The sequence below is a fragment of the Narcine bancroftii genome, chromosome 1 (genome assembly GCF_036971445.1).
Source record: "Narcine bancroftii isolate sNarBan1 chromosome 1, sNarBan1.hap1, whole genome shotgun sequence".
Lineage (NCBI taxonomy): Eukaryota > Metazoa > Chordata > Chondrichthyes > Torpediniformes > Narcinidae > Narcine > Narcine bancroftii.
The window spans coordinates 277,451,321-277,571,700 of record NC_091469.1 but is presented as its reverse complement, the minus strand read 5'-3'; the positions used below and the strand labels follow the sequence as shown (position 1 = coordinate 277,571,700).

The window sequence follows — 120,380 nt, the reverse complement described above, 5'->3', positions numbered from 1 at the left end:
GAGTTTTCACATTTATTGGAACTGGGGATCATTCGGCGGTCCAACAGCCTGTGGGCCTCGCCGCTCCACCTGATCCTGAAAGCCTCCGGCAGCTAGTGTCACTGCGGAGACTATCGACAGCTCATTGAGGCAACAGTTCTTGCCTGTTATCCCATCCCTCACATCCAAGACTTTACCGCCAACCTGTACGGTGTGAGGGTTTTCTCCAAGGTTGATCTGGTGCACGGATATCACCAGATCCCCGTGCACCCTGAGGAAATATCCAAGATGGCCATCATCCCCTTTGGCTTGCTCTAATTCCTGCGCATGCCGTTCGGGCTCAAGAACGCCGCTCAGACCTTCCAGTGCCTCATGGACTCTGTGGGCAAGGACTTGGATTTTGTCTTTATTTATTTGGATGACATCCTCGTCGCCAGCAAGGTCCGGGCACAATGCAAGGCCCACCTATGCACCCTTTTCTCCCGACTGGCCGATTTCAGCCTTCCCATCAACCCGGCCAAGTGCCAGTTCAGGGAAGAGTCCATGCAGTTCCTGGGCCATACCATCACGGCCGAAGGAGCCACGCTGCCGCTGTGAAGGTTGCCACTATCAGGAGTTCGCATGCCTGGACAGTCTCGAGGGGCTCCAGGAGTTCGCGGGTATGGTCAACTTTTACAACTGCTTAATTCTGTGAGCTGCGCGCATCATGCAGCTGCTATTCGCCCTCATCGCAGCCAAGCACAAAATGCTCGCTTGGAACTCAGAAGCCTGCACCGCATTCTAGGCCACCAAGGATGCCCTCGCGAAGGCCACCATGCTCGCCCACCCGCACACCGACCTTCATATGGCACTCTGTCGATGCCTCTGCCACAGCCGTCGGTACCGTCCTGGAGCAGCAGGTGAATGGACATTGGAAGCCGCTGGCATTCTTCAGCTGCCTGCTGGAATGCAAATATAGTGCCTTCGACCGCGAGTTACTGGGCGGTGCGGTGTTTCCGCTATTTTTTGGAGGGGAGGACTTTTAACATCTTCACCGACTACAAACCCCCCACCCAGGCGCTCGCGATGTCAAAGGATCCCTGGTTGGCCTGCCAGCAGCGTCACCTCTCCTTCCTATCTAAGTTTACCACTGACATTCGGCACAAGGCGGGGAAGGACAATGTGATTGCTGATGCACTCTCGCTACCGGCCATCTGTGCGCTGACACCGGCCTCTACGTCGACCAACTCGCCTGGGACCAGGTCTGATGAGTAGACGAGGGCCTTCACGATGGCCATCAGGCTTGCGGTTCCGAGACCTCCCGACTCTGACTGGGGAAGGCACCATCCTGTGCGATATCTCCATGGGCACCCCGCGACCAGTGGTTTCCCAGCAGTGGCACAGGCAGGTTTTCCGTCACATTCACGACCTTTCACATCCGTCCATCAGGTCCACGGTCCAGATGGTGGCAGAACGGTTCATATGGCATGGGCTGCTGAAGCTGATTGCAGGCTGAGCCAGAACATGCACCCATTGCCAGACGTCCAAGGTGCACAGGCACACCAGGGCACCCATACACGAGTTTGAGCACATCCGGGAACGATTCAGCCACATTCACGTGGACGTCGACAGGCCCTTACCTGTTTCCCAGGGCATCCGTTACCTGTTTACGATGGTGGACCGCAACATTCGCTGGCCCGAGGTGATCACGATGCCAGATGCCTCCACTGACTCCTGCTCTCTGCATGGTTGAGTCGCCCAGTTCAGCATCCAGGGTCACCTCACCAGCGATCGGGATACCCAGTTCACATCTGCGCTCTGGGGATCCAGCTACACCGCACCACTGCCTACCACCCACAGGCCAATGGACTGGTCGAACATCTGCACCGCCACCTTAAGTTGGCACTCATGGCCCGCCTCACCGGTCCTGACTGGGTGGACGAACTTCCTTGGGTGCTCCTGGGCATCCACTCCACTCCCAAGGAAGATCTGCAGGCGTCATCTGCTGAGCTGGTTTACGGTGTGCCGCTGGCATTACCTGATGAGTTCGTCAACACACCTCAATCCCCAGCCGTTGCCACATGAACTACTTCCTCACCTCAGGGCATGCTTGGACTCATTCGAACCCCCAATGCCGCCCAGGCATGGCACCCGCCCATCTCACGTTCCCGACGAACTGCTTTCTCCGGAGTACGTTTTTGTTGGCGGGGCCCAACCATACAAGGGGCTGTACAGCGTACTGGCTCGATATTCATGCTGGACATTGGCAGCAGGCGGGAGCTGTTTACCATGGACAGGCTGAAACCAGCGCACCTCGATCCCACCAAGTCCGTGGTCGTAGCCCAGCCCAAGAAGTCAGACCGCCCACCAAAAAAGGATATTGGTGCCAGTTCTGGGGGGGGGGTGGTGGAGGGCTGTGTGGCTGCTCACCATTAGGTAGGCGAACCGGCCCCACTTGTGAGCCACACGGTAGGGCAGCCGGCCAAAATGGCAACATCAGGAGTTTTCCCTTCCTCCCAGCACGGGGCTCAGAAGCCTGCGCTGGGGGACGACGTAACGCCCGGGTGACATCAGCGCTCTCCAGCGTGGTTCTCAGACAGGTCCGAGCTGGGAGTATAAGTGCAGCCCAGCAGCCTACAATAAACTATTCTGCTCACTGAGCTCAACCCGTCTGGTTGTGTGTGTTCTTTCAGGAGGTGCCACTACACCTTAAAGCATTTTATTTATTTTCAGTCACATTCTTTGAAACTATTTAATCCTCGCTGCATCTGCAGGTTCTTCCCCCTTCATGGAACTGCCTGAAAGACAAACAATAACATTATAGATAATTAATACTCCCCCCTTCTAAGTTTACAGATACAGCCTCTAACCAGGGCAACTCTTGCTTAGCAGAGAAAAGGAGGCATCCAACAGCAAGTAGCATCAACCAGCTTTTCATCCTGGGTGTTTTACACTATTCAAACACCTGCTTTGAGCAAATTCACTCAACTGACTGAATATTTGCTCCAATCTTCACCAAGTGTTTGTGTTACTTCAGAGAACCTTTACTTTTACAATTTTAATCTTGTGTATTTTTCACCTGTTTTATTCTTATTTTTTTAATTTTTCATTTATTTTCCTTTTTTGCTGATTGCTTAAATTCTGGATACCAGAGGTTTTACTACATTCCGATTGATGTGTTGCAATGTAAATATATTCCAGGTGCTTTTACAAGTCATAAAAGTGCTTGAGGAATTCCAGTGTTACCCTTGCTGCTTTTTTCTACCACTTCAACAAAGAGGAAGGATTAACTACAATTTCTCAAGGTATCTGCTCCCTCCAGAAGTCCTGAGAATTGAGATTGAACTCAGCTAACACATTGACCATTAATTCACAAAACTGGCATATACTGAAAGGAGGGAAGGCAATTTGAAGATTTCTTTAAATACAACTTCAATATTTTTACATATGCCATGGTTTCCACCCACAGGGGTGAGAAATTGAACTTGGATAAACTGCACTCTTTCCTCCAAAAACTTCACTTGAGCCAAGGCTCATTCCAATTAGCATCATTACAGATCACTTTATATGAAATCACTGATTATAGACAGCCTTTTCTGGTTATTAAATTGATACCATTTAAATATTGGGTAGCCTGGGGAGGTTTATGGATGAGAATGGAGCAAACACCTTGAGGAAATTGTAGTTAATTCCTGTTCGTACAGAAGTGGACCAATATTGATATCCAACAGTGGTTTAAAAAAAAATCAATCAAGTGCAATTGGAAATTAGATGGATTTTGCTAAATATTACAATTGTTCGTTATTGGTTTCATGATTTAACCAGGAAGTAGTAGTATTTGATTTTGAAGAAACCAAACACAGATTGATTGGGTGATCAGGTGCGTTAATGATGTTGATTTTCCATTGCCTGTCACTCATTGTTCTTATTCCCACCCTGTCATCAGCTCTGTATTCTTTTCAACTGGGGCCCCGTCTAAACTTGAGGAGCAACACAAATATGGACATGTTGGAATCCTTGAGACCAATAATGAATTCAATATTTTGGGCAACTTGCTTTCTATTTGGATCAATAGTGGCCAGTTCTCTGCAGATTAGCTATGCATAATATTAACTTGTCTTTTTCTTTGGATACATGTGCAGTTCTCCCTTCTTCCTCTCTAAAAATCATTAATCTAGAAACAGCTTTATCAATGTGGCAATCTTGGCCCCACCCTATCAGACATTCCCTTTGTCCTGTTCATCTCTCCCACCAGCCCCCACCCCTAATCCTTAAAACTAATTTGTTTCTAATTTTCCCAATTGTGATGAAAGATCTTCAATCAGAAACACCAGCTCTGCTTTGTTTCCACATATTATCTGAATCACAACTGCATTTCGATAAGTCTAATCACCTGGCTGCACTCCCTGTATACAGGCAGAGACTGAAGATCTGAAGATGGCAAAAGTATGGTCAAGGGAGGCAAAGGAGTGTCTGCAGGACTGCTTTGAATCTGTGGAGTAGAACATATTCAAGAACTTATCAATTTTCTGAACACTCCAACTTCAAGACCTGCGTGAATGAGTGTGTGCCCTCGCGCAAATACTGCATATTCCCTAACCAGAAGCCCTGGATGAATCAGAATTCACAACCTGCTGAGGGTGAGAACAACGGTGTTTAAGTCTGGGGAATCAGGATCTTTACAAGAAGTCCAGGTACTTCCTGCAGAAGGCCATTTCTGAAGCTAAATAGCAATTCTGGAGGAAGCCAGAGACAGATACACGCCAGCTATGGCAGGGAATGCAGGCCATGACGGGCAACAAAGTGAAGGCAAACACAATAAATAACTGTGATGCTTCACTATTTGATGAGCTGAAAACATATGCCCACCTTGAGAAGAAGAACCAAACAGTGCCTACTAGAACCCCTGAAAAGGCTGAGGACCCTGTGATATCTCTCTCAGGGCGACATCAGAACATCATTCAAGAGGGTGAATCAGACCCTGATGGTGTACCTGGCAGGAAACTGAAAATCTGTGCCAACCAACTAGCTGGAGTGTTCATTGACATTTTCAACCTCTCACTGCAGCAGTTAAAGGATCCTACCTGCTCCAAAAGGGAATCAATCATCCCAGTGCCCAAGATGAGTAGCGTGGGCTGCCTCAACGACTGGCACCCAGTAGCACTAACTTCTACTGTGATGAAATGTTTTGAGAGGCTGGTCATGGTTAGAATTAACGTAGCTAAGTAAAGATCTGGACTCACTACTATTTTCACAATTGTTCCACAGAAGATGCAGTATCACTGGCTCTCCACTCAGCTCTGGATCACCTCAAACAGCAATTCATAACGTACAGTTGCTCTTCATCGACTATAGCTTGAACTTCAATATCACTATTCCATCAGTGCTGGTCACAAAACTACAAACTCAAGGCCTCTGTACCCCACCTTGCAAACGGATCCTTGAGTTTCTCATTGTTTCCATTGGATGACTGACTGGTCATCCAATGCAGTCTCCTCACTGATTATAAACACGGGCGCACCCCAAGGATGTGTGCTTAACATACTGCTCACTTGTTATACGCCCATGACTGTGGTCAGGCATAATTCCAATGCTATCTACAAGTTTGCTGATGACATCCAGTTGTCAGCAGAATTACAAACGGCAATGAAGCGTACAGGAAGGAAATAAATCAGCTCATTGAATGAAGTAATAACAACCTTGCACTCAACGTCAACAAAACCAAGGAGATGACTGGACTTGAGGAGAAAGTCAGGGGAGTACGACCCAGTCCTCATCGAGGGCTCAGTAGTGGAGAGGGTCAAGAACTTCAAATTCCTGGGTGTCAACATCTCTGAGTATCTGTCCTGCAGCCTCCACGTTGATGCAATCATAAAGGCTCACCAGTGGCTAGACTGATGTGCTTGAGGAGATTTGGTATGGCACCAAAGACACTTGTAAACTTCTACAGGTGTACTGTGGAGAGTATTCTGGCTGGTTATATCATTGCCTGGTAGTGGAGGCACCAACTCTAAGGACAAGACTAAACTCCAGAAGGTTGTTAACTCAGCCTGCGACATCATAGGCACCAGACCATTTCATCGAAGACATGAGGCAGTGTCTTTAAAAAAAAAAAGCAGCCTCTATTCTCTAAGACCCCCATCACCCAGGCAATCCCTCTTCACTCTGCCACCATTGGGGAAAAAGGGACAGGAGCTTAAAGATGAGCACTCAGCGGCACAGGGACAGCTTCTTTCCCCACTGCCATCAGATTTCTGAATGATCAATGAACCAGACACTGCCTTACTTTTCATGCATTTTTTTTAATAGTAATCGTAAGATGATTATAATATGCATGTTTGCACTATGATGCGGCCACAAAACACCGACAAACTCTGATTCTGAATATAGATATTTCTTTTCCTTGGTGTAATTATGCAGGTATATTTCCACAACTCTGCCATCAATTTCAAATTTCCAAGAACACTGAGTAAAGTTTCTTGCATGTTAAAAAGACAAAACTTTAATTGAATTGGTGGAAATATTAGCTTTGATTTTCTCCATTTTCTTGCATGCTTTTATGTCCTGTGAGGTATTTCCTCCTTATCCCAAATCAACAACCTTCCCCACACTTCCAATGATCTTTTAACACCTTCAGATTTTCATATCTGCATACATCAATACCACTTTTAAAATACTTTTATTGATTTTAATAAAGAATTTGTTTCTTTGGCTTGGCTTCGCGGACGAAGATTTATGGAGGGGGTAAAAAGTCCACGTCAGCTGCAGGCTCGTTTGTGGCTGACCAGTCCGATGCGGGACAGGCAGACACGATTGCAGCGGTTGCAAGTGAAAATTGGTTGGTTGGGGTTGGGTGTTGGGTTTTTCCTCCTTTGCCTTTTGTCAGTGAGGTGGGCTCTGCGGTCTTCTTCAAAGGAGGCTGCTGCCCGCCAAACTGTGAGGCGCCAAGATGCACGGTTTGAGGCGTTATCAGCCCACTGGCGGTGGTCAATGTGGCAGGCACCAAGAGATTTCTTTAGGAAGTCCTTGTACCTTTTCTTTGGTGCACCTCTGTCACGGTGGCCAGTGGAGAGCTCGCCATATAATACGATCTTGGGAAGGCGATGGTCCTCCATTCTGGAGACGTGACCCATCCAGCGCAGCTGGATCTTCAGCAGCGTGGACTCGATGCTGTCGACCTCTGCCATCTCGAGTACCTCGACGTTAGGGGTGTGAGCGCTCCAATGGATGTTGAGGATGGAGCGGAGACAACGCTGGTGGAAGCGTTCTAGGAGCCGTAGGTGATGCCGGTAGAGGACCCATGATTCGGAGCCGAACAGGAGTGTGGGTATGACAACGGCTCTGTATACGCTTATCTTTGTGAGGTTTTTCAGTTGGTTGTTTTTCCAGACTCTTTTGTGTAGTCTTCCAAAGGCGCTATTTGCCTTGGCGAGTCTGTTGTCTATCTCATTGTCGATCCTTGCATCTGATGAAATGGTGCAGCCGAGATAGGTAAACTGGTTGACCGTTTTGAGTTTTGTGTGCCCGATGGAGATGTGGGGGGGCTGGTAGTCATGGTGGGGAGCTGGCTGATGGAGGACCTCAGTTTTCTTCAGGCTGACTTCCAGGCCAAACATTTTGGCAGTTTCCGCAAAGCAGGACGTCAAGCGCTGAAGAGCTGGCTCTGAATGGGCAACTAAAGCGGCATCATCTGCAAAGAGTAGTTCACGGACAAGTTTCTCTTGTGTCTTGGTGTGAGCTTGCAGGCGCCTCAGATTGAAGAGACTGCCATCCGTGCGGTACCGGATGTAAACAGCGTCTTCATTGTTGGGGTCTTTCATGGCTTGGTTCAGCATCATGCTGAAGAAGATTGAAAAGAGGGTTGGTGCGAGAACACAGCCTTGCTTCACGCCATTGTTAATGGAGAAGGGTTCAGAGAGCTCATTGCTGTATCTGACCCGACCTTGTTGGTTTTCGTGCAGTTGGATAATCATGTTGAGGAACTTTGGGGGACATCCGATGCGCTCTAGTATTTGCCAAAGCCCTTTCCTGCTCACGGTGTCGAAGGCTTTGGTGAGGTCAACAAAGGTGATGTAGGAATCACGTTGCTCTCCATTGCAGGCAAAATCTTCGCTAGGATTCTACTAAATAGAATAATACCTAGTGTCGCTGAGAATATTCTCCCAGAATCACAGTGCGGCTTTCGCGCAAACAGAGGAACCACTGACATGGTCTTTGCCCTCAGACAGCTCCAAGAAAAGTGTAGAGAACAAAACAAAGGACTCTACATCACCTTTGTTGACCTCACCAAAGCCTTCGACACCGTGATAAAGAATTTGTACAAGCAGAAAAAAGGTACAATTCAATAAATTGTAACTCAGAGAAGGTTCACGAGAATGTTGACATGATTTCAGGGTCTGAGTTACAGGGAAAGGTTGTGCAGACTGGGGCTTTTTTCTCTGGAGCGTAGAAGATTGAGAGGGGACTTGATAGAGGTGTTTAAGATTTTAAAAGGGACAGACAGAGTAAATGTGGATAGGCTTTTTCAATTAAGAAAGGGGGAGATTCAAACTAGAGGACATGGTTTAAGATTGAAGGGGGAAAATTATAAGGGGAACATGAGGGGAAATTTCTTTACGCAGAGGGTGGTGGGGATGTGGAATGAGCTTCCGGCAGACGTGGTCGAGGTGGGATCATTGGTTACATTTAAGGAAAGACTGGATCGTTACATGGATAGGAGGGGACTAGAGGGGTATGGACCGGGTGCTGGTCAGTGGGACTAGGAGGGTGGGGATTTGCAATGGCATGGACTAGTAGGGCCAAACTGGCCTGTTCTGTGCTGTAAGTGGTTATATGGTTATATATATGGTTATATACATCCATAATTAAAAAATTTAAATCTTATTAACAGTAAAATATCTCAATTAAACAAAGTTCCAAATATATATATGAAAATATTCTTAAAATATGAAGTACATTCAAAATGAAAAGCATATTCTTAATAGCGTATCAGCACATAATAACAAAAAACTGTCAAGGGGAAAAACAGGAAGCAATTAAACTTTTCAAAATTTTAAAATTTGCCTTCATTACCCTTATTTTCGCCTGTAAATATAATCACCATGTGACTGTCAATTTTTATTTGGCGTTCCTGTGAAGTGCTTTGAATCACATTTTAAGGTAGATTTTGAACATTTTAAAAAAAACAGCTATTCAAGTATAACTAAAATGACATTTTTTAAAAATCACTGAAAGACTTCCTGGGTGCCTTGAAAGGAAGTAACCAACAACAGCAGTGTTTTGTGCTAATCTTTCAGAAGGAAACAGTCCTGGAGAAATTCACAGTAACTTTATACTTTGAGTGGTTCTTCTTGGCTTATTTATTTCTTAACTGCAAAGACAAATATATAATGCAGCTTGTTCCACTTTAACCATTTTTAGCAGGATTATGTATTTTGTCATTCCTGGGAGAGAACTTGTGCAACAAAACCCCAACTGAATAAAGAGGAATTGAAGTGAGCTCCAATTCACGATCAAGAAAATTTGTTCACGTACTGAACATCTGGGAATCCTGGGGATAGATTAAAGCTTCTGCATAGATTGATTCTATTTTCTATCAGGGAGATTTTTTTGAGACTGCTTTTCTGCAGTCATCAAATTTATTCGTAAATATCGACTTTTGTTCAACCTTGTTGTCCCTGACCTTGAACCTCGGACCTCTTGTTTAACTGTTCTTGAGCACCAACTGAGTTTGTACCATCCTATGTTGCTGTTCAGTGAAGCAAGTGCGAACACATCACTCAACAAAACTGCTTTAAGTGATATTATAAACAGTAACTGAAATGATTAATACAACAATGTATCAGAAGTCAGACTTAAATACACATCATGAATGGGCATTTTAAATCATCTTCATATTACAACACACTCTTCCCTTATGATATCTAATCCAATCTCTTCTGAGTTTAACCTTGGTTGTGGAGGATTTGTTGTCAAATCCATGACCAAGCGTCTCAAGGAAGTAGGAATCACAGGGCAGGCCCTTAAAAAGAAAAATTCCTCTGACTAAGATGAAATGAGCAGTCATTGGCTCTGGGTGAAAAAGAGGGATCCTATCTGGGCTCCAAATGACCACTAAGAGAAATGGATATGGGATACACACCCAGGTCTGTACAGCCTGTGGTGGGCTTGCCTTGGCTGAGGGTGTCTTTTGTTTAAAAGACTGAAATACCCAATTATATCAGGGAATACAACTGAAGATGTGACCAATACTGAATAATATTCCTGGTGGTCATTGAGTATGATTGAGGCAACCAACTGTACTAACTCTGAGAGCGGATCAATCAAACCAATACAGAAAGGTCAGGGATTGTAACTCCTTGTTCTATAGATCAACCTCAGCCTGGTTCAGATCATTAAGTAGAAAAAATTTAATTTAATTTAGAAATGTTGCACGGTTACAGGCCCTTCCAGCCTCCAAGCCTGTCCTGCCTAATTACACCCATGACTAATTACTACTGAGTGGGAATATGGGAGGAAACCAGAGAAAACCCACATGAACTCAGATCTTGTGAGAATCATGTCCTTTTCTGTAATTAGGTCAGCTTATTTGGCCATTTTTAGCACCATCCAATTTGATGAAATGATCCTGCTGTGGCATCCATTTTCAAGTTTCCCACCTTCCCCCCTTCCTGAGGTTACAATATAGCTGTTGTCTCAATTCTCTGATGAAACTGGCTTTCTACAGACATTAAAGCAGTCCAGTTCTGAATTGGCTGCCAATAAAGACTGTGAATACTCCCTTTGCTCAGAAAAAGATACTCTATTCTGCCCTTGAGTAGATAAAAGGGAGAACCAAGGGATTAGTTAAAAAGGGAAGAATGAATATGCAGGGAACATAAAAGGTAACTGTAAAAGCTGTTGATGTAGGAAAAGAGATTACTGAGGGCAAACATAAGCCTTTGGAATATATAATGGAGCATAAAAAAAATTGCAAAACAAATACAGTGGAGAATATAAATAACCTCCCATAACAACAGATCCCAAGGTCTACTGAAAGAGAGGTACTGAAGGAAATCCGTGCTGGTAGTGGAAAAAGTATTAGGAAAGAGATGGGTTTGAAGGATAATATATCCCTGGGCATGATGGTCTGCTTCTCACAGTAATCATGGAAGTGGCCTCAGAAATAATGGATGCACCGGTCATCATTTTCAAATGGAATATACTAAAGTGGAGGAGGGTGGTGGTGAAAAATGAGCAGATCACGCAACAAGTCAAAAGAAACCAACATTTTGGAGCTGAACCCTTCATTGGGAATCTGGAAAAACAGGTAAACACCTGAATAAAAATATGGAAGGGGGAAGGGGGAGGAGTGCGGGTAAGAGGTTACAGATGGATACAGTGTGATGGTAGAAGAGGGTTGAGAAGGAAATCTCTCTGATAGAAGGAAGAGAAGGGGTGGGGAGCTGGAGGAAAGGAGACAGGGAAAGGGAAAGAGAGACTAGGGGAGGGGGTTAAAGAAAATTGGAGGTTGGTGCCCTCGATTTGGCAGTGTACGAGGCCATGGACTCTCATGTTGGTGTGGTAATGGTGTGTGATCATTTTCAAACATTCTTTAGTCTTTGGATCATTTCCTGTCAGTTGGAGTGTAGGTATCTCATTTCACCTTACAGCTTGAAAGAAAGGTATTGTGGACTGGTCAGCCCACATTGGTTTTGGGGAAAATACTATAATTAAAGGTGCAAAAGTGGGGGATTTGGAAAGCAGAAACTGGACTGGTCAAAGTCAACATTCTGTAGATTTACAAAAGCAAAATCATGCTTATCAAATTGATATGAAGTTTTGGAGAATGCACCTGATAGAGGGCAAAAAATTTATATATTTGGACTCTCGGCAGGTTTTCAGCCAGATCCCACAAGAGCTATTAGAGTGCAAAATTTAAGCTTGCAGGATGTACAGGCAGCAAATTGACAGATGCGAAATAAAATAGTTATTTTCATCATAGCAGGCAATAACCAGTGAGGTTCTGCAGAGATCGGTCCTTGGACCACAGTGCTCTGTACATTATATATTAAAATGTAGCTTGAGCCGTGAGGAGTAGGCAGAGTTGCTCCAATGTGATTTGGACAGGTTGAATGAGAAAGCAATGGCAAAAAAGAGGAAAGCAAGTTATGATCTGAATGGTGAAAGCTCAGGAAAAGGAAGAGAAAAGCAAATGATGAAAGCAAACAAGCTGGTAAAATACAGGTTTCTGTTGACACCAGTGGTTAAGTGAAAAAACACACAAATGCTGGAGAAACTCAACAGGTTAAACAGTGTCTTTATGTAGCAAAGGTAAAGATACATCAATGTTTCGGGCTTGAGCCCTTCATCAAGATGTGGCGGGGGAACATGAGAGATGTCTGAACAAAAGGGGGAAGGGGGGTGGTAGTGAGGGTGGGAGATGAAAGATTGGGGAGTGGGGAGGAGTCTAGGCTAGGTGGAGAGAGAAAGGAAGTAGGAACTGGAATGACAAGTTAAAGGGCAGGGAGGGGAAAAAGGCAAGCTGATTAGTGGAATGCAGTGAACTCAGTGTTCATGCCCTGGTGTTGGAGAGTGTCCAGTTGAGAAATGAGATGTTGTTCCTCCAAGCTGGGGTGATGTGAAAGGCCATGGACAAACATGTGAGCTTGAGAGTGTGACTCAGAATTGAAATGGTTGGCTACGGGGAGGTCGCTTTTGTTGTGGACAGGGAGAAGGTGCTGGGTGAAGTGATCTCCTAATCTGCGACCAGTCTCTCCAATGTAGAGAAGGCCACAGAGGGTGCACCGGATGCAATAAATGAGTTCTTTGGAGGTACAGGTGAAGTGTTGCTTCACCTGAAAGGTCTGTTTGGGACCTTGGACCGTGGTGAGGGAGGAGGTGTGGGTGCAAGTATTACACCTCCTTCAACCACAGTGGAAGGTGTGGGCGGGGGGGGGGGGGTTGATGGGTGGGGAGGGAAGAGTGCATAAGGGAGTCATGGAGGGAGGGGTCCCTACGCAAGGCTGAGAGGGGAGAGGAAGGAAAAATGTGTCTAGTGGTGGGGTCCTGTTGTAGGTGATGGAAATTCCAGTGGATAATGTGTTGGATACAGAGGCTGGTGGAGTGGTGGGTGAGGACAAGAGGGATTCTGTGTTTATTGTTTCTAGGGGTGGGGGAGGTCTAGGGCAGATGAATAGGGAATAGAGGAAATGTGGGTGAAGGCCAATTTAATAGTGGTGGAGGGGAAGTCATGTTTGAGGAAGAAGGCAGACATTTCAGAGGCTCTGGACTGGAAAACCTCATCTTGGGTGCAGATGTGGTGGAGTCGAAGAAATTGAGAGAAGGGGATGGAGTCCTTGCAGGGGACAGGGTATGAGGACAAGTAGTCCAGGTGTTGTGGGAGTTAGAGGGTTTGTAATAAATGTCAGTGGAGAGTCTGTCTCCTGAGATGGAGACAGAGATCCATGAAAGGGAGAGTGGACCAGGTGAGTTTGAGTTCAGGGTGGAAATTGGCAGTGAAACTGAGAAAATTGATGAGTTCATCATGGGCACATGAGACTGCCTCAATGTAGTTGTCGATGTACCGGAGGAAGAGTTGGGAGCAAGCAGGCAGCTGCAGCAGACTGTGAAGAAGGCAAATGGTCATCACAGGCACGATAAGGGTTGACACTCCATTTAGTGACCCCACACATTGAGTGTTGTGTGCTGTTTTAGTCTTCTTATCTAAGGAAAGCTTTTTTTGGCGAATGGAGAGAGTTCTCCAGTTCAGTTGGTTTAGTCACAAAATACCATGGCACAACTGCTGAATGAAGAAAAATCGGGATGATTGAGTTTATGTTCACTGGAATTGCAGATGCTGGAAATTTAAAATAAAAACAGAAAATGCCGGAAATACTCAAGACAGGTCAGGTGACATCTGCGGGAAAAGTGGAGATGAAAGTTGATTGTGACTGACTCCAGAATTTTCTGCTTCCGTTATAGGTTTCCAGCATCTGCAGTTTAAAGAAAACCACTGGAGCTTATTAGAATAAGAAGGGACCTTATTTGAAACAAAGTCCTGATGGGACAGTAGAGAGGGTAAATTCGAGATCAGTGTTTCTCAATCGGTGTTCCCCAGAACCCTAAGGTTCTGCAAGAGGTCACTAGAGCTTCCGCGAGAAACAGTATAGGCTACTGCATTTTTGAGTAATTTTTGCTTAATTTTATATTCGTAATTTTACTATACATGGACGGCATATTGTTGGAAAATCCTTGGTTATTATAATAAAGGTTTCAACCTCATTATTTAAAATTATAATAATCATAGGGAATGTATTTAGTGATGTCTATTTGGCGCCAGTGTGAAACCACCTGCACTGGTTAGTGGACAGGACCTGTGTGTAGAGGATTTGTGTATCATTGAGTTACTCACTCTGTTTACATTTATTTGCTTCAGCTTTATTTGTTTAAGTTTTGCTTATCCTACCATTCATAGGAAAGCAATAAATATATTGCTGCAGTTTTCAACTCTTACATGTATGAGCAAATCTTTTCTTATTTAACAAGTATCAAAAGCAAAGACAGAAATAGTCTCCTTTCAGTTGAAAATGAAATCCGTGTGTGTTTATCAAAAGTTCGTCCTTGAATTTAAGTATTTGTGTAGCAAAAGACAAGCACAGGTCTCACAACATTAGAGGAGCAAATTTCACTATCTAAATAGGCTTCAAAAATAACATTTCCTTGGCCCATATATTTGTTCATAGGACATTGTACCTTGATTTAACTTCTGCCTTTTCAACATTGTCAATAAACAATAAGCTATTGTAATAGTTATTTGCTTTCGTTCTGTTTATATGTGTTATAATGTGATATTGGTTATTTTTTTTGTGTGTGTGCTTACAGATTTTTTTTGTGAATGAAAACCTCGGTGTGAGGTCTCATAAATGAGCAGTATGCTTTTGTTTTGCATTGCCAATAAATTTGACAAAAAAAGGGTCATTTTTTCCTTAAACAAGTTATCTGAAAAAAAAATTATGTTTACCATGTGAACAACAATAAAAATATAAAATAGATATTAATGATGGTATATATAGTAATTTTTATGCAGGGGTTCCCTGAGACATGAAAACCACAAGGGTAAAAAGGTTGAGAAGCGCTGTTGTAGATAGTGAGGAAGCATCAAATGAGGGGCAACAGTGAAAGGAGACTGAATAGAGAACTCAGCGAGCCTTGCAGTGTCCATGTCCTATATTGAATAGGTCATTGAGGACTGAGATGAAGGAAAAAAGTCTTCATCCAAAGAGCAGTGAAAGTGCAGAATTTCGACCACAGAAGGCAACTGAGGTCAAATCATGAAATATATTTGTAAAGGCATTACATTTAGTCATCATAAAGAGATCATTATGGCTAACGTGATTTATGGTGTGAAAAATAAAAAATTTAAAAGAAAAATAAAGAGAACATTATGGAGAAAAAGTTGCTTTTCTGCTCCAAGGGCCAGAGTTTACCCCTAACTTCAATGTTTCTGTGTTCATGCCCTAACTTCATACCCATTATTTTTTTTACTGTTCTTCAAGCCCTCAATTGTGAAATAATGCACTTTTGAGATAACCGAGATTTAATAGGCTGCTCATGCATCAGCTTTGTTCCGTGGGGATGAGCTTTGGTGCAAATTGCACGTCATCTTTTCACATATTTTCTTCCGAGCCCCGAAACATTGCCATTCGCCCCATCGAGCCAATGGCAGCCCACCTCCCTGGTGAAGCGACCGACAGAGGGCGCAGGAGACGCAGGACGCCCGCCAGCTCGCGTTCTTCCCAACCGGCGACTGCGCCGACCAGGATGGGTGACGTCACCAACAGCGGCGGCGCACTCGCGCACCGAGGTGCGGTGCGCCGGACCGGTCACGAATTGAGTCTTGTCACGCTGTCTCCATTGGCTTTCATTCTTACCAACGCCGACAACGCACAAATCCTGAAGGATCTGCCGGCAGCGAACGCGGGTTGAATTCAACTTTGGAGAAGCGACGGCTGTTAAAATGGCGTCAGGCAGCACCCGGGACCATGAGTAACTCCTGCACCGGGCGGTCGGAAAGGGAGGAGGGCCGGATCGGAGCGGCGCGATGCGTGGGTGATTGGCGTCGTGTCCGACCAACGAGATGCGCGGCTGCAGCCGACTCCCTTCGGTCTGATGGACGGCCGCGGGCGGGGGCGGTCGATCGGAGGGCGGCCACCAATGGGAGTGCCTGAGCAGGAGGCATGCGCGATTCAGGGCGCGGGGCGGGCGAGGAGCGGCAGTGTGTTTCCGCTCCTGGTGCATGGTGGTCGAAGGGAGGAATTGTTGGAAAAAAAGGTTAGTAATTTTTTTTTACCCAGTGTGCCCTATTTCTTTTACCCGGCCCGGCCAAGGTTTGCAGTCGTGTGTGGGGGAGAAGGGCCGAGGGAGTGTCTCTGCGGCACCTCCACGCCCACTGGGAGCTGTCGCCTTCAGCCTGACGATGAAGCGGGTCTCCCCTCTTTGCTTTGGAGCCCGGCATTTTTGCCCGTTGGGGTTGGGGGGGGGGGGGGTGTGGAATACTGCCTCCCTCCCTCGACGCTCTTTGCGGCTACGGAAGGGCGCCGGCCCTCCCCCCACCGCCGTTTGCCCCGTCGCCGCGGAAGGGGAGAAAGAAGCGGCCCTTGCCTTCAGTCCTTGCAGGCTCCATTGGCTGGAGTAGAAGACCACAAAGCTGGGGAAACTCAGCGTACCGGGGCAGATCAGAGGCCACAGAAACAGGGCTTGATTGAGCCCTCCAGCAAGGTATGGCTCAGAGCTGGGGAGCAGCAGGGATTGCAGAGGGGGAGCAGTGAGAGAAAAGCCCGCAGAACTGCCTTCGGAGAGCAAAGGAGAACAACTTCAGGGTCGGCATCCCTCAAAGAGACTTCACATTCACACAGACTTTCAATCCTCACCTTTTATCTCTCCTGGCTTCCACTCTGTTGCATTAATGCCTTTTGTCTGTTGGTCTCCCAGGCACCTGCCTGCTGCTTTTCTTTCAACTCGTACCTTGTTTTCTGTTTGCACATTATTTTGCATCAAATTTAATACTGCAAGCAGAGTTCCATGCATCTCTGAAAGGATTCTTTAATCTGATTAGTTGGAGACGGATTTTGCACTTCTTATTCACACAGATCCCACATCAGCTGTGCATTGGACTTTATTGAATCAGACTTCCAACCAGTGGAACTGTACAAAAGAAAACCCAGTCCATGGACAGCCTTGAGCATAATTAATGGTGATATTTTCCAATGACTGCAGATCTAAGCAACTACACTTTATGTTAAAGTAAAAACATAATGCTGGAGAAATTCAGCAGGTCAAACTAGTTTTTTTTAAATATACTTTAATATATAGCAAAGATAACCATACATAACCAATGGTTTGGGCTTGAGCCCTTCATCAAGATGTGAGTAAAACAGTACTGGAGAAACTCAGGTCAAACAGTTTACTTTATGGAGCAAAGATAGAGATACATAACCAACATTTCAGTTTGAGCCCTTCATCAAGATATGAGCAAAATGTAGGCAAGCACAGGGCGCCTGATGAAGGGCTTAAGCCTGCAACGTTGTTTTTGTATCTCTATTTTTGCTCCATAAAGTACTCTGTTTGACCTGCTGAGTTTCTCCACCATCGTTGTTTTTAACTTTGTTAGAACTGTTCATAATGAAATAAAAGTATAACGTGCACGGTCTGTCATAGCACTGTAGTTGAAGGCTCGCCTTCCAGATGTTTACTGCAACAGTGTTAGCTTCTGTTTTCCTTTCAGGTATTTATGTTTGTCACCTTCATTCTGTACATATTGGTATATCCATAAATATTGAAATAATTCTTGATCTCCAAATCCTTTCATTATCTATGGTTCTCATTAAAAGTTTCACTTATTTCAATATTTAACAATTCCATTACCAGAATGATAGGTTCCCATTTGGTTGACAGTCTATATCTTTCAAACTACGTATGGGTTAACAGTTACTTAGCAAAACACGAAAGTCTACAGATACTGTGATTGAAGTTAAAACAATGCTGGAGAAACTCAACAGGCCAAACAACTGCCTTTCACAAGTAATGTTTTGACACGTATGGCCAATTTTTGTGTAGTGACCAACTCCAGGTCTATATTTGTCAATAAAGCAGATTCAAGTATAAAATAAGCATGAAAAACATTTCCTCCAGTTGTTTTTTGAAGTACAAAGTAATTATTAGGAAAATGTATTTGAAATTTATTTTATTTAAATACTTTTTTTAAAATTTAAAACTTTGATACATAAAGTTAATAAACTTAATACAAAATATTAATAATTATACATGGCATATAGCAGAAACCCCTCTAACCCTACCTTACTCAAAAAAACCCTCCCCCTTTGATAAAAGATAAATATTGTGGATTATTTCCCCACAATAAGGCAGAAGTATCCAAATTTTTAAACCCATAAAACATTTTTGGCCCAATGTTAAAGCTTTAAATCGAAGATTGACTTTATTTTTTCTATTTGAGGCTTATTACTGTGATGTCTTCTTGAATGGATTTTATAGACACTGCAAGATAATTTTACATTCCAGTTTCATTCTTTTCATTGGTAAAATAGCATTTGAAGAAGTAGGTTTTTATTTTACATAAAAGACTTTAAGGCTATTATTGCTCAGTACTTAAGCAACAGAAGCATACGAATGATATTCTAACTCTTCAGGTCATTTAAATGTGTGTAAGATAAAAATTGAAAGTGTTTGGTATCTACTATGGAAAGAAAAACAAAGTTAATGATTCTGATGAAACTTTATCAATTCTGAGCTGAAGCATTTTTCTTTCGACAGATGCTGCCTAACCTTGTGTGCCTTTCCAGCATTTCCTACTTTATATTTACAATATGCAGTTGGAGGAGTTTTGATTTTAAAAAAAATACTGCTGTTGGCATACAGTGTTCTGCACAAATAAGCAATGCTTAACCTTGAAGGCCAGCTGGAAAACAACTATATTTTCTTTAGCCACATATTTTGGAAAAGAATAGAGAGTGAATTGTACTTTCTTTATTTACTACTACCATAATATGTATCATGAAATTAGCTAATGTAAGTTGGATGTCATTAGGCTTTGGGGCCACAAATCCCTGTTTCTTTGCTATATCTCAAAACTCATATAGAGCAACTCCAATTATCCAAAATGTTTTGGTCCAGGCCTATTTCTGATAAATGATATTTTCAGATAAATGGTCATTTTTTTAAAAACAGCTCAGTAGCTAAAGCAAATCACTTGTAACATTGTTGAATCAATAACAAACAAAAAGGGAAGATTTTTAAAGCATGAAATGTTTAATTCTTATCAAAAAAACAGCCTGAACAAAATAAGATACATTCAACAGCAAAAACTCAAAATAATACTTAGAGGTTTTACCAAATTTCCAAAAATATTTTCAACCTGTGATGTCAGTTCGGCTCTGAAAGCATTTTGGTTAACTGAGGATTTCTGATTGTTTCGGATATCCTCATTTATCCACAAGTTTTTGGAGGCGAAATGATGTCATTTCAGCTTTGAAATTTTTTGGATATATGAGGATTTCTGAATTTTCTGAAACCCTCAATTATCTGAAATTTTTTTTGGAGCTGAACAGAGTCACCTCCAGGTCCAAACAATTTCAAATAACTGAGGATTTTGGATAATCCGATTTCGGATAATTGGAGTTGTACTGGAGTTGGAAAACCTTGCTCATCCAGTAAGCAAATTGTTTTCTTTCATTAAGAAATTGACAAACTGGATCCCAAATTGTGTTTATTGGCTCAATGTGAATTTAGTGTCTCTTACAAATTTAACTGTTTGGTAAATATCTCGACGACATTGCAAACTGCAATACACAATTTTTTTAGACATATAGCACGATAACAGGCACTTTCGGCCTACGAATCTATGTCACTCAATTGACCTACATCTCTGGTACTTTTTTGAATGGCGAGATGAAACTAAAGCACCCAGATTAAACCCATGCAGACATGAGGAAAGTACAAACTCCTTACAGACTGCACCAGATTCAATCCCTGGTCGCTGGCATTGTAACTTTGGCTTGGCTTCGTGGACGAAGATTTATGGAGGGGGTAAAAGTCCACGTCAGCTGCAGGCTCGTTTGTGGCTGACCAGTCCGATGCGGGACAGGCAGACACGGTTGCAGCGGCTGCAGGGGAAAATTGGTTGGTTGGGGTTGGGTGTTGGGTTTTTCCTCCTTTGCCTTTTGTCAGTGAGGTGGGCTCTGCGGTCTTCTTCAAAGGAGGTTGCTGCCCGCCAAATTGTGAGGCGCCAAGATGCACGGTTTGAGGCGATATCAGCCAACTGGCGGTGGTCAATGTGGCAGGCACCAAGAGATTTCTTTAGGCAGTCCTTGTACCTTTTCTTTGGTGAACCTCTGTCACGTTGGCCAGTGGAGAGCTCGCCATATAACACGATCTTGGGAAGGCGATGGTCCTCCATTCTGGAGACGTGACCCACCCAGCGCAGCTGGATCTTCAGCAGCGTGGACTCGATGCTGTCGACCTCTGCCATCTCGAGTACTTCGACGTTAGGCATTGTAACAGCATTTCGTTAACCATCCCCAGTACAAATTTTCCTGGCATAAATTAATCTTGGTTTTCAATTTTCACAGGGACTTCATGATTCTGTGGAATTGAGCTTGAGATTTTTAGAATTTAAGTGCAAAGATGAAACAGCAAAATCTTGATTTATGTTTAAACCATCAGTTAATGAAAATATTATTCAATCTAGTTTTACCCAAGCAAAATGAAGAGTCAGTAGCATCCCACCAAATCATGTCAGGTTTAAGGGGAAAAAATTCACCATCATCCATTTCTGTACAGATCAACACCTTTTTTATTGAAGCTTATTAGTTTTAGTTTTAAGGTACACGGCATTATTAAAATTCATTTCGTCATTATGGATATGATTTTATCTTTGGGTTTGATTTAACTGTATTAATGTGGTTAAGACCAGTTAGTAGCTTTGGATGAATGAAAGTAACATGCTACTATTAAAGCACTTATTGACTGCAAGAGGCTGTTCAGGAATTTTCTCAGTTTGCCATCTGTCAGTTTTTCACGAGACCAGATTATGTTTCCCAAACCCTTGTTGCCATTTATTTGGGTTTCTGGATTATATTTGGAGGTCATTTTGACCAGGCCATTTTTGAAGTCCATATGTTTTAGAGCAGTGACCAAGCCAGACCCTGTTTTGTCAACAATTAAGATGATTTTGACAGCACCCTATTGAACAGCGGAGAGATCATAATTGGAAGGACTTAAAGTGAATCATCATTGTTGGGGAAGCTAGTGATAGGCAATTGTTCTACATTTAGTTTTACCTTGCTAAGTGTAAGTGAAGAGTCTGTAACATCCATGGTCATGTTAAGAAAAATAATTACTTCAACATCATGCTTAGCCGCTACGCTGTTAAGGCAACAGTGATCGAGACAAGGGTTCGATTCCTACGATGTCTGTAAGGAGTTTATACATTTTTCCTGTGTTCATGTGGGTTTTCCTGGGGCCTCCGGTTTCCTCCCACTGTTCAAAACATACTGGGGGTTGTAGGGTGGGACGGGCTCATGTGCCAAAAGGGCCTGTTATCATACTGTATGTCTAAATTTTTTAAAAATCGCAAAACCTAAATGCTAAAAACAAACTAAATATCAGTAGTGTGAATAAAAAATACAGATAATTCTCAGTAAACCAGGCAGCACATGCAGTGAGTGATTACTGTATTAACATTTCAAATTAATGTTCTTTAAGCAGAATTTTCAATGGTTTTATTTGAAAGTATTATTTTAAAGAAAATTAAAATAAAGCATACTGGAAACTTGATATAAAGGCAGAATATGTTGGAAACACTCTGCAGGTTGGGCAGTACTTGTGGAAAAATATTGAGTTAATGTTTTAGATTGAAGAGAGGAAATTGGTTAAAGTTGCAAGATATGAAGGCTTAGAAGGAGCTGTCTGCAAAGTGTGGAGATGTAAGGGCATAGGATGAGAATACAAAAGAACATATGCAGCACTTTGTTCTTTTTATTATGTCAAATATATGCCTTTCTAAGAAAGAAAAACACCCCTTTAGCTACAACAGATTGAGGAACTGTGAATCTTTTCCATCTGAATTTAATTATTTGTAATTTGTGGAATGGTTATAGACATTATTAACCCCAAAGAGGAACTAGTAGGCTGAAAGTTATGTAAGTCCTCTTGATTTTGTAGATCTAAATTATGAATTAAAAGTTAAATATTTTGAATGCAAACATAAAATTTAGAGAAATTAATCATACCGTTTGAAGCAAAACAATTAATGAAGAGGTTGTAATTCGATTCCAGTTAGTGCTGAATCATCTGATCTCAGCGCATCTGATTGAGATAGCAGCATCCCTTTGTTAATGAGCTGATCAGATATTCAAGTGTTTGTGATTCAGAAATGGGTGAAAGCTTGCTCTGAAGGAAAGAGTATTGCTATCATCAAAATCTCATAAGTTAGAACTTTCTGGGAAGAAAGAGGAATTGGAAGAAATTGTGTGAAAATAGAAGATCATTTTTTTAAAAAGTGATATTAAATGTTGCTGGAGGTATTCTTTTACCTTAAGTACACTTTGAGGTTTTGGTGCATTGCATTTGGCTCCAAAATGTGGCTCCATTCCAGCTCAGACAAATCAGGTATAATAGAAAAACAAGTCAAAAATTGAATGATTTAATCCAGTCTAGTCACCTTAGATTTCAAAAGAAAAAAATTGTACTTTAAGTAGCAAATGTAGAGAAGGGTTATGAAGCAGATGTTAATAGTTTTGTATAAACTGCAGGAAGAGCAACTTAATTGAAGAAAGGGAAAACGTGAACATACTTCAACAAGAAGCATCTCAGAACCAAGTATGGAAGAAAGGATATTACAAACTGGACTGCATACAGTAGAGTGGATGGAGAATTTTGCAAAATGTAATCTGGTATCAACAAGTTGGTGCAAATAGCCTTTATACTTACTGAATAAATGATGTACACTGCTGCACTAAACTGGTTTTGTCTTAAAGTTGCCTGTTTCAAAATCTCAATTGAAGATAAGGATGTAATGATTTTCGGGAATCCAGTATAATGGCAACCTCTGACTCCTTGTTTTACACAATCAAATTGACATGGAAATTAATACTGTTTTTGATCTCTTGAGGAACTGGTCTGATGTCTTATGGTCCCATGGAGATGATAAATACTCCCTTTGCAAATTTCTTGGGCTCTTGCTTGTTTGGAAGTCCAAGCAGGACTTGGGGACTGCCACATGGCACAGATTGTTTGAAAAGTTTGTTTTGTGGTGGCTCACCACAAGGCAGGCGAACCGGCCCCGCTTGTAAGCCACACAGAGGGGCAGCTGGCCAAGGCGCCGTCGGGGGTTTCCCTTCCTTCCAGCTCGGGGCTCAGAAACCCACACTTGGGGACCACGTGACGCCCGGATGTCGTCAGCGCCCTCCAGCTCGGTTCTCAGCCAGGTCCGGTCTGGGTGTATAAGTGTAGCCCAGCAGCCTGCAAAAAACTAGTCTGCTCACTGAGCTCAACCCGTCTGGTTGTGTGTGTTATTGCAGGAGCAGTATTGCCGCTGCTACAATTGGTGACCCTGACTGATTCAAACATCTTTGAACCCATCATGAGCGAGCCTGGGATCAGCGCTATAGCCATGAAACTGCCTGAATTCTGGGTTCAGGAGCCGGAGACCTGGTTCACTTCCACCAGATTTCATTCAACACAACCAAATCCTACCATGTGGTCACTGCCCTGGGACCAGGCCACCTCCAGATGCATGCTGCACCTTGTTCACTGCCCACCCACCGAGGACAAGTACGAGACCATCAAGCGAGTGCTTACTGGGTCTCTTGGACTATCCGGACACCAGCGTGCCGCTCGGGTGGTGCACCTTGACGCCCTGGGGGACAGGTCCCCGATGGAGCTGATGAACAAGATGCTTGCGCTCATGGGTGAGTACATCAACTGCCCACTTTTTGAGCGCATCTTCCTCTAACATATGCCTGGGGACATCTGCCCGTTGCTGGTTCAGGAGAGCTTCACTGACCCGAGGAAGGTGGCCCAGATGGCCCAAGAGCTATGGCTCGCATGATTCTCAGAAGGCCCAGTGGTCCAGCAGGTCACGAGGCACAGGCACGACCACGCCAAGCCTGCCCCCAGCGCTGCGGTAGAGTACCTGGCCCCTACAGGGGCCCCCAAGAGCATAACCAAGGCCATAGCAACCGCTTCAGACCTCTGCTTCTACCACCAGCGCTGGGGAGCCAAGGCTCCGAAGTGTCGTCAACCCTGCTCGTTCCAGGGAAATGACCAGGCTGGCCACTGTTAATGGCTGCGGCGGCTGGCCAAGGACACAATCTTCTCTACCTGCGGGACTCAGTCAGCGGCCGGTGGTTCCTCGTTGACACTGGAGCCCAGATCAGCATCATACCGGCCACGGCCATCGAATCCAGGAACCGATCTCGTGGACCTTCCCTCTGTGCATCCAACGCAACGGCGATCAGGATGTATCGAGACAAGATAGTCCACTTCCAGATCGGCCAACAGAATTTCGTGTGGAGGTTCACCGTGTCATCCCTCCCGACTGCCCTCCTGGGTGTAGACTTCCTCCTCGCACACTGGCTTCTGGTGGACATACGAGGTAGGTGCCTGGTGGGCATGTTCGCCTCGTTGCCTCCCGCTTGGAGCAACTGCAGATGGCCACGATCAGCACACCCAGAGACAAGTTCCAGCAGATCCTGGATGAGTTCCCGACACTCCTCAAGCCTCAGTTCTATGCTGCCTCGCCACGCCACGGGTGTTCCACCACATCCCCACCCAGGGCCCGCCGGTTCACGCCAAGGCACTCCGGCTCTCGCCTGACAAGCTCCAGGTAGCGAAGGAGGAGTTTTTGCAACTGTTGGAGCTGGGGATCGTTCGGCAGTCTGACAGCCTGTGGACCTCGCAGCTCCACCTGGTCCTGAAAGCCTCCGGCGGCTGGCATCCTTTTTTTTTTTTTTTTTTTTTTTTTTTTTTTTTTTTTTAAATTTTTTTATTTTTCACACCATAAATCACATTAGCCATGATATACACTATTTCTTTTCACACATATACAGTGACTTTTTCTCCCCCCCCCCCCTTTCCTCCCAAACCACCCCCCCACCCCCCCCCTCATCCATTTTAGGTATACAATCTAGGTTGCATTAAGCCAGTCAGACAATGTTGTCATTCAACAAAATTACACCAGAAATTCTACTGAGTCCATTCTTTTCTTTCCTTCTCCTTCCATCAACTTAGGTAATGTTTGTCCCCGGTAGGTTTTCGCTATTGTATTTAATGTAAGGCTCCTATACTTGTTCGAATATTTCTATGTTATTTCTTAACCAATATGTTATTTTTTCTAATGGAATACATTTATTCATTTAAATTTGGTAGTTTCTTCCTTTTAATTTGGTTATGTATTCCATTAATATTTAAAGACATATAGTTCAGCGTAGCCCTTTTATATTTTGTTTATCTTCTCTTTCCGTTTTTCCATCATTACCTTTCCTCCTTTTCCATTTCTGTTTTCTTATTTTCAACTCTTTATAAGACAACATTCCTACAACATCTAACATTTTCCTTATTCTCCTATTTCTATCTTATTTATCCCCAATCTCCCCTTCACCTCCTGAGTTGTCCTTTATCCCTTGTCGGACAACCACATCTCCCCTCTCCATTTGGATTTGCGAATCCACTCGCAAGCGTCAACTGATTTTGCAGTGACCGCTATTTCCCCCCACCCCGCCTCCCCCAGAAAAGATTTCACTTTTCATATGTCACAAAGGTCCCTCTTTTAATTCCCTCCTTATTCTCTCTATTCCATTACCTTCCCTTATTAATTCTTGTCTATACTATCCATATTTTCCTCTAAGTACAGATACATTCATGTATGCTCATTGTCTCTATTCACTCTTATACCTCTTTACCCGCATACATATCAATCGTGATCATTTTTACTCTCATTACCCGTCTTCATCCCTCAGTCTATTTTTGTCTTTACCCACATACATATCAGTCGTGATCATTTTAACTCTCATTACCCGTCTTCCTCCCTCAGTCTATTTTTGTAATTGTTCTGCAAATTTTCGTGCTTCTTCTGGATCCGAGAATAGTCTGTTTTGTTGTCCTGGAATAAATATTTTCAATACCGCTGGATGCTTTAGTATAAATTTATACCCTTTCTTCCATAAAATCGCCTTTGCTGTATTGAACTCTTTTCTCTTCTTTAGGAGTTCAAAACTTATATCTGGATAAATGAAGATTTTTTGCCCTTTATACTCCAGTGGTTTGTTGCCCTCTCTTACTTTTTCCATTGTCTTCTCCAGTACCTTTTCTCTTGTAGTATATCTTAGGAATTTTACTACAATAGATCTTGGTTTTTGTTGTGGTTGTGGTTTAGAGGCCAATACTCTATGTGCCCTTTCTATTTCCATTTCATGCTGTAGTTCTGGACATCCTAGGGTCTTAGGGATCCACTCTTTTATAAACTCCCTCATATTCTTGCCTTCTTCATCTTCCTTAAGGCCCACTATCTTTATGTTATTTCTTCTGTTATGGTTTTCCATTGTATCTATTTTTTGAGCTAGTAGTTCTTGTGTCTCTTTAGTTTTTTTATTAGATTTCTCCAATTTCTTTTTTAAGTCTTCTACCTCCATTTCTGCTGCTACTGCCCGCTCTTCCATCTTGTCCATTTTTTTTCCCATTTCTGTTAAGGTCATCTCCATTTTAATTATTTTCTCCTCTGTGTTGTTTATTCTTTTTCTTAAATCCTTAAATTCCTGTGTTTGCCATTCTTTAAATGATTCCATGTATCCTCTAATAAGAGCAAGTATATCCTTTACCTTGCCTCTCTTTTCTTCTTCTATTTCACCATACTCTTCCTCTTCTTCTTCCTCTGGGTTGACCATCTGTTGTTTCTTTGGTGCCCTTTCCTCCTCTTCTATCTTGTTTCTATTGTCTTCTGTGGTCTCTTCTTGCTGCAGGTGTTCTGCAGCTGTCGTTGCCGGCTGTGGAGATCGACTCCCCAGCTGGTCCCCCCTCCCGTCGGTGTGTTTTTTTTCATTCGCATCGCGCATGCGCGAAACTTCGCGCATGCGCGGTTGCGCACTTTTGTTCGGCTCTGCGAGCCATTTTTGTAGTCCATTATTTACCGACCTGAGGGAGCGGGTTTCTCTCTCCGCAGCGGGCCTCTTCGGACAGGTAAGGCCTTCACCTTTTCCCTCCTTTGTCTTCTCTTCCTCTCTTCTTACCGTTGCTTTCGACTTTTCTTTTTTTGTCGCCATCTTCTTTCCACCTTTATACTCACTTTTCTGTAACTTTTATTTCTGTGCCTTTGTGTTTTCTCTTGTTTTTCCCGACTTTTCTGGAGAGGGCTGGAGTTCACCGTCCGGCCACTACTCCATCGCGTGACTCCTCCCCAACAAAGAACATTTATTATACAACAATGAAAAGTTGGGTGCTTCCCCTTACCCTGGGAATACACACTACACTGCGGCTGGCATCCCTGCGGAGACTATCGATGGCTCAACGAGGCAACCGTTCCTGAACGTTACCCCATCCTTCACATCCAGGACTTTATGGCCAACCTGCTCGGTGCGAGGGTATTCTCCAAGGTTGACCTGGTGCGCGGATATCACTAAATTCCAGTACACCCTGAGGACATACCCAAGACAGCCATCATCACCCCCTTTGGCCTGTTTGAATTCCTGCACATACAGTTCGGGCTGAAGAATGCCGCTCAGACCTTCCAGCGCCTCATGGACTCGGTGGGCAGGTACTTGGATTTCGTCTTTATTCATTTGGAGACATCCTTGTTGCCAGCAAGGACTGGGCACAACACAAGGCCCACCTACGTGCCCTTTTCTCCCAGCTGGCTGACTTTGGCCTTACCATCAACCCGGCCAAGTGACAGTTCAGGAAAGAGTCCATTCAGTTCCTTGGCCATAACATCATGGCCGAAAAGCCAGGCTTGCCGCTGCGAAGGTTGCCGCCATCAGGGAGTTCCCACGTCCAAACCGCCTCAAGGGGCTGCAGGATTTCGCTTCATCCCGGGAGCTGCACGCATCATGCAGCCGTTGTTCGCCCTCATCGCAGCCAAGCACAAGATGCTCGCTTGGAACCCAGAAGCCTGCACCGCATTCAAGGCCACCAAGGCACCAAGGACGCCCTTGCGAAGGCCGCCATGCTCGCCCACCCACACACCGACCTGCATATGGCACTCTCTGTCACTGCTGTCCTGGAGCAGCAGGTGAATGGGCATTAGAAGCCGCTGGCATTCTTTAGCTGCCTGTTCCGCCTGCTGGAACGCAAGTATAGTGCCTTCAACCGCGAGTTACTGGGCATGTACCTGGTGGTGCTGCATTCCCGCTATTTTTTGGAGGGGAGGACTTTTACCATCTTCACCGACCACAAACCCCTCACCCAGGTGCTTGCGATGGCAAAGGATCCCTGGTCGGCCCGCCAGCAGCGTCACCTCTCCTTCGTGTTGGAGTTTGCCACCGACATTTGGCACAAGGCGGGGAAGGACAATGTGGTTGCCGATGCACTCCTGCAACTGGCCATCTGCGCGCTGACGCCTGGCCTCGACTTCAACCAGCTTGCCCAGGATCAGGAAGTTGATGAGGAGACGAGAGCCTTCAAGACCGCCATCACCGGCCTCTGGTTCTGAGACCTCCTGACTCCGAGCGGCGAAGGCACCGTCCTGTGCGATATCTCCTTGGACACCCTGCGGCCAGTGGTTCCACAGCAGTAGTGCAGGCAGGTTTTCCATCACATCCATGACCTTTCACATCCATCCATCAGGTCCATGGTCCAGATGGTGGCAGAACAGTTCATATGGCATGGCCTGCGGAAGCAGATTGTGGGCTGGGCCAGAACATGCACCCATTGCCAGGCGTCCAACTTGCACAGGCACCACAGGGCACCCGTACAGGAGTTCGAGCACGTCCGGGAACGGTTCAGCCACATACATGTGGACATCGTCAAGCCCTTACCCATTTCCCGGGGCAACCGTTACCTGTTTACGGTGGTGGACCGCACCACTCGCTGGCCTGAGGTGATCCCGATGCCAGACGCCTCCACCGACTCCTGCTCCCGAGCCCTGTTGCATGGTTGGGTCCCCATCAGCGATCGGGGTGCCCAGTTCACATCTGCGCTCTGGGCACAGCTCACCAACAGGTTGGGGATACAGCTACACCGCACCATGGCCTACCACCCACAGACCAATGGACTGGTCGAACATCTGCACCGCCACCTTAAGTTGGTGCTCATAGCCCACCTCACCAGTCCTGAATGGACAGATGAACTGCCTTGGGTGCTCCTGGGCATCCGCTCCACTCCCAAGGAAGATCTGCAGGCATCATCAGCTGAGCTGGTCTATGGTGTGCCCTTAGCACTACCTGGTGAGTTCGTCAACTCACCTCACAATCCCCAGCGGTCGCCACATGAACTTCTTCCTCACCTCAGGGCACACTTGGACTCCTTTGAACCCCCACCGCCTCCCAGGCATGGCACCTGCCTGACTCACATTCCTGGCGAGCTGCTTTCCACGGAGTTTGTTTTTGTTCAGTGGGCCCGACTGCGACACCTCTGCAGTGACCGTACGAGGGGCAGTACAGGGTTATACAGCGTTCAGGCTCAATGTTCACACTGGACTTGGGTGGCAGGCATGAGCTGTTTACCATGGACTGGGTGAAGCTAGCGCACCTCAAGAAGTGAGGCTGCCCGGCAAAAAAGGACATTGGTGCAGGTTTGGGGTGGGGGGGGGCGTGCTGTGTGGCAGCTCACCACAAGGCAGGCGAACCGGCCCCGCTTGTAAGCCACGTGCCGGGGCAGTCGGCCAAAATTGCGCCGTCGGGGGTTTCCCTTCCTTTCAGCTTGGGGTTCAGAAACCTGCGCTTGGGGACCATGTGACGCCCGAATAACGTCAGTGCCCTCCAGCGCGGTTCTCAGCCAGGTCCTGTCTGGGAGTATAAGTGCAGCCCAGCAGTCTGCAATAAACTAGTCTGCTCACTGAGCTCAACCTGACTGGTTGCGTGTGTTATTGCAGGAGTAGCGTAGCCGCCGCTACAGTTTCTTCTTTTGTTTACAAATAATCTTTGGTAATGTGTCACAGCTCAAACTTTAGTGCACTTTGAATTTAGAAAATGTTTGCTCCCTTGCAAACGTAAGGCCTTCCACAGTGCTGCTTCAAAGAACAGGATATTTGTCATGTATATCTAAGCCAATATTTTTTCTGAAGCCAATTTTTTTTCCCCCCTAAATTGTTATGACTAAAACATTTCATTCTATTTCCATATTGTTGATTGTGGGGTCCAGTTATTAGTTGTTAGAATTCTGCCTACAACAGTGATCAAACTTAAAAGTTAGAAATTAGTTGCAAAATGTTTGGCAATGTCTTGGGTGTAAATATCGCATTCTACCCATTCTGCAGCCATGCGTAGCAGACTGAATATTATCAATCAGACTGCTATGAAATGAATGTCAAACATTGCAGTAGTTCCTCCCCCTACCTTTTTATTCAGATGCCTGCCTGCTTTTTGCTTATGATGATTTGCTCAGGTCAAAACATTGGTTACAGTATGTAGCAATTATTTTTCTTTATAATCGCTTGCAGGAATTAGAATGTTGTTGTCTGACTTTTTCAAACAAATCCGTTCTAAAGTGTCACTCTTTATTTGGGGGGGGAGGGTTGGACTAATTTTAAGTTAGACTATTAATATTGTGTTACAATTAACGGGGGGGGGGGCTATTTTGTGTAATTTTCTGATGTAATATTGTAATCATACCTTTTTAAATTTTTTTTCTATTTTTCTTTAAATGTAATTCTCTATTGTATTCATGTTATAAAATTTTAAATAAAGTCTTCAAAAAAAAATCCGTTCTAAAGTGGAGTTGAGTTTTCCATGGTCTATTTGACATTAGTGTTAGTTGCTATTCGTTGTTACAAGCCGTTTTTAAAAAAAAATGTTAGACAGTGCTAAACTTCGTTAAATGATGATTTAAAAATTAATAAAAGTTGTTGGAACATTCTAAGTCCTTTACCATTTCATAGAACAAAGAAACTAACTGGTAATCTCTTGAAGGTGGCTGAAAATTCAGCTGTAACCTTGGCTCGAAGATTGTCCTATGAAGACATAGTAAACAATCTTTTTGAAAGCCACAAAACATAATTTGCTTGTAAGAAATACATTTTAACCTTTTCACAGTATGTATCTTTGCCTATGGATGCTGTTGGACCTACTGAGTTTCTCCAGCATTCCTATGATCATGAATAGTAAGATCCTGGACACCTGGTGCCAGAAAGGGATCAAATGTATCGAAGACTGCTATGAGAAGGGGCAGCCCATGTCATTTCAGCAATTACAAAACAAAATTAATTTAACAAACAAGACCTCTTTTCTGCTATCTTCAATTAAGATCTTTTTTGAGGGTCAAATTAGCTTCAGCCGCTGTGTCGTGAAATGGAGGCTCTAATTCAATAAGGGATCACACATAAATTTATCACGCCAAAATGAAGGCCCAAAATCAGGTCTCCATAAATCGAAGAGAAGATGAGAGTTAGACTTAAGAACAACAAACACGAACGATGCTGGTCCAACCTATGTTGGGACACCATGATGGTAGTTATTAATGCCAGATGAAGGCTGATGCAGTACAACTTTCTGCACCAACTGTACCTTACACCACAAAAACTACACAAGGCAAAACTGGAAATCTCAATCATGTTTTAGATGTGGCATCGAGATAGGAACCTTTGTGCACTCAACCTGGCTATGTTCCAAGGTGAGACCCTTTTGGGTAGAATTAGGGGACATTTTGGTAAAAAAAATTACAGGGGTGGACAGGATCCAGCGCTGTTCCTGTGGGGGATATTATGGACATGAGTCTGGGGTTGTCCAAACACCTAATTCAATTTGTAAAAGATGCCTTGGCTATGGCCAAATCTGACTTCCAGCTAAGTATAGTACGACAGAACACAGAGATGCAGAGTGATTAACTCTGTTCCCCTGGAGAAAATTACCTATAAGAAGAGAACACAACATGTTTGTTAAGGTGTGGCAGCCATACTTGCAATACATTGAGATGCAAGAGTGATTAACCTTCCCAATGCCTCTCTCAGAAGGAAACAGTGGACAATAGGCTCACACAAGTCCTGAAATGTCAAGAACGAGGAGTAATTTAGAGGCCTGGCTGGCACTCTATTTTTTAAAGTGATTTTTAAATATTGAGACATCTATCTTTGTCAATATTGGGGTGGGGGGGGCAGTGAAATAAGGACGATATAAATTTGTAAAAGGGGAGGAGTGATCCCCTGTGATGTTTGTAAAGTTTGAGTGTAAAATTACAAATAACATTAAAAAAAAAGCTGATTAATTTTTACACTAGTATGTTTCCAATTATCTGAAATGTTTGGGACTGGACCTATCTCAAGCAGATTTTTTGGATATTCTGGAATTTTCTTTATGCAGACAACTAGCATCAGGAGAATACTTGTACAGGCTGTTCTGATCGCCAACACCTCCCCACCGCCTTCACCAATCTTGCCCAGGAACCTAAGGTCCCTACTCCTGTCCAGTAGCCCGAGGTCTTACTTCACCTGTAAGTGGTAGGAGATTGCACAGGGATTGTCCTCCAGAGGAATTTCAGTGACCTCGCTGAAAGGATATTTGGCTTGGGCGAGCAGGGAGAGTGTGGCTTGGGCGGATGAGTAAGGAGAGAGTGGCTCAGGCGAGCGAGCAGGGAGGGAGAGCAGCAGCATAGCTTGGGTGGGTGAGCGGAGAGAGAGCGGATTGGGGAGGTGAGCAGGGAGAGAGCAGCAGCATGGCTCAGGCAGGCAAGCAGGGAGTGAGCGCGATACGGGTGAGAATTCTGAGAATGCCACAATGTAATTTATCACCAAGTTGCAGTAACTCACGGCAAAAAATGACAATTTATAAATAAATAATCTTTCAATGTGTAACCTGTGGACAAATTTTTCCTTTGTACAACTGATTCAACTTTTTTTCAAATTGTGACATCGTACCTGAAGAAACTTTCCGATATTTAGAATTCCGGTTTTCAGTTAATTGGAAGTATACTGTATAATATAAATCTAATGAACATTTGCTTTCTCTTATTCATTTTATTTTGTTGCTACAAGTGAAACGAAACGCAATTTATTTATTTGACATGACCAAGCATCTATCAAAAGATAGATGAACTGTCAAGTACTGTCAAAGTACTATCACACTATAAACCATATTGATCAAGATACATACATTTTTCTTTTCAAATATATACAGTGTCGTTTTCTCCCCCCTTCCCTCCTCCCTTACCTCCCTCCCTCACCTCCCCTCCCTCTTATTTAAAGTCAAGTGGCAAGGGATGTGTTGATGGTTGATAACAGTCGCAATATTCTTCCCATAGGACCACTTCTGCTTTGCCTTGTTACGACATATGTGTTATGATGCAGTTTATTCAATTAATAATTAAAAAGTTTTGCATAGGTTAAAATACTTTCTTGAACAGTTTGCTTGTTACAGCCTCCTTCATTATATGAGGGGTGATGTGATTCAGAACTGGAATATGTGCATGATCCTCAAGAATTGGGGATTCTTGTGTTGATGTATGTTGTTGAGGTAAGCTGGATACTTGCAGGTTGATGTATGTTGAACCACTCTTTAGGCACATACGCGAGAAGGTGGAGGCGGCAAATTATGAATTGTTAAGGGTTGTAGCATCCAGTTTCCATGAGCCCACCAATTTCCAGAGGAGTCATAATTGTATCTCTATCTCAGTAATTTTCAGCTGAAATATATTATATTTGGTGATTAATTATGGAATTTAATCTTATTCCAAAGGACTGCCCATGAAATTCTTATCTGTGTGTTGTTTTATTAGATATGTTATTGGCACAAATAAACAGAGAAGCCCAGAGTATGGCAGAATTCCAGGGAGTGGCCGACGGTCAGCATGTCACACTGTGCCTAACAGAAACTGTAGCAGTAACAGGTAAATGACCATAAATGTTACTTTTTCTCTTTTTAAATATTTGCATATTGAAGAATGCACCAATGACTTGCAGGAAGCAAAAGAGGCAGTTTTCAAGCACTGTGGTATTCCAAATTGATGTGTTTTTTTTTTATCTCTACCAGTTGCCTTCTATGATGGACTTTGCTATGTTTGTTACTTTCTGAAGCCTGCTGCATTTTTTTGCATTCAAGTTCCCAAACTAGGCTGTGATGCAAGCAGTCAGTTTACTTTCCACAGTGCACCTATAGAAGGTTGATAGAGTATTTGACAACTCCTCATTCCTTATTTAGGAAGTGAAGGTGTTGGTGTGCTTTTTCATAGTTACCTAGTTTTGTTGTGATGGCTGCAGGAAAGGTCTTCTGAAATGTGAACTCCCAGGAGCCTCAAAGTTCCAACTCTTTCTCAGCATTGCAGATGTGTGTGGTCCCTTGGCTGCTTATTCCTAAAATCAGTAATAAGCTCCTTGTTCTTGGTGACATTGAGAGGAAGATTGTTGTTCTCACCCCACCCAACCAGATTCTTGATCTCCATTCTGAGATCTGACACATCATTTTCAGTTATTCAGCCAACAACGGTGGAGTTGTTAGCGAATTTGTAGATTGAGTTGGAGTGGAACTTGGCTATGCAGTCAGGAGTGTACACAGGGAGTAGAGTGGGGGATGAAGCTCATATCCTTGGTGTGGCCCTTTGTTGATGATCAGCATGGAGGAATTGATTTGCTGATTCACATCCTACGGGGTCTGCTGATGAAGTCAAGGACAAAGTTGGAAAGGGACTTTCTTTCATGTATTCCAGAGAAAATGATTACGTTCCCCCTGTGAGGGATATTAAATTTGCTCTACAAGTTGCTCTGTTATTATTATGTATCAAAAATTACATTGGCATTAGGTTTTGATCTGCTTATTTGAAACCTGGTGTGTAGATATGGAAAGAAAAAGAAGATATTCGCTCATTTCCTCCTATGGCTTTTTCTCAATATCCCTTGCTTCATGTGTAAATAGACATAGCAGGAAGGATGTTGAATTTCAATGCATTATTTTATGCAGTATTTTTCCAGAGCAGTCATGATTCTTTTTATTTAGATGGTGATCGATTGGAAAATATGGATGGTGTGAGTTTACAAGCCGTTACCCTTGCAGATGGCACAACAGCATATATTCAACACAATCCTAAAGGTGTATATTTTCTTGACAATTTACTGTCGTGCATCTGTTCTATTCTTTAATTAATGTATACTTTGCCTAGTTTGGCCATTGGCACGATATTTTCTGCATCTCCATATTTTACAGTTAGATTTTACTTAACATCTGAGGAACTAAATGTGTACTTGTCATAGAAAAATCAGCTATAATACTACCACACCTCTCCCTACTTCTCCCCAAAGCTTCCCTCCTTGTGCTCAGGGACACCAACTATCTTTTGGTATATCATTCAAATGAATGAATCTGTACATTTTTGAGCCGAAAGGTAATGCAATGTGGTGGTGGTAGCCATTAAAAGACATGGCATCACTATCTTTCCAGCAATTTGTTAACAATCAGGACAAAATTCTATTGAATTTCTTTGAATGACCCAACTGTGCAACCAACACATTTTAATACACCATTTAGTACTTAACTGAAAGCAGATAACTCAAACCCAGTTGTTCACAGACACATAAGACCTTCCTGATCATTGTGACTCAGCAAGGCAGCCCATAGCAAAAAGCAAGCTGTTGTAGGAACTTGGCGCCTGTGGATAAAAAGGGATGGTTGACATTTTGAGCCAAAACCCTGCATCAAAACTGCGAGTATTCAAGAGGTAAGGGGAAGGAGTGAAGTAAGAGCTGGTAATAGGTGGACCCAGGAAAGATGGGGTTAATGGGCAGATGGAGCTAGGTGGGGGAAGGATGCGTGCAGATAGCAACAGAGGTGGAAAGAGAAGACAACTGCAAATTATGTATCTAATAATCCTCCTTCTGGTTACTAGTTGATGATGTTTATCATTTAATTCAGATGACAAGTTGGTTGATGCCCATGTTATTCAACTAGAGGATGGTTCTACAGCATATGTACAACATGTTTCAGTACCAAAATCGGGTGAGTAGTGAGATCATGGTGTACTTGACTTTTGTGCATCTTGCTAAATATCAATTTAATTTGGCAGCAGATACATGAATGTCTGATTATTGGCCATGAATATTTGTTAGAATAATAAAAGTAAAATTGCAATTGTCTCCTCGGGCAAGAATTTGCAGACGGTGACATTATTTCCCACCAATTGGAAAAGAAGTTTCCCTCCAATATCTTGCAGTCTCTGGGCAACTGGTGGTGCTGAAGGAGAATTCTTGGGATTCAGCACAAATCATTGCACTGTAACATTGACCGAAGCTGGAGGGCTTTTGCATGCATAACTTAATTTGGAAATCTTAGACTGACAGTAACTCAGTGCCTGGGTTATCTAATAATGATGAACATGTATTTAGTGTGAACTAGCTCAATCTTGCCCTTGTATGAAAGTTAAATGACTTCTATAACCATTCTAAGTCATTATTATTTTTTTCCAGATTATTTTATAATTGTACTATTTCATGAAAGGCCTAAGCTCTTTTCACATCAATTTATTTCAGATTTGAAAAAGTTTATTATGTTTGCAAGCTGCAAAGTCCATAAAGACACACTGGCTCATTATCAGAGTCTTTGGGATTTCCATATTAATCTAAACAGGTGAAAATCTGATAGTTTCTGTCAATGCCATAGTTATCAGTGAACTGCAATACTTTTGCTGTTCTTGTTACCAAAAAATCTGGACACACATTTTGAATGTAATGTGTAGGTCACAATTTTCCTAGCTTAGACCTAAAAAGACAAGAAATGAGTCACTATGGTGTGTTGTGTTCAAACTATAGCACAGCAGATGAAAGTTCAATTTATCCTCTTTTGGGCTTCAGCTGTCAATCATAGATGACTGGAGATACTGTTTTTCAAATTGTAAGAAAAACTTAAAATGAGAAAAGGTAAAATCTGTTAGTTTTGAGCAAGAATCCACACTTTACTACCTTGATCTAAGCTTATTGACATCTGATTGCACAAGTGCAATCCAACAAAACAGCATTCTCCAGTCCTCAGTGCAAAACACACAGACACATGACCAGACATAACACACATACAGACAAACAATACAAATGAAGGACAAATGTTCATCTGTACAAACAAATAAATAAATATTGTTTTGTGAATAAGAGTATCTTGGATGGTTAGTGTTAGCAGTTCCATTAGATGTTCAGCATTCTCACTGCCCGTGGGAGAAAATTCTGTTACTCAGCTTAATTGTGCTGGCTCTAATACTCCTACATCTCTTTCTCAATGGGAGTGGTGAAAGATGCTATGTGCAGGGTGGAAGAGGTCCTCATTGATTTTTCTCACCCTCTTCAAGCAATAATCCTGATAGATCACGTTGATGGAAGGGAGGTAGACTCCAGTGATCCTCTCTGCCACTCTTGTGGTCCTGTGGATTGACCTCTGATTCATTTCGCTGGATACATCATTGAAAATATCAAGTTATCTTAATTCATGGTAATCCTGCGTTTCTGAATAAAAAGTTTGTAGGTTCAAATTTGAGTGAGGATTTGAACATATTATTTAGCTTGGCTTTATTGTAATACTATGGGAATACTGCATTGTTGGGAATGTTGTCTTTTGGGTGCAAAGTTTGCAGACTCGACATGGTTGTCCATGTCCTTTTAGGAAATGGGAGTTCTCTGTCATAATCAAATAAAATCATAAATTAAAATTTTAGCTGGATGCATCATGGACAACCATTGAGTAGTCATTTTTAACTTGTTGAATACAGACATTTAACAAAATTACTAATAAAATCTATGGAATGCTTTGAACCAGATACACTCAAAATTTGATTGTAGAGGCACAAACTGAGATTTTTGCAAATCTGTTACTCAATGGTATTGACAATTCTTTGATGACTCAATTATTTTTAATCCAGAAGTCAATAAGAGATTCCTTTTATTATTTTATGCTATTGCAGGAGATTGTTTACGTTTTGAGGATGGCCAGGCAATTCAACTAGAGGATGGATCGACTGCATTTATTCATCATTCACCAAAAGGTACGTTTTAAGATTTATTTCGTGGTGATTTGTAGAAAAAAAAAAGATAATTTACTATTTACTTTCTTTTCTCCATGATGAAGATGGCTATGATCCAAATGCAGTGCAAGCAGTCCAACTGGAAGACGGAACCACTGCCTATATCCACCATACGATACAAGTTCCACAGTCAGACACCATCCTCACTGTTCAAGCCGATAGTACACTGGCAGGAATGCACACAGCAGAAACCACAGGAGATCCTGAGACCATCAGTGCACTTGAGCAGTATGCCGCAAAAGTAATTGCCTGTTTCAAACTTGATTCTGCAAAATTATAGTCCTTCGACCCGTCTTTTTGAAGGGTTGTTATCTGTTTTAATTTTAATGTAATGTTATAAAAATACTTTTGTAGTTTTGGTATCTTTACAAATTGTCCTAAGCAGCACCATTGAACTGCCTGACCTCAAGGAGGATATTTAGTTTTGGTGAGTATTGCAAGTGCAAGGTATTAGGAAGTCTGGTCAATGTTCGCAGTTATGAAAGGTAAATGTGTTTAGCCTGCAGTTTGCTACCTGCTTTTTTTAAAAAAAAGACCATTTTGTCTGATCGTCAATATTTTTTTGTAGGTAACACCTGATGGAAGTGACAATGTCAGCAGTACAGGACTGGTGAATGAAAATGATCATGAAAAAAAAATGCAGGTAAAATGATTATTGCTGTTCAGTAATAACTAAAGCAATAACAGTGATATTCTCTTTTTATCATGCAATGATCCTGGATGCAAGACTCAGGATCTACAGAATAGGTTTGGTTTATTTAAGTTTTTCTAAGCTAATGAACAGTCTGCTTGTTTCTTTAAACACAATGAGTGAGAGCAGAATAAACAGATTGTTGAAATGAATAGGAAGGGACTGATGGAAGGGATATGTGAACAAAGAATTTTATTTGCCTGTCAGGGAAATGGTGTATAATTGGGGACATGGCATCATGTTCGAAATGTTGTTTGTCATCTATATCAACAATCTGGATGACAATGTCACTTTGATCAGCAAATTTACAGATGACACTAAGATTTTGGAGTATTAGAGAGTGAGGAAGGCTTTCAAAACTTGCAGTGGGAACTGGACCAGCTTGGAAAAAAAGACTGCAAAATAGCATATGAAATAGAATGCTGACAATGTGATTTATAACCATATAACCAAATCACATTGTCAGCATTCTATTTCATATGCTATTTTGTAGTCTTTTTTTTCAAGCTGGTCCAGTTCCCGCTGCAAGTTTTGAAAGCCTTCCTCACTCTCTAATACTCCAAAATCTTAGTGTCATCTGTATTTGATGAACTTTGGGAGAACAAACTAGGGTAAGACTTGCACAGTGAATGGTGGAGCCCTGCAGTGTGTGTTAAAACAGAAGGATCTGGGAATACAGATATGTAATTTCTTGAAAGTGATGTCACAGGTAGATAGGGTCATAAAGAGCCTTGAAATTGAGTACAGGAGTTGGGATGTCATGTTGAAGTTGTATAAAACATTGGTGGAGCCAAAATTGGAGTATTATGTGCAGTTAGTTACAGGAAGGAAATTAGTAAAATTGAAAAAGCATGGAAAGAATTTACAAGGATGTTGCTAGGACTTGAGGAACTGAGTTGCAGGGAAAGGTTGCATACATTAGGACTTTACTCTGTGGAGCATTAGAGAATGAGGGCAGATTTGACAGAGGTAAAGATAGACTAAATACAAACAGGCTTATTCCACTGAGGTTGGGTAAGAATGAGAGGACGTGGGTTAAAGGTGAAATGTTTAGGGGAACGTTCGGGGGGGAAACTTAATTAAGAGGATGGTAAACATGTGGAAGGAGCTGCCAGTGAAGATGATGGAAGAAGTTTTGATTTTGACATTAAAGACAAGATTGGATGGATGGAGGGCAATGAAAGACTATTGTCTGGGTGAAGATGGATGGAAGCAGGCAGAATAATGGACTAGAACACACATGTCAAACTCAGGCCCGCGGGCCAAATTTGGCCCGTGATATAATTATATTTGGCCCGCAAGATCATATCAAATATATATTAGAGCTGGCCCGCTCGCCGCCGCGCCAGTATAGCGCATGCACAGCTAATACTACAAATTCCAGAATGCTTTGCAAATGCGTTGGTGCCGGCCCGTCATCCCGCTAATCGCCCCCACCTCCTCTCTTTACTTTCATTAGCATCTGCGACCTGTCGCCCAACTCACATGTAATAAACCCCTTACGAAAAATGGCCAAACCAAAGACAGAAAACAGGACCTTTCAAGACAAGTGGGAGGCAGACTATATGTTCATCATTTTAAAAGACAAACCTGTTTGTCATTGAAGCAAGTTGTTATTTTTTGACTTGTTGGCTTGTGAAAAAAAATACATTTAAAAGGAGCTTAAAGGCTATAGAGAAATATTATTTATTGAATATTTTATTTCTCATTTGTTAATGCTTCTTCTGGAAAGAGTTTAACCAAAACTATTATTAAACATTTATTTTAATAAGAAAAAGTTTAACATTGCATATGTTGAAAGAAGAGAAAACATGCAGATGTTGTTGAAAATTTTCAATAAATATTTAGTTTGGACCACGACTTAGTCCGTTTTTAATTTTGGCCCTCTGAATTTGAGTTTGACACCCCTGGACTAGAAGGACCTGTTAGTGTGCTGTAGTGCTCAAAGTTGAGGAGGAAGCAAGGATATTTCTAATGTCAATTGACCATGAATTTTATTTGTTTTGTTTTTCCCAGGAATTTACCTGGCTGTTTTCGGTATTGAAGATTGTTTCTTAATTGCAACAATTCAGTGACCAAACTAGATTGATTAATCACTTTTTCTCCTGTCCTACGACAAATACATGTCCTTCATACGAGTTCCAAAGATTTCTTATTATAGATTAGGCAGCAAGATTTTGGATGAAAACAGAATGGGAGGGGCAGCCAAGATATAATAGCCAAATAAAAAAAATCAGCTGTTTGGTTGCATTTGGTTTTATCAGTGTGAGAAAAAGGTTAATTATGTAGAAGTCATAAACGTGTTTCACGATGTGTTTGAGCAGTGGTTCCTCCCAATAGGAGATTGTTAATTTCAGAGGTAATAGAAGGAGAAATAGCAATTTAAAGCATTATGATATTTATTGTTAACTTGTGGCGGCCCGGCACCTCTGAGATCAAGCTGGCGCATCGCGTGGCGCACGCAGTAGTAAACAGCAACATTACACACTGTAATATGTCCCTTAACACAGTGAACTGGCACGATTAAAACCTGGAAAACTAAAATGGCACTGGACAAGCTGCTCAGCTAACAGATCAATTACAGGCTGGGGAAGAATGTTCCCGCCTGCTGTTGTTATTCATGCGGTTGATGTCAGCCAATCAAACAAACGGCGGGAACTCCAACTGCATAAAAGGAGCCCTCAATAAATCTCAGAGCTTAACCTCCCATACTGCGAGTGTGTGTGTTTTTTAGTAGCAGTCGGCTATAATTGGTGCACCTGATGGTTTAGATGGCATCTAAACCCAGTGAAGGATAGCAAAGCAGTGATCACCACAGTTGGCCTCAAGCTCCTGACCTTCTGGACAGTGCAACCTGGCATGTGGTTCATCCAGGCTGAGACTCGGTTCCAGATTCGGGGCATCGCATCTGAGTTCACATAGTACTACCACACACCTCGTGGTCAGTGCCATGGATCCAGAGATTGCAGACAGAGTGGCCAATTTCATCCACAGCCCACCATCAAAAGGCACTTCCACTGCCTTCAAAGAGCCCGAAGGTTCTCGCGGTGAGAGAGAGAGGGGCACGGCTGCTCCACCTGGATAGGCTAGGGGACATGAATGAGACCACGAGCCTCGCGTCATCTTTGAGCAGGCGTTCTTGGAGCAGCTGCCCGAGGATATCCAACTGCTCCTGGCTGATGTGGATTTCAGAGACCCCTGTAAAGTCGCAGCACAGGCAGATATTCTGTGGAAGCAGAAACTGAAGTGCTCAGCTACTGTGGGGCTCATCACGAAGTCTTGCAACCAGACCAGGCCCTGGAAAGGAGTGGCAAGGACGAGTTCAAGGAAAGATCGTGCTACTACCACCAAAGATGGGGCTTCAAGGCCCGCCAATGCCTGTCGCCCTGCGAGTTCCAGTGGCTGGGCGTTGAGAGAACCTCCTGTACGTATGAGATCGCCTTTCTGGTAGATGATTCCAGGTGGATGCAGGAGCGAAGGTCAGCATGATGTCCACGACAAGTTTGGACACTAGATGCAGGCAAGTGGCCCCCGCGTTGATGGCTGCCAACAACAGCAGCATACGGACCTATGGCATGCGTAGGGCTGAGCTGCAGTTCGGAGGTAGTCACCTCGTGGGAGTTCACGCGGGCTGCAGTGGAATAGACACCCCTTGGAATGGACTTCCTGCAGGCCCACAGCCTAGAAGACCTCAAGGGCAAGAGACTTGTGCATGTGGAGATGTTCCAAACCTTCGCACTGAGGGGTGCTGGGCTCCTGGCTTTGCACCTGGACTTTGTCCACAGTTCGGACAATGAGTTCTCCAAGGTGCTGGCCGTGTTCCTGGCAATCCTTTCCCCTCAGTTTATTGTGGAGGTACCCCTACATGGCGTCAGGCATCACATCCTTACCAAGGATCCACCTCTCCATGAAAGGGCGAGACAACTTCCCCTGGAGAAGTTCAGACTGGCCAAGGAAGAGTTCTGTAAGCTTGAGGAGTTAGGCATCATTCGGCGATCGGACAGTCCATGGGCTTCTCCCCTGCATCTGGTGCCTAAAGCATCTCAGGGCTGGAGACTGTGCAGCAACTACCGTTGGCTTAATGAGGCCACCACTCCAGATCGTTACCCCAGGGCTTTGCGGCAAACCGCATGGTGTGACAATCTTCTCCAAAGTGGACGGTGCGAGGGTACCACCAAATCGCTGTGCACCTTGTCGACATCCCCAAGATGGCTATCATCACTCCATTCGGGCTGTTCAAGATCCCAAGGATCCCATTCGGGCTCAAGAACGCAGCACAGACCTTCCAGCAAATGATGGACATGGTGGGCTGAAACCTGGACGGGACGTTCGTCTACTTAGATGATATCCTGGTGGTGAGCAGAACAAGCAGGAACATCTACAACACCTCAGAAGCCTCTACAGTTACTATCAATCTGGCTAAATGCCAGGGCAGGCTGAGCACAATTGACTTCCTGGGCCACAGGATTACCAAATGCGGCACCCAGCAAGGTGGAGGCTATCCGCAACTTCCCGAGGCCTAGTACGACCAACGGACTGGAGGAGTTCGTGGGGATGGTCAACTTTTATCACAGATACATCCCCGAAGCGGCTCGAACCATGTGCCCACTCTTCACCCTGATGACCAGGAAGGTGAAGGACTTGACCTGGGACAACGACTCCACACGAGCGTTCGTGGAAGCGAAGGAGCCCTGGCTAATGCTGCACTCCTGGCCCACCCCAGGTCAGACGCACCCACAGTCCTCACTGTTGATGCCTCAGGAACGGCGATTGGTGGAGTTCTGAAGTAGCAGATAGAAGGAAGTTGGCATCCACTAGCTTTCTTCAGCAAAGATCTGCAGCCCCTGAGCTAAAGTACAGTGCTTTTAACAGAGAGTTACTGGTGCTGCATTTAGTCATCCGCCACTTCCGGTACTTCCTAGAGGGAAGGGCTTTCAAAGACCACAAGCCACTGATGTTCACCCTGGCCAAGATCTCTGACCCGTGGTCAGCCCGCCAGCAGAGACACTTGTCTTACGTCTCAGATTACACCACCGACATAAGGCACATCTCAGGAAAAGGCAACATGGTCGCGGACGCCTTGTCGAGGCAGAGAATCCACTCTCTGGCTAACGGACTGGATTTCGTGGTACTGGCGGAGGCACAGCAGCAGGACGACAAGATACCTCAGTACAGGACCGCTGGCACAGGGCTGCAGCTAACACCACCCTCCTATGCGACGTGGCCACTGGGCAGGTTCGACCTATCGTCCCAATGGCATGGAGGCGACAAGTTTTCGAATCCATCCACAGGTTGGCACATCCATCAATCAGGACCACACGTTGCGGAAACAAGTCAGCGGTGGGTCAAGACGTGCATGCAGTCCCAAACAGCCAAGGTACAGCAGCACACCAAGGTCCTCCTGCAGTCTTTTGAGCCAATGGAACGAAGGTTTGACCACATTCATGTGGATGTATTGGGACCCTTACCAGTCTCACAGGGTTTCCGCTACCTGTTCGCAGTTGTCAACCTTTTCACCCGGTGGCTAGAAGCAATCCTCCTGGCCGACATATCCTGCGTCCAGGCACTTGTCGCGTCCTGGGCAGCAAGGTTCGGGCAACCATGCCACATAACCTCTGACAGAGGTGCACAATTTACTTCCAGCTTGTGGACTGACGTTGCCAACCTTTGGGGCGCTCAGCTGCACCACACGAAAGCATACCACCTACAGTCTAAAGGGCTGGTTGAGCGCTTCCACAGGATCCTCAAGGCCACCCTTATGACCAGGCTCAAGGGCCTCAGCTGGGTGGATGAACTGCTATGGTACAGACCCGAAGGAAGACCTCCTCACATCCTCTGCCGAGCTCGTCTACGGAACTCCACTCATGGTCCCTGGGGATTTCGTTCCATCGGCCAGAGGTCAACAGGAGGATACAACCACCTTCCTGGACAGGCTGTGGGAAAAGGTTGGTAACCTGGGTCCGATCCCGCCCTCCAGACACGAGCAAGCCAAGTTCAACATTCCTAAAGAACTCCAAGACTGTGAGCATGTGTTCGTGCGCAGAAGGCCACACTGTCCTCCACTACAGAAGCCCTACAAAGGCCCCTTCCGAGTCATCCGGAACAATGGGGTCACCTTTGAACTGGACATCAGTGGCAAACCAGAGGTCTTCACCACAGGACCTAACGCAACCTGTGGAGGCAGGCCACCAAAGACATTGGGGACTGCATCCAAGGACACTGAATTATAGCTCTGGTTTTAGGGGTTTGGGGGGGTGGTCAGATGGCAGCCCGCTACTGCAGAGATCAAGCTGGCATGTCACGCAGCGTACACGGTAGTAAACAGCAACATAACATACTGTAACACGTCCCTTAACACAGCGAACTGGCACGGTTGAAAGCTGGAGCGGTACAAGACCAGCAGCCCTAAAATGGCGCTGGACAAGCTGCCCAGCTAACAGATCAATAACAGGCTGTGTAAGAAGAGTATTCACATGGAAGAATGTTTCTGCCCGCCATTGTTATTCATGTGGCTGATGTCAGCCAATTCAACAAACGTGGGAACTCCAATTATGCAAAAGGAGTCTTTCCATCCTCAATAAATCTGAGCTTAACCTCACACACTGCAAGTGTGTAACAGTTGGCTACAAACTTATACTAATAATTCCAGTAGTGAATGAATGCTCTTTAAACTCTTGAGGAAAACTAAACTGCTGGAAAAAGTCAGGGAGTCAACCAGTCTCCATGGAAGCAAAATAATGTATCAATGCTTTGTATTGAGACCTTGCAAGAGGACGAGAGAGTAGGTTGGCTCTTTTTGTTTGTGTGTTATTTGTCTTTCAAATTATTGTATAAAGGAAGAAATAAAAGGGAAAATGAACTGCCTGTAATTTTTAATTAACTATCATTCTCAATTGCCTGGGTGTCAAGATAACTGCTGAGAGTGATGCAGGCATGTTCTGGTCAGAATGATTGGATTTGGTTCTGGATGCAATCTGGGATTGCTTGCAGTATTTGTCGAACTAAGGATAATAAAATTATTGGATTATTCCCATGACTAAAATCAGCAAGAGAACCAAGATCCCTTTCTAATCTAATCTCCTTGATATATTAACAGCAGATTGTAGTTGCAGTTGTAAGCCATTAGCCAGGATCAGCTTTTCGCTTCTGGTGAGTGGTTTAAGTCATACTTTATAGTAATTTGATGATGTGCTAAGGCTGCCTGCTTCTTGAGCAGAGCTTTTGTGCTGAGATGACAGTAGCTTTCTGCATTCACTGATGCCAATAGATGGAAAATAGCCAACAACTGCCAGATTTATATTTTAGGTTGTCAGCTGTTTGCATACCACAAACGAATGTAAACAAGCAAATCTGAGTATATTTTCTAGTCTCTCTTTTCCGGAAGGGTTTACATATTACTGGCCTCTTTCCCTCAATTAGGAAGGGAACATCAGTAGAAAAGCATAGATCAATGGGGACTCGCATAAAACTTTGTCAAACTTAATTTTATAAATTGCTCCTTTCAGTTAAGTAATAATGTGAGACTCCAAATATTTGTATATGTGCATTGTGCATATGTATTGTTTGTATCAGTGTTATGTCTTTTGTGTATTTGCAGTGTTTTGCACAGAGGATTGGAGAACATTGTTTCATTGGGTTGTACTTGTATGTTTGGATGATAAATAAGCTTGAATTATTTATTTTATTTTTTTAAATTGGATCTCCCCCTATTCAGTTTTTTAACTTTTAAAGTTCCTGGGCTGCAGTGTAGCAAAATGACACAATTCAAATAATGGATGTCATATTTAATCTGGTTGAAGCTGGAGAACATGAATGTTGCAAAGAATTTTGCTGGAATTTAATTTTTCTTACCTTTGTTAGTACTTGACAGCAGCAATAAAAATTGGCCTAGACGGTGTTAAATTTAAAATAATATTTTAAATTATGAATCAACAATTATATAACACCTAATCTAATTTAGCTAACTTGTCTAAAGTATAGACACTTATCTCACTTTAACTATATGCGAATATATTGGAGTGTGTGAAATTTGGAGTGTGCGAAATAGCCCAAGCCACTGCAGCTCAAGGCTCAATTCTCAGAAGGCAGTTCAAAGTTCATTTTCTGAAATTCAGTGATGACACGTGGGGTTGAAATTGATGCGACACGCAAGGTTTAGATGATTGAGACACGTAGGCCTTAAGTGGATGCAACACGTAGGCTTTAAGCTGGGAGAGACATGCAGGCCTTAGTTGAAATGAGCAGTTCATGTGGTGGATGAAAGAGACTGGGGGTGACAGAACGTTAAATAACTCATGAAACCCTTTTTGCGGTGCTTCAACGAAGTGTTCTTTGTAGACCAATGTCAACTAAAATAAATTCCCCTCTTCTTTGGTGTAGGGGACATGAAGCAAGTGATGCTTATGTAGCTTCCAGAATCCTTTTTGTGGGTTAGCTGAACTCCAGTAACTCTCACTCTGGTCACCATCCAAGTGCAGTATTTCGTCTACAGTTAGAACTCTTTTCGTGGGTCAGTCGAAATGGTCTCATCCCTCTATAACTAGGAAATCTGACAGTTTGTCTATACCCACACAATGAGGCCAAGTGGGTCTCTCATTCCCACAAAGGAGGTCAAAGAGCTCTTTACTCTTGTGCTGCCTTCTTAAGATGGCCTTGAGCAAACTGTGATCTGTCCTTTCAACAAGCTGGTCACATGGTCTCTGCCCCTGTCTTCTCCAGGGCTTTTTCCCTTCACTCTGCAAATATATTAACTTTCACACATGCTGTCTTCAAAGTCTCCTGCTATTTCATAGACACTTTCCAAAACCTGCAGGCTTTTGTTAAATCTGTTCTCTGAACAGGACAGTCCCACACAAATAAAATGAACTGAAAAATAGGAGAACGTCACACTTTTAACAGTGGGATAATGATTCCCTTCCCCTACTCCATTTTAAAAGGTTGGCAATATGACATAAAAGTGCCCACACATGGTTGTGTGATAACATCAAGAAACGTCACTCTGGTTTAGCAGATCAATGTTTTTGGATGAATGAATAACATCTACAGTAATGCTTTGTAAATCTTCCATGAAACAATTCAGAAATCCCAATGGTTTGTCATCTGGCTCAACACGAAATGTTTGCCACAATCCCTTCTGATTCACTGTGGCCCCAATTCTCTCAGTCTGTTTGATTCATAGGGGCTCTGGTACTTCCATTCCCTTTAAACTTAACACATTCCCTGGAATATTTATTACTGTACTGTATACATCTTCAGAAAATTGTGCTGGATTATTGATTTGAATAACATCCAATTGTCCCAAAATTCTGTGATCCAGCATCACCAAAGTCTGAGCAAGCTGTTAATTACATTTTGCTGTATAAATTCAGATAATTTGCTGATAATGGAAATATATCACTAATGTTTGTGTAATTTTTAAAGGTGAAAATGTTAAATTATTATCAGAATAATAATAGATGTTCTGTTTGTTAAGATTGTTCTTCAGGGTCATGTTACAGGACGGGTGAGTGCCAAGGCTCAGCAACTGGGAGAAAAGGCATTTCGTTGTGAATATGAGGGCTGTGGAAGACTCTATACTACTGCTCACCATCTGAAGGTAGAATTCAGTTGTGCTTCAACTGATAGAAATCATTTAAAATATATACACACACACACACAAGAATGAATATATTGCATTGATCACGGTACAGGCCTTTGGCTCACAACGTTGTGTTGACTTATAACTTAGTCTAACAATTGCCTGGAATTTCCAAACTGCTTAAACCTCCATTTTCTCAATTTAAAAATACTCTCTAAATACCTGTAAATTTTGTCTCTCAGGATCTTCTCCAACAACTTCAATACTGAAGTGACTCATTGGTCTATAATTTCCTGGTTATCTTCTCCATTTGTTGAGCAGTAGAATAATATTTGCAACCCTTTAATCCTTCAGTGCTTCACCTATCCCCAGAGACAATGTGAAGATCATCACCAATGGCTCAGCAATCTCTTACCTTGCTTCCAACTTCTCTTGACAGATCCTGATGACTTAAAAAAATTCATGCTTTTCAAAAGCTCCCACGCATCCTCTTTCTTCATGCCAACACGCTTCAATGTTTCCTGTTGCTTTTTTGTCATCCTCACAATTGCCAAGGTTATTGTCCCCTTCCACCCGTACTGTCTCAGTCAACAATCCCTCCAGTACTTTCCCCTTTTCTGCAGCTGTGATCGTATTCCTCATCAGCAATTCCACTCTCCACCTATTTTACCTCCCTTCTTGTCCTTTATGAAACATCCAAAGCCTGGCACATTCAGTAACCATTCATGCCCCTGAGATGGCCAAGTCTCTGTAATGGCCATGACATCATAGTTTCACGTATTGACCCATGCTCTGAGTTCATCTGCTCTATTCCTGATACTCCTTGCATTAAAGTACAGACATTTCAATCTATCCAATTTATTGCAATTATGTTCATTCCCCTGCCTTTCCTTCCTCATAGTCTAACAATACATAGTATCCACCATTTCACTAACATCTGACCTAACTCTCTGGTTCCCATTTCCCTGCTGAGCTAGTTTAGACTCTCCCCAACAGCTCTGTCAAACTTTCTTGCAAGGATATTAGTCCCTTTTCAGTTCAGGAATATTCTAGATCAAAGAATATTTCAGGTAATTTCTTCATTTTGAAGTGTATTCCTTGTTATATAGAACAGCCTTTTACCATAGTGACACTGAACAGACTCTTAGATAGGCACATGGATGTAGAGAGTTATGAGTGTGAGGTAAGGAAGGATTAAATTGATGTGAAGTAGGTTTATATAGGTGTCTCAAAATTGTGGGCCAAAGGGTTTGTTCTATGGCATTATGTTCTATGGCAATCAGTACGATCAATACCAAATAAATAACATCTATCAATATTTTTTGTGGCTATTGGCTGAGAGAGGGGTGTTAGTCAAAAAAGTAGAAAATTCAGTGATCCTTGGACTGGATCCTGGTTTAATGTCGCATTCAAAAATCTAACATCTCGGAGTAAACAATCTTAGTACTGCACTGAGCTATCATTTCTAAAGTACAGTAAAATCCCCATTATCCAGCACTTCAGGGATCGCTAATATACAAATTTTCCAGTTGACTGTCTTTCACTCTCACAATGCCCAACTAATACACCTGCGTTAAGAATACAAAAGACAGTGCAAAATGTTATTTGGAAAAAAAAATCAGTATTGTGGTCTTTAATTATGTCAAGTTCACTTTATTCAGGTAATTACCCTAATTTACAAAATTAAGATTTGAACCTCGGTCACTGAAGATGTAACAGTGCTGTGCTAGCCTCTACGCTAACCGCTCTGCCGTCAAAATTAACCTCCTTCCATCGCACTGACAACCTGACTCACCTCCAAGCCAGTGTCGTGGTCAGACCCTCGCGCAACCCATTGCACCTCCATGCCAGTGACCTGGTCAGGCCCTCGGCCCAACCTGACTCAACTCCATGCAAGCATTCTGGTCAGGCCCTCATTGCACCTTCCTTCATATTCGACCCCCCCCATAGCATTGTACTAGTTGCTACACTCACTGTGCCACCATAATTAACCCCCCCTCCCACAGGTTTACAGATAAAGCCTTAATAATACTTAATAATATACTAACAAGGATGAAGATTTGCCAGACAGGGGTAGGGAGACACTTTGAGAGAGTTGCTCCAGTGGCATTGGTGGCTCTTCATCCTGGGCACTGCCATTTTATTCAAACACAACTTTATTCAAATAGCTGCTGTGGACAGGGTAATTGCTGGCTGAATGTTTTTGCTTTGGACAACATTTACTTTTACAATTTTAAACTTTTATTTAAAACTTTATTTATTCTTAATTATTTTTAAATGATTTATTTATTTCCTCGGTTTTTTCGCCAGTTATTTTGAGTTTGGTTGATTAATATCAGATAATGGGGATTTTTATTGTTTACTCCAAATGAGCACATTTTGAGAAGAGACTCCAGATGCTGGAATCTTGAGCAAAAAATAAACTGCTGGAAGGACTCAGAATATCATGCAGCATTTCTGGAGTGAAAGGAATGGGTCAATGTTTCTGGTTGAGACACTGCATCAGGCTGGGAGGGTAGCAGAAAGATGGTCAGTATACAAAACAGTGGATGGAGAGATGAGGCTGAAGCTGGTAAAGCAGTAGTTGGAATGAGATAGGGGGTGGGGGTGTTAGAGAGGAATTGCTAGGTGATAGGGGACTCCAGATAAGGGAGGGGTAGGAGCTGACCCAAAACATTGACTATCCCTTTTCATTCATGGGTGCTTGGTCTGATGTGTTCTTCCAGCAGTTAATATTTTGCTTTGTATATTTAAGCTACAGGTATTTAACAGAATGTAAACTCAACTAAACTGAGAAGACATAATGCAGCATTGAGCCTTAAAGCATCAAATTATCAAGATTGTGTTTCTTCACTCCAGTGCACCAGAGGATACAGCCTCATGGATAGTTAGGAAATTTTGGGTTTGAAAGTATTTTTCAAGAGCATTAAAGTGTAATGGAGAAATGGAGTAGAGAATATCACCAGCAAGTACTTGATCTGTTATCTGCCCAATTTAAGGTGCCCAATAAAGCAGGTTTTGCCCAAAAGGCAGAAGCAGAGCAAAAAATTTGCCTAATGTATCTTGTCTCCTATAGGTACTGAATAGACCAGCTGAATTCCTCTAGCAATTCAATATTTTTACTATAATTACAACAGCTGCAGCCTATAGTATTTCCCTATTTTCCTGCAAAAACTGGGGAATGTGACTCTGGAATTAAACTCAACACTGTTCAAGATTTTAATGCAGAATTTTAGTGGAGCTTGAACCCCCATATGCTCTTGTTCACAATGATGTGGAGTTTGAATTATTAACTCCTGAGTTGTCAGCAGTGTTGATTACAACTGAAGTACCAATCATTGTTTTTTTTAAAAATATTTTTCACACTATAAACCATATTGACCAAGATACATACAGACATTTTTCTTCTTAAATATATACAGTTGTTTTCTCCCCCTTTTCCCCCCCTCCCTTCCCTCCCTCCCTCACCCCCTTCCCCATTTATTTGAAGTTCAATCTATAAGATACATTAAACCCGTTAAACAATGTTGTCACTTAATAAAAATAAACAAGAAATTTTACTGAGTCAGTTCTTTTCGTTGTCTTCTCCTTCTGTCATTTTAGGTGTTGGAAGTCCATGGTAGGATTTCTCTATTGTATTTCATGTATGGCTCCCATATTTGTTCAAATATTGTAATGTTATTTCTTAAATTATATGTTATTTTTTCTAATGGAAAACATTTATTCATTTCTATGTACCATTGTTGTATTCTCAAGTTGTCTTCTAATTTCCAGGTTGACATAATACATTATTTTGCTACAGCTAGGGCTATCATAACAAATCTTTTTTGTGCTCCATCCAAATCGAGTCCAAATTCTTTGTTTCTTATATTACTTAGGAGGAAGATCTCTGGGTTTTTGGTATATTGCTTTTTGTGATTTTATTTAATATCTGGTTTAGATCTTCCCAAAATTTTTCCACTTTCTCACATGTCCAAATTGCATGAATTGTTGTTCCCGTTTCCTTTTTACAGCGAAAACATCTGTCTGATACTATTGGGTCCCATTTATTTAACTTTTGAGGTGTGGTGTATAGCTTGTGTATCCAGTTATATTGTATCATGCGTAACCTCGTGTTTATTGTATTTCTCATAGTTCCGGAGCATAGCTTCTCCCATGTTTCATTCTTTATCTTTATGTTTAGACCTTGTTCCCATTTTTGTTTAGGTTTACTGTTTGTTTCATCGTTCTCCTTTTCTTGCAGTTTGATGTACATGTTTGTTACAAATTTTTAAATTATCATTGTGTCTGTAATTACATATTCAAAATTGGTTCCTTCTGGTAATCTCAGACTGTTTCCCAATTTGTCCTTCAAATAGGTTTTCAGTTGGTAGTATGCAAACATTGTATCGTGAGTTATATTATATTTATCCTTCATTTGTTCAGAGGATAATAATTTATTTCCCAAAAAACAATTTTCTATTCTTTTGATCCCTTTTCTCTCCATTCTCTAAAGGAAAGGTTATCTATTGTGAAAAGTACCAATCATTGTTGATGCCATCTGAAATCAATATGATATTACAAGATTTCAATTCCTAACTCTGATTTGATCTGCCATTAGCAAGAAGATAGAAACAAAGGATAAACATCAGAGAGCAATATTTAAAGAAAGCTGAAGGGTCAACATGTTGAGATTTTCTTGTCCGTTCACTGGGCTAGCTAGAGAGAAGAATGTGTAAACCACTTCAGCATTCTTTTTAATTTAAAGGAAAGGATAAAATACAAAAAGGAGAGTAACTTATTTGAAACAGAGCAAAAAAAAATCATGACTTCTGGAATGAAATGTCAAAGGCTTGCCAATGCTTCAAAGTGTGAAAGGGATGAAAATAAAATGTGTGTTTTGATTTTGCTTGAACTTTTCCCGTCCCCTTCAAAAGATCATTTAAAAGCTATGCTGTAGGTGTAAGGATGTATTAAATCAGCACCTTGCAGTGTTTCCATGCCTGTTTGCGTTAGGTTACCCAGCAGAGAAATTGAACTGCATAATGGGTCTTCTGAAAACCAGAGATGTATGATCCAGTTATCATTGAGGGGTCAGAAGTGGAGATGGTGTTTATGCACAAAAAATTTTTAAAAAATTTGGCCAGTATCAGTCAGGGAGACAATTAGATATTTGTGGAAGAATACAGGATATAATGGGAGCTTGAGGATATTTGGAGGGATGGAGAGGCTGGCCTAGGAGTGAAGATTTTAGGAAACACGTCTACTTGAAAGAAGCCGGAAACCTGAAACACCTTGGCAGTGCAAGGATGGAATTATTTGAACTAATTTGGAAGTAGGCTTCAATTTTCAGGCTAAAGCCTGCAGAAGTTCGCACAGAGCAATTGTTTTTTGGGAAGTGATGTCAAAGTGTGTTGTGTTCCATTTGACATCACGGTGTATTCCCAATGTATCTCTGAATAGTCGCAGAGTGGAATAAAAATTAATAAGTACGGTACTGCAGCATAGGTTGTGTTTTGTAAACTTTCACTGAGCAACTTCCACAACTAATACTATTTGAAAAAGAATTAAAGGTTATTTATTGTAATAAGTTAAATTTCTTAATATAGTTCAATTTTTATTATATGATCACAGGTACACGAAAGAGCCCATACTGGTGATCGGCCATATAGATGTGAGCACCCAGGTTGTGGAAAGGCTTTTGCTACAGGTACCTATTATTTAAACTTAACTGTTCATGGTGCAGAAGCAAGACTTAATCATTAAGTATGAGAAAATTTATAGCATGAAGAACATGTAAACTAACATAACAGCATCACTGAGCATTTCGTGCCTATCCATACATTATTTGGGGTGGTAAGATTTGAAATGTCACTGGGATAAAAGCCAAGGCACCACAAGTCATCAAAAGTTTATGGCCCATGATGAGATAAAATTTTAAAGCAAATTTAACGTTGAATTTTATTACCAGAATAAGAAATTGAATACATAACAGAGAATTTGTGACAGGACAAGGGTACTTGTTTTTGTACCCTCATCCTGGAAAATGTTAGAAGCTTCTGGATTCATATATGCGAATTTAATGGCCTGCTTTGCGGAAACTGCCAAAATGTTTGGCCTGGAAGTCAGCCTGAAGAAAACTGAGGTCCTCCATCAGCCAGCTCCCCACCATGACTACCAGCCCCCCCACATCTCCATCAGGCACACAAAACTCAAAACGGTCAACCAGTTTACCTATCTCGGCTGCACCATTTCATCAGATGCAAGGATCGACAATGAGATAGACAACAGACTCGCCAAGGCAAATAGCGCCTTTGGAAGACTACACAAAAGAGTCTGGAAAAACAACCAACTGAAAAACCTCACAAAGATAAGCGTATACAGAGCCGTTGTCATACCCACACTCCTGTTCGGCTCCGAATCATGGGTCCTCTACCGGCACCACCTACGGCTCCTAGAACACTTCCACCAGCGTTGTCTCCGCTCCATCCTCAACATCCATTGGAGCGCTCACACCCCTAACGTCGAGGTACTCGAGATGGCAGAGGTCGACAGCATCGAGTCCACGCTGCTGAAGATCCAGCTGCGCTGGATGGGTCACGTCTCCAGAATGGAGGACCATCGCCTTCCCAAGATCGTATTATATGGCGAGCTCTCCACTGGCCACCGTGACAGAGGTGCACCAAAGAAAAGGTACAAGGACTGCCTAAAGAAATCTCTTGGTGCCTGCCACATTGACCACCGCCAGTGGGCTGATAACGCCTCAAACCATGCATCTTGGCGCCTCACAGTTTGGCGGGCAGCAGCCTCCTTTGAAGAAGACCGCAGAGCCCACCTCACTGACAAAAGGCAAAGGAGGAAAAACCCAACACCCAACCCCAACCAACCAATTTTCCCTTGCAACCGCTGCAATCGTGTCTGCCTGTCCCGCATCGGACTGGTCAGCCACAAACGAGCCTGCAGCTGACGTGGACTTTTTACCCCCTCCATAAATCTTCGTCCGCGAAGCCAAGCCAAAGAAGAGAAACATAATGAATGACTAACTGAATTGAATTTCTTATGGCTATGTATCTTCCTGAATGAAGTATTTAAAATAATTAGTATTTGTAGTCATGCATTTGCTATTTAAGCAAAATGGTTTGGGAAAACATTTGAAACAGAAGATCAGGTTAGACCAGGATAAAAGTCAGTCATTTGGTAAAAGGCACTTGGTCTTGAGGAGAGGAGGTAGGGAGGTGGGTAGAGAGAAAGGGGGAAAAAAAGAGGAGAAAAGACCACTGTGTAAATTTAATGAGAAATTTTTGTACATATTTTGGTTAATATGGTTCATAGTGTGAAAAATAAAAAAATCATTAAAAAAAAAGGAGAATAGGTGCATCATCCAAAAAGTTAATAGAACTTAAATCTGGATTCTTTTATTAGCAAGGAGCTAGTAAAAAGACCTGAGATTAACAACTTTCTTCAAAATTAGAATGATGTTGCATGATTTAGTCTCCATTATTTGTTTAATTACTTTTGGAGGTGGAGTAGAAACTTGCAGGATTGTATGCTAAATTGGTCTGAAGATTTTTTTCATGCCTTTTGCTTCTTCATGGAAATTCCTTGGGAAGGAGAATTTGTGAAAGGGAAACTGGTATCCAAAGTTAATTAGGGGTAACTAGTATGTTGAAAGTGTACCCAAAATATTTAATTACAGCTACTTGCAACTGCGTTTATATTTTAATGGAGTTAATGGTTGTATTTCTGTATTTATAAAAAATTTAAAAATGTGCTTTATGTTGTTTTGCATCTTCAAAGTTGCTGCTTTCATTCTAAATAATTGCATTTTGAAATGTAGTTATTTAGATGCAATAGTATCATTTCATCATTTCATCAGATGCAAGGATCGACAATGAGATAGACAACAGACTCGCCAAGGCAAATAGCGCCTTTGGAAGACTACACAAAAGAGTCTGGAAAAACAACCAACTGAAAAACCTCACAAAGATAAGCGTATACAGAGCCGTTGTCATACCCACACTCCTGTTCGGCTCCGAATCATGGGTCCTCTACCGGCACCACCTACGGCTCCTAGAACGCTTCCACCAGCGTTGTCTCCGCTCCATCCTCAACATCCATTGGAGCGCTTTCATCCCTAACGTCGAAGTACTCGAGATGGCAGAGGTCGACAGCATCGAGTCCACGCTGCTGAAGATCCAGCTGCGCTGGATGGGTCACGTCTCCAGAATGGAGGACCATCGCCTTCCCAAGATCGTGTTATATGGGGAGCTCTCCACTGGCCACCGTGACAGAGGTGCACCAAAGAAAAGGTACAAGGACTGCCTAAAGAAATCTCTTGGTGCCTGCCACATTGACCACTGCCAGTGGGCTGATAACACCTCAAACCGTGCATCTTGGCGCCTCACAGTTTGGCGGGCAGCAACCTCCTTTGAAGAAGACCGCAGAGCCCACCTCACTGACAAAAGGTAAAGGAGGAAAAACCCAACACCCAACCCCAACCAACCAATTTTCCCCTGCAACCGCTGCAACCGTGTCTGCCTGTCCCGCATCGGACTTGTCAACCACAAACGAGCCTGCAGCTGACGTGGACTTTTTACCCCCTCCATAAATCTTCGTCCGCGAAGCCAAGCCAAAGAGTATCTCTAACACAAAGTACTCCCCATTTCCTCTCCCACACCTATTTATAATAGTTCTAATATAATCATGAGTGTTTACCTTTCTGGTTGTTGTATCCCACTGTGTAATTGGATCCTGGATTTCCTCACCTGTGAGGATTGGTAAGAACATCTTCACAATCTCCATCAGCACCGGAGCACCACAGGGCTGCATTCTTAGCCTCCTGCTCTATTCACTATATATCTATGACTGTGGCTCAGTACAACAACAACATTATCTATAAATTCGCTGATGATACCATGGTAGTGGGTTGTGTGATAGTACAGATTCTGTCACCATTGTGTATAAGTACAGATGGTAGTGTAGGATGACTGTGATTGGCTGAGAGTGTAGCCACACCTCCTGGAAGGTCTTAAACGATTGCTCCTAGACAGACCAGAAATTCGCTGATGATACCATGGTAGTGGGTTGTATAAAAAGGGGTGATGAGTCAGCATGCAGGAGGAAGTTGGAAAACTTGGCTGAATGGTGTACCAAACAACAACTCAATGTCACCAAAACCAATAACTGATTGTTGACTTCATGAAGGGAAAACCAGAGATGTATGATCCAGTTATCATTGAGGGGTCAGAAGTGGAGAGGGTGAGCATATTTAAGTTCTTGGGAGTCTTTCCTGAACCAAACTTATATTAATGGCATCATGAAGAAAGCACATCAGCACCTCTGCTTCCTCAGGAGTTTGTGGAAACCCTGGCAAATTTCTACAGATGTGTGGTGGAATGTGTGCTGACCAGCTGCATCACAGTCTGGTATGGGGACATCAGTCCTCCAGCACGGAAAACCCTGCAAAAGGTGGTGGACACAGCCCAGGACATCACAGTCAAACACTCCCCACCATCAAGAACATCTACAAGGAATGCTGCCTTCAGAGATCATCACAATCACCACCCAGCACATGCCCTGTTCTCACTGCTACCATCAGGTAAGAGGGACAGGTGCCACAGCAACAGGTCCAGGAACAGCTGTTTCCTCACCCCCACCATCAGACTCCTCAACAACAAATTCAATCAGTGAATCATTTAAGAACTCACACTTATGCACTTCATTGATTTTTTTCCTCTGTATTACGCAGTTAGTTTACAGCTCTTTATTTGTTTACATGTGTACGTTGAGTACAGTTTTTTTTTGCACTACCAATGAATGGTAATTCTGCCTCAACTGCAGGAAAAAGAATCTCAGGGTTGTGTATGTGATGTTTTGCTGACATTGTTCATGCCATATCTTCAATATTATTACAAACTGTACTATTCAAAATTCTTTACCCCGTATTCACATTTCAGGATATGGATTAAAAAGCCATACAAGAACCCATACAGGAGAAAAGCCATATAGATGCCCAGAAGAAAGCTGTGATAAAGCATTTAAAACCTCAGGGGATCTACAAAAACATATCCGAACGCACACAGGTAAAACGTAATAGAAATTTAAAATGTCAAGTAAATACATTATTAACTTTTTGCAAAATTCCCACAGCATCATCTGTGAGAACTTTCACATTCTAAATAATGTAGCCTAATTGACTACCTCCTGCCTTTTTTAAATCCACCTGGACTTTTTTGAGATGTGCTTAGTTCTTCTGCGATGACAACAATATTTAAAAATAAGTCTTTGTTGTCAATTGCTGTCAAGGCAAGGGGAGTATATCATTAATATTTTATGATATAATGGACCAGATCCTTTGGACTATTTTCTCTGTTTGACAGTTACCTGTACTTACCATGACAACCCAACTCGACCTAAGATGTGATTCCTGGAAAACATAACACCTATTCACAGTGACACCGCTACAACTTGAATTTATTTTGTCTATGTAATGCACTAAAACACCAGGTATTTCATTGGTGCATTATTGAACTCAATTTTACAGTGTGAATTGTAAAGAAATAAAGTAGATGCAAAGATGCAGAAGTGTCCTAAAAGGTCAAAAGATCAGTTATGGAAGGAATGTCATATTTTTGAACCTCGATAGTTGAAAAGACATAGAATTGGAGGTGTAGAGTTATCTTAGCTGGATGAAATTAGAGATAGATTTTGGTTGAATGAACAAACGGTGCAAGTTTGGGAATTTGCAGCAGAGAGTTGAATGATCTCAGTTGAAGAGGATAGAATAAAGGAGGGCAGAGTGATAGCAAATTACGTACACAAAAGCTCATGCCTTCATTGTTGATTATAATTTTTCTCTTTGAAAGCTCTGAATATTCAATTGTTATCTTGTCTACCAGTTTTTTATTTCAGTCGGCCTCTTCTAGAGATCTTTTAACTCACTGAAATTAGTTAAACTTTTTTGTGGGTTACATCAGGCAGTGTTATAGTGAAGGGTGTGGGTTACATCAGACAGTTTTATGGTGAGGGGTGTGGGTTAGATCAGACAGGGTTATAGTGAGGGTTGTGGGTTAGATCAGGAAGTGTTATAGTGAGGGGTGTGGGTTAGATCAGACAGTGTTATTGTGAGGGGTGTGAGTTACATCAGGCAGTGATCAATGGTTTTTGTCCTTTTCCCATACTTTTCTAAACTTCACTGTAATATGATTGAGGTTCCCCAGATTCTCTCTCATGAAGTTTAGCCCAATTTGCTCTATTTTCTTTTGAGAACCAAATCGAACTGTGCATCCTCATTTGACTGAAAATTCGAATAAGAAAGTGCTTTTGTACGCCTTTCAGGATCTTTCCTCTTTTTATCCCTGATACAATTGTTATCTGTGTTTATATTAGTATCATCTCTTATTGTTCTTGTTTGGAAATTTTGATTTCTGTCTTCCAGTTCTTATTTTTCATTGGACTGTTTTCATAAAATGCTAAATTTAGATTTTTTTCTGATGCAATTTGATAAATCAGTTATCCTTGCAGCAATTTTTTAATCATTGAGGGTATAACTATTTTTTAAGTCAGTTACTGCAAGACAAATAATTTCAAGTGCATCCAAATCTGTTCAACACTCAACTTGAAAATAACAGCTAAATTATGTTTGATTTTAGCTGAATTCATACCTTTTTTTTAATATCTGGTTAAAAAGCTCTTTGGGGCTTTCATTAAAAGAAATTGGTATTGAACTGTATAGATAAGTGGCCAGTTTTCTATCTAAAAACACAGGTTGATTATGCCCCATCCACAAGTTGTTTATTTGGAAAACACTCAAAGCATCAAGCTTAAAATCTTCAGCTTTGGAACTTTGTAGATGAATTTATGCAGCCATCATGGAGCTGGCAATTGATTCATTGTTTTTTGTTTTGAACAATTATGTTTTTATTTTTTTGGAATAATAAGTTTATTGCCAAGTGCAATCTACAGTAGGTCTTCTTGGAACACAAGTTGAGGTTGTTGTACTTGTAAAACAAAGGTAATATTAAATGAAGCATTCTGAGATAGAACAAAAAAAGCAAATGTATTATGCCAAGTTTACCAAATATGCTGAGATTACATCTGACAAGAAAACTAACCAAGAATAATTAAAATAAAAATATTTAAACACCTTTAAAGTTTTAAAGAAACAAATATAAAAAGAGAAAATTGAAAAAAAAATTGGAATAAAGCAAGAAAAATGAAATGCAGATATGAGAGAATAAAAATAAATTACCATCAATTGAAGGTAAAGTGCAACCTGAGTCATTGTCAGTGTAGTTTCATGCTTTTGATTCTGAAAGAATAGCAGTGAAGTGGACATTTAACCTCAAGACCTTCTTTGTTAAGCTGAGTTTTAGTTAATTCAAGGAGTTTCTAATTGTTACTGAAGAAACCATAAATGTATTTGCCTTCAGAAAAGACATGGTCTGAGTCTCAAATTTGATGCTGCTGCAAAACAATGAATTTCATGACATGTTCGTGACAATAAATCTGATTCTGAAGAGCTGATTCAAAAGCTGCTTTGCCTCAGCTACATTAGCAGAACAGCTGACATTTATCACAAGGAATCCAATGATTCACTTTGTAATGTGAACTGAACCCATCAACAATTTTGTTGATATGTTTGCTTTATTACATAATAAGATGATATTACTCCCTTAATGTTGCTGTTCTTTTGTATGAGCCACATTGTCATGAATCTAAGGAGGTTCTTTTTCCCTATTGTATGCAATTTCCAAACTGCATGGTCCTACACAAGAGATTGTATAATCCATGTTTGTGACTGTAACAAATGGGTTTTGCTGTATAATGATCAAAATTACATTCCATAAAAAGAGGTTATGTGGCTCTTCTCGTCATTATTAATGCATTACCACACGTTAATAATTATTTCTATTTGCTTGTCCATCATTTACCCATGTCAGTTCATTAACATTCTCTTCAACCAAAATTCTTGTTTGTTAATCTGGAATCAGTTTCATTCACTCATTCTTGTGCTTTGTTCTATCACGTCAGACCTTGTGAAAGCTAAGAATCTTCTGCTGTAATGTTTTCTCATTTTTTAAAACTATTCCAGACCTTTTAATTCCTTGAAATAATTTATATACTCATTTCACTAAATCATCTTTGTTTTATTGAGAACAACCTTACTTTTTCAAATAATATCTTGCACTTTGACAGAATGGCAAATTTTAAGAACCTTTTGGTACGGCTATTTAAAAAATTGAGGTTGAATGGTAACAATTTTTCTCTGCATTTTGTTGTCTTCACTAACTCCAGTATATATTTTACTAAATACAGTAAAATTATCATTATCCAGAATTCAAGCAACCGGCAAAAAAATTGTGGAAAATAAATAGGTAAAAAAAATACGAATGTTTAAAATTGACGCCCCCCATTGGTTAGTTCGCCAATCACGCAATACACAATCGAAAGCAACCAGTCGGTACATTCACTTATCTGGCATCTACCAATCCCCATAGATATTGGATACCGGAAATTTTACTGGACTTGGAAGCTAAGCCTTCAATATAATATATGTAGCTTTTTAAAATTTTATGGCATTGACTTTAAATTGCAATTTTTGAGGAGACTGGATCATGTATCAATTATTTATTGCATCAAATGTAATTTTTGGTTACATTTTTTCCTTGTTCTCAGATTACTTTTGTATATATGTAACTACTGTATTAGATAGTAAATCTATTAGTTCCTCTAATATCTTAACTCATGATTGCAAATACTTCACTGCATTAATGCACATTTAATGTGTTCTGATCTATTTGGTTTAATACAAATTGCATTCTATCTTAATAGGTGAAAGGCCATTCAAATGCCCATTTGAAGGCTGTGGCAGATCATTCACCACGTCAAATATTCGTAAAGTGCACATTCGGACTCATACAGGTGAAAGGCCATATTTTTGCCCAGAGGCAGGCTGTGGGCGAGCATTTGCAAGTGCAACCAATTACAAGAACCATATGAGGATACACACAGGTATTGGTAAAAGTAAACTGCTACTGGTCATCTCCCAAGCTATAGTTATTGGATTAATTCATTACATAACAGAGGAAATTATGTATTTACATTTCCATCTAAACTAAAATTGTATCAAATTAGTTCTCTGTACCTTTTTGTTTATCCCCAGATCAAATCTCTGGATGAGAAGCCAATAATAATGCCTCAATCAATGTAAAATTAAAATCACTTGTAAAGAGTAGTGTGTGATTGGACTTGAATTTTCCACACTGCTCAGCTTCTTTATATTTTTAATTTGAGAAATTAGTTTTTTTTTCAAATAAAAATGGTCAATTGTACAAGGATGTATTTTGACATGAATTGTGAAACTATAGAAGTTACTCTTTTACTGTTAACTGAAGGATGTGAAAAGTTGAAAAATGCAATATAGTGAGCAGAGAGCTTAAACCAATACATGGCTCAATAATTCTATTCCCTATTCAAGCAATAATTGGAGCATCTGGCAGTAACCGTAGGTTTGATTTTTTTTTTTTTAATTCCAACCATGATTCAGAGCCACCAATTGAATATCCCATGGGGTACAAAATCTGAACTGTTGTTCAAATGTAGTGCTTTTTCTTTTGCAATACTGTCACATAAAAGATTGCACCACAGCAAAATGCTAAATTGCACAGCATTAATAGATATTAATTCCTTTAAAGCTATTAAATGGCAACACATGTAAACATTTATATTATCCTTGCAAATTAAATATGACATCTCAAAGTTTTTTTTATTGTTTTTGCCTTTGGATTTGTGACATTTTCATTTATTTTAATGTGCAGGGGAGAAGCCTTATGTATGCACTGTACCTGGCTGTGATAAGCGTTTTACAGAGTACTCCAGTTTATATAAACATCATGTAGTTCATACTCATTCCAAACCATACAACTGTAACCACTGTGGCAAAACTTATAAACAGACCTCCACACTGGCAATGCATAAGCGAACTGCACATGGGGAGAGTGAGCCAACTGAAGAAGAAGAGACATTCTTTGAACCTCAGGATGGTGAGTATAATTTAGATGGGTTTTAATATTTTTCTCCATGAAAATTGTCTCAAGTCCAGCAAACAATAGTATTTTAAAATTTCAACGTGGACATGTTGCATCAAAGGGCCTCTTTTTCTATAGAATTCATTGACTGATAATGTTGACATCTGTTTGGTAGAGAATGTAAAGGATAGGCCTTCTCTCTTGCGAATCCTTTTCAGTGATGACTTGGGCTTTGTTCAAATGTTATTGAATTACCTGCCAGTAGGGTGACAGTTAAAATGTTTGTCGGCCTACAATACTGTGAATATTTAATTTCCCTTTGTAGGCAGCAGGAGCAATAAAGGTAGGATTGCAAACTTTCAAATTTATGATATTAGATCAATAGAAGGCAGCCACGATCATCCCAGTGCCCAAGAGAGTGACTATTGGCCAATGGCACTGACCTCCACAATCATGATGTGCTTTCTTGACACACTGCCTCTTAAAGGTGTCCTTAATGGAGTGGATTAATGCCCTTAATGGCGCTGGCTGAATTTATAACAGTAGCCTTTTCCTCTCCTTGGCATTGGCACCTCTATTCCAGACAGAGGTGCAACCAGTCAGAATGCTGTCCACGGTACACCTGTAGAAATTTACAAAAGTCTTTGGTGACATACCGAACCTCTTTAAATTCCTCAAACAAAATATAGCTGCTGGTGAGCTTTCTTCATTATCGCATCAACATGATGGCCTCAGAAGAGATCTTCAAAGATGTTGACATGTGGAAACTTGAAAGGGCACTGGGTGGTAGTGAGGGAGAAAGTTTTGGGACTAGTGTGGCACCACCCTCAGTTGCAGGGGAAAGTACCAATGGACAATGGACAGTTGCAGGGGAAAGTACCAATGGACAAGGAGGGGTGAGTGGGTAAGGATGACTGGGCCAGAGGGTCATAGAGAAGGTGATTGTTGTGGAAATCTGAAAGGGGAGGCCAGAGATGGGAAGATGTGACTGGTGGTGAGATCCCACGTGAGCTGGTGGAAGTGGCAAGGGATGTTGTGTTGGATGAGAGGTTAGTGCAATGAAAGATGAAAGCCAAAGCAAGTCAGTTTTAAGTTGCAGGGAGAATTGGACAGGGATGGATAGGATAAAGGCAACGTATCTAATGCAGTGAGCCCATGAATGCTGGTGACGGGATATTTATGAAGCCACCGGGTTGATAGAGTTTCTTAAGTGGCGCTATACATTTGACATTTATAGGTTGAAATTAATAATTTTTTCATGAAATTATTTCCAAAATAAAAAAATAATAATTCTGTTCTTGTACAATTTTCTTCCAAAAGTTACTTCTGGAGATGAAATATTGAAAGGTCAATCAATTACCTATGTCACAGGAGTTGAAGAAGACACTGGGTTGTCTGGACAAGTTACCACCGTTACCCAGGCAAATGTCAGTCAACACATGGCTCTTATTGCTCAGGATGGCACGCAACAACAGGTAAGGATAAGACTAAATATAAATTTCCATTTTGGAAGTTTACCTGGAGTCCACCTTTACATTTTTTTTCTGTTGCCATTCCTTTATCATCTGAGTGTTTGCTTCCTTTAAAAAAAACTGTTAATGCCATCAAGTCAGAAAATTTACAAAAATATTTTTCTTTGAAACAATGCACCATCTTTAATATTGCTTGGATTGCTGGAATACCTTTTTATTTCAAGGAGATTAACATATCAATGTGGTGACATTTTACTAGAGTGCTACAAAACACAGGTCAGAGATTAACGAGAGGATTTAGGACATTAATGTCCCCAAATTAAAAAAATATTTTGTCATTGGAGGAAGTTCAGAACAAGTGCGATGTGATGATCCTGGGTATGGAGGGAATGTCAAGTCCCTCAATGGCATTTAGAAAAAAGGGCAACCTTGTTGAAATAAGATTTATAGGGGGCAACAAAATGTTGACTATTTCCACTTGTGTTTCCGTCCACAGATGTAGCCTGACCTGCTATAGTTTCTGTTTTTGTTTAGATTTACGATATCTGCAGCTCTCTTTATTTTCTCCTTTAATGATGATTTACTTCGTTTCTCTCTCCAAGAATTCTGCCTTACCTGTCAAATATCTCCAGCACTATCTCTTTTTATCTTGAGTATAATGATCAAAAAGGATGCTTTTAAAAAATATGCAGACTCTTAAGCATTTAGATTATGACATTAACATCATACTGTGATTTAATTTCAAGTCCTCAGTCAGGAAAGAATGAGCAATATTGCTGAATAAGTTTTGAATAATTGAAAGTGTGACTTATTTATATTGCCACAGGTTAAATTATTTCATCCTCAACTCATCAAGAGGCTATCTTTTGTCTTGATTCTCCAGATACACTATCAGATCATCTAGGTTTTAAAAAAAAAAGCTCAAGTGTTATAAGTTGTTAACAGCTCTGTTTCTTTCAGGTTAGCATTTCTCAGACAGAATTGGCTGGGATTGGCAATACTATTACAATGGTTACACAAGATGGTACCACCATCACGGTCCCTGCGCATGATGCAGTTATTTCAACACAAGATACTCATTCAGTTACAATGGTAACAACAGATGGTTCAGATGGTCAACAGGTAAAGATGTTTTGTATCTTTTGAAATCAATGACACTTAGGTTTTTTTTCCACTGTTGCCATTCTAAGTGCCAGACTTAGGCATTAACTAATTAGATATTTTGTAACTGGCACAAAAAGGCTGGAAAAATTCAACAATTTTTAATATTTTTCTAAAAATTCTTAAATGTTTTAATGCCAAAACCAAACCTATTATTTCCACATTTTCATTCATGAGCCCCTGGTATTGAGACTTGTTGGACTTCATGCTTAAGCAGCATAACCAAGCAATGTCAAGTCTTATGGTTGATTGAACCATTGGATATGAGAGCAATTCCCATTCCAAGCTCATGCCAAGTTGATCACATGGTCTTAGGCTGTCAAACCAGGCTTGATTTAAGGTAAAAAGCAGATCATTTGCTTTTTTTTGTCCTTTTGCAGACCTTCCTAAATTTGTTTGTGCCATGTATGGTTTCTTTTAAAGTTGACTGGAAACAAACAGCCAAGCAGATTAGTGAAAGAATGTAAAGATCATTCTTTGCTGCTCTTAGATTTGAAAATTATTGTTCATCTCACAGCCATAATTGTTTCATGGACAATGGTGTGGGAGAAAACTAAAGATCAGCATTGGGTTTCCAAAAATACATTTTCCTATTTTACCTATCTTAATTCCATAATAAAGAAAAATTTCAAAATACAAACTGTCCTTATTCACTGCCTTTTAAGAAATGGAGACAAATTTAACACATGGAGATTTCCCCCTCTGATTTTTGACTACTTTCCTGATCTTTGACCATGTTTTTACCAAGTTTTGCTCCTAATGAACATTAAATTCTCCAATTTCAGGTAACCCTTATCCCCTTTCTCCTTCTGATCCACCTAGGTCATCTTGTATACTCCCTGATTTCCAACACCTTCCCAACCTAAACTAAGCTAGAGGACCTTGAAGAAGGGCTCAGGCCCAAAACGTCAGTTATATATCTTCACCATTGGATGCTGCCCGATTTGCTGAGTTCTTCCAGCATTTCTGTTTTTAGCAAAGGATTTAGGACTCTCATTCCTCCACAGCTGGATCCTCGACTTCCTCATTAGCTTCCTTCTTGCTGACCATCAACACAGGCTTTGTACTTGGTCTCCTGCTCTATTCCCTCCTCACTCATGACTTCATAGCCAAGTTCTGCTCAACTCGGTCAATGCTGACAACTCCACCATTGTTGGCCAATAACTGAAAATGATGAGTCAGAATTCAGAATGGAGATCAAGAATCTCATTGGATGATGCCAGAATAACATTTTTCTCTCAGAGTTATGAGGACCAAGGAGCTTAGTGTTGATATTTAAGAATGAGAGGCTAAGAGACCATGTGCCTGTCTACATTGATAGGATGGAGGTGGAGATGGTTAGAACCTACAAATTCCAGAGAGTGCATGTTTCAGAAGAGCTCTCCTGGTGCCAGCACATTGAAGCAACAATGAAGAAGGGAGTCGAATGCCTCTACTTTCTAAGGGTGTGGGATATTTGCCATAACATGCACTGTGGAAATGTATTGACTGGTGGCATTGCAGCCTGGTTGAAATCTCATGATTTGAATGGCCAGGAACACATAAGACTACAGAAGGTATCAAACATAGCCAGTTCCATCACAGACTCAAAACTCATCCGTTGAAGACATTTATGCCAAGCTCTGCCTGGGAAGGCAGTCGACGCCATAAAGGACCCCCATCATCCTGGTCACAACCTTTTCTGCAACTTTAGGTAGAAGGTACAGAAACAGGAACACCTGCACCTCTACATTTATAACAGTTTATTTCTAGCATCTGTCAGGCTCTTGAACTTCCCCTTGTCACACTAATCAGGGACTGGACCACAGGACTTTCAATTTTTTTTCTTGCACGAGAATAACTAAATATTGATTATTGATTTTTTTTGCATTTATTGTTTCTTTTAAATTTAATCTATATATACTATTGGTCTTTTTATGAAGTATCTGTTTGGCTACAACAAGTAAGAATTTCTGTGCACAAGTACATTGGATTATGCATATAACAATTAAACTTTATTGTCATCACCACCTAGTTCCAGTTTCTGATAACAGCTTCTATTATCCAGTTTTTCCTTCCCCCAACTATTTCTATCTGCCCACCACTCTTCCTTTGTCTGATTCCACTCATCATCCTTTTATTGAATATTTTATATATGATTTTCCAGACTCAAACAGTTATCAACATTATCAGTGTTAATCTTAACATAATCAGCATTGACAACAATTTACAATTGTCCATTTTATACAGTTTCTGCAGAGTTCAAGCTCTTTTCATCTCCCTCTCTCCCCAACCCCCATATTCAACATAAGACATTTAAGTCATCTCAATTACACAGGACACTAAAGACACAACAAAGGGACGAAACATGTCAGGACTTTGTGGGTTTGTCATGGCACAACGGTCAGACCCCAAGCTGCTTTCTTTTCTTGACTTTACCGGGTTGGGATGAGTTGGGCCCTCATCTCTTTCTCCCCCCCCCCCCCAAAAAAATGGTTGAGGAGTGGGCAGGTAAGCTGGGGTGGTGAGACGTGATGGTCTACCTATAGTTGTGCTCCCATGAAATTTAAATATGATTGCCAGATTTTTTTTGAAATTCATATTTTTTCCTTAAGTTATAAGTGATTTTCTCCAGGGAAACACAGCTTTGCATTTCTGTGTTCCAACATGTAATGCTCAGGCTAGGTGTTAGAATAGATAACAACTTGAATAATTTATATATCAAATTATATCCCCCTTGCTTGAAAGAATCGAGGAGGACTTAAATAGGTGGATGATTTCCACCTAACTGCTATACACTTCATGGCCACTGCCAATGCGATCATCACAAATTGAATTTGGACAGTTTCATTGTAAAACAACTCAGGGTCCTTTGCCCATAATTTTTCCTGCGAATTGACCTAGCTTCACCTAAAAGGGCCTCTCCTTGGTACGTGTCCAGATTGCATGCAAAAAGGTTCCTGTCTCATTGCTGCATCTAAAACATTGATCTGATAATTCTGGTTTAGATCTGCTCAATTTTTGTGGCGTCAGGTATAGATGATGCAGGAAATTGTACTGCAGCAGCCTGTACCGCGCATTGATGGTTGCAGTCATGATGTCAGACCAGCACTGCTCATCAATGGCTATTTTTAAGTCCAACTCCCACCTCCGTCTTGATTTATGAAGGCATGGTTTGGGTACTTCTGCTTGGAGCAGGAAATAGGTTGCTGAGATGAACTTCCGTGTGTTCCCCCTTCAAATTGTGTCACTGCATTTTGGTGGGACCATGGTTGTCCTGTAGAAAAGATCCTATCTGAAGGAAGCAGTGGAATGATTTGTTTGATTAACCACACTTGTGTCTGAGTTGTTCGAATTACACAAGTTTCCCTTGCTTGTAACAATCTTCTATGCATCTAACACCATACCAACACCAGGTGTCCAGGATCTTGTTACCTATTGTTAATAGTATTAATCTATTCGGAGTCAGGGGTGTTTTTGGGGCAGCCCCACTTTGATACTTAAATAGTGGTCAATTCCAAATAGTGATGATTTGTTTTAATATAGGGCTGTCTGCTTTTCCAGATAACCATTTAGCATCCCATTTATTAATAAAGTCCTCTGCCACCTTCTTACCCACCAATTTATGATCAGGATGGTACATCTCCTCCGTCAAAAAGTGAGGCGATGCATCTCGACTGGGTTGCACAATAGTATTTCTTGAAGTCTTGCATTTATAATCCACCCAGACTGTAGTCCCAGGTCAATTTTTTCAGAGACTCTGGCCACCTTTCCATTCCAGATAAATGTTCTTGCTCGTGAGAGTGAAGTTTGGAAGAATCCCCGGGTCAACACCACAGGCAGTGTCTGAAAGAAGTACTGAAGCCTCAGCACACGTTCACTTTAATACAGTTGACCCTGCCCACCAAGGTTATTGGCAGGAACATCCACCTATTTAAGTCCTCCTCGATTCTTTCAAGCAAGGGGGATATAATTTGACATATAAATTATTCAAGTTGTTGTCTATTCTAACACCTAGATATTTGATCCTGTTTTGTGGCCACTTTAGATATCAATTCTGATGACATTGACTGTAGTCCCCCTTCGTGAGTGGCATAATTTTACTCTTATTCCAATCAATCTTGTAGCCAGAGATCTCCCCATAGTCTTCCAGTGTAGAGCACAGCTGGACAACGATTTCCTGGGTCTGTCAATACGTCACTTGCAAATAAGTTTATTTTATGTTCTTCCTGACCTGCTTTAAAACCTTTAATGTCTGGATCTACCCATACTTCGGCTAACGGATTCATGGCCAATATGAACAGGGCTGGAAACAGCGGGCATCCTTGTCTACCTGATCTTGTCAGTGGGAAAGCTGGAGAAATTTATCCATTTGTCACAACTTTAGCCTTGGGCGCATGATTCAGTGCCCTTATCCAATTGTAAAAGTTGGCCCTAATCCCAATTTTTCCAGCACTTTGAATAGAAAATCCCACTCCAGAATGTCAAATGCCTTTTCTGCATCCAGGGCCACAGCCAGACTCTTCTTATTTCTCATATGTTCCAGGTGCATTATACTCAACAGTATACAGTGCAGCCAATATTGTCTGCCTTCTGTCTCTTTTGCACAAAGCCTCCTTGATCTTTGTTTATTAGTTTTGGCAAATACTTCATTACTCTATTTGCCATGGCTTTGGCAAGTATCTTATCATTTGTATTTAACAGTGAGATAGGTCTATATGAAGACGTCAATAGCGGATCTTTGTCTTTTTTTAAGTATCGTCAGAATAATTGCTATTGAAAAATATTCTGGGAGGGTATGGGTCTTCATTGCCTGGTCTACCACCCCCATATATATATAGAAGTATCAATAAATCTTTAAATTCCTTAGAACTCAGGTGGAAACCCATCGTCCCCGGAGACTTATTAGTCTGCAGCAAGTTCAATGCTTTCCCTATCTCTTCCTCAGTGAAGGGAAGATCTAAGTTCTCCTGTTCTTCTGAGTCCAAATTTGGAAGCTCTAATTTGGACAGGAACTCTTTGACTTTATCAGATTTGTATTAACCCTCATAAAATTTCCCGAAGGTCTCATTGATCTCTTTGGGTTTATTCATGATCCTGCCATTCCCAAAGTATTGCATTGATAATCTTGAGGCCTGTTGTGTGCTCATCTGCCAAGAGAGGATTTTATGGGCTCTTCTCCCCCCCCCCCCCTCCACCAATTCGTAGTATTATGGCCTTTTCCACACTATAAGTTTGAAGCATATTGTATTTTATTTTCTTATTTGCTAGAGCCCTGTTGTGGTCCTCTGAGCCTGATTTTTGATAATCCTTTTCTAAGTGATTCATTTCTTGTTCGAATTCATCCATCTCTCTCATATATTCTTTCTTCACTTTCTTCAGATCAATTATCTGGCCTCTCAAATATACTTTGAGGGTATCCCATAGGAGGAAAGTATCTGGAGTAGAGGTACAGTTGGCCTTGCAAAATATGTCAACCTGTGTTTTTATAAAATTACAAAACTCCTCCTTCTTTAACAGCAACGCAGTAAGACGCCATCTGCATGCCGTATCCTGCTTACCTAGCATTTCTACTGTTAATGTCAGGGGTGAATGATCTGCGAGAAATCTCGCCATGTACTCAGCTTCCGTGATCCTACCCTCTATGTGTACTGAAGCCAGGAAAAAATCAATTCTAGAATAAGAGTAATGTTGTTTTGAGTAAAAGGAATAATCCTTCTCCCTCAGGTGTTTCTGCCTCCACACGTCTAGCAAATTCAGTTCCTTCATATAGCCAATGGTAGCCCTCACCACCTTTGCTTTAGCTGTTTTCTTTGTTGACTTATTTAAGATGGGATCCAGACAAAAATTAAAATCTTCCCCAATCTTATGAAAATGCTCTGTATGAACTTTTTGACATCAAAGTTGGGGGCATATACATTTACTACGGTCCAGGATTCTGAATATATCTGATAGTGCACCATTACAAATCTTTCCATTTTGTCTATGGTCACATTCTTCACTTTCACCAGAACACTCTTCCGATTCAAAATTGCCACCCCCTTCCTTGTGTGCTGGGTGAACGAAGAGGATATTACTTTCCCCTTTTTAATTTTTGGTGTCCCCGCTCTGTTAAATGTGTTTCTGGAGAAAGACCAGATCCACTCCCTTTTTTAAATGTGCACCAAAACTTGTTTCCTATTTACCAACTCGTTCAAATCATTAATGTATTTTATGCTTAGTCATTGCCCTGGGGACCTCCAGATCCGTGTTCCTCCCCATACCTCCACAGCCCCATGTCCATCCTCGCCCAACCTTATTCCTCCAGATGTCTGCTCCAGCCTGCCAGGCCTGTGACAAACCCTGATGAAATAAAATGGAGACGAGGGCCACAAGCACCCAAACGCTAAGTAAAAGAAAGAAGATTTGATGAAAGAGAGAAAAAGAAAAAGCAAAACAGACGAAGACAACATAAAATAATACAACAAACTTTACCCCCTTACCCATATACTTTCCCTCCCCACATCTAATTCCCTCTAACCCTCCCTCCCCCCCCTGACCTCGGTGACTTTACCCTCTATATCGTCACCATCCCCTCATTTCTAAAGGCTGTGCATTTTGCACCCATCTGCCTCCCACACCTCTCCACCCTTATCCCCTCACCCCGTCCTGGACCATTTTCCTTTTCACTAATTCTCCCAATAGCATATTTATATCCCAAATGGTTAAATCTACTATTACTCTCTTGATATGTAACCATTTCCAACAATACAGTCTTGTCGACAACAAAAATAATAGCATTGTTCATTTAGTGCAATACACATATACATTATTTCTGACAGACCGGTAGTCACTTCACAAACTCCTAGGCCTCTTTGGCCTCTGACAAGAATTTTCTTTCACCTCCTGGCATTATGACTTTTAGGATTGCTGGGTACCTAAGGACACATTCGTATCCTTTCTGCTTAGTCATCCTTTTTATTAGCTTGAATTCTTTTCTTTGCTTGAGGAGCGTCATGCTTATGTCTGGGTAGAATAGAATCTTTTTTCCCTGCAGCTTCATCGCAACCCCTCCTCGGTTTTCGCCCAGACCGCTGCTGCCCTTAAAAGTTTTTCATGATCCTGGTGACACAGGAGCATCACCTGAAAAGAGCATGGCTTTTGACCGGGGCACAGGAAGGTGGTCTGATGGGCCCTCTTGACCTCCTCCAAATCCCCAATTTTCCCTTTCCTAAGACTTCTGGGAGCCAATGTTGAAAAAAAGCTACGGGATCTCTCCCCTCTCGGCCCTCCAGGAACCCCACAATTTTGATGGTATTCCTCTGGCTGTGATTTTCTAAGGTGTCAATCCTCTGCCAGAGGCGTCCCCTTACCATCCCCCATGCTGTGACCTCGGCCTCTAATTTATTTATTCTGTCACCAATTCTATCTTCTAGTTCAGATACCCTTCCTGATAATCCAGTTAGGGCATTCTCCCATCTATCTATTTTGTTGTATAATTCTCCTGTCTTTTCCTTTAAATCACTGGCCAGTCTCTCTTCCATTCTTGTCACACCCTGTAGGATATCATGTAATGAGGGCTCAGTGCTCCCTCCCCCTCTTGCTGACGCCAGCTTGCTGCCAGTCCCAGGTCCTCCCCGCGATTCTCCCTCGATCCTGCCTCCTCATCATTATCAGCCTCACTGGGGTCGCCACTGGAGCCGTCTATCGACGCAGGGACAAGGTCTTCCGTCTCCCTAGGTGAGTCACTCTTGCTGCCCATCGTACTGTGCTCCCAGGCACTCTTCGCTTGTCTTTGGGGGGGTGTAGGGACGTGACGCAAGCTGCGCTCTGAAGCTCAGATCCCTCTGTGTGTCCCCTCATCTCCCGATGCTAAGCTGGAGACCACACTGCTTCTCCTCCCTGGGTCGGTCTCACTTCCTGCTAACGACTTGGACAAGCTTTGTTCGAACTTAATGGGTTGGACCTCTGTTGACTGGGCCTCCTGGACTTAACGTCGCTATCTTGGCCTCCACGAGGAGGGCTCGATCGGGTGCCGACAGTTCCTCCCACCTTGTTGGCTGCCTTCGCTTGATTGATGCTCTTCTTTCCCATTGTAGCAAGGTAGGGGCTTTTATTTATTAATTTTTGTCGTTTTTTGATGTTCTTTGACATTTGAATAGTTTTTAATTCTGGTCCAGGAGGTCTGGGGGTCGCTGTCTTATTGCTCGCTTCTCATCACCCTCCTTTCTTTATCAGATGCTATAGTCTGTAGCCTCTTTCAGTATCCACTGATCATAATCCAGACTGTTATAATGTTCACCTTCTCCACCTGGTTCCATCAGCCCTTCAACCCCTCCTCACCTGGGTTCACCTATTGCTCTAGCCTCACCATCATATCATTGCACTGGCTGTCATGAGCTGGGTCTCGACCTGAAATGGTATCTATCACTTTGGCTCCACAGATGCTGCCTGACCTGCTGAGTTCCTCCAGCATCTCGTTTCTTGCTCTATTCAATACATCTTCATAGTTTAACAAACAATGTTTAGGCCAATGATATGTACTTCATTCTCTGATACTTCACTGTTTTCACAATATAGTTTGCCAAAATTCTTCTTCTGTGTTCCTGAACTTCCATCTCTTTATTTTGTCTTACCTTATTTTCTGCCCCTTTTAAGCTCATTATCTCTATAAGACATACTGCTGATTTTTCCTTGTTCAACAATTCTACTAACCAAACTTCTACCATCCTGATTTCCTTGTTAGTTGATGTTGCTCTAGTTCCTCTGTCCTTGGAACCCTTTTCTTCCAACAAAAAAAACTCAACTCTTACATCTTTGTAAGCTGATGCACCACTTCCCTTCTCCACAATCCTTGACTATATTATCACCAATCAACTATAACAACAGAAAATAGAGTTGAGCAGAAAAATGGCAGTTGGAGTTCAATCTAGTTAATTGTGAAGTGATGCAGTTTCGTGGATCAAACTTGAAGGCGGGATACAAACAGTGCCCTCCATAATGTTTGGGATAAAGATACTTTTTTTCCTTTTATTTGCCCCTGTGGTCCATGGTTTTAAATTTATAATCAAACAATTCACGTATAATTAAAGTGCACATTCCAGATTTTATTCAAGGTTATTTGTATTTATTTTGATTTGACCATGTAGAAATTACTGCACTTTTCATATATATAGTCCCCTCATTTCAGGGCACTTTAATGTTTGGCTCATTTGACTTCAGGTATGTTTAATTGCTTCATTGGTGCAGATATAAGACTTCAGCTTGCTTCTAAGCTTTTGATCACCTTTGGAGTCACGTTGCCATTTTTCAGCATTTTAGAGTTGTGCCAATGAAAGTCAAAGAAGACTTTCTGAGGCTGAAAAGCAAGAACAAAACAATAAGAGACATCACCCAAACATTAGGATTACCAAAATCAACAGAAAAAAGAATGTACGGTTGAGCTCAGAAATCACAAAGGGACTGGTCATCCAAGGAAGACTTCCACTGCTGATGACAGAGAATTCTCAACATAATGAAGAAAGTTCCCCAAATGCCTGGCGGACAGATTAGAAACACTCTTCAGGAGGCAGATGTGGTTATGACAATGACTACTGTCCACAGAAGGCTTCATGAACAGAAATACAGAGGACGAGTTAGCCACAGAAATAGGATGGCCAGATTACAGATTGCCAAGGCCTGCATAAGAGCCTGCATGATTCTTGAAATGGGTCTTGTGGACAGATGAGACCATGATTAACCTGTATCAGTGATTCAAGAGCAAAGTGTGGAGGTGTTAAGAAACTGTCCAAGACCACCTCATCTGTGAATATGGTGGTGGGGGTGTTATGGCCTGGGCATGTATGGCTGCCACATATACTGGCACACTTATCTTCATTGATGTAATTGCTGATGGTAGTACAAAATGAATTCTGAGGTGTACAGAAACATCTTATTTGCTCAAGTTAGAGCAAATGACACCAAACTCACTGGATGATGCTTCATCCTACACCAAGACAATGATCCCAAACATACTGCTAAAGCAACAAAGGAGCTTTTCAAAGCTTAAAAATTGGAAAATTCTTGAATAGGCAAGTCAGTCACCCAATCTAAATCTAATTGAGCATGGCTTCCATATGCTGAAGAGAAAGCTGAAGGGGTCAAGTCCCTGAAACAGGCAGGAGCTGAAGGTGGCTGTAGTAGAGGCCTGGCAGAGTGACACCAGAGAAGATACTCAACACATGCTAATGTCCATGAATCACAGACTTCAAGCAGTCCCAAATATTACAATGCCCTGAAATGAGGGGACTATGTATAAAAAGTGCTGCAATTTTTACATGTTCAAACCAAATAGCCTTGAATAAAATGTGGAATGTGCACTTTAATCATATGTGAATTGTTTTACAAATTTAAAACTGTGGAGCACAGAGGCAAATAAAGGGGAAAAAAAAAATCTGTCCCAAACATTATGGAGGGCACTGTAGTTAATGGCAGGATTCTTAAGTGTGTAAGAACAGAGGGAGCTTGAGGTCTGAATCGAAAGATCTCTGAAGTTTGCTGCGCAGGTTGATTGGGTAGCTAAGAAGGCTTTCATAAATAAAGGGATTAAGTTCAAGAGTCTTGAGGGAACATTGCAGCTCTATAAAACTCTGATTAGACCATTGGAACATTTGGTTTAATTCTGGTCACCTCACTACAGGAAGAATGTGAAAGCTATGAAGTGGTTCAGAGGAGATTTACTAGAATGTTACCTGGATTGGAGTAGATGTTTTAAGAGCTTGAGCTTTTCTCTTTATAGCAACAAAGGATGATGGGTAACTTAATAGAGGTCTACAAGATTATGAGAGGCATAGATAGGGTGGACAGAGAGTGTCTTTTTCCTGGGGCAAGATTAACAAATACTAGAGGACATCTGTACAAGTAAAGGGAGAAATGTTTAGTGGAGAATGCACCTGTAATTTTTTTTTACCCAAATGTAGTAGGTGCCTGGAATGCATTGCTAGTTTTGGTGGTGGAGGCTGGTACAGTGGGGATATTTAAAAGACCTATATCGCTACATGGATGCAAGAAAAATAGAGGGTTGTGGGTGTGATGTGGGAAATGTTTATTTTGTTGATGAGGTTTATTAAGGTCAGCACAATGTTGTGGGCCGAAGGGCCTGTACTGTGCTGTAATATTCTTTGTTGTAATTTGATGGTGAGTAACTAATATTGGCTCACAGTTAATATCATTCTGAAATTTTCACTATTATCAAACTCCTTTTTTTAATTCCCTCCCTCTCAGCAAGATGACCTTTTTCACACTTCTGGTCCCTTTGTAGGCAAGCCTTGAACTGGACGGCCTCCATGAAGCTTCCAAGACCCTGGCACTGGTCTCTCCAAGTGAACTTCACTGTTAGGCACACTCAAAATGAAGCACTTTGCTTCCCAAAAGACCCTCTGAAAAGGCCCAGTGGTTCACAGTGCAGGCTTTGCTCTGAATTCTACAAAATTGGCTGGTCACAAGAGCTGCTTCAAAAAACTGTTTTCCCTTCAACATTCAGAATGGTTCTCCCTTACAAAATCATAGTTACATTGCAAATGTATCGAATTTGGAACGGACCATGACAAGCCTTCCCTCAGTTCTTTTTTTTTAAACTTTATTTAAAATTTTATGACATGAATAAAATAAGAATTACATTTAAAGAAATAATAAAAAATAAGATAATAAAAATTAGAATACTACATCATTAAACTACACAAATTAACCCCCCCAATAATTATAACACAACATTATTCATCTAATTTAAAATTAATCCATCCCTCCCCCCCAAAATAAAGAGTGAAGAATTAATTAACAATGTTGTAAATAAAATAGAAAAAACCCCACTTACGAAAAAAAGGATAAAACTTAACAAAAAAAATTACTAACAACAAAAAAATCAATACTAAAATAATACCCTTAAACATATATTTAAATCAAACATAATTCATGTATTTAACAAATGAAATCCACTTTAAAACTAAATTCAAATATTAAAATCATATATCAACCACATATCTGTTATACAAAAAATCATAATTAATAATACATAAATACAGAATTTCCATTAATACCAAGTTTCCTTTATAATTCATCGAGAGAACAAAAACATCCCTTAGAAAAATAATCAGATAAACTTTTTATTCCCTTCCCCTCCCCTTATATAAAAAAAGAAAAAAAAGTTCAAACTCTTATAAAATTCTCCATATTCTTCATTTATAACATCTTCAAAATTCTCTATCAAAATTAACTTAATTTTATTAAACTCTTCTCCCTCAATGTATTTGTACTTGGTTTTCTTCTTCTTCTTCTTATCACCTTTCCCCTCATCTTCCTCTTCATCTAATTCAACATCCTCAATTTTTGACTTATTATCTTCTGTGACATCATCCTCTTAAAAAAGAAAGAAAAAAGAGGAAAAAAAACCCAAAAAAAAGAAAAAAAAGGAGAGAAAAAAAACCTCCTAATTCCCTCTCAATTACAATCAAAACAAAAAGAGTTTAAAAAAAAATTATTTATTTAAAAAAACCTTCACTTAACCCAAAAATTAAAAGAAAAAAAAACAGGTCGGAGGTCACAACTACCTCCTCCTGTTTAAACCGCCCAAAGCGGTAACTCCCCCAAAATATTGGGTGTGAGATAACTCACAGGTAGCTGATGACTTCTGGAAACTAGTGCCCACCCAGTTCCCTCTCCCAACTCCCATTTCATTAAACTATCATCATTATTTAAACTATTTAAACTCTTTTCAAAAAAAAGATAAAAGATTTATTTTTTTAAATCAACGTTACCACTTCGATCACCATTGCTTCCATTTCGTTTAAAAATCTGGATACCACCTTACATCTCTACTCTCTTTGGAGACCTTGAAGGACTACATCCTTCCTGAAACTGCATGATTGGTAGAGACTGAGCAAAGTCCATAACCTCTTTAGGATTGTCAAAGAATTTTGGCTAATTTCCATTCTAAAAAATCTTCAGTACCGCAGAATACCTGAATGTTGCCCTATGTCTTTTTTTCCACAACCGTTCTTTCACAGAATTAAATTCACGTCGTAATAGCATAGTATTAAATCTCCATCTTGAAGCTTTCTGAACATCTTGTGAACTCAAATATTCTAATAATAATAATGAATGATCCGAAACCAATCTAGCCTTATACTCCACAGATGTAACCCTATCCTGCAAATGTGCTGATATTAAAAAATAATCAATTCTAGAAAAAGAATTATGTCGCGAGGAATAAAAAGAAAAATCTTTCTCTGTAGGATTAACTCTTCACCAAATATCAATTAAATTCAAATCTGCCATCATATTAATCACTTGGATTGCCATCTTGGACTTCTTAATTACTCTTGAGTACTTATCCAATAAAGGCTCCAACACCACATTCAAATGTCCCCCAACATCACATTAGAGTTCGATTGTCCAAGTAATAAAGACATATCCACAACAAAAGCTGTATCCTCAACATTAGGAGCATAAACATCAAGCAGTCCATGCCTCATTAAAGATTGATTAATTCAACATCTCATACTATTTATAAACTTTTTAAAAAAGTTTTAACGGGCACTTAAAGACAAAACAATAAGTTAGAGTCAGGAGAGGACTGGAAGGCACGTCTGTTCCTTACGCCATCTTGCCACGCCCCCCCCTTCCCTCAGTTCTAATGTATTGAATTATCTCTGGGCTGCAACTTGTGTTTGTGTGAAATGTTAAATGTTAACTGTCACCATTCAGTCCCTCCTGTCTATACTAGCCCTTAGTGATAATCCCATTTGTACTAAAATGGGAACATGTTTGTAGGGGATGTCTCCTTTCCATTTCAATAAAATAGCTCGGCTGGCTGTCAATGTAATAAAAGCTAGGACTTTTTCCTGAGATGCCGATAGAAGTTTTTCTGAGTCACCAGAAAAATCAAACAGAGCAATTAAGGATTCCTTGTTAATCTTGATAATTGCTGATGGAGTTTGAAAAATCTCTTCACAAAATCTCTCTAAATTTGGGGATTCCCAGAACCTATGAAACAGAGAGGCTTCAAAAATTTTACATTTCTCACAAAAACGATCAATGTCTGCATAAAAAACAGGATAATTTAAATTTACACATTTGAGTTCTGTGCACCACCTTAAATTGTATAAAACTCCTTTGTGGTCTTGCCCTCTGTCTTTAGTATCTTCACCAAATGTTTAATGCTCAGTGGGAAATTCAAAATTTTCATTGCTCCACCAATGACAAATCACAAATTGGTATTTTCACTTGCTAAAGCCCTTAGCCACATTACTTCACTTTTATCCCTTTAAAAGACCTTCATGACTTATTTTTTTAAACAAAAGTTTTTTTTTTTAAATTTTTTATTTTTCACACCATTACCCAAATTGACCAAGATACATACATTTTCCTTTTCAATTATATACAGTGTCATTTTCTCCCCCCCTCCTCCCATCCCACCCTCCCTATCTCCCCCCCCATTCATTTAAAGTACAAAATCTAAGATACATTAAACCAGTCAAACAATGTTGTCATTCAATAAAAATAAACAAGAAATTCCACTGAGTCAATTCTTTTCATTTCCTTCTCCTTTCGTTATTTTAGGTGGTAGATGTCCCCGGTAGGTTTTCTCTATTGTGTTTTATGTATGGCTCCCATATTTGTTCAAATATTTCAATATTATTTCTTAAATTATATGTTATTTTTTCTAATGGAATACATTTATTCATTTCTATATACCATTGTTGTATTCTCAAATTATCTTCTAATTTCCAGGTTGACATAATACATTTTTTTGCTACGGCTAGAGCTATCTTAATAAATCTTTTTTGTGCACCATCCAAATCAAGTCCAAATTCTTTGTTTTTTATGTTACTTAGGAGGAAGATCTCTGGGTTTTTTGGTATATTGTTTTCTGTAATTTTATTTAATATCTGGTTTAGATCTTCCCAAAACTTTTCTACTTTCTCATATGTCCAGATTGCATGAATTGTTGTTCCCATTTCTTTTTTACAACGAAAACATCTGTCAGATACTGTTGGGTCCCATTTATTTAACTTTTGAGGTGTAATGTATAGCCTGTGTATCCAGTTATATTGTATCATACGTAACCTCGTGTTTATTGTATTTCTCATAGTTCCAGAGCATAACTTCTCCCATGTTTCCTTCTTTATCTTTATATTTAAATCTTGTTCCCATTTTTGTTTAGTTTTACCATTTGTTTCCTCATTCTCCTTTTCTTGCAGTTTAATATACATATTTGTTATAAATTTTTTGATTATCATTGTATCTGTAATCACATATACAAAATTACTTCCCTCTGGTAACCTCAGACTACTTCCTAATTTGTCCTTCAAGTAGGATCTCAGTTGGTAATAGGCCAACACTGTATCTTGAGTTATATTATATTTATCCTTCATTTGTTCAAAGGATAATAATCTATTTCCTGAAAAACAATTTTCTATTCTTTTGATCCCTTTTTTATCCCATTCTCTAAAGGAAAGGTTATCTATTGTAAAAGGGATTAACTGATTTTGAGTCAGTATTAGTTTTGGTAATTGGTAATTTGTTTTATTCCTTTCTACATGAATCTTCTTCCAAATATTGAGCAGATGATGTAATACTGGAGAACTCTTATGTTGTACCAATTTTTCATCCCATTTATATAATATGTGTTCAGTTATCTTCTCCCCTATTTTATCTAGTTCTAATCTAGTCCAAGATGGCTTTTCCCTTGTTTGATAAAAATCTGATAGGTATCATCTTAATTGTGCGGCTCTATAATAATTTTTAAAGTTTGGCAGTTGTAAGCCTCCTTGTTTATACCATTCTGTTAATTTATCTAGTGCTATCCTCGGTTTCCCCCCTTTCCATAAAAATTTCCTTATTATTTTCTTTAACTCCTTGAAGAATTTCTCTGTCAAGTGTATTGGCAATGCCTGAAATAGGTATTGTATTCTTGGGAAAATGTTCATTTTAATACAGTTTATCCTTCCTATTAGTGTTAGTGGTAAATCTTTCCAATGCTCTAAATTGTCCTGTAATTTTTTCATTAGTGGATAATAATTGAGTTTATATAGATGGCCGAGGTTTTTATTTATTTGTATACCTTGGTATCTTATAGCTTGCGTTTGCCATCTGAATGGTGATTCCTTCTTAAATTTTGAGAAATCCGCATTATTCATTGGCATTGCTTCACTTTTATTTGCGTTAATCTTATAACCTGACACTTCTCCATATTCCTTCAATTTCTTATATAATTCTTTTATGGATAATTCTGGTTCTGTTAAGTATACTATAACATCATCTACAAATAAACTGATTTTATATTCCTTGTCTTTTATTTTTATTCCTTTTATTTTATTTTCTGTTCTTATCAATTCTGCTAGTGGTTCTATAGCTAACGCGAACAATAAGGGTGATAGTGGGCATCCCTGCCTTGTTGATCTGCTTAAATTAAATTGCTTTGATATATATCCATTTACTGTCACTTTCGCCAATGGCCCCTTATATAATGCTTTAATCCAATTAATATACTTCTCTGGATTAATATACTGCGCTGGATGGGTAACGTCTCCAGAATGGAGGACCATCGCCTTCCCAAGATCGTGTTATATGGCGAGCTCTCCACTGGCCACCGTGACAGAGGTACACCAAAGAAAAGGTACAAGGACTGCCTAAAGAAATCTCTTGGTGCCTGCCACATTGACCACCGCCAGTGGGCTGATAACGCCTCAAACCGTGCATCTTGGCGCCTCACAGTTTGGCGGGCAGCAACCTCCTTTGAAGAAGACCGCAGAGCCCACCTCACTGACAAAAGGTAAAGGAGGAAAAACCCAACACCCAACCCCAACCAACCAATTTTCCGCTGCAACCGTGTCTGCCTGTCCCGCATCGGACTTGTCAGCCACAAACGAGCCTGCAGCTGACGTGGACTTTTTACCCCCTCCATAAATCTTCGTCCGCGAAGCCAAGCCAACGAGAGATACTTCTCTGGTAAACTGAATTTTTGCAATACTTGGAATAAATAATTCCATTCTACTCTGTCAAAGGCCTTCTCTGCGTCTAAAGCAACTGCTTCTGTTGGCGCTTTACTCCCTTCTACTGTATGAATTAAGTTAATAAATTTGCAAATATTGTCTGTTGTCTGTCTTTTTTTAATAAATCCAGTTTGGTCTAGATTTACCATTTTAGGTATATAATCTGCTAATCTGTTTGCTAATAGTTTTTAGCTATTATCTTATAATCTGTGTTACGTAAAGATATTGGTCTATATGACGCTGGTGCGAGTGGATCTTTCCCTTGCTTTGGTATTCCTGTAATTATTGCTGTTTTACATGAATCTGGTAAGCTTTGTGTTTTGTCAATCTAGTTAATTACTTCTAGGAGGGGAGGAATTAATAAATCTTTAAATGTTTTATAGAATTCTATTGGGAATCCATCCTCTCCTGGTGTTTTATTATTTGGTAGTTTTTTTTATTATCTCTTGTATTTCTACTATTTCAAATGGTTCTGTTAATTTATTTTGTTCCTCTATTTGTAATTTTGGTTGTTCAATTTTAGTTAAAAATTCATCTATTTTGTCTTCTTTCCCATCGTTTTCAGTTTGGTATAATTGTTCATAGAATTCTCTAAAGTTTTCATTAATCTCCATTGGATTATATGTGATTTGTTTGTCTTTTTTCCTTGATGCCAATACCATTTTCTTAGCTTGTTCTTAAGCTGCCATGCTAGAATTTTGTGCGTTTTTTCCCCTAGTTCATAATATTTCTGTTTTGTCTTCATTATGTTCTTCTCCACCTTATATGTTTGTAATGTTTCATATTTTATTTTTTTATCTGCCAATTCTCTTCTTTTAGTTGTGTCTTCCTTCATTGCTAATTCTTTTTCTATATTTACTATTTCCCTTTCCAACTGCTCTGTTTCCTGATTGTAGTTCTTCTTCATCTTGGTTACATAACTTATTATTTGCCCTCTGATGAACGCTTTCATTGCGTCCCATAATATAAACTTATCTTTCACTGATTCCGTATTTATTTCAAAGTACATTTTAATTTGTCTTTCAATGAATTCTCTAAAATCCAGCCTTTTAAGTAGCATGGAGTTTAATCTCCATCTATACATTCTTGGAGGGATGTCCTCTAACTCTATTGTCAATATCAAGGTGAATGGTCCGATAATATTCTAGCTTTATATTCTGTTTTTCTTACTGTATCTTGCATACGAGCTGATAACAGAAATAGGTCTATTCTTGAATATGTTTTATGTCTACCCGAATAATATGAATATTCCTTTTCCTTTGGGTGTTGTTTCCTCCATATATCCAAAAGTTGCATTTCTTGCATCGATTTAATTATAAATTTGGTTACTTTGTTCTTTCTGTTAATTTTTTTTCCCAGTTTTATCCATATTTGAATCCAAATTAAGGTTGAAATCCCCTCCTATTAATATGTTCCCTTGCGTGTCTGCTATCTTCAAAAAAATATCTTGCATAAACTTTTGATCTTCTTCGTTAGGTGAATATACATTGAGTAGATTCCAAAACTCTGAATATATCTGACATTTTATCATTACATATCTCCCTGCTGGATCTATTATTTCCTCTTCTATTTTAAATGGTACATTTTTACTGATTAATATAGCTACTCCTCTTGCTTTTGAATTATATGACGCTGCTGTTACATGTCCTCCCCAATCTCTCTTTAATTTCTTATGCTCCATTTCAGTTAAATGTGTTTCTTGCACGAATGCTATATCAATTTTCTCTTTTTTCAGTAAATTTAGCAGTTTCTTCCTTTTGATTTGGTTATGTATTCCGTTAATATTTAAAGTCATATAGTTCAACGTAGCCATTTCATACTTGTTTTATCTTCCCTTTCCGTTTCCTCATCATCACCTTTCCTTCTTATCCATTTCTGCTTTCTTGTTTTGAACACTTTATAAGACATTTCTAAAACATCAAACATTTTCCTTATTCTCCTATTTAAAACTTCTTTAACCCCATTCTCCCCTCCCCCTCCTGAGTTGCCCTTTATCCATTGTCGGGCAACCACATCTCCCCTCTCCATTTGAATTTGCGAATTCACTCTCAAGCGTCAACTGATTTCACAGTGACCGTAACTCCTCCCCATCCAGCCCCCCCCCCCCCCGGAAAAGATTTCAATTTTCATATATAAGAAAGATCACTCTTTTAATTCCCTCCTTATTTCCTCTATTCCCTTATTAATTCTTATCTATACTCTATATATTTTCCTCTAAATGCAAATTTTCGTGCTTCTTCTGGATCTGAGAATAGTCTGTTTTGTTGCCCTGGAATAACTATTTTAAGTACTGCTGGGTACTTTAACATAAATTTATATCCTTTTTTCCATAGGATCGTTTTTGCTGTATTGAACTCCTTCCTCTTCTTCAGGAGTTCAAAACTTATGTCTGGATGTTAAAAAAATTTTTTGACCTTTGTGTTCCAGTGGCTTTTTGTCTTCTCTTATTTTCTTCATTGCTTTCTCCAATATATTTTCTCTTGTTGTATATCTTAAGAATTTTACTAAAATGGATCTTAGTTTTTGCTGCGGTTGTGGTTTCGGGGCTAGTGTTCTATGTGCCCTCTCTATTTCCATTTCTTCCTGTAATTCTGGTCTTCCTAGGACCCTGGGGATCCAATCTTTTATAAATTCTCTCATATTCTTGCCTTCTTCATCTTCCTTAAGGCCCACTATCTTTATATTATTTCTTCTATTATAGTTTTCCATTATATCTATCTTCTGAGCTAACAGCTCATGTGCCTCTTTAACTTTTTTATTAGATTCTTCTAATTTCTCTTTTAAGTCCTCTACTTCCATTTCTACGATTATTTCTCATTCTTCCACATTATCCACTCTTTTTCCTATCTCTGATATGACCAATTCTATTTTATTCATTTTTTCTTCTGGACTCTTAACTCTTCTTTTTATCTCATTAAATTCTTGTAATTGCCATTCTTTCACTGATTCCATACATTCTTTAAAAAAAAATATCCATTGTCCTGCCTTTCCCTTCTTCTTCCATTTCTCTATGTTCTTCTTCTTCTTCTTCCTCTGGGTTGGCCATCTGTTGTTTCCTTGTTTTCTTTTTGCTCTCTTCTTTCTTGTTCTCGTTATTTTCTATGTTCTCTTCCTGTTGCTGTGTTGTAGCTGTCACTCTCAGCTGTGGAGATCGACTCCTCAGCTGTTCCCCCCTCCCGTCAGTGTGTTTTTTTTCATGCGCATCGCGCATGCGTGTTTGCGCACTTTTACTCGGCTCCGCGAGCCATTTTTGTAGTCCCGAACTCGGGACTTCCACCGACCTTAGAGAGCGGGCTTCTCTCTCCGCGGCGGGCCTCCTCGGACAGGTAAGGCCTTCACCTTCTTCTTCCGACGTTCTTTCATCTCTTCTTCTCGTTGCTTTCGACTTTTCTCTCTTCGCTGCCATTTTCTTCTCACGTTTACTTTTACTTTGTTTTAATTTTTATTCTTGTACCTTCGTGTTTTGTGCGTTTTTTTTCAACTTTTCCGGAGAGGGTTGGAATTCCCTGACCGGCCACTACTCCATCACGTGATTCGTCCCAAACAAAAGTTTGATCATTTGCCTTATCATGAAATTTGTCAATTTTTTTTAAATTGCAGTGCAGGTGGGTTTTTTTATTACAATTTTTATAAAATTCAATTTTGAAGTTTTATCGCAGCATATAGCAGCAGGTGCCTTTGGCATGAAGATAAACAAGTACTGGAAATAGTCAGCACTCCAATTGGGATATATGGAAAGAAAATCATTTTAGATCAGTCACCTTTTATCAGAACCACAGCTGTTATGGGCTGGCCCATTCTACTTTTTAAAATTTGTATTTATCTCTAACCACATAACTGATTAATTAACAGCACCTTTCAAAATATTTTACTGAAGACCATAATTAAATCCAAATCTGTTGATGGAATGAACTGATTTTAAGCATGTTTTGTTATTTTTATTTAATTAAGACCACCTGTTTCTTAAAGGTTGCTATCGTAACTCCAGATTGTGTGATGAGAGGTGAGACGACGATTGCTGCACTGCAGGCTGCATCCGTTGAAGTGGAAAAGATGGTTACCCACCAAGAACATCATTTAGTAACTGGAGGAGCACGACCTGTTACATTACTCGCAACAGCAAATGGCACTCAAATTGCAGTGCAGGTGGGTTTTAAGCTTTTTGTGTTCATGTTTTTAAAAAAAATGTGTGTTCTCCACAACCAATATTTTAATTATTTTAAGGAATTTTATTTAAATTATAAATATCACAAATACATAATCATGTTGTGTTGTACTACTGGTATTGGTGCATTGAATGCCTCAAAATGACATGTTGAAGGCCAGTGCTCATCTTTATTCAAATTTTAATATAGAATGGTCATTTTGCCCCTAACTCATTTTAAATTGTATGAATATAGAAACACACCTCTGTATTTTTGAAGTGAGAGCTGAGACTTCAGAAAGATGTCTGCTTGTGACATCTCCTAACTAGTCATCCTCACTTCCCATATATGAATTGATCATTTATAATAGTCTGTAGGCTTTGAAGAGATTTTTAGCTACGTGTTCTTTTGCAGTCTGATTTCATTTCAGAGGCGCGAGCTGATTTCCACATCAAAATTTACTTGACTAGTTTCTACAAGTTTAAAAACCACCACAGTAGCTGCAAAATCAAAATAAAATAAACATGAAATAAATTATAATAAAAATTGAGTTATTGGTCTGTTTCTTAAACAAAAACATTGTGCCCTTTTTCACCCTTACCAGTGGAGGTAGATAACAAGAGAGTATATTGAACTAAATAATACAAAAGTATTACTTTTACTGCTATTTGTCACAGTGGTTTTACATTAGTCATTCCATTTGATATTTTTAAAATTAGTAACTTTGGAATAAAACTTCAATTAATGAGATATTAATTCAATTTTAAATTGATTGGAATTGATCTTATATTGAAGATCTTATACAATCATTTGCCATGATGCAGAGCACATGGTGATGTTGAAGTTTCAATAGATTCCTTGAATTGCCCAGTTAAACTGTCTGTTTTCCTACATTCTCTACCTAATGTACACGGCTCAGTCTATTTTTTTTGGACACTGAAATTCCTCGGGTTTCTACGATGCCAAAAGTACTATATAAATGCAGGTTATTTTTTACATAAGCAATCAAAATATTGCTATCAATCTATATTAAGCAATAAACAAAAAGCAAAAAAAAAAAAGAAAATTCTGGAATTTGAAATAGAAGCAGCTTTGCTGAATAATATCAGAATTTAAGATGGCGTTGGCAGAAAGAGATTCATGAACTGTTCTGGTGAAAGATCATCAAAAGATGACTATTCCACATTTTATGATTTTAAGTTCTATGATTATAGTTTGATTGTCAAATACTCTTTAATAAGAATTGAAAAATGTAGTTTTGCCCATAAGACCTAGAGTATTTATTTATGATTTATTTGTTGTATTTCTTCATAGCTTGGAGAGCAACAATCTTTGGAAGAAGCAATCAGAATAGCATCTAGAATACAACATGGTGAAACCTCAGAGATCGATGAACATCAATGAAAGGGTGATGGAAAATGTTAGGGCCACAGTTCTGGACATTTCTGACAACAGTTATACTGTAAAAAGTATGCAGATTGTGTCACATGCAGGACACGTAGTTTTTAAACTACGTCTTTAAAGCTACAATATATTGTGAATTTTATTAATTCTTAAGCTTCATTTGGAATGTTAGTTGAAGATGTTAATTAAACAAAATTTGTGATTGTGAAAACTGGTGCTGTCAATCTGAGCATTAATTTATCTATTTTCCCCTTCTGAAATGTTGTATACTACTCTAATGTATTCTTTTATTACAAAGATGCATTAGATAAACTACAATATTCAAAATATAAACCATATCTTAAAACCACAAAGGTAGAAATGAAAGTATTGAATGAGCAAATTGCTGTATTACTAATTACACTGGACAACAAATATTTTGCTTCCTGAAAACATTTGAGTATATTTTATGGATTTTGTCCGCTGATCATGAAAATAACTTCAAAATTTTCCTATCATGTACTGTGTTTTAGATATAACCAATTTTTGTAATTTCCTGTCATATTTTAAGTCTACTTCAAGCATACAAAGCCATCAAGTGCAACATGTCATTGAAAATTCATTTTCTGCATTCATACTTGGACTTCTTCCCTGCTGATCTTGGTATAGGCAGACAAGCACAGTGAAAGGTTTCACCAGGGCATTGCGACTATGGAAAAGCGGTATCAGGGCAACTGAAATCCATCAATTCTGGCCAACTATTGTTGGTCATTGACACGAGAGGCATCAGATACAAACAAAAATAAATGGCATAACATTTTTAAGTCGGTTGAACTAACGCAATGTGTCAGCATCATTATGCGATTAAACATGCTAAATTCAAAAAAAAAAACATGCTAAATTCAATAAAAAGTTAATTTAATGTTTTGCCAACTTCCTACGTGGTACAGCAAATCTGAAATTATCTTTGTTCTGCTCTAAGTGGTCAATCATAATCCCCATTTTTTTTTCATGAAACAAACCTTTTGAAAAAAATTTGTTGTCCAGTGTTAATAGATGTGGACATTTTTCCAAAGTTTACTACACTCATGAATTTTCCTCATGATTTTCAGAAAAGCTTGTAGAATTTAAAAAAAAATTTTTTTATGCTATATTGCAGCTTTAGTGCCTGCAGATTCTGCACAATCTAGACGTGACAAATCAGGCTCTTGATATAAAGATACTTTTAACTGTAGGCCCGAAAATGTGGAGTGCCTGAGCATGCTTTGAAATCTGAGACCTGCATGAAGTTCCTCAACTGGGAATATTATACTCCTGTAAAAGCATTAAGGATTCACATGTTTGGGACTACAGTTTTACACTTACAACAATTGATTTCTTACCATTAAAAGATATTTGATCTCTTGCCTGTAAATACGTACTAATGCCACAGATGTAACCTACATTTTACTTTTTTCCATTTTGATCATGTAAAAGTTTAAAAAGAGAGATTTTGGTTGTGCAATATTAAAGACCTACAATCTAAATTTATATTGCTTTATTAAAAACAAATATCTTTTATTCTCCCTTTAAGTTTTTTTCCCCAAAAGTAAAAAGAAAAACACAATAAATTGCTTGAATGACTAGCTGAATATATAATGAATCTGTGCATAGGGTTTCAAACTGAGTATGCTTAAACTTGAGCAATAACTCCCAACTATAGAAAAACTAGCTGATATACTAAAACATCAAGGCCAGTTCAGTTAGAGACTTCAAACAAGATCTTGTTCTATATTTAAAAACAAATTACGGGAGCAGAATTACAATGTTTTGAAATAGCTTAATTTATCAGTAATATTGTTAGGTAATATTTTTTGTACATTAAAATTCTTTTGAAACTATTGCACTTGTGACAGTTTTTTTTTAAACTTTTTCTGCACTGATCTTGGAAAATGGGTTGTTTTATAGTATTTGTATCAGAAAGTGAATTCCAATTTTATCACAGAACCTGCACACCTTATTTATTTTTACTTAACCCCTTAATATTGAGAAACGGTTGTGTTGTTGGAGTAATTCTGTGAAGAATTTATTCTAAAATGATTCACCAGATTTTGAGGATTCTATGCTGTTTACAAAGAGAGTGTAAGTATTGCGTTGCTTTGTTTAAAATTATTTCATCAATGCGACATAATATTAAAAAGTTGTCTTTAGTCTGTTTTCATGAAGGCTGATGAATTTTACAGGAAGATAGCTACTTAAATTTTGAATCACTTCTGAGGTATGTGATGAAGTAATCCATTAATTGAAACTGATTTTATTTTTTAAAATTGTATAATGTCAATGATCATTGCTGAACATTAACTTCAAACCACATCCTGGCATTGACCCTTAATTACCTTCTTTCTTCGGCTTGGCTTCATGGACGAAGATTATGGAGGGGTATGTCCACATCTGCTGCAGGCTCGTTGATGACAAGTCCGATGCGGGACAGGCAGGCACGGTTGCAAGGGAAAATTGGTTGGTTGGGGTTGGGTTTTGGGTTTTTACTCCTTTGTCGTTTGTCAGTGAGGTGGGCTCTGCGGTCTTCTTCAAAGGAGGTTGCTGCCCGCTGAACTGTGAGGCGCCACGATGCACGGTTGGAGGCGATATCAGCTCACTGGCGGTGGTCAATGTGGCAGGCACCAAGAGATTTCTTTAAGCAGTCCTTGTACCTCTTCTTTGGTGCACCTCTGTCTCAGTGGCCAGTGGAGAGCTCACCATAGAACACGATCTTGGGAAGACGATGGTCCTCCATTCTGGAGACATGACCTACCCAGCGCAGTTGGATCTTCAGCAGCGTCGATTCGATGCTGTCGGCCTCTGCCATCTCGAGTACTTCGATGTTGGTGATGAAGTCATTCCAATGAATGTTGAGGATGGAGCGGAGACAGCGCTGATGGAAGCATTCTAGGGGCTGTAGGTGATGCCGGTAGAGGACCCATAATTCGGAGCTGAACAGGAGCGTGGGTATGACAACGGCTCTGTACACACTGATCTTTGTGTGTTTCTTCAGGTGGTTGTTTTTTCAGACTATTGTGTAGTCTTCCAAAGGCGCTATTTGCCTTGGCAAGTCTGTTGTCTATCTCTTTGTTGATCCTTGCATCAGATGGAATGGTGCAGCCGAGGTAAGTGAACTGGTTGACCGTTTTGAGTTCTGTGTGCCCGATGGAGACTATTCTTCAGTATTCTCATAATACAAGTTGAATGAGGCATATTGGCACCAGAATCAAACTTCTGTACTTTTGAACACAGACGGAGTTTGGGGACTGTAATTTGATGCAGATAGCCAACAACCTAAACAATATTTTAAGACTGCAGTGTGAATTGAAATGAATTAACTCAATTTATCCTGAATTTAAAAGTACATTTTCACATTTCTTTGCAAGTTCTATTGAAACCTTAGCTACATTCGATAATGTATAATCATGACCAAGATATGTGACAATATATTGTTATTCAAAGGGAAAATTTAATGCATAATGGATAAACATTAGAAGATATCAGAAACAGCATCATGTGCTTTTGTAAACACTGTCAGATACAATGAATAGATTAGGCCTTGCTTTGGTCACTCATCAAAATATGAGCCATTTTGCTTGGAGAGCATCGATTATGATGTCTCCACCAAAGTAATTTCAATTTCAGAACTATTCATATAATGCTTAACTTGTTTAAACAGCAATTTCAGCACCATGAAATTATGGTTTGTGATCATAACCTGTATGAATATATAATATACATTTTTTTCTAAAGATTTCAGTATATTGACCAATATTTTCTGGACTTAAACATTTTGCTCAGTACATGTATATTTCATAGTATTATCCCAGCTAAAAGTTGTACTTTGGCTTTATGCATTTCTAAAATGAATAAGTGACTAATTTAAATAATTTTAAATAATTTATTTGTTTTTTGTTACATCAAACAAGTAGTCAACTCAGTAAGTAGAATGAAATAGTATATATAATTACATTATTTTGAGTCTAATTTGTATTTTGTGTTCAGTACACTTTTAAATCTGTGATGCTATGAAAATGCTTCAGCTAGTAATGGCAACCAGGTTGGGGCAGGTATACAAGGTCATGAGAAAATGTATGGAGCAGTAATTGTAGTATAATAAAGTTTGAGATAATAATTGACTGATGTATAAATATAGAGGGATCAAAGTAATAGACTGAAAAAGGGCAATCAGGGAATGTAGATAAGAAAGTAAACAAGTAAAAATGGTGATGGTTTGGACAATGGACAATTCTTCAAGAGATCAAAAAAATTCAGATCAGATATGTTCCATAAATATGCACAGATAAATGTAGAGGACAAAAGTAAATGCAAAGAGTAACAAGAAAAGTGCTTAAGCAATAAAGAGTGTGATCAGAGAAAAGATTTAAGAATATAGTTAAGAATGCAAATAAAAAAATGGACTTTTTATAAAATAATATTGTATGAGGACAGGGCCATGACAAATAAAGTAACATAGTCAGGAATATTGAGTACATGTTTCCCTACTTTTATCCAAAGGATGTTGCTGCTCGTGTCCCAGATATCCTAAAGTGGGAGGGACAGGAGCCAGAGGTTGTGGTACATGTAGGTACCAATGACATAGGGAGAAATAGAGAAGAGGTCCTAAAAAGTGAGTACAGGCAGTTAGGTAGGGAGTTAAAAAGAAGGACCGCAAAGGGGGTAATCTCTGGATTACTCCTGTGCCACGTGACAGTGTGAATAGAAATAGAATGAGGTGGAGGATTAACACGTGGCTGAAGGGGTGGAGTAAGGGGCAGGGTTTTAAGTTTCTGGATAACTGGGACCTTTTTTGGGGGAGATGTGACCTGTACAGTAAGGACGGGTTACACTTAAATCCCAGGGGGACCAGAATCCTGACAGAGGTATTTGCTAGGGCTACTCAGGATCCTTTAAACTAGAATGGTTGGGGGGAGGGAAACAAAATAGTACAGAGCAGTAAGGAGAAGGTTAGAATGCAAACAAATAAAGTTTGTAGTAAGTATTTGATGGGCAGGTGATAGAGAAGGGAAATGCTCTGGAAGAAGATGAAGGGCAATTGGCAGGAAAAGTAAATAATGTTGTTATTAAAGAGGGAAAACAGGGATTAAAAATTGAGAAATCTCTGAAATTCATATATTTTAATGCCAGGAGTATTGTAAAAAATGTGGATGAACTGAAGGTGTGGATTGATACTTGGAAGTATGATGTGGTAGCGATTAGTGAGACATGGTTGCAGGAGGGATGTGATTGGCAACTGAATATCCCTGGGTTTCGTTGTTTTAGGTGTGATAGAGTCGGAGGGGCAAGAGGAGGTGGGGTTGCATTGCTTGTCAGGGAAAATATTACAGCGGTGCCTAGGAAGGATAGATTAGAGGGCACATCCACGGAGGCTATTTGGGTGGAACTGAGGAGTAGGAAAGGAGAGGTTACACTTGTAGGGGTGTATTATAGACCACCCGGAGGGGACCGAGACCTAGAGGAGCAAATCTGTAGGGAGATAGTAGATATTTGTGATAAGCACAGGGTTGTAATTATGGGAGATTTTAATTTTCCACATATAGATTGGGAAACACATTCTGTGAAAGGACTGGATGGGTTAGAGTTTGTGAAATGTGTGCAAGATAGTTTTTTACAACAATATGTAGAGGTGCCGACCAGAGAAGGAGCAGTGTTAGATCTACTGTTGGCAAATGGGATGGGTCAAATGACGGAGGTGAGCACTTCGGGTCCAGTGATCATAATGCCATCAGCTTCAATGTCATTATGGAAAGAGAGAAGTCACGGCCAAGGGTTGAGGTTTTTGATTGGGGAAAAGCTAGATTTGAGGAGATGCGAAAGGACTTGCAGGGTGTGCATTGGGACAATTTGTTTTATGGGCAGGATATAGTAGAGAGATGGAAGTCTTTTAAAGATCAGATTTTGAGAGTGCAAATGCTTTATGTTCCTGTTAGGTTAAAAGGAGGGGCAAAAGGTTTGAGAGAGCCATGGTTTTCAAGGAATATTGGAAACTTGGTTCGAAGAAAAAGGGAGGCGTACATTAGATATAAGAAGCATGGAGTTAAGGAGATGTTTGAAAGATACATTGAATGTAAGAGGAATCTTAAGAGAGGAATTAGGAAAGCTAAAAGAAGGTACGAGGAAACTATGGCAAGCAGGGTGAAAACTAATCCAAAAGAGTTCTACAAATATGTTAATGGTAAGAGGAAAGCTAGAGACAAAATTGGTCCCTTAGAAAATCAGAGCGGAAAACTGTGTGTGGAGCCTAGAGAAATGGGGGAGATATTGAACAGTTTCTTTTCTTCGGTATTCACTAAGGAGAAGGATATTGGGAGATGTGAGATAAAAAAAAAAGCAAATTGGGTAAATATGGGGAATATAGAGATTACAAAAGGTGTAGTTTTAAGGCTTTTGAAGAATATAAAGGTGGATAAGTCTCCGGGACCAGACGGGATCTTCCCCAGGACATTGAGAGAAGTGAAGGAGGAAATAGCAGAGGCTTTGGCAGTAATTTTCCAAATGTCATTAGATATGGGAATAGTGCCGGAGGATTGGCGCATTGCGCATGTGGTTCCGTTATTTAAAAAGGGTTCAAGGAGGAAGCCTGGCAACTATCGGCCTGTAAGTTTGATGTCTGTGGTAGGTAAATTAATGGAGAAAATTCTTAGAGATAGTACTTATAAACATCTGGATAGACAGGGTCTGATCAGGAGCACTCAACATGGATTTGTGGGAGGAAGGTCATGTTTGACCAATCTGATTGAATTTTTTGAAGAGGAGACTAGGAATGTGGATGAGGGTAGCGCAGTGGATGTTGTCTATATGGATCTCTATTAGTTTTAAAAAGTCAATGATCAAATAAAAGAAAATAACAAAAGAAGTTTAACTGTCAAGGTTGATCTTCATTTTAAGGAGAGTCTTGTTTGGAGAGAATGAAATACAGGGATTGGGGACCTATGTGAATACCAGGAGGCTTGAGTGGAGGGGCTGTGCTGCAGATTCCTTAATTTAAACATTAATTGTTTAGAAAGTTGTCATCTGGGTCATTTATTAGTCCAGATTGTAAAGTGGGAGTCCAATGGGTAAGCGGGATGTGCGGCTCGAGGCAGGGGTGAGGGCGGTGGACTGAGTGTTCCTCTAGAACTGGGGTTAATTTCAGAAATACCAAGAGTCGTCCAGGATGCTTGCTCCTTTAAACTTCACCAGAAATCTTATTATACTGATGTGTAGCAAGTAAAATAAACGTACGTTGGTATTATACGAGTAACGTAAAATTGTCCAAAAAAATGTTGTTCCTACAATCCCAAGGATTCCTCAATTGTCTGTTGCAAAAAGGGTCAAGTTGTCTAGGGATTTTGTTGATCGTTTGTTTTAATTGAATGTTTCGCAGAAGCTTAACCATTTATGCACACAGTTCACCATCACTGAGTACTCGTTAAGAAATAAACGGCTCTCTTTGTAAATGTGCCGTTTAGTAATGAGAGTGAACTGACTGGACAGCAAAGTCCCAGCTGAATGGTATTTGATTAACTTTGACAAAGGTTGCCATTTCATATTGTTTCAAACAGCATTTAACATAATGTATCATAATTAGATTTAACAATGTAATATAATTAAATTTAACAATGTAATATAATTAGATTTAACATATCTAATTAAATTAGATTTAACAATGTAATTAAATGGTCTGATTCGTGGGGGGGGGGGAGAAAGAGGCCGCATCCACAATAAAAAGTAGAAACAAACTTGGTCAAAGAAAGGACTATACTGTTGATTTATTTTTTTAAATAGGGCTGATCGACAGCAATGAAATTAAAGACAATAGACAGAGGAGGCGCAGAACACGACTGAACAAGATCAGGAAGGTTTGGCGCGAAAATGACGCCTTCAGGTCGGTTGCGTACGCAACCGAGGGGCACGAAGGTCATGTGATGCATGTTTTTGAAAACCCGGAGTGCGTGCGCGATTGGTGCGGGGCGGTCACGTGATTAACGGTCGCGGGAAAGTTGCGGCGTTGGGCGTGCGCGCAGGTGACGGGGGTGAGGAGTGGTGTGCGCGCAGCAACCGTACGGAGGGTCGGGCTTTGCCGGCCGAGCCGGGGTGGGAGGGAGGGCGGGCGGAGATCGTCGGCCAATGTTTTGAAACGCCGAGTTCGTTTGTGTAATTCAGCTTCGTGCGTGGACGCGGCTCCAACCCGGCAACCTGCCCGAACTTGGGGCCGCTGAGTGCCAAGGCATCATGAGTTTCCGCCGAGTGCGCCTGCAGGCCACGGCGGCCTCCGCCTACTTGGTACAGAAGCTGAACTTCGCCGGTAGCGACGAGGAGGAAGACGGTGGTAACAGCACGGAGGACTCGGCCTTCCAGGAGTCACCGGACCCCGAGCGCAAGTACGGCGAAGGCGCGGACGGCCAGCGCGACGAGGAGCTGGAGCTGGTCAACCTGAGCTGGGAGGACGGTTTCGTGAGCAGCCCCTGCCCTCTGAAAGGCCGCGGCGGTTACAGGGACCGCCGAGACTTGGAGGAGTCGTCTAGCTCGCCGCTGCGGGAAGGCGGCGAGCGCGAAGAGAGCAGTTCCCCGATCCGGGAGGGTGGCGAGCAGGATGCATGTAGCTCCCCCGTGCCGGACTGTCCCGACACCCCGCCTCACAAAACCCTGAGGAAGCTGCGGCTCTTCGACACGCCGCACACCCCAAAGGTGAGAGGGACCGCCCCCTCCCCCCCCCGCCTTTCAACAGCTTTGATCAGTGAGTGATGCATCCAAATGTTCGGATGCTGGTACAAGATGGGTGGGTGGGGGGCTCCCTCTCACCTCTCATGTTATATTTCGTTTAATATCAAAATTTAACTGTCAGAGAATTGTCTCTATCTTCTGACTTTTCGATCAACAATTTGATGTTTCCCTGTTATTCACAAACTTTATTTGTGAGCATTTGTTTAATATTAATATCCATTCTGTTGTCAAAAGTTTTTTTTATGCGGAGGAAAGTTGTCAGAAAGTTAATCAGTGTTTTGTTAGCTTGCACATCTCCAAACAAACCACGGTATTTATTTTTAAAGAATTGTTAATGAGGTATTGGCATTCACTTATTTGTTGCATCTGCCAAACTGAACTGGACTGTGAAAGCCAATTATTTTGGGTCTGGGATCACATTGGTCAGACTGGGTTCAATTGGCAAATTTCCTTCCTTGGATGATATTAGTTAATAAATATTTTATGCAATCCAGTATTTTGCCATTACCGAGACAAACTTTGAAACTCAAGGGTTTATATTATAGAAAATGCAAACACTGCCAATGCTATGACTTTGAATGAACTGAGAAGTTGAATTAAACTGGGATTTTAATTCGGTTGAAATACCATGTTGGGGACTATATTTGTCTGGATTATAATAGGTTTGGCCTCAGGGTATGAGTGTATTACCCATTAAACAAAACAATGAGATCATCTTGTATGAACGTTAACAACAGAAACTAATAATTCATGTTGTGAAGTATTGGTATCACTATTGGGATGTGTATTATTAAAAATCAACCGATAGTTTGGGTTTCAGTCATGTGAGTTTTTAAAGGGGTTTTTCAAGCATTGGCTATAAATAATTATACTGAGGCCAAAAAATAATTTTTTAAAATGTTTTCTAATTTTGAATGAAACATTTGTGCTCTGGTAATTTTATGCACTTAAGAGATTTAACTAATCATTGATCAAGTCTAGAGTAGTGAATGATTTTTTTTAATATATTCTGTTGGATATTCAGTTGGTCTTGTGGTTTATTAAATCTTATTGTGACTTGGCTTGGCTTCGCGGACGAAGATTTATGGAGGGGGTAAAAAGTCCACGTCAGCTGCAGGCTCGTTTGTGGCTGACAAGTCCGATGCGGGACAGGCAGACACGATTGCCATTTCTAAATGCCCATTTTGTACAAAGCCTAAATGGGTAATTAAATTAACTCTTCTGTCTCAAGAGGAATTTATGAATACTGTACAAACATAAAGAGAATTTTGCTTTTAAGCAGTTGTATTTCCATAGTACTGGATCTAGTAGTCATTGTGAGTTGTAGTAATTATCTTCTAGTTTTCAATTGTTTTTATTAGTTAGTAATTTTAGTAATGTGTTGTGAATTTGTTTTTGCTTTTTGAGTCTATTTCTGAAGATTATTTTAGATTGGCATTTTCATGTAGATACTGAAAAAATGTTAATCCTTCATGGAGGAATTTTGAGCTGCACACATAGTTCTTAATGAGGGTTTAAGTTGAAGGTTGAGAATGATTTTCTTCTAAATCTTTGGCTTTCTCTGGAAAGGTTTGGAGGCTGAATGTTCAGGGACAGCTTTGGGTCTGTGGGAGAGTGCGAGGCTTATTGAAAATAGTTGAAAAGTGGAACTGAGGATAAGATGCTCCTCGATCGAGTTCTTATATTCTATCTTTAATATTTCTCGTACGTGTTTTGAGGAAATTTGATTGAAATTAAACAATTTTGGACAAAGGGGCCCGTCCTTTTTGATGGGTCTTGGAAAAAATTTAAATTTTATGTTTAAATGTAAAATTTAGACATACAGCAAGGTAACAGGTCATTTTGGCCATGAGTCCATGCTGTGCAATTTACACCCAATTAACTTAGAATCCCCGGCATATTTTGAACAGTGAGAGGAAACCGGAGCCTTCAGGAAAACCCAAGCAGGGATAATACGTAAACCTTGCAGATACTGCAGGATTCGAACCCAGGTCTCAATTGCTGCCGCTGTAAAGGCATTGTAGTAACTCCCATGCCAAATGTGCCACCCAAAGATTTTCTTCAATCTTTTTAAATCTCCATCTTGAGATGAATTATTGGGTTCATTCATATTGGAGAATCATTTCTGAATGTTAAGGGAGTCAAAGAACTTGGGGAGAGTGGAGAAGAATTAGTTTTAGATGGAATGTTGGCTTCCATTCATTTTTGTGCAAGGTGATGAGGAGTTTTCCCTATTTTGTATTTTGTTCTGATGCAAGGAGATCATTCAGCCTGATGAATCTATGCTGGGTTTGAGTACACCCTGTGTGCCATTCTCATTTAGTTCCTTTCAACCTATTCTGCTCATATACCCATCAACATTACCTGATTTTTCTCCAACCTGCTTGGATTAGAGCAATTTGTAGCAATGGTCTACTGAATCTTTCATCACTAAAATTGAGTTTCCTGATGCATGCTTTTTGTGGACAGGATATGCTTTGGTTGTTTTCCAAATTTGTCAAGTCAGCTCTAATTTTGGAATAGTTTATTTAGAAGCTGTACAATACTTCAACACTACCTAGGAAAGCGTCTTTGCTATATCCATTGTCTACTGTTTTTGATGTCTTGAGTCACTGAATTGGATTAAAAAAAAAAGGTCTTTAATGAAAGCTCCAATCTATAATAATGGATTATCTTTCTTCTAGCTGAAGACAGTTGCAGATGGGTCTTTCTTGCTTTTTTGGACGTGTACTAAGCAGACTGTTGTGAGGAGTGTTCTTGGAGTGAAATGTTTATTGTTATTCTGGCTGTGGGAGGTTTGGAGCTTTCATTTCAATGTTGGTTGTGGAATTCTTCAATCCTCAGTATGCCATTTTACTTAAGGATATACCAAAACTTTTTTTTAACCCAGTTCTTTGAGAAGCATTTGAAGCACTGTTGTTTCACTGACCCTGGTAATTGTATAATCACTTGATTTTAAGGCAAAATACTAGTGAGCAGCAGAAGGCTACAATTATTTGAGAATGACCTTGGGATTGTGAAGGCATAAGGCTTCCATTTAACATTTCTGACATCATCATAACTGACATGGAACTTGATTAGACATTGAGTTAATACTAACCTTAATGTTATTACTTGAATATTTTGATTGTGAATTGTGCAATTAATGGCTCTTAAAATAAGACTGCTGTTATACATTTTCAGAGTTTGTTGTCCAAAGCAAGTTGCCTGGGTTCCAGTTCAGTAAGACGTCGAGGAGGAGTACTTTTCAGGAATGTTGAACAGTCTCAGAGAATGCTATGCGATTACACCAAGAATAAGCCTCCACATGTCAACATTAACCCCTTTACACCAGACTCCATATACTTCCATTCTTCATCTGTACATTGTCGAAGAAGAAAAAGAGCATATTGGGATGGGTAAATATTGAGACATTTTCAAGTCTGGCAAACTATAGATTTGCCAAGATTTGCACAAAATCTTGTGGTAATTTGGAAATGTTTACTTGCCATAATCTTCTGATGTTCTACTGTCCAATGTAATCTCTTAAAAGAACTGTTAACAGCTGGCTTGGAAATATAGCAGGCATATATTTAAAAAGAAACTGTTGTGGGCGGATCATGACTTTTCAGCTTTATTTGACAGCCCTTTGAAATCTTAGGTTGGATATACTAAATAGAGTTTGAAGTGCACAGGGTAAGTCTTGTCATGGAGATGATTGATGCACAACATTAAATGCTACTATTCCTGAAGGGCTCATTAAAACTGTTATATTCTGTTTTTGTCACTTTCCTATAGTGAAGTTTAGATAATTAACATACCAGCATATCTTTTAGTTAGGACAATGATCAAACTCTTAACGATCAGTAGCATATGTCAGAATAATTGAATCCGAATTTTTGAGCTTTGAGGTAGCAGCACTGATTTCTGCACCACTAAGCTGTCCTTTTTGCAAAACAAATGTGAATCTGCCTTTGAAAAAGCATTCCAGGAGACTCAATTAATTAAAGTTCTATTTGCCCAAACTCCAGCAAATCCTTTTTTTAACAACTTCTAAATTAGCATTCTTTCATTACTGATGTTCTGGTTTTGATTTAAGTTCCTTGATCTGGATTTTTTGCTGTTATCAAGCAATGGTGCCTGCTGTTCACTTCTCTGACAGGTGCCCTCCGTGCTTTTTTTTTTAAAAAGAGTATTTATAGTAGGCTTGTTCTAATCAAATGTTTCATCCAATGTGGATTTGTCAGTCATTATGAATTATGCTTTTTATACAAAAAAAATCACTATTCCTGAATACACCATCCCATGTTGACACCGTTAAATACCGAAAGAATTTTTGTGCATGGAATGTTTTCATTTCCTCCTTTTGTCAATGAATGTCAGTTGGCAGAAACATCACAATGATTTTGCTAACTTGTTCTACCAACTCTAGATGTAAAGGCTGCTTTACTCAATTTCACTGCATATTTTATCTGCAATTGTGATGTAAAGTTTATTTTGCAAATTAACATAATTTGTGCAGTGGGATGAAAGTTTGGAGGCTGGAACATGCGTGAGAGGCATCACATGAAGATGTTGGTATAATGGATCATGCAGTTGTTCTATTATGTAACTAACATGCTATTAGTAGCAAAGTCTTGGAATTATTTACATTACTGTGCTCTCAGCTCCTCCTCTCTCCCCCTCACAGGCACCTCTCCATTGCCCCCCTTAATCCAATTTTCTCTGGAGCTACAAATTGTAAAGTCCCAATGGTCAATGGAGCTGTGGCTTCATTTTTTTGGACACTATTAATTATTCCATTCATTGGCAAAATATTTTTTAAAAATCTATTAATACATTGAAATATTTTCCAAGTGTGCCATTTTTTTTTTTTAACCCCTTAACCTTTTTGGAGTAGTGTTGTGTTTCAGTGTTTTATACAAGTCAGTGTGTAGATGTTGAATGTTCCTTTTCACTGCCCCATCTTCCTCAGCACTATCATTAGGTTCACTTGAATAAAGGTTACTTGGAGAATTGTATCTTTTTGCTTGTGTGAATTACCAATTCTCTTATTTTTAAAAAAAAAAGAAAAATAGGGCATGGAGAAAGTTTTGGATTGCAGAAGCTGAATTGTGAATGAAAGAATCTGGAGGACAATAAAATATACTGACAATACATGAAATAAAGCTATGTATTTGCATAAAGCAATGTTTACGTTGAGCTGTTAGCATAGGAAATGTACTAAAATGCTTCTGATGCAGAAATTACAGATGTCAAGCTATGTAATCAAAGTTGACAAAAACTGAATAGGAATGGACTATTTCAACTGATGGGTTAAGGTGTTGAGTAGTGTGGCTCAAGAACAGATAGGATGAGATTGCAAGATAGCTATGCCAGTAGCAAAGCAAAAGAAGGATACTGAAAGATCCAAGTGTGAGAACAATCAAGATAGTGATTCTCTGGCAACATAAAAAAATATCCCCATTCATTGGAGAAGTTTGTGTTGAGGCTGTTTTTAATAGCTAGGGTCCAGGTAGAAGTAAATTTTAATTAAATGAATGCGTTGACAGGAAAACTTGGCCAGAGATTTAAGAAAATGTGAAGTCAAAGAGTTGAACATCATTTTTATGCAGGATTGAGGAAATAGTTCAACTGATTTCAACTGATGGGTTAAGGTGTTGAGTAGTGTGGCTCAAGAACAGATAGGATGAGATTGCAAGATAGCTATGCCAGTAGCAAAGCAAAAGAAGGATACTGAAAGATCCAAGTGTGAGAACAATCAAGATAGTGATTCTCTGGCAACATAAAAAAATATCCCCATTCACTGGGGATATTGGGGATTGGAAGAGCAGCACCTCTTCATTTTTCCATCAGCGGATGGCAATACTTTTTTTAATATTTCAAATTTTTTGACCTTACATGCAGCCAATTACAAAGTTACAGAACAAATTCAGTATACCCCAACTCCCACCCACCCAAGAAAAAATCCCAAAGAGAAAGAAAAGCAAGAAAAAAAAGAAAGAAAATAAAAACAGAATAGTTTGCTGAAAAGTGCCTCACACTCCCTAGATCATAAGTTCGTATTCTATTAAATTCTCTTTGGAGGAGATCAGCGCAGGTCTTGAGAGCTAAGAAGAACACAACTAAAGATTCACACCTGAGACTTGTAAATATGGACGCCAAACTTGTAAAATTATGTCATACTTATTTAAGTTATGGGTAATCTTCTCAAGGGGAATAAAGCTATGCATTTCTGCATTTCATCATGCCATGCCTAGATGGGAACCAGACTTCCAAGTAACTGTTATACATTTTCTGGCCACTGCCAAAGCAATTTTTACAAATGCTATTTGATGTTTGGATAGTTTCAATTTAAGTCTTTTCCCTATAACATTCCCCAGTAAAAATAATTCTGGGTTTTGTGGAGATTGAATTCCTGTAATCTGCTCAAAGAAATTTTCCCAAAAAGGTCTAACTTTAGAACATAACCAGATTGAATATAGAAAGGTTCCTACCTCCTTGCCACATCTAAAACATTAGTCTGAGGTCTGATTTTAATTTATTTAGTTTCTGTGGCGGAATATAATTGATGCAAAAAATTATATTATACTCATCTATATCTTACTATCCTGACATAATTCAGACCAGTTTTGCTCACCAATTCTTACATTTAAGTCTAATTCCCATATCTGTCTGGACTTGTGAACCTCTTTTTTTTTGTGGGGGGGAGGGAGGGGTGGACCCATTTGAAGTAAGATAAATTGCAGAAGTAAATTTCTTTGTATTTCCCTTTCAAATCAGGGTCTAGGTGGCATATTTGATCAAGAGCATTTATGTTGATATTTATTATGACAATATTTTCTGTATTTATTGCATGGATGCAATTTCTTTTTCCTGAACTTGGATATTCCATGTGTTTGTGCCATTTCCAAATAACTTTGATGAAAAATAATTGCATTTCATACCATAAGAATGATAGTAAATTATCTGGATGTTTCTTGGCAATATAATCTAATTATTTTAGGTTTCCATGCAGAGAACTGATGGATGGAAGTGATGGGGAGCTTGATGATGAAAGTATCCGCCCAGCAAAGGTAACAACAAATGCTTGTTAAATACATGAATAAGAAAATTATTGGAAGAAAGTTGGTATCGTGAAATTGTAAATTTACTGGTCACTTAGTTCATTGTATTCCTGCCTGCAAAAATTAGGATACATGTAGTCCCTGTCTAACGACTGCAATGGGGACTGAAGGATGCAAAAAATTATATTGTGCTCATCCACATCTTACTAAACTTGGGTTTGGTTTTAAGCTGGAGAATAGAAACCTCGGGCTGCTATGGGGAACGGGGTATTTGTGCTGCCACTGGGAGCGTGGATCACTGTACATAGTACTTTAAATACAAAATTCATACTTGTACAGTAGTTTTAATAAAGATTCTTTTTTTAAATTTGGTCAAGTGCAGGTGGACATAACTCACATAGGGTGGAATTCGAGGACTACCTGTATTGAAGTTCAGTTGCAGGAGACCCCTGTTTAAATGAGCAGAGGGGTTTTGTTGATAGAAAAGTCCTTACCTCATTTCGTTTTGTAATACAAAGCCATCTTATCTGCAGATGCATCAAGAAACCAGAGTTAGAAAAAATATTTTTTTGTACATTTTTAGAGGGGCAAATTTTGGCAACCTGAATGGTCATATCACAGGACACTTGGACCTGAGCCAGGACATTTTATATTAGCACTGGTTCTGGGATTTGGGAAAGGAGGAAGCATTCCATTAACATCATGTGCTGGAAACTCTTAGTAGATCAGAAGCATCTAGAAAAACAGTTAACATTTTAAAAACCTTTGATCAGAAAACAAGTTGTAGAGTGTAGGGAAAGGATGAAAGAACAGACAAAGAAAATGGAAATCCTGGAATTGGGCTTGTTTAGTTTTGATTTGGTGAAGGTTCACTTTAGCATGTCTTTAAAATGTTTGTTCCTCTTGATATTCAGTTATTGCATCAAAAAATTTTCTTGAAACTTGAGTTGAACAAGTAATGTAAAATTGTATTGAAGGACTTCTGTTATGTCTCTTTGATTCAAACTTGTGTTACACTTGCCACTTGTAAATTTGGTTATTGAATTTCCACTAACCATCACAATGTGAATGTGATTTTTATGTGTTACTGATAGGCTTTGTTTTGAGTTGATGTTGGAATTGCTGAAGCTGTACATTGTGATGCTGTAATTGTTGGAAGTATCTTAAATTGATCTAAGAATTATTGTCATATGTTCATAAAAATGTGCTGGAAATGCTCAGAGGTCAAGTAGCATTTGTGGAGAAAGAAGCAGAGTTATTAACATTTCAGGTCAGTGACCCTTTCTGATGAAAATCATTGACATGAAACATTGACCTGAAACAAAAACTTATTCTTCTCTCTGTACATGTCACTTGACCTGAGTGCTTCAGCTTTTTGTTTCAAATTTCAATCACTTCCATTTCTTAATCTTCAGTTTTGCTCGCCTCTGAATGCAACATTAGATTTAATTTTATTTTTAATGTGCTGCATCTAAATTTAATTCTAGGTTGATTTTATTTAGTTGTGGGACTATTGAACGATCAGCTGAAAACTGGTGTTTTTTTTTACCTGATTATTTATCTAATTTATTCAGTGGCTTGTAAAACAAGTTGAGTTTAACTTTATTACTCCTTTTCTTGGTACAGTGATACAATCTTTTTGACATTTTTGTTCCATCTTTATGAAATAGAGAATTCCAATTACTGAAAGTAATATGAAATCACGATATGCAACAGAGTTTCATGAGTTGGAGAAGATTGGATCAGGAGAATTTGGATCAGTTTTTAAGTGTGTGAAGCGACTAGATGGTTGTATTTATGCCATAAAACGCTCAAAGAAACCATTAGCAGGTTCAGTTGATGAGTAAGTACCTTCTAAACATTATGGTTAAATTTGTGGCAGTCCTCAAAGGATATTTTATAATGTCCTGAATATTAGGATGGACTCAAATTGAGGATAGAGGAGAATTCAACCCCTTTCCTCTTGTGCTGTTGAATAGTTACATCACCATCATGTGATGAAAATCACAAAAAGTAGGTTTACACATGCAAAGGCATTTGGAATGTTGCCCTTTATTGCTAGTGGGGTTCAATTTAAGAGCAGGAATGTTCTGCAACTGTTGATGGTGCTGTTGAGGCTCCATCTGGAGTATTACATATTTGTGGACTCCTTACTTGAGAAAATGTATACTGGTTTTAGTGGGGGGGGTGGTGGGTGGTGGTCACCAGTTTAAATTCATAGATGAGAGTGTTAGTTTATGAGGAGAAATTGAGTCGCCTGGAATGAAGAAGAATGAGAGGGTATGTTATAGAAAATAAAACGATGAATGGGATAGAAAACATGGAGGCTGGGAAGTTGTTTGCATTGGTAGGTGAGACTAGAACAAGGGGATACAGCCTCAAGTTTCAGGAGTGTAGATTTAGAGCAGAAATGAAGAACTGCATTTCTCAAAGAATAGTGAATCTGTGGAATTCTCTGCCCAAGGAAACAGTAGAGGCTACCTCATTAAATAGATTTTTGTATAGTAGGGGAATTGAGGGGTTTGGAAAAAAGGCAGGAAGGTGGACCCATGTCGAATCATGATCCTGTTGAATGGAAGAGTGGGCCAGATAGCTGACTCTTAATTCTAATGTACGATCTTGATTATAAATTACTCAGGGACCCCTGTAAATATCTGTCTGCAACCATTTCCATGCACTAACTACAACTTTGAATTTTTATTTGTCTATCTTTTCACATTTATTATCTCTTTTTCTGTATTGGAACATTGTTTTTCTTTCTATACTGTGGCGTTTGGTGTATCTGGCTGCAGCAAGTCAGAAATTTGGTGCAACTGTGCATTGTACTTGTGTATAAGACAAATAAATATTCATCTTGTCTCACAATTTTTATAATTGAACTTTATTTACTACTCAGCTTTTACAGTGATTGTCATGCTTGCTGACACAAAGAAAACTAATGGCACTTAAATAGATAATCTTCCAATCATAAATACTTATTTACATTGGTCTTTTGACCAATGAAGAGTATATTCCTGAATCAAATGTTTCTGCTCATGTTTACTACAGTTCTGGGTACAAGAAAGATTTTATCTCATTTCATTTTTGTGTATTTGTAGACAGAATGCTCTGCGGGAAGTTTATGCACATGCTGTTCTAGGACAACACACGCATGTAGTTCGTTATTATTCAGCCTGGGCAGAAGATGACCATATGCTCATTCAAAATGAATACTGTAATGGTAAGTTTTTAATTAATATTCCTTGCTTTTAATTTAGACAATTTGTACTGTCAGTGCATGTTATGAAGAAAATGCGCTTCCTAACATGTAAACAAACTTATTTTACAGTTTATTAAGTTGGGACATTGCAAGAAAAACTCTTACGTGTATTTTTTTTTCTGTTTAAAGGTGGAAGCCTATCAGATGCAATAGCAGAAAATTACAAGAATAGACGATGTTTTAATGAGCCAGAGCTAAGGGACCTGTTACTACAGGTTGCACGAGGTCTAAAATATATTCACAGTATGTCTCTAGTCCACATGGATATAAAGCCAAGTAAGTGTCCAGATCCCTTAATGCTTTTAATAAATGTTTACCTTTTTTTAAAGTTTGTACTCCTATTTTACATTATTGTCAAAGGACAATTTTATAGTATTTTATATTGTATTCTTTTAATGTTGAACAAGGTATTGGTAAACAAGCACATTGATAATAATTCCCATACCTTCAGCAATTCCCTTTTTTCTGACCTGTTGCTTTGGCTTCTGGTCCAGCAATACCCACTTTCAGAGCATTTTTGTCATCAATCTCAATGACCCATGATTCTTAGCTCCTGCAATTTGGGCCCAAAGAGTACTCCTAATTTCATTGTGCCAATATTTTTCCCCTTGGCTGCCCTGGGTTTGTTTTGGAATTTATTTCCCTAAAGTTTGACACTGCAGCATTTATTTTCCTCCTTTAAAACCTCTTCATTACCCAAGTTCATTCTCTACTGACCTAATATCTGCTTGTGGCTGTAAAAAGCCATTTCTTTTTTAATTGAAGTGTTATTTATTGCTTGTGCTTGAACTTCAAAATGTAGCCACTGAAAATTTAGAATGTAGATTTTTGTCTGTTTTGATGTGTGTGATGTTCACTGTGGAGACTTGTTCCAGAAAAGTCTAGAGAACCTGAGCATGTTAATAGAAGGCTTAGAAGTGCTCTCAAGTTTGAACCAAGGAAGCTGGTTACATTGCAACACTAAATCAGCATAACTAGCTGTATAAAATTATGTAATCTGTTTCCAAAGATTCCCAGCAACCTAAAAATATTTTCATGATTGACTTGATCTTGTTGGATGTATTGATTTGGTGATGTATAACATTGTTTTAAGTATGCATTACATTAATTTGAAATATTTAATGTGATTAATAAGACTACAGCAATATTCATTGATGAAAAACATTTGCTTTGCTATATTTGTAAATTGCTATAAAAATATCACATTTCTGTGTTTGGAAGTAACTTTTATTGGAGTAGAATTGGGTTTTATGATGTAGTGAGCTCTAATTATCATTGAGGTTTGAAGGTTGGTTCTTATGCCAAGAGCAAGAGCACGATGTGAATGGTGAACTGTGTAGAACTGAACTATGTGGGTTCAGTAGGATTTGGATTGATGCTGATTTGAAGAATTTGCTTGTTAGGGAAATGAAACCAGGAAAATAACAATGGATGTCTGTTTGATTCCTCATTTTGTATCCCTGCTTCAAGATGAGTGGATAGATTAATTTGCAAGTTGTAGTCCACATCAATCTACTGTCAAGAAAGAGTGGATAGAGGTATAGAGAGAACATTGCTTATGGTGTCTTTTCATTTGAATAATATATCAGCACTGTCTTCGCTTCAGGTGAAGGAATGCTTCCAGTAACCAAAACAATAACCTATCACAACTCCCATGCCATTATCTTTGGCGGAGGGTAGAGGAAGTTATAGGGGATGTTATTTGGTAAATAGGCAATTTTGTTTGGGGTCCAGGTTTTATAAGGTTTCTATTCCTTGATTGCCCATAAGCAGATTTCTCAAATTCTTTTGTAATCCATATCGCATTGCTTTACACATACTTACTTTATTTCACCGCATATTCGTCTGAATACTCCCAGTAATAATACATGTACTGTATCCATTCATTAATGAATACTACAAAGCACTATTACTACTACTATCTTGAAAAGTGCTTTAAAAATGTATTGGAAAATTAGGCTGAAGTCGGTTTTCATTCAGGTCATCTGCAACCTAAGGAGCATTAATTTTGTTGTATACTGTTTAGTTATTTGTGGAGCATAGATTTGAGCCCCAAATTACCCCAGGAACTGGTTCCAATACTCCCAAGATTTGCTTTCCAGGATTACATTTGGATTGCTGGTATTTTGTGAGGCACCCTATCACCAAAAAAAATCAGCTGTAAATGTAGGTACAAAACTCCCATTTTGAATTTTGTAATATTGAAATTCACTGTTCCTAATTGATGTTGTTTCTCTTTTAAGGTAACATATTTATATCCAAAAAATTCATTACTAGTTCTGCAGCAGAGGAAATGGATGACGACGACTGCATATTGTCAACAAATATTGTATACAAAATAGGTAAGATATACATCTTAAAATTTAAGGGATTTGAGGAGATGTTGAAGACCTCATTTGTCAATATGGTAGTAATGACTAAATAATTAAGAAGATTGGAATAATTACTTGGTGTTTTTTAATTGAAAGTAATGCTTTAGAGTAGTTGTAAAGATGGTGGAAGTAGATTCAGTAATAACATTAAAAAGGGAATTGTGTTTCTATCTGACATGGAAAGCAAATTGCACAATATGCTGAAATAATACAAGACCTTTTCCAAAAACTAAAACAAGCAGGATGGGCTGAATTTCCTCATTTTTTGGAATAAAATGTGATAAATAACTTGTTAAAATTAGGTGACCTTGGACATGTCACACGTGTATCGAATCCTCACGTGGAAGAGGGCGATAGTAGATACCTGGCCAATGAAGTACTACAAGAGGTAATGTTTCTTTATATTGGTGGATGTATAGAATGTGTACAAGTAAGCACATCGAAATAAAGATGTTAAAATAGTATTCTGCCTTTTTTTAAAAAAGTTTGCTTTAATTTTTAATTAAGAATGTAGATTTTTACTTGGCATCTGCAATTGTGAGGCAGTTGATGGTAGTATTTGGATTGATCTTTGTGTTCCCAGAGGAGAAATACATGAAGTATCTTGGTTCAAGTTTGCCCCAACAGGATATTTTGTTAGAGTTGGTGTCAAGCATGAATGCGATATTAGTTAAATCCCATTAGATTTGATCAATTAGTTTGTATATAAATATTTTAAAATAAAATTGTTTTATTTTGAAACCACAAAATGTTATGTCAGTTAATAGTGGAATTACTTCTTGAATTCTTGACATTGCCTGTTCTATTGGAGTCTATAGTCATGGTGTTGAGTTGCTGAGGTTGGCAAGTGATCCTTGTCCACTTGAACAAGTAGAGCAAATTTCAGAGTAATTTGGGTGTCAAACTTGTATTACAAGTTTATCCTTCAAATGGAAGTATCATAGAAGTCTTCATTTTTGCAAAGTAGGTGATGTCAGGTGATGGTCTTTAAATTTGATAACATGTAGCTCCTGACAATAATAGCCAGGCTTCTCTACCCTATGTGTTCCTCAATTCAATTTCATATAATTTTATATATGTTGCTTTATCATCTATTGAGAATGATGGTGAACCATGTCTGAGTTGCATCAGTGCAGCTATGTTTGTTACGAAGATGATCTCTTCTGTTCTGCTGAAATGCATAGATCTTTATTCTCACAGCCATGACAAGTTATGGTTTCTACAGTGACATTCTTTCAAATGTTTTGTATTTCAGGATTATAGATATTTGCTAAAAGCAGATGTTTTTGCTCTTGCTCTCACTGTTGTATCTGCTGCTGGTGCAGAACCATTACCAAGAAATGGTGAAAAATGGCATGAAATTCGACGAGGAAAACTTCCTACAATTCCACAAACACACAATCTGGAGTTTTTGGATTTATTGAAAGTAAGAAATTTACTGGCAAGCTTATACATAAATTTGATTTCTTTACTCTATAAAAAGATTCTCAACCATGTCAGACTTGTATTTTGAATAATGGATGTTTCATATACTTTTTAGTTGATGCTTCATCCAGATCCAGAGAAGCGACCCACTGCAGGAGCTTTAATCAGGCATTCAGTGCTGCTCCCAACTGCAAGAAAGAGTGCAGATCAACTACGGTTAGAACTAAATGCAGAAAAATTCAAAAATGCACTTTTGCAAAAGTAAGCATATTAACCAACCATGGCCTACAGTTCATATTACTTGAACTCTCTTTGTGTATGAATAAGTGAATTTTAATTGCAACAAATAGTACAGGAATGCGCCACTTAATAACAGTTCGGGCAACATCCAACAACATATATATCTGGTCTCATAATTGTTCAGTCACCACGAGTAAGTCCGCAGCAATTTAGAAAAAGCGATCGCTAGCTATGGGAAATTGTATTCTGTATACCCAAACTGATCCGAATACCCTGCTCTCTCCCCAAACCCCTGTATCAGTCCCAACTAATCCTATTGCCCCACGCTCTCCCCATAGCCCCGTGTCGATCCCCACACTGATCTTACTGCCTTTTTTTTCTCCTCACAGCCCAGTGTCGGTTCCCACACTGATCCCACTGCCCTGCTTTCCCTTACAGCCCCTTGTCAGTCCCCACACTGATCTCTACTTAAAAATAAAAAGTTTACAGGTACACTATAGTATCCCATATAGTTTTCTATGTATCTAATATGATGTTCACACAACATTCGCATTGTATAACAGAGTTTTGCAGAATGTATCGTGGATGTTAAGCAGCGCATACCTATATAATAATTAACCACTTGATAATGTATTTTTGCAAGATTTACTATTGTTATTCCATTATTTATTGTAAAGGTTGGATCTGTTTTTTAGAATTGTACCTTTGCTCATTCAGCTTATAGTTTGAGTTGTCCAATGATTCATTAAGTTGGTGAATAACCCAATCATTCAGATAAGGTCTATGAAGCTTAAGCCAATTCACTGTACTGCAGGTTACTAAGCTTTACGACAACCACTCAGCCATCATCCTGAACACAACCAACAATTCTTTTCTTAAATTTTATGTCCATATGCAAATAGAGAAGTTGTCAAAATTGGGATCAGTTTTTATTTCAAGGCTTTGTCTGTATTATTACTTTCAGCTTTGCTCAAACATTTTTATCCTTTTAAAATTTCTAAATCACCAAGCCTACATATTTGTCAGGGAAATGTGTATAAATAGAAAATTAGACAGCGAAGTGAAGCTCCAGCTTTGTTACCGAAACCACAGTGACCCATGCTGATCAATGGGGAAAGCTGTGAGTCTGTCTTCCAGCACAAGGTTGCTGCAGAATCTCCAGGGCCTGATTTCAGTATGGGTTGGGCAAAGGATTAGGGGACTGAGGGGAAAGTAACTTGATTATTTTACTTTAATAATTTTAATTTGTTTATCAATTTTGAGATATTAAATAAGGCATTTAACATTAAAAATCCTATTGTTTTTGTTGCTGCCTGAGCTTTGCTTCTTTAGGGGCACAGCCCCTTTATCACAAGAACTAACCTCAATGACTGAATTGTTAATGCTTTTAAGTTGCCTTTCTGTTCCATTGCCGTTTGCCTGCATTTTTATTTTACATTCCTTATTTGTGCTTACTGTCTCCTTGCAATTGTGCCTTCTCCCCACCTCAAGGTGGTCCTCTGAGCTTCTTGGTCTGTGGCTCATAAATTTGGAGCTGTACTTTATAGGAATAAAACAGAATTTTGGTGTGAATAACCAGTAATGGAGGGTGGGATTTTTTGTTCTCATGAACAAATGGCCGAATTCTGTGGCTCCTTTACATATTTCCCCAGGAAAAGTCGTCTTTCTGATTCATAGTCCAAAAAATTTGATTGAAACATTCTTTTTCAAACTTAAATAACTCATCTTTTTCAAGAATTGGATAAATATAAAAGGAAATTTCTCTAGAAAGGTAAAATGTCAAGAGTTTCTATAGAAATGTTAACGTGGAAATAAGAATTGGGAGGCTTATACTTTCCTAATTTCAAAAATTATCATGGCACAAATGAATTTTTTTTTCTGTTTGAGAAGAAAAACTGGCATGGGTTAAAATAGAATTGAGTGAAAAAGGAGCGATAAAAGCAGAAGAATTTGTATCTCAAAATTGATGGTTGTTGAACCATTTGATTAATATTTGGAATAAATAAATGATGAAATTGGTGCAAAGGACATATATTGCCCAAAATACCTTTGACTCAAAATTCTCATACCTTTTTCAAAAGATCAGTTTTTAGATATTTGGTTTCATAAGAGAATTTTAAATTTTGAAGATTGTTATGAACGAGGTCAATAAATGTCACGAACAATTGAGAAATAAATATGGAATAACCCAAAATACTCTGTTATTTTCAATTGAGAGCATATTTGAGGAACAAGCTAGGACCAATCATGTTGTTACTTGGTTGTAGTGAAGTAGAAATTCTTATTAGGAGATGAATTGTTGAGAAGTTTACTTCTACAATATATTCTTTATTACAAAAAGGAACTCCTAAATGTGAAGTTTATAAATTTAGACAGAGGTGGGAACTAGAACTAGATTAGAATATTGCAATTGATGAGCAAAGATGGGCAGACCTTTGCCGAGATTCTATGACTAACACTATTAATATAAGGTATAGGTTAGTTCAGTATAATTTTTTACATCAGATGTCTTAGACCACAAAAATTGAATAGATTGAAATCAGATTTATCAGATCAATGTTTTAGATCTGAGGTTGTAGCAACTTTTTTTTACATTCAACTTGCTTTTGTCCCAAGGTAAAACCTTTTTGGGTGGATTTGGGGATTTTTTTTGGAACAAGTTACAGGTGTATTTCCGCAAAATACAGATTTATTTTTATCAGGAAATTTTGAAGGAACATCACCCAAATTAAAACTGTCAGCATATCATTTTGAATTTGTTGAAGTTGCATTGGTGGTGGCAAGGAAATGTGTTGCAGTTACTTGGAAATCAGATATGTATTTGGGTATGGCTAGATGGAATGCAGAAATTCAAAGTTGTATTCCTTTGGGAAAAATTACATATAATTTGAGAAATAAATATGCTACGTTTTTACAAATTTGATACCTATATACTTGAACACTAGGTTTAAATTTGTAATGTGATTCCTGTTCCTCTGACCCTGTGAGAATCTCCTCTGAATTGTATTAAAGAACTCTGTTTAAACATGTGTTAGATGTCATCCCTCTGTGCAATCCTGAAAGTTTCTTTTTTCTTTATTTTTTATAACTATATTGTTTCTTTATAAATTAATTATTTTGAGGGTGGGGTTTTGGGGGATATATACTGTCATGTATGTAGTTTTTAGTGTTTTCTTTTTGCAATTTGTATTAATTTAACTACTAGATGTATAGAGAAATTTTTAAATAAAATATTCAAAAAATCAGAAACATTGCAAGTCTTCCTCAGACTTTTTTTTTTCTTACAGAGAACTGAAGAAGGCACAAATGGCAAAAGCTGCAGCTGAAGAGCGAGTGTTGTTCACAGACCGAATGACAACTAGGTCTACAGTGCAAAGTAACAGAAATTCGAGAATCATTGGGAAAAAAATCAACCGTTCTGTCAGCCTAACAATATACTGAAATTGTGTAGGCTGTTAGAATTTTTTTTTTTAATACAAGTTGGGGTCTTTATTTTGCAAGTCATTGGCAGTTTTGTTATTACACAATTGTAGGACCCATTGTGGATTTTCTTACCTGTAGCATTTCTGCTGCCTACTGAGTCTTAATTTTTTACTTTTAGTTTTAATGTGCCTTTTGAATAAAGAGGACAAAAAAATTGATCAAATATGATACTGGGACATTTTATTGAGTGGCTCATACACCATAAATTCTGTAAATTTCCCTGGGTTAGATTAAAAACCCATATTTTGTACATCAGAAAGATGTACCTGAACCATGTTATACATTGTACTGGGAGCACTTTGTAGGCATTGGAGATCCATGACATGAATCTATGGATGGACTTGTCTTGGGTAAACTGCTGCTATATTAGTCAGTGTTGTACACTTGCTGTAAAATTTATTAGCTTTTTAAACAATCATTGCTGTATTAGAACTAGGCTTTTGGAAAATATTTTAATTATGTGATTTAAGGCAAATAACATGTTCACTGTTAACTAGTGTTGAGAGTAGTTTTTATTAAGCTAGTGCATTGTTGAGAAACATTGCACCTTGTTTGTTGAAGAATTTATATTTACTGTACTTTTAATGTAAATTGTGGACTGCCACCTAACTATCTTGTCCAATAAACTGGGTTGTACATTTGTGAATGTAAATATTTGGTACGAAGTCGGTTATTGATTATAAAATGTATGAAATTGTTTGAACAGGTGGATTTGATACCTGAAAATTCAGATCATAGGCATTTTAGAGAATATCTAATCAGTAAAAATATCAAAATTGGCATTGGAAATAGCCTAGTAATTTCAGTAGCTTAAGAGTTAGAAGAAGGCGTGAATAATGGCCGCGTATCAACTGCCGGTAGTTTCTGCCAGATCTGCAATGGACTTTTGGTGTACACTGGTAATTGTAAATTTTTTTGAAGGAAGGAATAGAGAGACGCTTGTTATGATTGCATCAGTAGGTGTCACAGTAGTCTATAATCCATTGGCTCACAACTGCATATTTTCTGAGTTTCATCAAGCTCATCTTTCCTTTCCCCATTCTGTGTTCTGATTGGCAGCTTGCCCTCATGGCAGAACATGTGGTCCTGAACTCCCCTTATAACAGCCATTACTAAGAGACTGGGTAAAAAGTGCTTCTGCTTGTTGGACTAAGCAATTGATCCTGTGGTGGAACACTATGTTCTGCAGTGGAATGGGACAGCAATTGGCATCTGATCTTTAGCTTTTCTTTAACTTCTACACTGCAATCTATAGGCTAACAATGTAAAATGAGCAGACCCCAAAAGCATTTTTTCATCTACATAACTGCTAGCAAAAAGTATATTTTAGATTTTGACCAAAGGAGGAGAGGGGCGAGAGGTGTAATTAATTAGCTTTTATTTTGTGTCTTGTAATTGGAGAGGGAGATGGAGCCAACAAATTATGTTGAGATGGGGGTAAAATAATTTAAATTTGAGTAGACATACTCAAATTGCATCTAAATTGCAAGAAACTAAACGATTCACAGAAATTATTGTAAGTCATAAAAAAGTAATAGAATGTTGCTTTCAGTAAGGTTGGAATTTGAAGCAGAAGATGCGTCATAATTTAGATTAAACTGATTTATCTGAATTGAATTGCATTCAGTTCTGTGTATTGCACATAAGAAAGGATATATAGATGTACCCTGATTTATGAATCGAGAGCTTTTTTATGGAACCTTTCGTAAGATGAATTGGCGTAAAGTGAAGAATTGATTACTGTTGATTTCTATGGGAAAATTTTTGACCCTTCCCAGACCCAAAAAATAACCTACCAAGTAACACACAAAACCTAAAATAACTAACATTTATTTAAAAACTGGAATAATGATGATAATAAATAGACAGCCTCTAAAGTAGAAATTTACTTTCTGAATCTTCCAATGTGCTCTGGTCAGAGCCACACTTAGCACTGCCGCTGCCACCCCAGGCATACCAGGAACACATCTGTTTCTTCTATGCTTGGTACACTAGGTCTATGGCGGGGGGGGAGTGACACCAATCCTAGAGATGCCACTGGGTGGGAGGTACAGGAGACTGGGATGTAGGGGAGAGAGGAAGAGGGTCATCTATCTATTGACATTTCATCGTTCCCAGCGAAGGATCTGCTCGGGTGTGTGCGCAACCTCTATAACAGCTTGCAGCTTTCATAAAAGTGAAAATCCTTTTGTAAAAGTGAATTTGCATAAGGTGAGTATTTATAAAGCAGGGTATACCTGTATTACATACCAGATCTTTTGAAATTCTATTTTGGAATTGGACATCCTTGTGAAGACCAACATTTCCCTGATTCCCAATAACCTTGATGCTGACACTTTGAGGAAAATATTGATGAGCAGTTTCATCAGAATTTTATCAGGTATTAAAAAGATTAAATTTATTCAGAAACTTAATTGATTTGAAATGTTTATTATTAAATTATTAGGTATCAATTTTATGTACTGCATGTGAAATAAGGGTAGGGTAAAATTTAACAGGCCTTTAGGTTGATCTGCACAAAGAGAAGGCAGAATCTGGAACTTGGTGAAAAACTCATTTTTGATCTGCATTAGAATCTTTCATATCAATATATTCAAAGGAATATGCTTCTAGTACATTCGCATGGATTGTGAAATACAACAGATTTGGGGCTGTAGTTATTTGCTTCTGATCAATGATTTGATAGAATTTCACAGATGCTGCCTGACCTGCTAAATGTGTACAGCAATTTTCCATTCTTACAACCAAGGGGATACTTAATTGAGGACTTGTGGACTGTTGCTTTGGATTAAGGTGTGCCTGCCATTGTGGAAAGTAACAAATTTTCAAAGGATTCGAAATTGCCTGCGATGCAATGAATCGCATTAATAGTTTCAAAGTACTCTGCATTACATTAAAAATAAATTGCATTGCCTCCCCACTTCCAGTGTTTGAGTGATTCTTCACTTTTCCTCTTCATTTAAGCGGCCACGTTATATTTGTCACCCTCCAATCTGGAAACTTGCAGGGGGTAAAGAATGTTGGAAGATCACGATTTCCCATTTGGTAATGCACCTCTAAATTGTTGTGCCAGATTCAATCATTGTTAAATCTTTCATTAAAGCTGGCAATTACAAATACCTGAAGTATCTTGAAGGGTCGAATGGTGCATTAAGAGCAGAGGGTGAAGTTTGTGTACAGGTGAAAATTTCATATTCATTTTTGGGTCCAGTGAAAAGGTTATCAAACAAGGAAACAATAACTCCATATATAGCACCTTGAACCACATGAAAAAGAAATTACTTCAAGACTGGTGAGTTATGGCCCAGATCAACCCTTCCAAATTGGTGCCATTTAAAAAAAAATATCTTCCTCTTAGCTGCTATACAATATGTGAGATGGCATATATTGTGGGTTACTCACAATTTTATAAACATGCAATTAGAATAATTTGTATTTTTCCATAGTAGGAGTTGCTTTGAAATCTTAAGCAGTTTCTTAAGATGGAGAAATTTATACTCCACTTGGTTTTATGGGTTCCAAGGTTTCTAAGATTAATGAAATGAGGTTTAACAGTGACTTGTAGAAATGAAGACTAATCTGAGGTCCAAAGGGAAGGAATACAAAATTGACAGAAAAGGGCTTGCAGAGTGGGGGCAGTTCAGTATTCAGCAAAGGACAAGAATAAAAGGTAATTATTATGAGTAATCTTAAGGGGACATTAAAAACGGACTCTTAAGAGAGTAACTGTGCAAAAATCAGTAAAGAAATTGTGTCCGGGGAAATAGGGTTAAAGTTAATAAATTTCTAGTCTAGAGCATGATAATGCACCTTCCAGAATGAGGGTGCCTAGGCAGTAGCAGATCCAAAAATTATCTTTGTCCTCTGCATCAGTGTTCACAGATTGGAGGGTGACAAATGTAACCCCACCATTTAAAATGGAGAAAAAAAGAGGAATTACAGATCAGTTAGCTTAATATTGGAAGTGGGGGAAATGCAAGATTTTTAAAAATGTAATACAGAACACAGCATTAATGGGATTTGATAAAGTAAATGTAGACCCAGCAACAGCCAGGATCTCCCAGAGGCCATCCACTTCCCATTCCCATACAGACATGTCTGTCTCTGCCTAATTTCTCTGGGCCCATTTTCCCCATCCCCTCCTTCTCTGTCCCCAGCTTCCTTTTTCTAGCTCCCACCTTCTTATTCCATATCCTATCTGAGTGCATCTAACCTCTCCCACGTGTGTTCACCAATCATCTGTTAACTTGTGCTCATCCAGTCATCACTTTACTCGGGCTTCTGCCCTCTTGCTATTCCCTATAAAGAGCTATATCCTGAAGAATTGAATGCTCATTGTCTGACCCATTGAGTTCCTCGAGTCTTTAGTGTGAATTCTGATATGATTTATTATGTCTGCAGCTGTGCAGTATTTCCACTAGAGGGGGACAGAAAACCTATAGTTTTGACAATTTTTAATGGTCTGAAGCTATGGTATTATTTTCAGTTAAATATACTTTCAAAATTTGAATAAAGAGTCTGAGAGAACAAGGATGAAAATCCTCTATTCAGTTTCTCCAGGTCTGAATAAATGTTATTACTTGAAACAATTTTACTACCGGAAACCTTTTGATGATCCACCTTTTTTCAGTGCCCGTTACAGATTTTTAATTTGATAGATGCTATCATTCTGACTGTCTATTCATGTGCCCTTAGCGAGAGCTATATCCTCGTGACTTGAACTGAATGCATGTTTCTTCAAGCTTTTCAAATGTGTGTTTGGAAGACTCTGCTCAGATAAAGGCAGTTAATACCCTTTAATTATGTTTCGTGTACCCCTGTAAATAAGAATAACTGGACCCTGATAAGCTTAAACGCCTGATAAACTGCATACTATGAATGTTACAAACTATGCTAGTCTTGAGCCTTTTAATTGCAATACAATTAAATCTTGGCTGTCTGATGCTGCATAGTGGTTTGCCTCTGAGTTGCAAGGTAATGAGCCACCATTTCTGCACCTTGAAAGGATGGATGCCAAGTTGTGGGCTGGATCCAGTAGAGGTTTGGTGGTAGTCTTGCACCATGACTTTATGGCTTTACAATATGTTGAACATTATGTTTATCCATAAGCCTTGTCTGGATTTTCCACTTTGAATTTCTCATATGAACTCGATTTAACTTTTTCAAGAGAAGGGATATCATTTCCTGACCTTGGTGGCTTTAGGCAATCGTGGTTCAACTCTGACTTCACCGTTGACTTC

The 120,380-nt window shown here is 39.7% G+C and overlaps 2 protein-coding genes and 2 long non-coding RNA genes across 12 annotated transcripts; 3 read left to right on the top strand and 1 right to left on the bottom strand.

The window, feature by feature from the left end:
• The first annotated feature begins 15,746 nt into the window (after nt 1-15,746).
• On the top strand, nt 15,747-90,450 carry znf143b (zinc finger protein 143b). Of its 6 annotated transcripts, none has more exons than XM_069900201.1 (17): nt 15,747-15,984; nt 17,088-17,191; nt 33,871-33,981; nt 35,085-35,177; nt 35,997-36,080; nt 38,026-38,106; nt 38,190-38,386; nt 38,714-38,788; nt 48,309-48,431; nt 54,027-54,102; nt 58,349-58,474; nt 62,226-62,405; nt 63,212-63,436; nt 64,742-64,896; nt 65,854-66,015; nt 87,012-87,188; nt 88,502-90,450. In XM_069900201.1, the coding sequence occupies exons 1-17, from the start codon at nt 15,956-15,958 to the stop codon at nt 88,589-88,591; spliced, it is 2,088 nt and encodes a 695-aa protein (XP_069756302.1). In that variant the 5' UTR covers nt 15,747-15,955; the 3' UTR covers nt 88,592-90,450. The 6 variants fall into 6 exon arrangements, with proteins under 6 accessions (XP_069756302.1, XP_069756292.1, XP_069756325.1 ...); XM_069900191.1 differs by having other exon boundaries at nt 15,747-16,269; XM_069900224.1 differs by lacking the exon at nt 17,088-17,191.
• Nucleotides 18,213-22,974, top strand: LOC138744318 (uncharacterized). Its single transcript, XR_011345442.1, has 2 exons — nt 18,213-19,023; nt 22,767-22,974. It is a non-coding gene; the product is annotated as an uncharacterized lncRNA (long non-coding RNA).
• On the bottom strand, nt 62,733-67,196 carry LOC138744315 (uncharacterized). Its single transcript, XR_011345441.1, has 3 exons — nt 66,981-67,196; nt 64,940-65,013; nt 62,733-64,043 (listed from the first exon to the last, which is right to left on the bottom strand). It is a non-coding gene; the product is annotated as an uncharacterized lncRNA (long non-coding RNA).
• A 6,233-nt stretch (nt 90,451-96,683) lies between the features above and the next one.
• On the top strand, nt 96,684-115,792 carry wee1 (WEE1 G2 checkpoint kinase). Of its 4 annotated transcripts, none has more exons than XM_069900162.1 (11): nt 96,684-97,279; nt 100,499-100,713; nt 104,313-104,370; nt 106,032-106,204; nt 107,460-107,581; nt 107,750-107,896; nt 109,864-109,962; nt 110,295-110,380; nt 111,248-111,418; nt 111,533-111,678; nt 114,945-115,792. In XM_069900162.1, the coding sequence occupies exons 1-11, from the start codon at nt 96,824-96,826 to the stop codon at nt 115,096-115,098; spliced, it is 1,827 nt and encodes a 608-aa protein (XP_069756263.1). In that variant the 5' UTR covers nt 96,684-96,823; the 3' UTR covers nt 115,099-115,792. The 4 variants fall into 4 exon arrangements, with proteins under 4 accessions (XP_069756263.1, XP_069756261.1, XP_069756280.1 ...); XM_069900160.1 differs by having other exon boundaries at nt 104,301-104,370; XM_069900179.1 differs by lacking the exon at nt 96,684-97,279 and adding an exon at nt 98,080-98,139 and having other exon boundaries at nt 104,301-104,370.
• The last annotated feature ends 4,588 nt before the right edge of the window (nt 115,793-120,380 follow it).

Bases quoted from the DNA above. Each gene is read 5' to 3' on its own strand.
- znf143b (XM_069900191.1), top strand. From the start codon at position 16,235: ATGGTGGTCGAAGGGAGGAATTGTTGGAAAAAAAG. The intron at 54,103-58,348 runs GTACCTATTATT...TTCACATTTCAG, and splicing joins TGGAAAGGCTTTTGCTACAG to GATATGGATTAAAAAGCCAT. The intron at 63,437-64,741 runs GTGAGTATAATT...TTCTTCCAAAAG, and splicing joins ATTCTTTGAACCTCAGGATG to TTACTTCTGGAGATGAAATA.
- wee1 (XM_069900160.1), top strand. From the start codon at position 96,824: ATGAGTTTCCGCCGAGTGCGCCTGCAGGCCACGGCGGCCTCCGCCTAC. The intron at 107,897-109,863 runs GTAAGTGTCCAG...TTCTCTTTTAAG, and splicing joins CCACATGGATATAAAGCCAA to GTAACATATTTATATCCAAA. The intron at 111,419-111,532 runs GTAAGAAATTTA...TATACTTTTTAG, and splicing joins AGTTTTTGGATTTATTGAAA to TTGATGCTTCATCCAGATCC.